At 31.0% G+C, this 144,179-nt stretch overlaps 1 protein-coding gene across 1 annotated transcript; it reads right to left on the reverse strand.

The window, feature by feature from the left end:
- Positions 1-3,628: 3,628 nt before the first annotated feature.
- LOC129920035 (protein cortex) lies at positions 3,629-119,692 on the reverse strand. The gene is made up of 7 exons (XM_056001189.1): positions 119,496-119,692; positions 5,342-5,479; positions 4,907-5,174; positions 4,666-4,848; positions 4,228-4,608; positions 4,028-4,177; positions 3,629-3,974 (listed from the first exon to the last, which is right to left on the reverse strand). Exons 1-7 carry the CDS (start codon positions 119,610-119,612, stop codon positions 3,664-3,666), a joined length of 1,548 nt encoding a protein of 515 aa, XP_055857164.1. The 5' UTR covers positions 119,613-119,692; the 3' UTR covers positions 3,629-3,663.
- Positions 119,693-144,179: the final 24,487 nt, after the last annotated feature.

Consider the following 144,179-nt stretch of genomic DNA (forward strand, 5'->3'; position numbering starts at 1 on the left):
TTGCGAAGCACATGTGAACATCGCTTACTGATGGCTGCTGGTTTATAAAGGTTCGTTCGGATAAATGCATTTTTATGCACGCTCTGATTTCATGCGCGCCCCCATTTTTTGCATTGGCGGATCCCTCCCCAGAGAGACCCATTTGGCCACCGTTTATCGACGATATCTTAATTTTTATTATATTCAAATTAGTTTCACTGCATGCAGATAAATTCGCCCGTATATGACTTTTTTTTTTATATATATATTCCGCTTGCTAAAGAAGATTTTTATAGGATCATTGTTGTTGTTGTATATCTTTTTTTATATCTAGATATTCCAAGCTTATGGACAACTCGCTTAGTTAATAACACTGGGATGTCTGCAAGACCTACTCTGTGGAGAGGGAGAAAAGTTCGAATGAGGTCGTGTTGGCATTTTCAATCAGTTAAGAGCCCAGGAATATTTTTCCGGAATCAAAGTTGAATATAGCAGCCTTAGCCAGCAAAAGATCGCCATCGCCGCTGCATGTGGTGATAGATCAACCACTGGACAATATTTTCAACGGAATTCGTCATCTTTCGGATAGCTCTTTGGATCTTGGAAATATAATAGACAAATCACTTTATTACCATCTGTGTGCTACGGCGAGAGAGAATAACACTCCTTCTGGCTGAGATAGAAGAAAGGAGTGGCTTGGGTCTATAATGTCTAATGTCGTTGTGCCTTGTATAAGATAGCTTTGGCAGCTTTATATTCGTTCAAATTGTATAATAGGACTGCTTGCAACTGTGAATGGAATGCAATTCGCCGCGTCAAACACTTAACACCCTACAACACCCTGATGCATGGGTGTTGTTTTGTTGTGCGAGGCTTCTATATAAAAAAAAAAAAAATACAACACTAGACTCTGACGGACCGAGGACTTATCGCTCTAGCAGCTACATCGAAAGCTGTTTGTTAAACAATATCGCGTCCCTCGCGTGAAACTTTACAATCACAGAAGTATCAACGGCGGCGTGTTAGCATGGTGCGAATGCAGCAGTGTGTCATTTGGAAAACGCAGCACGCCACACAAAAGACACACACCATTCGCGTCACTGTCACCTAAGCTGTTGGAGATTGTGTCGAATGTCATTTTGACATCGATATTCAAATTGCACAAGATAGCTATCATTTGTCCAGTCCGCCATCGGTATCGACTTCGAATTTAGATTCAGCTTCAGCTTCACTACCGCACACTGGAGAGCTTGAGTTGAAGCTGAGGTATTATGTTAGTCTCTATAAAGGCTATGTTTGTTGTTGTTGTTTTTTTTTTGTTTTTATATAAGTTGATCGAATAGAATTGATATTCAAATAGATAACTAAGCGATATGAAGAGGAAATATTTGTAGCAGCAGAGCAGATTCGTTTGAAAAGTGGAACGCACAATGTATGCTTTGCCATAGAGGTATAAAGTGACTTATTGCGGTGTGCTGCTGCTGCACACAATTTTTTTGAGAGACAAAGTTATAGTAATTTGGAGCGATATTGTATCTTAGTTATATTGAAACGAAACTGACATAGTAGGTGGTTAAATTGATATACCTGTTGTAAGATTTGATATGTTGCACCTGATGACATAGTAAAATAAGGCTTGTGACTGGCAGCCAAACCAGATGTTGTTTTAAAAAAATTGATCTGTAGATAGAGATATTCACTTTTGGGTTTGATAAGTTTTGTCAGATAGGTATGGGAGGTATAAAAGAGTGAAAAAAATAAATAAAGTATTTCAAGGTATCCGGTTGCAGAAAATACCTCCTATAGCTAACTAGCGAGAGAGGTGAAAACTATTTCAATGCTAATTTTAACCTCACTTATTATGGGCAATCGTTTGGTTAGGCTTGTTTGCTGTCGATATGGAATGAATAATATTTTTGATCCTACCTTTAATCAAATCTTCGGTTAATGGTTCCAAGCTTATTTCTATTTAATTCGATTTTGACAACTTTTCAGTTTGGCACCTTAAAACAGATTTTTAAGTTTCAAAACCCACCCCACTGAGGAAAACCGGATAATTAAAAAAAATGGTTTTCTGTAAAATTGGTTTACGAACGATAGTTTTACGTGATAACGTGATAATTCATAATTTTTGAAGCTAAATATTATGTATTTATAAAAAAAGCGAATAAAATTAATTAAAATAAATTAAATCAAAAACTAGCATTTCTCATTATTTAAAATTTTTTATATGCTATAGCACACAAAAAATTATATTTTCTATAACCCTTACATAGATATCTTCTAAAGAATTAAACACTTACTTAAGTCTATATATTTTGCAAAAAGTATAAAAATGGTTACTTGAAACGAACATAATTAACTTTTTTTTCTGTACATATCATATTGTCAGTACCTTTCTTTACATGATAACCTATAATATATTTTATATCATCTGAAAGCTTACTATTTTAGCTTTCAATATTCAACTCAATCATATTTGTACAACATTTGGAAAAAAAGCTGGCATTTTTTGAATGCAAACAATTTAAAAAAAAAACTTTTTTTATTTCCACCTCGATTTGGTCAATTTTTTATTATTGAAAATTTCAACTTTAAAAATATGCAAACTTATCAAAAACCGCCATAAAGCAATTTATAAGAAGTATAACTAAAAATTCTTGAATCAAGTTATCAATTGGATTTCCTTCAAAAACCAAATTTCGTTTGAGTTGTATAATTCACAGCCACTTATTGCCAAAAGCAGTACCTACATATGCTCGAAAATATTTATGAAAAATTATATTGTCATTTTGAATATTTATCTGAAATTGAAAAAAAAAATTATCAAAAAGAAAAACGATGAAACTTGCTGAAAAATGGATAGTTTAATGTAAAGAGGATTTTTTTAAATGTACATAAGTTTGTATAAATTTTATTGCTAAACCATTTTGTTTATACATACGTTGTGTTGAAAATGCATTCAATTCACTTTTTTTCAAAAGTTTTGAAAACAGTTGAAGGATAACTAATAAAAAAAATTAACAAAAGTTTGTTTTCAAATAGTTTGGACCTTTAAACCAAATAATTTTTTTTCTTGAAAAAGGATTTTGATAAAAAAAAATAAGTAGATATCATTAGAGCCGCTAAAAAAAAAAAAAAACAAAACTTTTTTTCTATTTTTCAAAAGAAATTGTATACAATTCCTGATCAGAAAATAACAATGGACACATTAAAACAAATTTTCAAAAATTCATTAATCCGTTTTTAAAGAAATGCATTTTTCAAAATTTTAATTTGTTTTTAAAATGATTTTTTTGATTTTTTTTTTTGTAATTCGTAGTCAACCCGTGACCACAACAAGTGCAACACTGTTGAAACTTCGGGAAAATATTTTTATCAATTCATTTTGTTAAAAGAAAAAAAAAAAAAAAACAAATTAAATCTTGGTAAGTCCGAAAAATCAAAACTTAAAAATCTGTAATAACTGAGAAGAAAAAAGGCTAAAATCTAAAATTTGATTTCTGTTGCAGTATCGTTTTTGTTTTTAATTAACCCTAGAAATAAGAGTCCTTTTAAAGTATTTTTTTTATTTAACACAAAATATACATAGGTACAACAATTAACAATATCAAAATACTAAAAACAATTACAAACAAATACCATTTCTTACAAAATTTTCAACTCAAGACAACTTCACAATCTCTATTTAATATGTGCCCATTTTTTAAATTCACTTCCATAACTCAAGTCAAAAGCGCACTTAGATTTCCTTACATCCGGACAAAGTGTCCTAACTTTTTCAACAACTCCTGTCCTTCCAATACGATTTTTATAACGATTTGGTAGATAATTCCATATTGTCAATGTTTCATCATTTCCAGCTGTTGCCAATTGCATTCCTGTCGGACTCCACATCATAAAACGAACTGAACTATCTGGTACACGTAAAACATCAACAACATGATCTAAAGATGACATCACAACTATCTCAGAATTAACACAACCATCTTCATCTAAAAATTTTGATAAAAATAAATAAAAGTATAAAAAAAGTTAATTTACCAACCTTTGTTTGAATAACTAACAAGAAGTTCAGCTGTAAGCTTATTAAAAGTTATAAAATCAATTTCAACTCTTCGATCTTTGCGTTGGTAATAGGCCACTATTTCCCTTGATGGAACATGTAGAATCACAATTGATGCAGGTGAATCTTCAGCTAAAAGTTGATAAAATTTATTATTGTCAATATTTTTCTGAATCTCTTACAAATTGCCAAATCTGTTCCATTCCATGGATGCCAGTCAATTACAACTCTCAGCTTCCTCTTTGATCTACAAACCACGTGTACTTCATAACTTGGCCAATTATAAACATAAATATTCCCTTCGATATCTGAAGTGGCCAAAAATCGCATATTTGGAGAAATCTTTATCATAAAAACTGGTTGATGATGGTTTTTCAGAACTTTGATGACATTCAAAGCTGGCACACAAAAGACCCAAACCGAACCAAAACTTGTGCCACATGCAATAATTTTGCCATTTTGAGCCCATTCGATGCAGAGAACGATGCAATTTTTATGCCGAAAATTATATCGTTCGAATAAATAAAGTTCTTTTGCTGAATTTGTATCCCAAAGTTCAAGAACTGAAAATATAATAAATTGGTCAAAAGGACTTTTTTCTAACCTTTTTTCTCTCTTACCAGGATAATCATATTTCTCAGTACCAATAGCTAAAAATCTTCCTTTCGGACAATAAGATATTGATCTTGAATTTGAAATTTTATATACCAAAGTCAGATCTAAAGATGGAGTCCAGAGAACCAGCTCTTGACCAAATGAAGCTGCAATTTGACCATCCACAGACCAGTCAATAAGATTTAATTCTGTCAAAAGAAGTTTTTCCGATGAATACCATTTTAAAGCTTTACAAATGAAACTTACCAGTAACCATATCGAAATGTGGTAAATCATGAGTGGTTTCAGCACAAGCTAAAAATTTTGAACGAGGTCTACATGGCCAATCATAGCCATTCAAATTGCCATAAATAAATTCATAAGTTTCAACTGATGGAAGGACATTGGAGTGCAAAAGAAATGAACTCTTTTCTGCTAAATCAGCAAATTCAAGCATTTTTCGATGTTTTACACCAAAGGTATTGTTGATAGCTATTTTTAGTCCTTTGTAACGCAAATAAGCTGAAGAAAATTTCTAGAAAGAAAGGAAATAATTGAACAGATTGGGGGCGAAAATTGATATAAAAGTTATCATAAATTGGAGGAGAAACTATAGAAGGCCAAAAGATTTGGTGTAGCCTTTGGGGCCTTAAAATTTTGACTAAACCAAAAATCTTGTTTTTTTGGCGTATTTCAACTTACCGTTCTTAGAAAATCTTCCCTTTCTCCCATGAAGAGAAATGTTTCATTTGTTTCATTTTCTTTGAGGGCATATCGTCTTGGTATAAATCGATCTCCATAAAAAAGTGGAATAAATCTTTCCGGACTTGTTGTGATTGTCTGAAATGAAAAATCGTGGACACGTTAATTCATTGTGAACATTTTGGCGAATTTTGCATTCTGAACTATTAAGTTTAAAAAAAAAGCAAGATGATTTGTAAGGAACGTTACCGTAGCTGAAACTCCAAAAAGCTCCGGCTTGTATAAAGTCTTTACTTAATAATGACATATTTTGATTATTTTAATTAAACATCTGAAATTAATTCGTAATGTTCATTCGATTGCAATAAAAAAAATTAGTTTATGACTTTTTCCTCTAAAGCGCACCATATGCAATTTAATCTGATTGCTTTCACTTTTTAAATTAGGATAAGTACACGGAGAAAAATGAATCTAGTATTTTATACTCCATATGACTAGTAAGGAAATTAAAGTAAAAAGCCCTAGATTTTAAGTAAAATTTACCTTACGTATTGAACATTTCTTGGCTCCGTAAAGTAATTTTTACAAGACAATTATGGTGAACAAAATAAAGTAGTATGTACCTTACGAGTAGCAATATTTTCTTTACGTAGAGTAAAATAAACCTTCATCCAAAAAAGTGTATGACTCTTTTCACTTTAAGATTCTAGTAAAACATATTTTACAAATTTAACTATTCTATGAATAAGTTTTACCTTACACTAAGGTCATAATATTACCTAATTCTAGGAATTTTTCCCATATCTTAATTGATGTCATTGAAAAGTCTGCCATTTTTTTTTCCATTTGTTTTGGATATTTTTTTTTGGTCAAAGCTTTTAGGTGTCCGGGTGCGGAATAATTAATAAAAATAAAATAAATAATAAAAATTTCTCTTCAGATTTGTGTTTTTCTTTTGGAAGTGAAATGTTTTCATTACTTTTTGTGTTCTTTTATGCGTTATTTATATTTTATTATTATATTTTTCTTGTGTTAGAATAATATAGGAGTATCCATATGCATTAAAATCATTCAATCTAATTAATTCATGAAGAATTAGAAAAAAATTGAATCAAATAAAGTCAATTAAATTTTTATTGATGATATTTTCCTAAATAAAATTGTTTGTTTGCACCCTACACAAATTATAATAAACTAGGTAATTTATGTAATTATTGAAAAACATAACAGGGTCATACGTTACTTAGTTCTAAATAGCTTTGAGGATTAAGTACGTGTTACCTAGTAATGCTTTTCAATAATTACAAAAATTACCTTTTTTATTTTAATTTTTGTAAGATGAATGCATACAATTTTATTTAGAAAAGTGTCATCAATAAAAATGAAAATGACTTTATTTGATCCAATCTGTAACTAAATTATATACCTTCCACAGAGAAGTTCAATTTACTTTAAGAATCAGTATTTTCAGCCTTATAGTAAGGTTAAATATGTACCTAACTTTCTAGTAATTTCTATTAGAAATTCATACAAAAAAAGGCTTTACTGTAAAGTTAATCATAAGCTATAAATTTACTAGAAAAGTAAGGTAAATTACATTTTATTGGGGAGTCATCCCTATTTAAACTCTACATTAAAGTTAAATTTACCAGAAATAAGGTGGTTCATACCTTATTTTTTCTCCGTGTACTTTAGAAGATACGATGGAACAGAGGAACATACATACCAGATAAAAACTTATAACAAAAAATTGGGAGCATTCATAATGGCAATGGGAGAATTGAAACCAAGAGACGAAATAACAACGAAGGGCTCACGGCAGTTACGGGTCAAAATAATATTTGATTGCTTAAAAATTTGTCACTTTGCTTAAATTTCACTTTTCATGAGGAAAAGGGATATAGGGGAAGTGGGGTCAAGACCGTCTAAAAAACCAATAAAAAACATATTTTAATTAAAAAAAAGTGTTTATTCATTAACTTTAATGTTTTTTGTATAGGAAATCTCATTATTAAAAAAAAAAAAAAAATTTTAAATACTGAACAAAAGATAATACGTTTTGAAAAAACATCTTACAAAAAACCGTCTTGCCCCCACATGGGGACAAGGCCGCCCTATCAACTTCTGTTGATAATAAAACCGTTTATATCTTAAAATTTTGAATCTTTTTGCAATAATCACAAACGTATGCTATTTTTACTTGCGATATAGGTACTATAGGGCAAGTTTAGGATTCGTAAAAAAAATCGAACTCGAGATAACAATTTTACGTGACATTACGATGATGGAGAATGCCAAAAAAGTGGGTCCGGCAATTCTGTCTGTCTGTCTGTCTGTCTGTCTGTCTGTCTGTCTGTCTGTCTGTCTGTCTGTCTGTCTGTCTGTCTGTAAGAACCTCGAGCTACAGCCTAAACTACTGAAGCGATTTTCTTCAAACTTGGTAGTTAACAGTTTTGGGTGATTCCCTAGAGGAGAAATTGAAGTTTTTTTTTTAGGACCAAAACTAACGGTACCTGTCATATAACGGAAAGAAAAAAGTTGATTTATTTCAAAAACGGCTGTAACGATTTTGATTAAAAATTTTCTGCTTACTGTTTCAGATAAGAGCCTCCTTTTATAATAAAAAAAATATTTTTTGTACCGTTATTAACGGTACCTGCCATAGAACGGTTTTTTGGATTTATGAATTTCTCATAAACGACAAAACAGATTTCGACCAAATTTTTAACACAAAAACGTTTAAACAATCATTATTTAAAAAAATTTTAAATTTTTCAAAAAACACATTTTTGGATTTTTAAAAAAATATTTCAAAATTTTTTTTTGAAAAATCAATTTTTTGGAAACGGGTTGGTGAAAAATTTTGAAATTTCGTTTTTATGTGTATATTAATTATTTATTCAAAATTGCATATCAACTTTTTTTTTTGAAAAATGTTAGAAAATTTTTATATATAAAAAATTATTTTTTGAAAAAACCGCTCTAACGATTTTCGAAAATTTTTTTCTAAAAATTCCTTTTTCTACTAGAAATAAAATGGCATACTTAGTTTTTTGTAAAAGATCATTTAAAACGTTATTTAATTATTTATAAAAACAGATTTTATTTTTTTTGCACCACTAACGAAATTCCGTGAATATATCAAATTTTAAATTTTCCCTTATTATAATCTTTGAACAACAACAACATCTTGAAGGTGCTACCACCAAGTGTTTTTATGGCTAGAGTTACAGTACTGTTTCACGGATGCCAATCCGATCATCAGACTCCTTTAATTCCATTTTGTGTGTGGTGCTTGGTCTAGTAATTTTTTCATTTGATTTGAAAAACTTCTTCCGTCACACTTGAGTATTGAACCTAGACCAAGCGAGTTCAGAAGCCAGTACACTACGCACTGCGCTACCTCGCCCACGTGGTTAGCTTCACCCAATTGCAGGTTTTCTTAGTTTATCAACATGCAAATGAATAGACTTAGCATTTTTACTAGCTCCTTCAAGTATGATTATTGTTTGTTTCCCTTATTTTGTTTAATGACAAACTTTAACATTAGAGTAACTTTAACCATAAGAGCAAGTACGTGCGACCCCAGTCGTGCAATTTATTTCATCTGTTCCCAACTTTTATTACAAAAAAAGAAAAAGTTAAGACTTTTAAATATTTCATTTAAAGTAGTACAAATTTCTTTTCACCCAAAACATGACAATTTGATGAAAAATCACAAAATTTACTATAACTTTTCGGGATTTCAACCAAACTTGATCATACATACAGAACCCATTTATTTTATATTAAATGTCCTGCCAATTTAATATTTTTTCATACAAGATAGTACAAAAACCGTCTTGCCCCCATGTGCTCTTGCCCCCACTTCCCCTATTTGTGGAAAACCTATATAAAGTTATAAATAAAAAACAATTTACCTATAGTAACGAAATAGAATTTAAAACAAATTTAGATTGAATTGTTCGTAAATCACGAGAAAATTGTAGTCTATTTTGGTAACGCAGTTGTTTTTTCATACAAAATATGGCTGTAACAGAGAATCAGCCTCATGATGTAAGGAGGAATTTCTCATATGTCGTAGTTCAATCCCCAGTAAATATATATTTCACATACTATTTAAATAAAAATATTTCACATTGTGTCCCACAGCAAGGAATAAAACCATGGCTACCCTGCGTTACCATATGAAAAAAAAAAAAATAATAAACTTCAAAGTCACTGTTAATTAATTTGATGTTTCTCATATAGCTTGACTTGTTGAAATTAGCAGCTTCAAAGTCACTAAAAGAGTTGTGAGAGTTTATTTTTTTAACCATGTGAGATAAGTACCTATAGATGTATTTTTTTATAATTTTGATTTATAAGGAGTTTTTAGGTGACAGACTTTTTCAATTAAGGTCGTATTTTTTATTTAATTAGAGATATTTTCAGTTGCCTTACTGCTCCACTGTGTTACTAGGAGGAATAAATTGGTAAAAGAGTTGTTTTAGATCTGTTTTCATATACTAGGATTGATGAGGTAACGCACAACTTCCAAATCCTTAAAAATAAAATAAATACATAAATCGACTACCACTTACTGGCTGGTTCGCATTAGTGATTCCTTTAACATCAAATTACAACCAAATCAAGCCTTCAAAAGAAACTATCGAAAATGGCATTCTTTTTGAAAACTTCAAACGAGTCAATTGCCCATATAGGAAAACGGTACTATTGCAAGTCTGAATAATCTTAACGAGAGGCTTGAACAATAAAGTGGTATTGTTTTTTATAAACTTTCAATAGCAGACCTTTCATCCTGACCACAACTATAGACAGAGAGTCTAAAAAAGGCAACAAGGGATTCAATATAGACAGCTTAACACCAGCAATAAACTTCAATAACGCCAGCAATAAACTTCAATAACACTTGAATAACTATATTGCTTCTATAAAGTCTTATCTATAAAGTCTTATAGCAGCAACACTGTTAGATGGCTGTTTATAAACCAGGAAAAGCTTGTAACCACGAACAGAAAAAATTCAAATACCCACCGAGCAGTGATGTTTAATCTAGCGAGAACAAAGCCGAAGTATTTGCGAAGTAGCTACTTGATAACCATTTTCAAACAAAACACCAGTGGACCCAAGATTCTAAGCGGAAATACAGTTATCAAAATTCCGGGAAAAGGACTCCACACTTCTTCCACTTTCATTAAAAGAACGACAAAACTCGAAAAAGTTAAAAAGCTAAAAATTAACGATTTTGACTATCAATATACCTAAGGGAAGTGCATTGCTTGTTACGTGATCCTTAGAAGCCATCATCCCAATTTTGGCATTTACGTAATCTGAATTCCCTCAGTGAATCACTATAAATTGGAGTCAAAGTCTTCATTGTATGAGCCTCTTTTAAATCAACACGACCGACATGACAATGTTTTCAAAATAAGGAAGACATACTACAAGCCTCCAAAAGCTACTATTTCTTAATGCCAAATCGACAATGCAGATGCATAAAAAAGACCTTCAAACTAAAAGACACGATGCGACAGTAGTAACGAAAAAACAAAAAACAAAACCTAACCTCAATTGCCTTGACCAAAAGGCATATAACACACATCAGCGCGCACCTCATTCACATCCCGATCCCTCATTCTCATTCACAACACAAGACAAAACAAAATCATATAAATTAAATCACACATAGAGCACACAAAAATACAATTCCCTGTCCGATGATAGATTACTTCAACTGCAACACAAAATGTTGCATTACTCCTGCATACTGCTGCTGTTGTTGCTGCTGCATGGGCAGTGGCAGTATAACAGCAGCACAATATATTTTGTTTTTTTTTCTCCTAACTCCTCCGTTACCATCAGTTGCACATTTTTGTTGTATGTCGTTTTGGTGCTTTAGCTTGTGCAACCGCGCCTGCAATGTTTTTCCTGAATAAATCTGATGTTACCAAATGTTGAAAGACGTTGAGATGCTAAGATGGCCTAAATAAAGAATCCAACTGGCACGGCGGTGGTGGTGAATATAGAGTCCGTGTCTGGCTTAAAGGCTTGAATCTGAGAGCCTGGCGATGTTGATGATGATGATGCAGACCTCTGGACCGCCATACAAATTACATCAAATAGGTACATAGAACATTGAAACATTACAGCGAAATGTTTGTTAAATGCAACCGGAGGATCGTGTCTTCGATGACGCGAAGACCGACGACCATACAACGTTCCGTTTTCGTTTCGGGAGGCTTTGAGTTTTATAAAAAAAAATATATGCATGTTTATAGTAGCTCTACCACCGACAGCAAACAGAGCAGAGTTTGAATTGCGTGCAACCGTAATATATCCAGATTAGTGAGAGCGGACGGACTCCCATATATTAATTAATCGCTTTTCAACAGATCGCAGGAATTCCTCAAACAGGTGTTTGGTGGTTTTGACAGAATAGAATTTTCTGATATTCTGAACTAATTCCGTGTACAAGTTTTGTATGATTTTTTAACAGGTACAAGTTACATACATATTTTGCCTATCAGGCAGTTTTAATTTATTATTAACCTACTCTATGTCAGGGTTTGAATAATTCTTGTCAGTTCAGTTAACTGATCTTGTATTCAGTTGGGAGAGGGTTTGAACGCAGAAGATTTACAAGAGTTGAGATATCAGATGATAGATATTTGTATACATTTTAAATTCATGTTGAGATTGTGGAAGAAATATTTTAAACAGCTGCTAAATGGATATGGCAGCCGAATTCTAGAAGCTAACATGCTAATTATTGAGAACAAAAAAAAAATCTTTTACTCAAACAGAAAGAACGAAATCTTGGCAAAAGTTTGCTTGAAATTTGGTACTGGTTTTTAACTTTTTTACACAAGAGCAAAATAGTTGAATGACAGGGCACATAGGACCACGTCACCTACTTTAAGGATGTTAGGCAACGATCGAAGTATATTCACTAATCGCCGATAAAAAATTTTTAATGTTTTTATTTCCGTATCACAAGTTTACGTTTTCATGTCTCCTGTTATTATAATTTTTCTAGCGTTTGGTTTTTTTATTTAATCATTTCAAAAGTTCATCATAAGTTGAAGTGAAATATATTGGATCATAAGTGGTGGTTTGATTTTTGCCTTGCTTTTTTAAACAAAAGAGCTGAGCTGCGAACTTTAATTTTTTTAATATTTTATTCTAAATTCTTGTATAAGTATTTGTGTTATAAAAAAGTTTGAAAAAGTGTCTGGTACACTTCATGTTATAAAAAATTATTCTAACATCACTACATTGTACTTACGGGCGGTCAGGTGCAATTTTCTTCAAAAAAGGAAATCAAAATTAAAGGAGCCGACAAATGTTTATTGGTAATCCAGTTATCCACTTATTCTATTGATTTAATGAACTGGCCGACATGTTTCCTTGAAGTAAACCCTGTTCAAAATATGTGGAGTGCCATAGTCAGAAAGACTTTTACAAAGAAGAATTTTTGAAAAACTTAATTACGTGATATTATATCGTCACGGGTGTAAAATTAATTTATTATTTTCCTTTCAATTTTTTTACATAATTCTACAAAATATACATAGACTTCCTTAAAACCAACAAAAATTTTTTTTTTGTTTAATTTAACTGGAAAAAGTTATGTTAATTTAATTGTTTTTTAAAATAGACGGAATATTTTCGGCTGTAATAGGTGGGAAAAAAAGCTACATTGAAATGGGTATATTTTCTTACAGAACATCAGTGAATCTATTTTAAATTTGGGTTGGGTTCAAAATTCTGCTTTACAAAATTCTGCTTTCAAAATTCTGCTTTTCAAAATTCTGTTTTTCAAAATTCTGTTTTTCAAAATTCTGCTTTTCATAATTCTGTTTTTCAAAATTCTCCAAAAAAAAAAAAAAAGGGTTTTTAAAATATTAAAAAGCGCGCGCTTTTTAACATTTTCCAAACCGTTCTTTAATTTTTTGCAGACTTCTGTAAAATCATCTTCTTGAAAAATTATCTGCTTATGTGATTACTTACCTACATAATTTGTTATTCTTTGAATGTATATTAATTTTCGTTTTATAAATAAATAAAATTTGAAAAAATTAAGAACAGGTTTTTAATACTAAACATTTCCGAAAATAATTCAAAATTTTTTAAAAGGAATATTTTGTATCAAACAACCGATGGGTTCCAATAAGTTATAGATTTTATTTGAAAAATATTTGCGACACTCAAATAAAATAAAAAGAGTGTGTGTACACATGTACACTCGACTGAAGTTATACTTCTCATTCAGTATACATATATAAATGAATTTCATTTGATATTTTTAATTTCTATTATTAAATTAATTAATCCACACTTCGTTTTTTACATTTTTATCAAGTGAACAATAAATTAATTCTTTCATCCTCCTTGTAGTTTTCAATTTAATCTGTGAACTTTACTCATGTTGTGCGGTTCAGAACGTACTATATATGGTTAACGAAAGTAAATGATTGCGCATAAAATGTGCGATATGGTAATTTTATGAGAATTGTGTGTGCTTCAGCACTAGTAGTAGCAATATGCAACTTGCAGGGTTGCTACAAAGCTCAAAAGTGAGCTCAGCTCGCAGCTCAGCTCAAATTTTGAGCTAGCTCACTTTTGAGATATGTACCATAGCTCAGCTCATTTGAGCTGAGCTGAAAGTGAGCTGAGCTGATGGTTGAGCTGAGCTGTTGGGTGATCTAAGGTAAAGTGAGCTGAGCTGAGCTGTGATGGGTGAGAGGATACATTGATTTTTATTTGGAAAGTATAATGAAATATGAAGATATTTTAAACTTTTATAAAACACCATAGCTTAAGATGTTTGTTTCTAGTTATTAATGGAATTATTTTAACACATAGATATTTTTATAAATAAGACAGATAATTTTTCGTGATCTTTTCTCTTGGTATTTTTGATAATAAATATATTTCTATTTTTTTTTAGTAAAATATTTCTTTTTTTATCATAAAAAAAAAATTCCGGTACAATCCGGTTTTTCGACTTTTTTCAAAATTCCGAGAAAATCGGTTTTGAAAGTTGGGGTAAATTTTTTTTTTCGAAAAATCCCCGAAACTTTAAACGCTCCTGGAAGCTAAACCGCTTTAGAGCAATTTTTGGGAGTGATGCCAAATGATAGCTTGTGTCATGGGCCTACGCTTTGCACATTATCAGATTTTTAAAAAATCGCCTTCCATGTTAAACCACCACATCATGCCTTTTTTTCAGAATCGCGCCTATTTTTGTTTACTTTTAAGTTCTCCCGGTTTGAGAACGCGTGGACCTACAGGAATGGGAGTTGTACCCAAATGTAGGTTAGAGTCCCCGCTATCTTTTGGCATCAAAAATTTTATTTTCATTTTCTTCAAAATTCCGCGATATAGGCGTTGGAACGCTTTGATCTAGAGACAGGGGAGTGGTGCCATATGAAAGCTTATATTCCAGCTAGCCGATAGTGGTATAATCCGGTTTTTCGATTTTTTTCAAAATTCCGAGAAAATCGCGTTTGAAAGTTGGGGTAAAATTTTTTTTCGAAAAATCCCCGAATCTTTGAACGCTCCTGGAAGCTAAACCGCTTGAGAGCAATTTTTGGGAGTGATGCCAAATGATAGCTTGTGTCATGGGCCTACGCTTTGCACATTGTCAGATTTTTAAAAAATCGCCTTCCATGTTAAACCGCCACATCATGCCTATTTTTTCAGAATCGTGCCTATTTTTTTTTTACTTTTAAGTTCTCCCGGTTTGAGAGCGCGTGGACCTACAGGGATGGGAATTGTACCCAAATGTAGGTTAAAGTCCCCGCTACCTTTTGGCATCAAAAAATTTTATTTTCATTTTCTTCAAAATTCCGCGATATAGGCGTTGGAACGCTTTGATCTAGAGACAGGGGAGTGGTGCCATATGAAAGCTTATATTCCAGCTAGCCGATAGTGGTATAATCCGGTTTTTCGATTTTTTTCAAAATTCCGAGAAAATCGCGTTTGAAAGTTGGGGTAAAATTTTTTTTCGAAAAATCCCCGAATCTTTGAAGGCTCCTGGAAGCTAAACCGCTTGAGAGCAATTTTTGGGAGTGATGCCCAATGATAGCTTGTGTCATGGGCCTACGCTTTGCACATTCTCAGATTTTTAAAAAATCATCTTCCATGTTAAACCGCCACATCATACCTATTTTTTCAGAATCGGGCTTAACTTTTTTTTTACCTTTAAGTTCACCCGGTTTGAGAACGCGTGCACCTACAGGGATGGGAGTTGTACCCAAATGTAGGTTAGAGTCCTCGCTACCTTTTGGCATCAAAAAATTTTTTTTCATTTTTTTTCAAAATTCCGAGATATAGGCGTTGGAAGTTGGGGCGCTCACTTTCAGCTCAGCTCAAATGAGCTAAGCTATGATACCTAGCTCAAATTTGAGCTGAGCTGTGAGCTGAGCTGAAATGTGAGCTTTTTGCAACCCTGGCAACTTGCCACATGGAAATTACCACATGCAACTTGCCACACGCAACTTGCCACATGCAACTTGCCACACGCAACTTGCCACATACAACTTGCCACATGCAACTTGCCACATACGACTTGCCACATGCAACTTGCCACATGAAACATGTAACTTGCAACGTGTTGTGTGTTTTATGTTTGCCGTACTGCGGCGTACTGCATTTTTAAATACTAAAGTACTGCCTACTCTAAAGGTGAAACGACAGCCCTGCTACCCAGGGTGATCGCGTCATAATCCCTTTGACATTCTTGTCAAAAAGTAAATTTTCATACCCACCCTCCCATAAGAAGTATAACTTCAAAAATTTGGGAAAGTACCAATGTTGAATTACATTAATGAGGTGTATTTTTCTTTAGTCAGCGCATATGCTATAAAAAAAAAAAACAGAATTTTCAGAATTTTTTTGTTCAAGAATAATGCTGGCAGAATTTTGAAAAGCAGAACAAAAAAAAGCAGAATTTTCAAAAACAGAATTTTCGTTAAAAAAGCAGAATTTTGAAAAGCAGAATTTTGAAGCCAGAATTTTGACCCGATCCCTTTAAATTTGTATCATATGATTCTGGTGACATCTTGTAGATCTTCAAGAAAGGAATATAATAATTAATGGGCATATACCATTGGAGCAGCTGATGCGGTGTTAGAGATATTATGTAGTGCAAAAAACTGTTTATATAAATAAAATATACCTAACTCAGTAACCAATTCCTTGGCTTCGTTAAGGAATAAATTTTATAGAGATCATTCTTTTGATGACTCACTCGATGAGTTTGGAGGAAATTTTTCAAGAAACAATTTTTACGGCTTTTTTAAAAAATCTGAAAAAATAAACTCATATCTTTAAACAAAAACTCGTTCCTCGTATCTATCTCCAAAACTATACATACATAAAGTTTAAGACAAAAAAAAAAAAACAAATAATTGGATGCAAGAAACTCAGCAAGCAGAGTTCCAAAAAACTTTTGGTTTTCACTTATGAATAGAGCTTAAAGTTACCTTTCTTTTGATGTCTCACTCGATGGGTTTGGAGGAAATTTTTAAAAATATATTTTTTTAGAGACAAGGGGTACCCCTTGGATTTTTTTCGAGAATCTGAAAAAAATGTATTTGTAATTTTTTTTAATTAAACCCATTGGCCTGTTCACTGTGGACTCATATTTGTAAACCAAAACTTATTCCGAGACTTTGGTTTTCAGAATTAAAAAGAAACAAAAAAAAAAATTGACAGCATTGTATATAGCTTAGACAACAGATCTTCAAAAAACTTTTGGGTTACACTTATTTATGAAAGACTTTTCTTTTCATATCTTAATTGATTTGGAGAAAAATAATTGTCTTGCCTCGGAGCTCCGGCAGTCCAACGTACGTCTCTGTGAATATGAATAGTTTTCGAAGAACATCGGGAGAGAGATTAAAATAAAGATGTCCCAAAACAAGGCTCAACCGAAGACAAAGAAAAAAACAAATGAAACTGAAACTTATAACAAACCGTGTAAAAATTTGTGAGTAAATCGGTCTTAAGCGGGGACATTAACTCTGGAAAAAAAAAGATCACTGTCAAAGCTTTTTAATTTTTTTCTTGATTAAATTGTTTTAAATTTTATTTTTTTTTAATTTATCACTATTTATTGTTTTATCTTTTTGGCTGCATTCTTCAGAATTCAAAATAAGTCAGCTTTTGTTTGTCTTTAATTATAATTTACCATAAGACCTGTTTTCAAATTTTTTAAAATTCGTTATTTTGAAAAAAAATATAAGCCGCTGAGTTCAACAATAATAAAATTTACTTTTTCTTTGAAACCCAATTTAATTAAGTTATCAAAAAAGATAATATCTACGTATACCCAAAAATATTCTGTAAAAATTTAAAAGTAATTGGATGGATACTTTAGGAGATCTCGATTTTACCAGGTCAAAAAAATGTAGTTTCGAGAAAATCGCATAAGAAAGAAACTCGATCAATTTAAAGAAGAAGTTAGAAATCAAACCCTCAAAATCAAAGTGACAGTGACAGAATGCATGAAGCCACAAAGTTTCAAACTTTCTTACTCTTTCCATCGTTCTTAAAAAAGTGACCGTAAATCTATTGCTGGTTTGTATTTACCTATCTTAACAAAGAAAAAAAGTTAATTCAAAATTAAAATTTTTTTTTTACTAGCTTAATTTTATAAAAACATGTTAAATTGTTTAAAACATGTTTTATAATATAACATGACTGTTTAACTATTAACATTGTATTCAACAGCAACAAAAAAAGTATACACCACAATTATGTCAAATAAATTTAAGTCTGACAACTGAACTTGTCACTGTTATACCCTTACACCTAGCCAAAAACATGAACGTTACCACTCTAATTGCAGCAAATTACAAAATTAAAAACACGAAATCGAAATGCTTTTGCTTTGAAACAAACTCAATAAAAAAAAGAGCAAAAAAAAAACAATCACCAACCAAAACGATCGAATCGATTGCAATGTCTAAATTGCACCAGCACCCAAAACCCCAAAACCCAACCTATTGACTGCATCCCACAATAAATTCAAATTCAAATTCACCCATCGCATTGCGCAGCAGCAACAGTAACAGCAGCCAGCGCCTCTCCCGCGATTGACAATGCGAGGAGTTGTTGTAGCCACATGCCGATACTTACAATTTACAAATTCTATTCCTTTTCTTCTTCCAATTTAATCTTCGACACAAATTCCTTGTTTAAACTTTTTTTCTGTTTTTTTTTTTTTTTTGTTGAATTTTTGAATGGACAAGATGCAGAGTGGTTTTTGTTGCATGCAGCCTTTTCTCTTACATTTTAGCTCAGTTTAGCTCAAATCTCTTAACTTTTTTTCTATGATTCTGTTTTTTCTAGGAGAAAACTTTAAGAGAGCATTCTTAAGAGATAAAGAAATGCTGCTACTATGTGGTGGAGTTTGAGAGCTTGCTGCACGCCGGCCGCCACCACGATAAGATCCCAGAGCGCAGCCGTGCGAACTTCAATTGCCCAGTTAAAGCCACAAGCGAGCAATCATTCGTGCGCAATGGACCATTACTCTTCTTCGTTTGGTCCAGAGTGAGCCAAAGTAACTATATACGCCCGAAGCAGAGTTAGAGCCAAAGTTAAAGCCACACAACACAATTTTACAAGCAAAGAAAAGGCCACAATCAAGACCAACCCAGGTGACCATTGAGCCATTCATCCCTGTTTTGTGTGGTTATAGAGTTTCCGTTCGTCCGTTCTTACGTGTGTCGCCCTCTGTCGTCTCTCTAAGATAGGTAGGTGCTTACAGCGTGAGCACATGCAAGTCGCTCGCTCGCTCGTCTTGTGGATACTTTACTCTAGATTATAAGATAGTTTTTTTTTTTTTTTTTTTTTTTTCTAGCCTAGACTACTTTTTGATACACATGCACACTATTTGGGCGATTCTTGTTGTTTGCTGCTGTTGCAGCGGCTGCTGCCGTCTCCATCGGAAAATAGTCGTTGTCGGGTGCCACCACTATTATTGGTGGTGCTGGTGGAAGTCAGGCCTCAGTGTACTCCTAGGCTCTAGCGAGTCATTGCAATAAGCCGATCCGATCGAGTTTAATGATACATAGCACGATGCTGTCTTTAGTGGGCCTCTAACGTTTGATGGGTAAAGATCGGGAATTATTTAACTCGCAATATTATTTGTAATGATTTTAAGCTCTAAATTAATTTTATTATTGTTGTTCCTTTTCTGATGTTTTTAAACTGGATCACTTTAGGGAATTATTAAGGATATAAATAAATTTTTTTTATAAATTGTTTCGGAAGATGTGTGATTTTTTTTTTTAATTTGTGATGTGCAACAAAAACGAAAATCTGTGAAGATATTAAGTGTTTGAAGGATGCAAGATGGGCAGCAATAAGAGTGTGCTTTAATTAGCAAATTTTTGTGTTGTCAAAATTGTTTTGCATTAAAATTTATATTTATAGAATTGAGTGTATTTTTTTCTTCAGTTTTAAGAAATTAATATAATTTTTAAATACTGGAATTATGAAAGGAATTTTTAAATGGAAAGATGGTAAGTTGTAAATATTTACCTTTTTTACAATTCTTGAAATATATTCATTTTATTATTCATTATTATTATTCTTTGTAGTCTAAAAACGCTATTTTTTTTTGCATTAGGAAATGTAGATAGGAAAAAAATAACCTAAAATACAAATTCTTGAGTTATGACAATATATTAACATTTTTCAAAATTCCATACATTTTTATACAAAATTTTCTTTGAAATCTATTTGAGGATTAAGGAATTACAAAGAAGCAGTTCGGGAATCCTTTTTCTCTTTTGTTTAACAATTTTATTTCAATTGTGTTTCTAATATTCAGGAAGTTGTTGGCATTAAAAAAACATCATTACCTATAGTAATAAGAATACCAAATTTTTGAACTTAATGATTTTAGGAAGGCATAAAAGCTTAATTTGTATATGGAACTTCAAACTTCTTTAAAACAATAAGAATTTTGTTGGTAATAAGTAAATTTAAAAGTCCTTCATATTTCTAAACAATGACAACTTATCAAGAGGTACAATGAGTTGGCATGAAATTTTACAAGGAGTGTAGAAAAAATTGTCATACCATTCAAATTATTTATTTTAAAAACATCATGATTTTTGTTGAGTGCACAAATTTATAAAAAATATAGGTATTCTGTAGTACTTTTTAATAGATAAAAAAAAGGTTTGGTATGTACTTTTACTTTGAAAATAAACGAATGTGAAATTAGTTTTGAAATGTACTATTTACAATATTTTTTTCAAGTCTAGTCTATCAAACATTTATTATATTTTTGAAATAAAATATCATGTTCAGAGAACTTATTTAACTTGAAGGACGCTTTAAGCTAAAGATGTTCAGCCAGTAGTCAGCTTTTTTATATGTGTAGTAAAACTCTACTGCTGTTTTCAAAAGTCCGGGACTTTATTCATGTTTTGAAAATAAAAAAAAAAAATATTTCGCATAGCAGTAAAATATAATATAGAATAGTAGGTAGAAATACTTCATGTGCCTTTCCTCTTTAGAAGAAAAATCAAAAATAATTAAAATTAACTAATCTTTGTGTTGTTAGAAAAACAATTTAAAAAAGTTTGAATTTGGTGATTTCCTATTACCTATTCTTACTACCCGTATATTCTTAAAACAAAAAAATATTCTTCCCGCTGTTTCATGATTGATATAATTTTTATTTTTTTCGGATGTATCGTGCTATCGGTATTTTTTTTTTGCATAAAATTTTTTTTGGCCAAAATTTAAAGAAAAATTGAAGTTTTACACTTTGACCAGATGGCCCTTGATATCTTGGCTATTAAAATAATTTTTCAAAGAGATAGAGATAGGCTAGTTCCTTAACAGCAACAACAAGAACAAATACAAAAAGATTGAGAATCAGAAGGAGAACCAAAACAAAAGAGTTGAGCTGCAAGAACAGCTTCAAAATTTACTAGAATTATTTTGTGATAATCCACGATTAAATTCCTCGTTCTCAGTTTTGAGGACAAAACTTTTACTACACTTCCAAAATAAAAATTTGGGAATTTTCTCCAAGTAGTGCCCATTTAAAGTTTTTCTTATTCAAACACTTTATTTTTCCTAAACCGCTATTCAAATCTAAGAGGAAGAATTTGAACCAAGTGGTAAGAATATTGGCTTCAATAAATTGTTATTTGAAGGCCACCAAACAAAGAATGAATGAAAGAATATGGATTCAAATGTATTCGGGTAATGGACATCGATTCCATTATGGCTCCAGCACGTTTAACAATTATTCAAAGTTTGTCCTTAGTAATGTTAACAACTATTCCCGCCATAATTGCAAATCAGACGTTTGAACATTTAAAGCTTATGAATGACTCCCAAAATCCATCTTGGAGAGTTATGAGGAGAAACGTATCCAATAAATTCTCTTATATGTGACTTTACATATTCCTGTTGCATGCTCCTATTAAGCACCCGAAAAAAAGTTTGAAACTCCAAGAAAATATGCAGTGTTATCTGAATAACCGTTATTTGAGCTAACTTGAAATAAATATTTCTTGAGGTGATTATTGAGTCGTTATTATTTAAAAGTGGTAGGTATAATTCCATGTAGAAAAAAAACAAAACAATAAGTTAACTTTTAAACTGACAGAACTTTAACGGAATCTCTTTTCCAAATAAAAAATTGCAGTCAGTAAATGGGTTAGTTACTCCATTTATATATTTAGACATTAAAATCCGTAAAATTGTTGTTTTTGATTATTGAATAAATTGATATTTTTTGAAAAGAATGCAAAATGTGACTTATACTACTTTCAAATATAAAGTGTCAATTGACTATTTCACAACTATTAACAATGAACCGGTTGTATTTTATGACTTGTCTTATGTTATCACATTCCAACAGACTTTTGTAGCGCTCAAGTTAGCATTCATACGAAGAAATAATTGTGGCGATAGCCACTACATTTACTTTTTATTACTTGTTACTACTTTGTTTACGTTTTACTTTAAATTAATATTTCGATCGTTTCATCAAATTATTAGTTTTCAATTTTCATATTTTTCAATAATCAATTCTTGTTTATAATCAAATCAATAAAGACGTATTGAATAATTTCATAAGAAATAAAATATCTTTTATTTCCAAATTGGTGACCCCGACTTAGAATAAGTACCTACCAATCTTTAACAAGAATTCAAATATAAAATGAATGCAGAACAGGAAGCTGATCTTGCTGCTCTCCGAGAAGAAAATTCTCGACTTCTGCAGAATCAACAACAAAACGCAAGACCTCCAACACAACCAACAATCAACCGTGTGGCAGTGAAACTTCCACCGTTTTGGGCCGAACGGCCCAGCTTATGGTTTTCTCAAGCTGAGTCCCAATTTATTATCTCGGACATAACAAATGAAACCACTAAATTTCATTATGTTGTTTCACAGCTGGATACTCGTGTGGCTTCCGAAGTAGAAGATATCATAACCTCGATCCCAGAACAAAACCCCTTCACTGTTCTAAAAAAGAAGCTCATTGAACGCTTATCAGCATCAGAAGAGCAACGTGTCCGACAACTCATCAGTGATGAAGAACTTGGTGATCGAAAGCCTTCACAATTTCTTCGTCACCTTCGTTCTCTTGCTGGTCCATCAGTTCTGCAAGACAATTTGTTGCGACAACTTTGGTTGCGACGTTTACCATCGAACGTTCGAGCAATCCTTACATCGAGATCAGATCTTTCTCCTGATCAGCTTTCTGAGCTTGCTGATAAAATCGTTGAAGTTTCTCCACCACCAGTTCCTTTTGCCGTTCATGCAACATCAAATAATGAACCGAACCAAAATTCACAAGCCCTTTTCGAAGCCATTGACACTCTCACAAGACAAGTTGCAGAGCTATCTTCGAATAGAACTTTTCGAAATCGCTCTAAGGGTCGAGGAAGACAAAATTCAAGAAGCAGTTCTAAGTCTGCGAAGAGAGAAGGATGGTGTTGGTATCACTCCAGATACCAGCACAATGCACGTAAGTGTAATAAACCTTGTAGTTTTCAGGGAAACTAAAACAGCAGTCTATAATGACGGCGAATGACTGCAATGTTCCTGGAAGCCGTCTCTTTGTAACCGACCAAAATTCAAAACATCAATTCCTCATCGATACCGGATCTGACCTATCTTGCTTTCCAACCCGGCTTTTACCAAAACGACGTCCTTCCACTGATTACGATTTAAGCGCTGCAAATGATACCGTAATAAAAACATATGGATTTCTGCACCTCGATCTGAATTTGGGATTACGACGAAGTTTCATTTGGAGATTCGTTGTAGCTGACGTAAGCATTCCTATAATAGGGTCAGACTTCCTTGCCCACTATCATTTGCTACCTGACTGTCAATCGAAACGCCTAATCGACACATACACTGGACTTCAATCAACTGGAAAAACCACTTCAATTCAGCACAACAGTGTGAAAACAATTCAAATTTCATCGCCATGCACTGCTTTATTGACTGAATTTCAAGAAATTACTCGTCCTGCTGGTTTGCCTAGAGTTATTAAGCACAAAACTGTCCATCATATCCGCACAACACCAGGCCCTCCAATACAGTGTCGCCCTCGTCGATTGGCTCCAGAAAAACTAAAGATTGCCAAGAAGGAATTTGCTGACATGTTACTTGCTGGAACTATCCGACCTTCAGATAGCCCATGGTGTTCACCACTTCATCTAGCACCTAAAGGCGATAATGGTTGGCGTCCCTGTGGAGATTATCGTGCATTGAATGCCCGAACGATTCCAGATAAGTACTCTTCTCGTCATATCCATGATTTCACTTACAACATCAATGGAAGCAATGTGTTTTCAACTATTGATTTGTTGAAGGCATATCAACAAATTCCCATTAACCCTGATGACGTATGCAAAACAGCCATTACAACTCCATTTGGTTCCTACGAGTTTATGTTTATGACTTTTGGACTGAGGAATGCTGCAAACACCTTCCAACGTTTGATGGATGAAATTCTATTTGGACTGGACTTTTGCTTCACATATGTAGACGATATTCTGGTTTATTCCAAGACCACAGAAGAACATATGAACCACTTGCGCCTAATTTTTGAACGACTTTCAAATTATGGTATGGTCATAAATCCATCAAAGTGCGTTTTTGTTGCTTCAGAAGTAAAGTTCCTTGGATACACGGTAAATTCTGAGGGAATCAAACCTCCCAAAGAACGTGTTAAGACTATTGAAGACTACCCGCTCCCGAAAACAGCAAAAGGCCTTCGTCGTTTTCTTGGAATGCTAGATTTCTACCGAAGATTCATCCCAAAAGCATCTGAGATTCAAGCTCCACTTCACAATGCCATCAGCAATCCTCAACTCAAAGGATCTCAACCAGTTCCATGGACACCAGAGTTAGAAGAAGTCTTCAAGAGTTGTAAAGCCGCTTTATCTTCCGCAACTCTTCTTGTCCATCCAAGCTACGCAGCAGAACTTGGTCTTTTTACTAATGCATCAAACCACTCAATTGGAGCCTGTATAATGCAGAAGATAAAAGGCAGTTGGCAACCCTTGTCATTCTTTTCAAAGAAATTATCTGAGAGAGAGAACGCTTGGCCAACTTACCATCGAGAACTTCTAGCAATATATGAAGCAGTCCAACATTTTCGTCATATGTTGGAAGGTCAAGTATTTACAATTTATACTGACCACAAACCTTTGGTTCACGCTTTTAAACAAAAACGAGAAAAACTTTCACCTGTTCAACAAAATCATCTTACATTTATTGCTCAGTACTCTACCGACATTCAACATATTGGAGGAGAAGATAATATTGTTGCCGATGCTCTCTCCCGCATTGAAGCCATATCTTCCGTTGTCGATTATCAAGCCCTCGCAGTTTCACAAGAAGAAGATGAAGAACTTCAAAATCTTCTCGCGAACAACACCACATCCCTCATTTTAAAGAAAGTTTTGATGCCTAGAACATCGATGCATCTTTATTGTGACACATCGACAGGTAAGCCACGACCATATTTAACTAAGTCTTATCGTCGTCAGGTTTTTGAAACTCTGCACAACATGAGCCACCCAGGAGCCAAAACTTCAACAAAATTAATTGGTGACCGCTTTGTTTGGCCTTCAATGCGCAAAGATTGCCGTGTTTGGGCCCGATGTTGTATCTCTTGCCAACGCTCCAAAGTATCTCGACATGTTAAATCATCTTTAGGAAATTTCGCAACACCATCTACTCGATTTTCACATGTGCATGCCGACATAATTGGACCGTTACCACCAGTTAACTCCTACCGATATTGCCTAACAATCACCGATCGATTCACTCGGTGGTCAGAGGTATGTCCATTGCAAACTATTACAGCCGAGTCTGTCACTATGGGACTATTATCGTGTTGGATATCTCGTTTTGGATGCCCCGAAAAACTAACTGTAGATAGAGGATCTCAGTTTACCTCACATACCTTTAAAGATGTCGCAAAACAGTTTGGTATCGATCTCCGCCATACCATGGCTTGGCATCCTCAAGCGAACGGTATGATTGAACGCTTTCACCGGCAGTTAAAAGCTGCAATCATGGCTCATTCTAATGAAAATTGGATTGAAGCACTTCCACTTGTTTTGCTTGGAATAAGGTCTGCTTTCAAAGAAGATATTAAGGCAACGTCAGCAGAATTGGTTTATGGTGAACCACTGCGACTGCCAGGAGAATTTCTTGCAAAACCGACACAAAATGAAGTTATTGATCCTTCACATTTTCTTGATCGTCTTCGAAAATGCATTTCACGCCTACGACCTATACCAGCCTCAAGACATTCTCAACATGGGTCATTTGTGTTTAAAGAACTGTTGAACAACTGTAGTTATGTTTTTCTAAGGATTGGCCCCATTCGAAGATCCCTTCAACAACCATACAAAGGGCCATATGAAGTTACATCAAGAGATGAAAAGAATGTTTCTTTAAAAATCAATAATCAAATTATAAAAGTTTCAATCGATAGAGTAAAACCAGCCTTCGTCTTACAAGAAGATTTTACTAAAACATCAACATCAACATCTTTACCTCACTCGAAATTCAAAACAACTCGATCCGGAAGGCATGTACGACCACCGAACCGCTATAGATAAAACATTTTTTTTTTTTTTTCATTCCGTAGGGGAATAGTGTGGCGATAGCCACTACATTTACTTTTTATTACTTGTTACTACTTTGTTTACGTTTTACTTTAAATTAATATTTCGATCGTTTCATCAAATTATTAGTTTTCAATTTTCATATTTTTCAATAATCAATTCTTGTTTATAATCAAATCAATAAAGACGTATTGAATAATTTCATAAGAAATAAAATATCTTTTATTTCCAAATAATTATACGTATAAAACATAAACAACAAAATTATTAAAGCTAGGAGATAATTGGTTAAGTTAATTTTTTTCTTGATTTCATACATTATCTTAAACAAAATAGCAAATTTCATAGAAAATTTTAATGCAAAAACTTTATTTTAATATTTAGAACTAAATTAAAAAAAAAAATTATTTTTAGATAAAAAACAATCTCAAATGACTTTTTATAAGCTTATCTTTACATAAATAAAAAAAAAATATTTATTTCTGTCAAGACCAAACGTGAAACTTACAATCTACTTCACCTGACTGCAAAATTAGATGGACGCATTCGTTATTGCATTTAACTTTTTTTTAAATATCACATATTTATCCTCTTCTGTTATAATCTGTGGGGCACAAATTAATTGGTCTCGGGCGTTCGTTATTTTTGAATCAAGTTCCTAAGAAGAAAAACTGTTTCTAAATAATAAAAAAAAATCCTCAAATTTTTTCAGATTTTTATTTTGACACTAGATGGAGCCCCAAGAGGGTTAAAGTTTTGTATCATTTGAAATAGGTATGTGTTGACTTATGAGGCCATTTTTTTAGATATAGATTTCAATCAAAATTTTTTGATGAGGTTCTTGTCTACATTAAACAACGTTTTCAAAAAGGTATAAACCATTTTTCTAGTACCAGTGGTTTAGTCAGGGCATGCATGGTTTTTTAGGTTTATTAAAGCAAAATCATATGAAATAGCATGAAAAATAAAATACAACAAAAAAAAAAGCATGCATGTCCTGACCAAACCCCTGCTGGTCCTAGAATAATGGTTTATATCTTTTTGAAAACGTTGTTAAATGTACCTAGATAAGAACCTCATCAAAAAAATTTGATTGAAGTCTATATCTTAAAAAAATGGCCTCATAAGTCAACACATACCTATTTCAAATGATGAAAAAACTTTAACCCTCTTGGGGCGCCATCTAGTGTCAAAATAAAAATCTGAAAAAATTAGAGGATTTTTTTTTTATTATTTAGAAACAGTTTTTCAACTAAACAACGAACGCCCTAATATACGTATTTTTAAGGGAGTATCATCAAGAGTTGATATATATTATGTATTTACCTTCAAATTGCTACCATCAACAGCAGCAATTCTTATGCGATACGACTGCAAATTAATTATGCTTTTTTTTATAAATTTGACATTTTTCCAAACACAAAGAACACCAATTAACTTCGTGCAAAAGCGTTAAACTTTTTAAACACTGCATTAAATGTAACAATTTTTATAGCCTGAAACTGAAGGCTTTATAAATGGAGTTATTAGATCAACTTGTATATCAACTTATCTAACAACCACACATAATAATTTTAGTAAAGCCTATAAAATTTAACTAAGATAATTGATTTCATTCAAGTCAAAATTAATTAAAAATAACTTGTTGTTGTTGTTTGTATATGTATGTGAGGCAAATGCCCCAATCGATCATACTTATAAAAAAAGGTGTCTAAAACTTTTTATATGAGAGTATACCAAAGTCAGAATGTATTTGTATGCATTTTCGATTAACCTGTCAGCTAAATATGACAACTATTTTGATTGAACATGATTTTTTTATTTAGGTTAACTTCTCGCTATTAGCTCAAAATATTCAAAATTAAATGAACACAACAAAAAAAAGTAGTTAGTTCAGACAACTTCTTAGGAAAGTAAGTTAATTCTAATAATTATAGTTTGCAATTTTAGCAAGTAAGTCCTTCTCAAAGCTTAACAAAATTTAAAAAAAAACTGTCAACGTCATTAAACAGATTAAATTTTCAGCTTTTGTCTGTTACTTTCTAACAACTTCAAGCTTTTTCAAAATTCTTCAACACCCTTTTTGTACAAATTACGAATCAGGTTAATCAAATAAACAAAAAAAAACAAGTATTTTTCTTGATTCATCATAAAAAAGGATACAAAATGTTCATCAATTAATTAATTCAAGTGCAAAAAGGAACGCTTCAAGAGTCTTCAAGATCCGCAGCAAAGCCATCAACCTATCAATGGTATTCTAGATTGCTCCTATTTTTTATTCAAACCTCGTAGAGCCTTCCTTCGTTCGTAAACCGTAAATGCTAAATTGTTGTACACCTTGCAAAAATTACTCTCAACTGCACCAAGCGATGCTCAAAAAGGATTAATATGTAAATAATAATATCACACACCACCTCTCCGAGTCTCTATGAAGAAGCCTTTATATAGGCTTGGAGACTATGCATCTGTTTCGATTTTTTTTCAAGTTTCAAGTACCAAAGTTACTCAACCTCCAACCGGTACGATTTCCTCCGTCAATAACCTCTGTTATGAAAAAAAAAACCTGTTGATGTGCAGAGCAACCAACTTTCAAGCCCTTGCATCTTAATCAATATTTTTTCCTTTTCATGGGCAATTTTTTGTTTTGTATTTTTTGTTTGAATACAAAAAATCCTACTTCACGATGGATAAATTAGAGCAGAAGGTGCTTACGGCTACACACGCTTTAATGGCGCTATAGTTGGCATTTAAATGGCAAAGTGGCACACAGAAAAAAAAAAACAACAACAACAACAAAATAAGGAATATAATTTGCTGAGATTTGAAGATATCATTAAGTAATTATCATCTTATTATGTAAATTGTACCTGCTTCTGCTCTCTGTGATGGCAATGTTGTTGTTGTTGACGACGACGATACTAAGAAGATGTCTAGGACATTGTACGTCAGAGATATAAAGTTGGAGAGGTTTGTTATTCAAGCTTCAAGATCTACAAATTGAGTTTTTGCATTCATTGAAGATAAGATATCGTTTCGATTGGAGGATTTTGAAGGCATTAAGTTGAATATACCAGAAACCGTTATATTGAATCAGGGTTCGATGAATATTATAGAAGCAGTAGACAAAATTGATGTTGACATAATTATGGTCATTGAGATACAAATAATAAAATTATTTTTTATATTTCTGAGGAAAAGAAGTAAAATGTTTTGTTTACCTTCTAAGTAGGTACATTCAACTTGAGTTCATAAAATTTATTCTCGGATCTGAGTTCAATGGATTTGGATGCTTATTTTTAATTTAAAAAAAAGAAAAACTATTTTGCTATTCTTTTTTGCTGCAATTTAAAGAGGACAAATAACACTGTGCTACAAAATAAGAAAAAAAAATAAACCCGAGAAATAACATAGTTTAGGCTGTTCGTATGGTCGAATAATGCATACAAATATTTTTGTTATATTTTTGGAACCCTCCATTTTTTTTTATTTACAAAAAACCATTTTTACAGACCTTACGATGCAATCTATCAATATTTCAGTCATTTTTCTAACAACTCTCAATATGTTATATGTTTTTGGAAAGAGGATTTCCAGACCTTTTGAATGATGTATATAAGTCTATTGTTTAAACAAATTAAGTGTAGGTTTTTATCCCACAAATCTTGAAAAAGTGATTTTTTTCCCAATTTTTTCAACTTTACCCATTTTTTATAATGAGTTGAAGGAAATTGGGAAACCCCTAAGTACCTGTAGGCAATTAAATCTGGGACAACATCAATAAAATTTATTGTAAATTCTCCTCAGGAATTCTGAAGAGTCGAAAAATTTACATAAAATCGTCAACAGAATACATTCAGAAAAAAGGACAAAAAATTCAAGACAAAATGGATAAAAAAGGAAAGGAATATTACAAAATTGTTTTTCAAAACGTTTGAGAATAAAATTTTTTGAAAGGGTGAAAAAATACGAAATAAAAGGAGACTTGGCAGTTTTTTAAATAGCATCACATATAGGTGTGAAATATATTGTGACCTATTATATCAATCGAAATGTGTTGATTAGTGTAATATTTTTTGTGTATGATGGGTATAAGATTACTATCTTGTGTAGAGAAAGAACTACAGTTGTCTCTTTTTCAAAGGAATATTTCTCTAAAATGGTGATTGAGTTTCGTTTTGTACTTGCTTATTGCGTTAGTAAAGGTTTCGTGTCAAAAACATTTTTTTTCTTTTTTGAAGTGAAAACTTCTTTAGTATCGTAGTGATTTGAAACGAAAACGCGACACGAACATTCAACTTGTTATAACTTTTTTGTTTTAATAGATAGATAAATGAAATTTGTACCTACTGTAGATAGGTAATTAAATAGATTATAAATGTACAAAATTTCAATTAATTTTATATTCAAAATTTTGAGATAACGGTAAAAAGATGTTCTTTTTCTACGTTATATCTTTTGATCTAGTGCACATACAAATTTGATTTAACTTTAATACGCATGCTGATAACATAACCTATTATTTGATATATCACACATAACGGTATGTGCTCTACAAGTTACACAATCAGCTACCTTTGTAGGAAGTACCGTAATCTCAGTCTGAAAATTCGACATGGTTGACTCTAAAAAATTCTAACTTCTCTTGTAGACATCTTTGAAATAAGATTTATACATCATTATACAAAATAAAACAATAAGCTTTCACATGGTATAAAATTTTTTATAGGTTGTCAAACAAAAAATTGATTTAATAGCATGAGAACATAAAAATAAATGTTTTTTTTTGCTTTTTGGATGAAATTTCATCGAGTTTAAGAAATTCTAGCTCTTTTTGTTGATGTCTCATAGACTTGATCGATATATATATTTTGAGCTAAGACAATAAGCTTTCAGATGGTGTAAAAAATTGTACAGGTTGTTAGGTAAAAAATGCATTTAATTGCGTGAGAAGATAAAAATACGTGTTTTTTCGCTTTTTTTATGGAAATTGATCGAGTTCAAAAAATTCTAGCTCTTTTTGTAGATGTCTCATAGACCTGATCGATATATATGTATATTTAGAACTTTAGAGCTAAGACAACAAACTTTCAGATGATATAAAATTTATATAGGTTGTCATATAAAAAACATGGATTTGATGGTGATAGAATAAAAATAGGTAGATTTTTTCTATTTTATTTTTTTTTTTTTGCAAGAAAAATGATTTTTTAAGGTTTCACTTCTACAACGTGTTAATTGCACACATGATTTTTTTTTTGAATATTCAATTAAAATTGATGATAAAGAAAAAATGTGTTTTTTGTCATACCGTTTGAACTTAATTCAGAGTAAATAATTTTTATGTAATTGTCTTAATTGGCAACAACCAAAATAACGCTTTCAATGTACCTATTGCAATTTTTTCTATAAACAAATTAAAAATGCGACTAAATTTCAACTAGGTGTCCTCTTCCCTACAATGATGGATGATTTAAAGGCTTATAATTTCAGCGTTTGTTTATTTCTTTAATAAAATGTCAACAAAAAGTAAATTCAATGCACATTAAGCTATTGGTCTGTTAAATATTTTTTTAAATTCCTTTTTTTTTTAAAGAACTTCTCAAAGTCGTCTATGGTATAATTACGGTGACCATCCGTCCCGGTTTACTCGGGACTGTCCCGTATTTCTATAGCTTGTCCCAGGTTTTTATTTAGGAAACCCGGGACGTATAAGTGTCCGGTATTTTGTAATTTGTTCCGTGATTGTCATGTATTTCCACATTCCCTGATTTTTGTGTTCAACATTTTAATTACTTTGTGCGAAAAACAAGAAAACAGTGGCTGGAAAATAAAAAGTTTTTTTAATTTTTCGAATAAAAGCATTAGTTTTTAAAAATTCTTCGTCAATTATAATTTAATTCCAGCAGATTTTTGTCAGGTTGGAAAGCTACACCAGAATAATGAAGAACATATATGAAAGAGAAAGAACCCAGCTACATTTCAAAACTTTTAATTACAGTTGAATTTAATATTACAAAATTTCAAAATTATTTAAAATAAAATTAAAATGTTAAAAAACAGCTCTTACAATTTTGATCAAACAAATTTTTTCATAAGTTATTAACAGTTCCGATAAAACCATTTTCTTGATTTTTGTCTTCCTCGTAAACGAATGAAATGATTTCAACGAAAATGTTCGTTTGAGAAATCTCATTTTAATTTATTTATTTAATTTTTTTTTTTGAAAAACCAATTTTTTCAAAACGATCCAACACATTTTTTACTGGTCCCGGGTTTCACTTTTAGAAATATGGTCACCGTGGGTATAATGCACAAATTTTAAATGTGTTAAAAACCAATATATTCGACATTATAAACCTTGAACAACTTTTTTATTCGAAAATATGGTAAAAATACATTTTTAATGATTATAATCAAAGATATTGATAAATATTAGTATTTTCCTTAGACCCGCGAATTGTACCGTAAGACTGAGCAATTGAAATAAAATCCGCAAAAATTAGAGAAATTTTTTTTCACAAAGTATTTAAAACACCGTGGAATTTCGAAAAAAAAAAACAATTTAAGAAATAATTTTGAAATAAATCTTGTAGCGAAATTTCAAATATCAGTGTTATCCTTTGGTAGTTAACAGTTTTAGATATGTCTCTAGAGGGAAAATTGATTTTTTAACACTAAAACTAACAATACATGTCATATCAAAACAAGAAATAAATTTGAATTGAAATTGAATACCTAGCAATAAACAATATAAAACTTAAAAAAACGAAAAAAAAACAATTTTCTGGATTTTAAAAATAGTTTCATTTTTTTTAAATCAATTTTTGAAAACGACTTGATGATTTTTTTAACGGCTCCAACGATTTACAAATTGATTGATTTTTTCTTTGAATTTTGTTTTGTCAAAATGAGTTCACAGCTCACGTTTTCAAAGTCAGAGCCCCTCATAATTTCAAAACTACTCCGCCGATCTTTTTGAAATTTTGAACACCATTTAATTAGCGCGTCAACACTAGAGAGTTTTTTTTTTAATTTCTTACTTATTTTTATTTTACAATAACAAATAAGATATATTCTTTCACCACCGAATAATAGTTGCTTTTGTCGTATTTTTTTAAGTGTTTTTTTACATTTTTACATTAGTTTTCTATACATTTTTTCATAAAAAAAATTAATAGCTATTAGAGCTATACTTTACTTTCTCTTCTACTCAGGGTCGGACTGGCCATATAACCGACTTGGCGATTGCCACCCAGGCCCTAAGATATCCCAAAGTTACAAAATAAAAATATATGAAGAACAAGTGAAAATAAAAATTTCAAAGCATTAAACAATGCCCGTTCAACAAGTACAGGCTCTAAATCAGACTATTTGACTATATTATATTTATAATTGTATAAGAATTGTAAAGTTTTCGGGCCCCAGGAGTGCACGAGTATGTACCCTGTGGGCAGTTGGGGCAGTGCCTCGGGGCCCCCACGTATACCCGGGCCCAACGTTAGGTTGTATGTGTAGGGAAGAAACAGGATGTGCACTCCGTTTCGTAATTTTCGTCTAAGATATCCATCTTAAGGACTTCAATCAACAGAAACAGAGTAGATACAAATTATGGGGTTTTTTGCGTACCGCTTGGTTGGCTAGCCGTACTAGTCCTCTGGTCCTGCCTGTCCCTCTGTAAAAATTTAATGGGTTTTGTTAATTCCAAATACAAATAACAATTATTTCAGTCTATCTTTTGAGAGCTTTTCCACACAGGGGCACCCAAAATAAATATCCTGTTGAATATCGTCAACATTTTTTTCTCACCAAATATATTTAGAAAGAAAATGAGAGTGAATGTTTCCAGCTTCAGAAAAGTCTGAATTTTACTCTGAATGAATGCAAACAATCAGAACTGAAATTCAGAACTTTTCGAAATTCAAAAAAAAGTTTTAAAAATAAATAAAGAAAAAATCTTATAAGCTCAATACAGTTTTGTCGAAAATCCTTATAGAAAATTAATACAGGATTATTTTAATTATTTTTTTTTTTTTTTTTGTTTGTTTATAAGTCATTCCCTGTTTGCAGCTACATGTTCAAAAATTTCAAAATCATTATACAAATTGTTAGGAATCCCGCTTTTTAATAAATTTTTGCAACTTACTTTGTGATGAACTTTCAATTTTTTTTTAATTTAAAATTTTTCGACTGTCTGTTTTTTTTCCAACAGAAATTTTGAATAATACTTATCAAAAATAAAAAAAAAAATTAACTTCATACATTTTCTATAAAGGAAAAATAAAGACAACAAAGGCCCCAAACTAAAGTCTTGCCCCGAGGCCCAAGGAGCTCTCAAGCATGCCTCTTGGGGCTCTGCTCTCATACTTGATTTTTTTTATTTTTAAGATGTTGGAAAAATTTGTGCAAAAATTCGGTTAAGAAGCACCAAAAATCTCAATAAAAGTATGCATTCCTTTTCTAAGTAGACCCTGCTTCTACTCATAAGAAACAAGTTAGTTCGATTTTATTTTATTTTCAGGATACCCGGATGCCAACAAATTTTTGCCTTTAAATGGCTATTATTTTATTAAATTAAAGACAATTTTTTAAATGTATTAATAAATTTAAAATTTAAATAAATTCTCCATCATTTAGCACTTCGATCATTGGTTGAGTTGTTCGCAGACATCTCACGCTTTCCCATGAGTTTGTGATTTTTTAAATTGAATTTATAAAATATTAAATAAAAGGAGAATAAATTAAATAATAATGAGTCACACCCGTAACGATGAGAACACGCTTTAGTGATTAGTTAATTATTTTTTTACAATTCTCATACTTTGACTTTTCAAATAAGATTTCAGCTATTATAAACCCTTACTGAAGCTACTATAACTAATTACTTACTTTTCTTTAAGATCTTTAACCAGAAAATTTAAGTTTAAAACTGCGTTAATTTATAAAAAAAAAAAAAATGTGAAATATTTTCAGTTTTCCTATCCTTTAATTAGATAAATCTTATTTTTGTTCCTTTGGGTAGGTATGCAAGTTCAGTTAGAGGACGACCCTGGCTAGCTATCTGTAATAAGGCTCTATAGAAGCTAAATCACTCTTTTGGAAATTTGTTTTTGGAAAACTGAACTCCACTGAAGCAGAATTTGTGAACAATTCTTTAACTTTCACTCACTTTTATTTGGTTTCATTTTCATCATCCGCATAACCTTTAGAAAGTTATTTGTAAATCCGAAACTTCCGCCCGCTATAAAATGTTCAAATAACGTCTAACAAATTCAAGAAATCTACTGTCCGTCGTCGTCTTCGTCATCGATATGAAAAAAATTCCAACATTTATTTATTTAACTCGAAAATAAGTATAAAAATGCAATATTGATAGACATGCACGGCACATTTATATCTGCAAATCGTAAATCAATTGAGTATCTTATCCACCCACGATCTGACAACAAGAAAAGTATATACATACCTTACCTAAGCCAACACGCGCCAAACTAAAGAATATACCTCCTCCTAACTCACGATATACGATAGGAGTAAGTATGCAAAAAGGTACTAGTAAGTGATGGCTAGGCTTATAGGACATCACTAGTATCTCGCTATTTGCATGCCTCATGCTTTATGAGATGTTTTGGAAAAATTGAAAAAAAAAACCTTAGAGGCGATGCGCGCACTCGAAAAGCTTAATCAGATCAACATAAATAAATTGTTATATCAAGATGCATGAATTTTTTTTTTTGAGAAAAGACCTGATTACAATCAGAGCAAATAGGTCTCAATCGATTTGAAGACGAAAAATGCAAAAAAAAAATGGTTACGAGCTATAGCCTTTGGTGAGATAATTTTGTTAAATCACATTCATAAGCTTGAAGACCATATGGTGAACAAACAAGCTCTCCCTCGCTTATTTACTCATTATTTAAACCTCTCTTTGCCCTGCCTTTAGCGATTCGTTAGATTATAAGTGGGCAATAAAAATACCATCGAAGAGTATATTCATATTGTTAAACACTCTGAGGCATTCATTTGGGCCTTTATTAGATTTAAATCAAAACATTGGGATTCCGCAAAGGCCGGTCTTCAGTGGGGACAGAGCGGCACACTCAACTTGATCAGCAGGTCCGTGTGGTTCAGGGAAAATTCAAGCCATGCGGTTTGCAGTAAAAAAAAAAAAAAAAAAACTGAAATACTTTTACAAATAAATCTTCTTAGGCGGCACAAAAGCCACACAGCCTTGTGCCTGATTTTCTCGCTCACAACTTGCAACTAGGATACCGCGATATTGATACTGACCGCTGCGGTGCGGCAAGGAAACCGCACCGAAGACAAGAATTCTCGAACGAGAATATACGAACTCGAACGGGCGTTCCGGTCCCCATCGCATCATTATCATCATCATCGTCATCATTCCATAGGGGAATCAGCATAATCCATGCAGATGTTTTATTAATGTCAAGCTTCATTAATAAAACATACACCAGAAAATAGAGTCAACTGTGTTGTTGTTGTTGTTGTTGTTGGCTATCGGTTTAGTTGCGTTTGCTTTTGCGTTGTGTTGAAAGATTTTGTTGCAAAAATATTATAGATATCGGAAGGATTGTGCTTATTTTCACGATCAAGTTCCAGTTTCAGTTCCAGCTGTCATCATCATTGGCAGTCGTGGTCGTCGTTTGTTGCGCCCCGGTGGGAATTCAGGTGTCTGCGGCTGTTAAGTCCTTTTAAAATCGCACATCAATCGTCTTCGTCCGTCGTCCGTCGACCATTCGTTATATTCAATCGAAATGTATGAAAGAAAAATAATAATCATTGAGATTGCGATTGCGCGTATAGCGTCAATAGACTTTATATACGCTGCGTTGCAAACATGCAACCGCACAAAACATCATTCTTTACATTAATAAACTGGATACGCACTTTTGGTTTAGCTGCTATACCTACAACAGTCTCCTCTCGCAGTCATTGCTGATTAAAGATAGATTTTTTTTTATGAATCACTCTTAGATTTCGCATCTGGTATGCTCAAAGCATTGCAATGTTGAAAACGCATTCAACGCATTCCTCCGGCAGTCTCACACGATTAAAAATGTTTCATTAAGAGAAATGTTTTGTGTCATAATTTTTAAATTTCTCGGATTAGCCGCGTTTTTTAAACAAAGAAAGTACTTTTGTACTCACCCCGAACGTTTCGCATCAAATTTCATTGAGCGTGGTCACCGGGAAACTGCCATAAAATGTTAAAGTTGGTTAGATCGGCTCCGCAAGTTGTATTTGTGTGAAGGCCGTTCTAACTCTGGTTGTTGTTGTTGTTGGTGGGGTTCTTCTTCAAACTCAAGAAGAACCCCACCAACAACAACAACAACCAGAGTTAGAACGGCCTTCACACAAATACAACTTGCGGAGCCGATCTAACCAACTTTAACATTTTATGGCAGTTTCCCGGTGACCACGCTCAATGAAATTTGATGCGAAACGTTCGGGGTGAGTACAAAAGTACTTTCTTTGTTTAAAAAACGCGGCTAATCCGAGAAATTTAAAAATTATGTCTGTAAGAAACCGTGAAAGCCTTAAAAGTTATAATGTTTTGTGTGTTCAAAATAGCGATGGGAAATAAAATACAAAGGATATTGGCGATAGTTTGGAAGATAGCGTTGTGTATTTTTAAAAGATACGAATTTAATAAGAGTTGTCTAGCAGTTATAGATTTGTATTTATTAAAAAATCTACTTAGTTCAAATTAATATAAAATCAAACTTGTTTATTTATTTGATTTTCTTGAAGAAATTGCGCAGAAGTTGCTTTCACTGTTAAAACTTTTATGTAAATATTCTTATTTTGAGAAATAAAAAAAGTGTGCAAAAACAGCTTTTAACAAAGTTTGTATAACGAAGAATTTTTGGAATTTTGAAAATTTTTGTAAATATTTTTTTTACATGCGATGTTAAGCTTTAAAAACAAATTCAAGATAACAATCAGAAATAACATTACTATCACAGAGAATACCAAAAAAAATATTAGTCTCGTTATTCGGTCATTATTTTGTATAAGTATCTCGAGCTATAGCCTTAGTTAGTAGAGTGCAAAATTTGAAAGTTAACCTTATACATTTTGGACAGTCTTTCAGAGGCGAAGTTGAAATTTCATTTTTAACTAACGGTACCTGCCACCTCCATATTACTCAAACGTGAAAGAGTCATTCCATATGAAATCAACAAATTGGAGCCAAAATGTGTGCGGCATGATTTTTAATTTTAATAAAAAAAATTGAGGACAATCTTTGAGGTACAAGAAACAATAAACCACCACTATTTATTTTTTTGACTGTTTAGTTTCTGACCAATACCCATCCGAAGTCGAAAATTCGATCAATTTCACACTGGTGCATAACGGTTGTAGCTTTTTACTTATAATAGGCATTGAAATGGTTGATACTTTTTTTGATAGGGTAGTGTATGTGTATTTCATGTAAAAATATAAAACTAATCCAGAGCAATTTGAAACAAAATGGTTGCCATCTGAAATATTCAAAATTTGTCTTCAATTTTACGATTTTCACCTGCGCCCTGCGTTAATACGGTTACAAATTCAGGATTAATTTTTTTTTTGAATTTAAGTATGAACCCTTGCAATACCACGAAATAATTATCAATGCCCTAGAATAATGTCTTCTAAGAAAAAACAAAATTTGAAAATGCATGTTTTTGAAAAATGCTCAACTTTGGATTAAAAAAAAACCGATGTGGTTCCAAAAATTAAAATTTGATATTTTCAGTAAATATAGTATAAATCTTTGTGAATCGTGGTGACTAAGTGTCATTTTGTTATTTTCAGTTTTTTAGGTAATATGATTTTTTTAAAGTAGTACTTTACAAAATAAAATAAAATAGTTAATAGTCCAGTCAAAAAAGGGTTTAACCTTGAAATGAAATTTTGTTTACTCAATATCTTCGTTTTGCCATTCTATAACTTACCTCAAAAGTCTAGAAAAAACTCATGTCCCAAGCAGCGATTTTCAAGGGCAAATCGTGAAATGGAGATTTTCAAAACTAGCGATAATAGACAATGGTTTTATATACACATATGATACATGACTCCGAGGTATTTTTAATGGTGATTCCAAAAAATCTAAAATCAAAGCAATCTGACGTCTTTCAAAAAAGTTATACCTCTTTTTCATCTGTCAACACATATTATTATAACAGGTGCAAACTTACTACCTAAAAACCTTTAAAAGCTATGGCAGGGTAACCAAATTTTGAATGAAGGTTTACATATCCATTATCATTAAGAATCAAAACAATACAATGAAAAAACATATACATCTATGAAAAAATTCTATTTTTTTAGAAAGTCGAACATTTTAGGACATGCACTAAAAAACATCCTGTACTATCTTTGAAAAAGTGCTAATAGGGTATTTTTTTGGTTTCTATCTTTGTTTGGATATTCTATAACTTATGTCAAAAATCTCATGTCCGCAAGTCCTACTTTTCCAGATTAAACTAAAATAGGTACAGATTAAAAAAAATAATATGGGTTGACTGATGAAAAAGAAGTATAACTTTTTTGAAAGACGCCAGATTGCTTTGATTTTAGATTTTTTGGAATCACCATTAAAAAATACCTCGGAGTCATGTATCATATGTGTATATAAAACCATTGTCTATTATCGCTAGTTTTGAAAATCTCCATTTCACGATTTGCCCTTGAAAATCGCTGCTTGGGACATGAGTTTTTTCTAGACTTTTGAGGTAAGTTATAGAATGGCAAAACGAAGATATTGAGTAAACAAAATTTCATTTCAAGGTTAAACCCTTTTTTGACTGGACTATTAACTATTTTATTTTATTTTGTAAAGTACTACTTTAAAAAAATCATATTACCTAAAAAACTGAAAATAACAAAATGACACTTAGTCACCACGATTCACAAAGATTTATACTATATTTACTGAAAATATCAAATTTTAATTTTTGGAACCACATCGGTTTTTTTTTAATCCAAAGTTGAGCATTTTTCAAAAACATGCATTTTCAAATTTTGTTTTTTCTTAGAAGACATTATTCTAGGGCATTGATAATTATTTCGTGGTATTGCAAGGGTTCATACTTAAATTCAAAAAAAAAATTAATCCTGAATTTGTAACCGTATTAACGCAGGGCGCAGGTGAAAATCGTAAAATTGAAGACAAATTTTGAATATTTCAGATGGCAACCATTTTGTTTCAAATTGCTCTGGATTAGTTTTATATTTTTACATGAAATACACATACACTACCCTATCAAAAAAAGTATCAACCATTTCAATGCCTATTATAAGTAAAAAGCTACAACCGTTATGCACCAGTGTGAAATTGATCGAATTTTCGACTTCGGATGGGTATTGGTCAGAAACTAAACAGTCAAAAAAATAAATAGTGGTGGTTTATTGTTTCTAGTACCTCAAAGATTGTCCTCAATTTTTTTTATTAAAATTAAAAATCATGCCGCACACCATATTTGTTGATTTCATATGGAATGACTCGAAAAGCTTATTTTTTCAAAATCGGCTCTAATGATTTTGATTAAATTTGTGACTGTAATTTTTCAAATAACATAGTCTTTTTTTGTTTAAAAAGAAATATATTTTTTGAACCTTTATTAATGGTATCAGCAATAAAAGCGTTTTTTTTTTTTTTAAATTTCTCAATAAGTCGATTGCAACGAAAATTTTTATACAGAAGTGTTGAAGTAAACGTTTCCAAATTTTTCAAAAAATGTAAAAAAATAAATGAAAAATTTCAAATTTTTTTCTTGAAAAATCATTTTTCTTATGAATGTTTTTGAAATTTTGTTAAAACTGTATATACATATGTACCAACTATTACTTTGAAAATTTGTGTGCAGAAAAATTGTTTCTTTCTTTTTTTTTCTAAAAACTGCTTTTTTATACAAGAAATCAAATAGTATACTTCGTTTTAAGTTCAAAATAATTTAAAATAGTGTTTAAAAATTATGTATAAAAACAACTTTTATTTATTTTAAAATTTCTTAAAAAATCAAAATATAATCATGCCTTAAATTTTTTTCTTTTACCAACTGAGCAAATATATTTTATTTATTCAGCTATACAAAAATTTAAAGGTTCTTAAAAAATTCAAAAAAAAAAGTTTTTTTTTTGCAATTTTGCCAAATTTTATATAACAGCTCCTACAAAAAAAAATCAAAAAAATTGTTCTAAGTATTTCTGACACCGTTAGTTAAGGTTCTTTATCTTTTTATTTATTGTTAGATTTTATTTTAATTTTTTGACAAATCTTTATCATTTTTGTTATTTCACAGATAGTTACCGTAATTTTTTTGGTCCATAGATAAATTTCAATTTCCCCTCTTAATCCTAGAGATAAACACTGAAAGAATTACGGGACCTACTTTTTTTAAGTAAAAATAAAGGAAACAAATGTCGCAATGTTTGGAAATTTACATTTGAGTAGGCAGGCTATTTGGGTTCATGACGATTTTTAAGTTCAAATAATAAAACCCTCTGAGAGTGGAGAAACTAAAGCAAATTATAAGGGGAACCCGGCCATACAGTTCCGATTTTAATGATCTTTATTTGCAAACCTATTAAACCTCTTTGGTTGAATATTGCCACTGTTGCCGTATTGTTTTTTTTTTTTAAATAGAGATTTTTGAGAAAAATAAATATTTTTTTCAATTTCTTTTTTTTTATTACTTCATTAAATAAATAAATTTAAAAGATTTTCTTAGTTATTTAAGCAAAAACTAGGGGACTATTTTCTATCTTTTTTTTTTTTAAATGGACTTCAAACAATAAAAAGAAAATTAGACAAAACGGTAATAGCTTCAATGTTAAGATACATATGCATTTTTAATACGCCAGAATTGTATGCCCTTTTTGTCAAATCAAAACTAATTAAATTGAATGAATTGGTTTGAAACAAAATCATACTTAAACTTAAAATACTACTTCTGAAATACGCTTAGTAATACAGTAAAATAAGGAGAAAAAAGGGGTAAATCTCGGAATGAATGTTAGTAGAAATTTTTTTTGCTCAATATCTTCCTTTTGCCATTCTATAACATATCTCAAAAGTCTAGAAAAATCTCATGTCCGCTTGTCGCGTTTTCAAGGTCAAATCGCGAAATGGAGATTTTCAAAATTAGCAAAAATAGGCTATGGTATAATATACACATATGATACATGATTTCAAGGTATTTTTTAATGCTGATTTCAAAAAATCTAAAATTAAGACAATCTGACGTCTCTGGAAAAAGTTATACCTGTTTTTCATCTGTCAACTCATATTATTATAACAGTTGCAAACTTACTGCCGAAAAACCCTTAAAAATTATGGTAGATGAACCAAATTTTGCATGAAGATTTTAGAATACATCATTATTAAAAATCAAAACAATCCCTTACAAAAAATATATATACCTATGAAATAATGGTATTTTTTGAAGGAAGAGCAAATTTTAGGATATGCACTAAAGAAGATTCTTGTTCATCTTAGGAATAAGTGCAAATAGGCTATATTTTTCATTTTAATCTTTGTTTGGATATTCTTTAACTACCCTCAAAAATCTAAAAAAAAATCTCATGTCCGCAAGTCCTAATTTTCTTGGTTTGAAGATAAGGTGCAGATTTTAAAAAATTGAAAAACTACACTTCAGATATTTGTGTCAGATCAACATGAATAAGGTACATTACTTTTCAGGGATGGTCAGGTTGACTTGTTTGTGAGTTTTGTTGGAATTAGTGTTAAAAAAATACCTTTAAATCATGTCGCTTATGTTGGTATACATATAAAAATTTAAACTTTTCTTATTAATTTTTTAAAATCTGCACCTTATTTTCAAACCAAGAAAATTAGGACTTGCGGACATGAGATTTTTTTTGATTTTTGAGGGTAGTTAAAGAATATCCAAACAAAGATTAAAATGAAAAAATTAGCCTATTTGCACTTATTCCTAAGATGAACAAGAATCTTCTTTAGTGCATATCCTAAAATTTGCTCTTCCTTCAAAAAATACCATTATTTCATAGGTATATATATTTTTTGTAAGGGATTGTTTTGATTTTTAATAATGATGGATTCTAAAATCTTCATGCAAAATTTGGTTCATCTACCATAATTTTTAAGGGTTCTTCGGCAGTAAGTTTGCAACTGTTATAATAATATGAGTTGACAGATGAAAAACAGGTATAACTTTTTCCAGAGACGTCAGATTGTCTTAATTTTAGATTTTTTGGAATCAGCATTAAAAAATACCTTGAAATCATGTATCATATGTGTATATTATACCATAGCCTATTTTTGCTAATTTTGAAAATCTCCATTTCGCGATATGACCTGGAAATCGCGACAAGCGGACATGAGATTTTTCTAGACTTTTGAGATATGTTATAGAATGGCAAAAGGAAGATATTGAGCAAAAAAAATTTCTACTAACATTCATTCCGAGGTTAAACCCTTATTTAACTGGATTATAGGACAAATTTAATTTTTATTAAATTAAGCTAATTTCTGCATATTTTTTGCAAAAAAAAATCTAGTCTTTTAGTATTGGGACAAATTTTCTTAATTTATTGCACCTTTACAAAGCATTTTCGGTGCAAAATTTATGTTCGAAAAAAAAGTATGGGTCAAATAGCATAGAAATGATGTTTAAAAGTCCTTTTCTTAAGTAATACGACCAAAAATTCTTAATATTTATTCTACCTTACAACGACACCAAATCTAACAATGAGACCAAGGAGGAAAAGGAGCATATCTACCTCATTGTTTTATCCCCATGTTGCCACGAAATTTGATCCAGATTTCTATTTTGCATTTCCTTCAGAAATAATATTTTTGACCTTCTTTACACGATAGTTGATCTTATGGTAAATACATATTTTTGCGAAACCCATATTTTCTAAAAATATACACCTACATACTGAGTTATTATTCACCTCTGCCTTTTTACTAATTAACATTTTTGTTAATCAACATTTTTGTGAATCGAACGTCATTAAAAAGTCAGTGGTACAAATATACGCAAATAGAAACAATAAAATTATTCACGGAAGCTGTTTGAAAATTTGGTAATTATAAAGTTCATTAAATAAAAATAGATAATTTATGGAAATTTGCGGAAAAAGTATGTAGTAAATAATGAACCATAATAAACATACCTTTGAAAAAATTGTCTAAAACAGTAAAAATACAAATTCATTCTTGTAATTTGTTATTTGGTGCATTAAACTCCAGTGGATTACTGCACCAACTAGCAATTATGATATAATAAACAATTATTAAAAACTAATTCAAACATTTCAAATTGTTCAAAAAGTAAAACTACAAATTAGTGATTGGAAATTGTATTTGGTTAAAAAAGGATAGGTTCTGAATATCCAAAATTATGATAAGTCAATACAAATTTAAAAATTTTCAAGAACAGAACTTGATATCAATTGTTTTTTTTTTTTTTTTATATTTGCACTTTGCTTTCCCAGGCTATAACTATACTGTAAAAGTTTTTCACTTTGAATAACTTTCATACTTGCCATTGTTTTAATCTTTACTTGTATTAAGAATCTCCCTGAAATTCATTGAAATCAAGATAAAATTGTTTAGAAAAATTAATAAGATATTTTTTAAATGAAATTTCTACATCACTATCTCAAAATCGTTTAAATAGGTATATACTGGAAAAGTGCAAATGTTAAATACTTGATAGTTATACTTACTTTAAAACACGCTTACATAACTAGTTTTTTAGTGTGTGATTGCAATCTACTCTTGATGATAAAAGAAAACATAGGGAGTTTTATTTTTTAATTAAGATTCATTTTGTTTCTTTGTTTGTAACAAAGATGAATACATTGCAAATAATAATATCCGCCCAATATTAACCTACTTTAACTTCAATCACTTTTCGAACCAACTAGAGAGATACTTCTTTATGTCAATGTCTATACAATTGACAGCCATATCAGAATATTGCTATTCCCTAGAGCCTAAAGGCAATATTGTGTGGCAGCACAAAGAAAACTCTCAACTCTATATAACATCATTTTGATTCAAACTGATTCCTTTTAACCATAGCGCCAGTGTATCCAGATTTTCTCAATTTAGTTGCACCTCAGGCAATAGTGTATAGGTTGTTACAAAGATATTGTGAATTATTCTTCCTTTTGAATGCGCCTATGGATATTATGGATAGTAGTTTTGCACGCACTCTAAGACTTGGTTTAAGTTGCCTATAGGAACGGTGTGCTGCTGTATTGAACGCTCCATATTATGTTTTCAATTCGTTAGATCATATCATGGCAAGTCGTCATCGCCATCATGACGATCGAAGAGATGCAATGCAATGCAGATATAAAAATATCTTTTCCATATAGCTTTAAGCAATGGGCTGGATCAACTCTGCGATCTCGAGTCAAACTTGTTGTGTCTAAAATTGCTTGAGGTGCTACCTTATTTGAGTATGATTGTAAATTGAAAATTTTGTCACTGGATCTTATTAAAAAAAACTCAATTTGTAATATGTATTAAATTGATTGACAAAGCAAGTTGTTGTGAATATAAGTCAATTAAGGTAAAACTTTAGGATCCATTTAAAGACACGTATTTGCATATAGGTACTTTGTGCCTTTTTCGTGACATTTCGTGCGAAAATTAAGCCAATTTTTTTCATATTTATGTGGTACTAAATCATCTTTTTAAGAATATGTATGTATGTAGTTATAACAGTGAAAATATCTTTTAAAAAGAAATAAAATAAAAATTAAATGAAATGCATGACTAAGTCACACGTATTTTTTGCATTCTCCAACATCGTAATATCTATAATATTTTTTTTTTAAATGACAATTTTTACACTGAAAATAAAAACAAAAATTTAGATTTTTAAGATTTTTGTCATAATTTTTGAACTAAAAGTGGGCTAACTAAAAAAAAGTGATGTAATTTATTTGAATTACCATGGTTAAATGAGAAATGTCTAAAAAGTAGGTAGCTACTATCTTGTACTGAAAAAGAAATCACCTCACACACCATTTTATATTTGTTGTTACTTTTGAAAAATGTTTGGATAGATTGCACTAAGCATGTAACTTTTCTAGGTACTCATATGGCAAACAAAAAAAAATCAATGATTTTTACGCTTGAAAAAATATTTGTATTTTGTGGTTTTTAAGGTGAAATGAAACAAATCAACTAAAGCTTTATAACAGGAATTTTACATGAACTACATTCAATCAAGTACCTAAGAATTCTAAGTCAAATAAATAACATTTGAAAGGCATTGCGCACACCATTTTATTTACTTTTTCTAAATTATAAAATAAAAAGGTCACGTTGGTGTATACGTACTATTTTATTTTTTTTTTTTGATTTAAATAAAAAATTATGCTTTTATAATTTTTAAACTAAGCGTAGGATAGCAAAAAAAATTTTTTTTTCGGTTTCTGATATGAAAAAAGTTTTTTTTTTTAAACTGGGCTAACGTTCGGCAAACGAGCCATAGGGCAAAATCAACAATTTTTACACTGAATAAAAAAAAATATTTTTTGTGATTTGTGAGATGAAAAAAATAATTCAATTATAATATTTAACTAAAGGTGGGCTAGCGAAAAAAAATTGGGCTATCCTGTGCTAACCTAGGGCAATCGAACCAGGAAAATTTGAAAAAAAAAAAAATAGAACTCCAACTTATAACGATTTTTGAAAAAAAAAAAAAACTATTTTTATAAAAAGATAGACCTTGTCTAAAAACTTATACATACTTTGATTTTTTTTTTAAATCAAAATCGTAGCGGCCGTTTTGGAAAAAATTAAACTTTTCCAGAATGGGTATATGACAAAAAAAGTTAATTCCAAAAACCCCTCTGTACAGTATCCAAAAAACTGCTTCATATACCAAATTTGAAGTAGATCGGTCCATCCGTTTACGCTGTAGCTTCTTATACAGACAGACTGACAGACAAACGGACTTTCGACATCCACTTTTTTTCGCATATTCATGTTTGATTGTTATCTGAACTTTTTTTACCGAATGCATAACTTTATATTTTATGTAACTTAAAATAATTAAGATAAATTTACTTTTGACATCGAATAACTTCTAACTGAGTTGATTTAATGAAAAATCACCGAATACCTTTCTTCTACAGCGTTCAATTCTCTACAAAAATCTTTAACCCGCATGGCAGTGGAGTTTATCCTTCATTAGTTATAAGAATCAGAAGTAAAACAAATTCCTGTTATTCTTATTTGAAATAGAAAAGTTCGATGCGGAAGTACTTAACATTAACATTAAGGACTCAATTTTTTCAGGAACCTATATTTAAACGAAGCTTTTCAGCCTAGTGTCGAGAAAATGAAACAAGTAAAAAATATTACTCATACACCGTAGTGAATTATATTATTATTATTTTAAGTAGATGGGACTAAACAGAGCTTCATCGTTATTGTTAGTGTCTTATTTTTCGGGTTGGGGTCGAAATTCTGTATGTTGCAAAATTCTGTATTCAAAATACTGTATGCCAAAATACTGTATGTCAAAATTCTGTATGTTCAAAATGCTGTACGAACAAAATTCTGAAAGTCAAAATTCTGTATAGCCAAATTCTGGTTGGTCAAAACACTGTATTTCAAAATTCTGTACATCCAAATTCTGTATATCAAAATTATAATTATTAACTATATAAAGAGGCAAGCTTCTAATGCTGATTAATCTAGGTACTTTATTAGGAGCTACGGAAAAAAGAGAGAGAGAAAACAAAACTACACTTATTTAAAAAAAAAAAAAAACAATCTAAATTCAACCACGTTGCATACCTAAAACGGATTGAAAAAAAAATTAAATTTATACTGATTTTGACATTTTTTTTGTAAAATGTATTTTGTATGTTTAAGAAAAGTTTGATTTGTGTTCCTAGAATTGATTTACTTTTTTACTTTAATAATTATGTTTGTATAAAATTACAACTTTACTGTCAATAATTATTTAGTGGTTTTTTTTATCAAAGGAAATTTCTTGAAAAATACTGTACCTATTGAAAATACAGTATTTTGACGTACAGAATTTTACAAAACAGAATTTTGCAAGTCAGTATTTCGTTCATACAGTATTTTGACGTACAGAATTTTGTATTTACAGTATAATGACGTACAGAATTATGGTCTTACAGTATTTTGACCCCACAGAATTTTATCGTACAGAATTTTGACAAGCAGAATTATGACCCGCTCCCAAAAAAAGCAAGTAAACAAAAATTACTCATACACCATAGTGAACGAAATATACATATTCTAAACTAAGCAATTATTCAAAAGCTTTTATAAAAAAATAACAAAATCAACTAATCTCTTGAGTTTGTACCAGTCGATACTCCCCTTCCTCCTCCACTAATATGCATTTATGATTTAAACTATAGGGATTTTCATTACACTGTTCCAATTTCATATTAAACAAATTCGTGATTTACAAAAATAAAGAATACAAATAATGACATTCCACCGACTTGTTTGTCTTCAATTTTCCAATGTTTAGCAATATCATAAATAATTTATTGCTTTCCCTCATAAAATACACACAAATGCTTCTTTTTTACTAAGTGCCTTGTAAAATATATACTCTTCTTCCGGTTGAATCATGAATCCGTATCAATATCAATTCATACGTGCTCACCGGCATAAAGAAAGGTATAAGGCTAAAAAAAACTATAAGGTAAGGTTACAACAAATATGTATATAATCTATATAATACCTTATCCAATAGTAAATTTCTAATTCAGAATTCCCACTGTTAACCATGACCATAAATTACACTAGAAATGCTCTCAATTGGCGCATGCAATTGGTGCATTGATTTCGTTTTAGACATTGCACAGAGCAGAGCCGTTCACAGTTCGTGTTCAGCTGTTTTCTGTGTTTGCGCTGTTTGGTGGGTCTTGTTCTCGTGCCACAACAGCCACACAAGAAGATTGTCAACCCAACATCGCTCGGTTGAATGTTTTATAAAACAAAACCAAATACAGGATAAAAAAAAAATAAACTTTATATAAAATAAAAAAAAAAAAACAAATCAGCACAGTACTGGATATAGGTAGAAAGAAATGCAATTTTCAAATTGACTGCTTAGCATGGAAACAAGCTCAGCACTCAAACAGTAACAGAAGAGTGTTCTTTTCTGTTCTATGCCGTCGTTGATGTCGTTGTCGTTGTCGTCGTCGTTTGTCGACGTGGTGCGTGGTCAATTGCCGTCTATCGTCTGTCTGTTTCTTTAAACGTGTAGGCAATAAATTTTGTTGACTAATATGGTAAGGCATTAGACATGCCAAATGCCTAACGAGACAATTTGATCCAATTGCCAAAGCGAAGCCTCCTGGATTCCCTGCTGTGACTGTAAAATAAGCCACATAAGTGTTTATATAGGGTATCATATACTTTACTTTTTTAGTTCTACCTTGCTAAGAACTTGTATTACTTAGGGATTGAAGAAAGAAGAACGAAAATGAAACTTTTATCAGCAAATTTAAAATTTTGAGCATTTTTTAAAATAAGAATAAGGAATAAAAATAATTATTGAGGCGCTTTTGGAAACTCGTGTTTTAATAACCAAAGTTATATCTTTTGCCACTAACTGCGTATTTAACACCCCTAAAAGAGCCAATAAAAAAAAAACAAATGTTTATTTTTTTGACGTGATAACATCTTATGAATCGATGAACCATGGCAGCCACCATAAAAAAGTGACGCCATTTTCTAACGTTACACTCTCGCATTTTCGCAGTGCGGCAAAAAATGTCAATTCAAAATTAAAAGTAAACTATTAGAGATACAAGAATCTTCTATAGCTTATTTGAAAGATAATAACCTAAAGCTTAATCCAAATGAAGGATTTTTAAAAATTCCGTCTTTTAATAGGGTAAAAATGGGTAAAACGGAAAGATGAAATTTGAGCTAAAATCTTAACGCGAAGATGTAGAAAATTGATTGTTTTTGTTATAGATAGATGAGACTAATTTCAGAATTACTGTATTTAAGAAAAAATTCTAAGAAATTTTGAAACTAAGCTATAACGTTTTGTTTGAACGTTGTACACGTGTTGGGGCTATGACAAAATGATGATTTTGGGTAAAGGAAATTTTTTTGACAATTCTAAAGATGCCAGGTGAAAGATGATGGAAAAAAAAATTAGACGTCTAATACGGATTTTTTTCCAACACTCTGCGTTTTGAAATATGAATTTTTGAAAAACACCTTGTTTTTTAGGAGTATTTTTGGATAATTTTTAATTTTAAGCTGTTTTTTAGCGTTCAAAAAATCTCAAACTTATAAAACATGTAGGCTTTGGCCTTATGCATACATGTGCAAGAACTTGGAATCGTTTAATGACTTTTGACTGAATAACGGAAGAAACAAATTTTAAAAAAACACGTTTTTTTTTACCGTTTTTAACCGATTTTCATCGTTTTTTATTTTTATCTTTTTTTTCTTTAATAGATACAGGAATAAAGTATATAGAGTAATGAAAGACCATGACCACGAATAAATGTGTGCGAAGTTTCAATCATTTTCGTAAACACAATTTTGAGATAACGGTAAAATAAAATTTTAGAATTCAATAGGTTATAACTTTTGACAAAGAGCGAATAGAAATTTTATTAAACTTTTATGAGCATTTATTCTTAAGAGGTTTTATTCTTAAGAAGAAATACTTGGCTTTTAAATTGCATAATATTTTTTGTAAGCTTTTAACATAAAAAAAAATAATATAATGAGAAAATAAAAAAGGTATATTTTTTAGCTTTTTCTTGTAAATTATGATTGTTTGAAATAAGTAAACGTAAATAAGTAAACTCATTTTAAACAATAGCACACAACTTGTTTTCTGACGACGTTATCACGTAAAATCATCGTAGGTAAACCGGCTTTACAGACAACCTCTTTTTTTTGTAGACTTTCTTTCGTAAAAAAATATTTATTGAAATTTTGATGAGAGATTTTTGTTTACAAGGAGTTTTATTTAAAAAAAATGAGGTATTTACACTATTACTTTCTTATGATTATTACATGAGCATTTTTGTCAAAAAATTCTTAAGACAGATGACACATAATTCCATGCCGAACTGTACCACCTAGGTGGAACATAAATCTATTGTGCACTTATTTTCTGTGGAGCTATATCCATGTGTTTTATAAACAATGGTAAAGTGAAATTATTTTTCACAAATGCTTATATTTATTATCAAAATGCAACGGTTTTTTTTTAGAGAGTGGTTTTAATTTAGAGCAAAACCAGCCACGAAATTTGAATATTTGTAGGTAAAAGTTTCAAAAACAAAATGTCTGGATTTTTAGAAAATATCTGATAATTTCTTTTAAGAAATCATTTTTATCATCGATTATTATATTTTTAAATAAAACGGTTTTAAAAACTAAGCAAAATATGTCAATAAATCTGGGTATGCATTTTATTTTATTTTTTGGAGACCTACAAAATCTCTTCCCTATTTAAGTTCATACAAAATAGATTATATTAACGTTGAAATTGTTGTTGAAAATAAATAGGGAAGAAGTAGAAATGTGCTTAGGTACTTAAATAAAAATCCAAGAAAGAAAAAGCCTATTTTTGGTCATTGTTTTTTTCATTTTTATAATTTTTTTTATTAAATAGCGCTTATTCTGCCCGCCATTTTGAAAAAATAAAAGTTACAAGATTTTTCGTATTTCTAATATGCTTCATGGTCTTTCGTCAAGAAATGGCAGTGCAAATGATTTTTGAAGCCATAAAGCACTAAATGCACCACTGTGTGGCGATAGGACAATGATAAATAGTCAAAGCCAGCTTGACAGATTTTTAAATCGTCAGCGAGTTCATGGCTATCACTAATTGTGAACTTCATTTTTAATTCTTATTTGGCAAAAATAATAATTTACCAAACGGTTCATAAAATGAAAAAATAGGTATTTTTTTGCATTATTTCGACAAATTTCAATTTTAACAATTTTTTTTTTCTGCTTTAAGTGTTTATCTCATACAAGAGTTGTCTAAAGCTATTTTATTAAAAAAAAATAATTTGTTAAGATCGTCAAATTTTTTTTCTAAAAAAAAATTTTTTTTTTTTAATTTTCAAGGCCAAGCTGGAGGCAGAATATACTATCTGATTTTGATTTTTTCTCAACTTTTCTCCGCTATTAGGATTCGAAATTCGAAAAAATCCTATTAAATATCAACTTGGTCGTACGTACTTGCTTTAATGGTAGGAGTAGCATTTGCTAAGAATTTAAAGACTTCCGTTGTGAGCGTTTAAGAAAACAATAATTTTAATTTAATCTCTAAAACACAATTAATCAGCAAAAAAAAAAACACAACGTTTTTAAGGGTTTTTCATTTCTTATTTATAAGGAAAAATTTTTTAGAACAAAAAAATTGGCCTGTCATTCAAAAGAAATAATTTCATAGTTTCAAAAAAAAATATGTTCAAATTCCAAAAATGTGCCTTTTTACTTGCGGCAAGTTTAGGATTCGTAAAAAAAATCGAACTCGAGATAACAATTTTACATGACATTACGATGATGGAGAATGCCAAAAAAGTGGGTCCGGCAATTCTGTCTGTCTGTCTGTCTGTCTGTCTGTCTGTCTGTCTGTCTGTCTGTCTGTCTGTCTGTCTGTCTGTCTGTCTGTCTGTCTGTCTGTCTGTCTGTCTGTCTGTCTGTCTGTCTGTCTGTCTGTCTGTCTGTCTGTCTGTCTGTCTGTCTGTCTGTCTGTCTGTCTGTCTGTCTGTCTGTCTGTCTGTCTGTCTGTCTGTCTGTCTGTCTGTCTGTCTGTCTGTCTGTCTGTCTGTCTGTCTGTCTGTCTGTCTGTCTGTCTGTCTGTCTGTCTGTCTGTCTGTCTGTCTGTCTGTCTGTCTGTCTGTCTGTCTGTCTGTCTGTCTGTCTGTCTGTCTGTCTGTCTGTCTGTCTGTCTGTCTGTCTGTCTGTCTGTCTGTCTGTCTGTCTGTCTGTCTGTCTGTCTGTCTGTCTGTCTGTCTGTCTGTCTGTCTGTCTGTCTGTCTGTCTGTCTGTCTGTCTGTCTGTCTGTCTGTCTGTCTGTCTGTCTGTCTGTCTGTCTGTCTGTCTGTCTGTCTGTCTGTCTGTCTGTCTGTCTGTCTGTCTGTCTGTCTGTCTGTCTGTCTGTCTGTCTGTCTGTCTGTCTGTCTGTCTGTCTGTCTGTCTGTCTGTCTGTCTGTCTGTCTGTCTGTCTGTCTGTCTGTCTGTCTGTCTGTCTGTCTGTCTGTCTGTCTGTCTGTCTGTCTGTCTGTCTGTCTGTCTGTCTGTCTGTCTGTCTGTCTGTCTGTCTGTCTGTCTGTCTGTCTGTCTGTCTGTCTGTCTGTCTGTCTGTCTGTCTGTCGGTCTGTCTGTCTGTCTGTCTGTCTGTCTGTCTGTCTGTCTGTCTGTCTGTCTGTCTGTCTGTCTGTCTGTCTGTCTGTCTGTCTGTCTGTCTGTCTGTCTGTCTGTCTGTCTGTCTGTCTGTCTGTCTGTCTGTCTGTCTGTCTGTCTGTCTGTCTGTCTGTCTGTCTGTCTGTCTGTCTGTCTGTCTGTCTGTCTGTCTGTCTGTCTGTCTGTCTGTCTGTCTGTCTGTCTGTCTGTCTGTCTGTCTGTCTGTCTGTCTGTCTGTCTGTCTGTCTGTCTGTCTGTCTGTCTGTCTGTCTGTCTGTCTGTCTGTCTGTCTGTCTGTCTGTCTGTCTGTCTGTCTGTCTGTCTGTCTGTCTGTCTGTCTGTCTGTCTGTCTGTCTGTCTGTCTGTCTGTCTGTCTGTCTGTCTGTCTGTCTGTCTGTCTGTCTGTCTGTCTGTCTGTCTGTCTGTCTGTCTGTCTGTCTGTCTGTCTGTCTGTCTGTCTGTCTGTCTGTCTGTCTGTCTGTCTGTCTGTCTGTCTGTCTGTCTGTCTGTCTGTCTGTCTGTCTGTCTGTCTGTCTGTCTGTCTGTCTGTCTGTCTGTCTGTCTGTCTGTCTGTCTGTCTGTCTGTCTGTCTGTCTGTCTGTCTGTCTGTCTGTCTGTCTGTCTGTCTGTCTGTCTGTCTGTCTGTCTGTCTGTCTGTCTGTCTGTCTGTCTGTCTGTCTGTCTGTCTGTCTGTCTGTCTGTCTGTCTGTCTGTCTGTCTGTCTGTCTGTCTGTCTGTCTGTCTGTCTGTCTGTCTGTCTGTCTGTCTGTCTGTCTGTCTGTCTGTCTGTCTGTCTGTCTGTCTGTCTGTCTGTCTGTCTGTCTGTCTGTCTGTCTGTCTGTCTGTCTGTCTGTCTGTCTGTCTGTCTGTCTGTCTGTCTGTCTGTCTGTCTGTCTGTCTGTCTGTCTGTCTGTCTGTCTGTCTGTCTGTCTGTCTGTCTGTCTGTCTGTCTGTCTGTCTGTCTGTCTGTCTGTCTGTCTGTCTGTCTGTCTGTCTGTCTGTCTGTCTGTCTGTCTGTCTGTCTGTCTGTCTGTCTGTCTGTCTGTCTGTCTGTCTGTCTGTCTGTCTGTCTGTCTGTCTGTCTGTCTGTCTGTTAGGCTACAGCCTAAACTATTCGAGTGATTTTGTTCAAACTTGGTAGTTAAGAGTTTTGGGTGATTCCCTAGAGGACAAATTCAAATTTTTTTTTTAGGACCAAAACTAACGGTACCTGTCATATAACGGAAATAGAAAAGTTAATTTTTTTCAAAAACGGCTCTAACGATTTTCATTAAAATTTTTGAGTGTAGTAGTTCACATAAGAGCCAACTTTTTTAGGACCAAAACTAACGGTACCTGTCATATAACGGAAATAGAAAAGTTAATTTTTTTCAAAAACGGCTCTAACGATTTTCATTAAAATTTTTGAGTGTAGTAGTTCACATAAGAGCCAACTTTCTAAATAAAAAAAATATTTTTTTTACCGTTATTAACGGAACCTGTCATATAACGGTTTTTTTAATTTATTAATATCTCGTTCAAGAATACCCCGATTTCAACAAAATTGTTTAGATAAAGGTAATGTTAAAAATTTAGAAAATTTTCAAAAAACTCATTTTTGGATTTTTAAAAAATATTTCAAATTTTTTTTTTGAAAAATCAATTTTTTGAAAACGTGTTTATGAAAAATTTTGAAATTTCGTTTTTATGTGTAAATAAATTATTACTTCAAAATGGCATACCAACTTTTTTTTTGAAAAATGTTAGAAAATTTTTATATATAAAAAATTATTTTTTAAAAAAACGGCTCTAACGATTTTCGAAAATTTTTTTTTAAAAATTCCCTTTTATACAAGAAGTAAACTGGCTTACTTGGTTTTTTTTTGTGAAAGATAATTTAAAAATATATTTAATTAATTATAAAAAAACAGATTTTATTTTTTTAATTTCTTGAAAATATCAAATTTTAAATTTTCTTAATGATCTTGAATAAAAAGCTTTAACATTAGAGTAACTTAAAGCATTGGAGCAAGTACGTGCGACCCCAGTCGTGCATTTTATTTAATTGCTAGCTATAAAATAAACAAACACAATAAAAATATGCACCAAATTTTAGAGTAATTTAAAAAACAGGATGCAGGGGTCTTACTACATAAGTTACCTAAGAGGTGCGATAATTTTGCGCTTTGCTTTTGTAGTTAAAAGTATCTATATATCTTAAATAACTTTCGGAATTTAAAGATTTGGTTAAGTTTTCAGAAGAAAAATATAATAAAAATATAAAAAATATATAAAAAAAATAATTTCAAAAACTACATATTTATTTTGAAATTTTACACTTAAAAATAATAAAAATATCTATAACATTGAATGTTTTTTTTTTTTATTATGGAAAAACGTTTTCCAATTACCTACCTTAAAATGTCATTAAAATGACTTTAAATGATATAAAATTGTCACACTTGATTTCCCTCAAAATCAATATGGTGCTCAACTCCACTTATAAAATTTTTTTTATCACAATTAGTTTTGACAAATGGCCTATCCCAGATGGCTGCTGTGGCATCCCGCATGTTTATCACGCACTTTTATAATCACTTTATAACAAAATATCTGCAATGTAACAACTGGCTTATAAGAAACAAAAAAAAATCTAAAAAATACCAATCAAAAGAAAAATAATAATAATTTCTTCCCGCCAAGATTGCGGAATATTTTATTCCTAAAAGGCGTGGCATTTGAAAAGAAAAATCCAAGCAAATTACCTACAACTCAATTCTTTTATCGTAATATTGCCAAGATCTTATTCCAAATCTGCGTTGTCTAAGGATGGTATACGTATCTTTATCGGCAGTAAAAATACTTGAATTACCAAGCAAAACCAACGAGACCAATTATTATAGAGCAATAATAGCCAAAGATATAAAATAAAATACAAACTCATCTTTTGCTTACCACAACCAACCAGCCAGTTACAGCCACCGCGCACTAAAAGAATCATCATGTCAGATAACTATGATTCCATTGACCAATTAAACTAGCCTTGCCCATAAGGCAATATAATGGAATATGCTGCCGCGCTGCGTTGCAATGCATTGGTAAGGTAACGCGTTACGTGGTAACGCCAACAATTCGATGCGAATTGAATCGAAGAAACCTTGCCGAGGTGCTGCTTCAGTCGCTCAGCCATTATAACAATATTATTGTGTGAGAGAAAATCGCGCGGCTCGATTTAGTCACCAAAGAAAGAAGCCGTCGATTTGATTTATGATTGACAATTAACAACCAAAGTGATCAAATATTGACATCAGACCGCGAAGTGGTTGGAATGGCGTTTGGCGGGCCAGTGTTTGGATGAATGGCATCCAGGAGCGGTGGGATGCGGTAACGCATCCGCCACCACATTGCGTTCGCGTTGAGTGTCACCGATGAACATTGTAAGGCAGTTATAAGCCACCACACCGCAGAGCGTCCACCGATTGATATCTTAGGAAACATAGATTTTCTCGCACGATCTGAAGTTCCACAGATCTTCGTCGTGGCTTCGCATTGAGTCGAGTCAAAGTCGCGTCGATGCAATAAAAAGAAGAATAATGTTTATATGGGATGCAGTGCGACAGTTAAGTGAAACGGTGCGACCGTGCGAGAAGATTTTAAAAGAAAAACGCCGCCGCACTGCCTCACATATCTACAACTGCTGACAACGACGACGAAGACAGTGTTGCACTAGTCCACAGTCAGTCTCATCTGCTCGTTCTATTCTGTTCCGCGCTGGAGATGAGATAGTCTTGTACACTCTTTTGCCACAAATTCACATCTCACACTGACCAATTCGACACAAGAATCTTTTGGAATGCTGGGATTTGGTCTTGCGGTAAGATGTCAGGTGGAACTGGTGTGACGACCACGATCAAGCGTTCAACACAAAATCCCAGCATAAATGAATTTAAATTCTGATATTAAGGTGTCGCCATGAAGCATGACTACAATAATTCTAGCATTTTGCATTCAAGTTGTACAAAAAAAAAATAAATAAGAGGTTTTGCTTTGGTTTGCATGAAAAGTTTTTATATAGCGTCTATCCATCAAATGGTTTTCCTGAAATGGGAAAATTATACTTGATAGTGGTTCATGGTATGATCATATTGAATCACCGAAACGTCAAAAAACTACAAAGTGTCCATGGCCTTTGTTTACATAATGCTTTAGTGACAATGTATAGGAAAAAAAGTTAAAAAGATAAGGATTTCACGCGAATCATGAAACTGAAGATTTAAAAAAAAAATGTTATTAAGTGAAAAGTAAAATAAATAAGTCCTTTGGGTAGGTATACTGTTTTGTTTTAGAACTTAAGTTCTGGTGATGACCGTTTTACGCTCTAAATGTTTATATGATCGATGATATCGATTCTTAAATTAGTTGTCAACGGAACATCACGTTAAAAAAAAAAATTAGTTGATGTATTGGTCACTGAGGCGTATACGTACTATTTAATTTTAAATTATTTCTTTGCTAACGTGCATAAAAAAATAAATTTATATTAATGATATACCTATGTTTTTAAGTAACTAATTTTAAAACGTGACTTGATAAACAATGTTTGTAACGAGTTACGACTTACGAGTTAGTACCAAGGTGTTGTGGTTTTTTTTTTAAATCATACATATTAATATAAAAAGTGTAATGATAAATTCTTTAAACAAGGACAATGGGTATTTTGGACGCCTATGAACAAGAACAACAAAATAAATAGTTTTCGTAATAAATGCATGATGCCAATTTATTTATACATTTTTGTAATAAGAAATTATATTAATTTTGTGAAAGCTTATTTTAAACACCAAAAATATAAAACGTCTAAAAGTTCCAGTACATTTTAGAAGCAATTTTCTGCAAGCAATCGTCAAGCTTTCTGAGAATTTATTCAACGTCAATCACCTCTCAGCAGCTTTAATGACAATTTTTATGTCGCAATATTTTTCCTCTCACAAAAACTCAGGATAAAAGAAAAAACCCTGCTAAACATTCTTGTATTTTTGCTCAATCTTTTAATTTTAATAAAATAAGAAAAAACTAAAATTAAGAAGAAAACTCTTATTAAGACTAGGTAAGTGAAGTTTATTTTTATTTTAACAAAGTTTAAACGAAGTCCAATTATTTTTATTAAAAATCTTATCTTAAGAAGACGGGATTTAACAAAAATAATGCCTTATTTTTCTCAAAGTAGGATCAAAATCTGAGATAACACCAAAATAACTGACTCGAGATTTGTTTGAGCAAATTATTTCAATCTTTAATAAAAACACCCGTCAAAAAGCAATACAGTTGAATCAATGATTTTTGAAATAGTGCTTGCTATGAAGACTTTTATAGTATTAATTTGTCTCATCTTTTATTAAAAAAAAACCCATTGTAAGTATATACTATCATTTAATTTTTTTAACGTACACTTTAATTTTTTTCCCATTCAACTTGAGGGAAAGTTTTGTAGTGTGTTATTATTTTTACTTGCTCTATAGCAGGGCAAGTATGTATTGGTTTCGTGTAAAAAAAAAAAATTGAGGTTTGAATCAAAACCAACATTACGATGATGGAGAAGATCAAAAAAGTGGTTTTCGTCATGCCGTCCGTCGTCAGTCTGTGCGTCTGTGCGTCCATCTGTACATCGAGCTAGGGCCTGAACGGATGGATGGATTTGCTTGAAACTTGGTACAGATGCTATTCCGTTTATTTTTATTTTTTTAATATCGACTTTTTAACGCATATCTCCCATATAACGTTTTCGAGGTATTGCAACTTTACGATTTTGATCAAATTTGGTATACGTAATAGACTTATTGATTCTAACAAAACTGAGTTTTTAGTTTTTCTCAAAAAATGCGGAAATATGGCGTTGCCGTTTTTCAAAAATTGACATATTTTTTTAAGTTCATATATTTCATCAAAGCATAAGTCAATTTTATTAAAAATTTACAGACATCATTTTTAAGTATAAAATGTAAAAAAAAAATATTTTTAAAAACATTTTTGAAAAAAAAAATTTTTAATTTAATTTTTAAACTTTCGATTTTTTTTCTCAACACTAAATAAAATCTTAAATTTCCAATAGACATTTAAGAAAAAGATTCTGTGAACTACAAGAGCAAGTACGTGCGACCCAGTCGTGCATTTTATTTAATTTCAGGTGAGATAGTGAAAATTTCACTTTGACAATTAAAATATCAATGTTGACTAGATTTTACGTGTTAGTTTATTATAATAAAACCTATTTCTTTTCTTTTTTTTTTTATTATTTATACATTACTGAAAGGGAATATTTTTAATAGTGGTGGTAATAGTGGTGATATTATTTTTTCTATTATAGGTGATACCTATAATTGTTTAGTTATTTTCTCCCAAACTATGTGAAGTAAAATCTAAGTGCCGATCAAATTTTCTCAGTAAATCATACATTTTACTCCAAAAAAACACAAAGCGCCTTTTAATTAGTACACATTAAGAGTTTTTTATTTAGGTAGTATTTTTCAATAATTTGGAATGAGAAATTTAGGTATATGAAAAAATGATAATAAAATATCAAAAAAATTTTAAAAATGTGACATTTAAATATCATCTTGATAATAAAACATTTAAAATATCATAAAACACATTCTATATAGCATTTTTGGCTGATATTTAAAAAATGTTAACTTGGTATTGGTTTCTTTTTTTCGGTGACGTTCTTGTAATAAGAAATTGGAAATATAACTTTGTGAATGTTTATTTTAAACACTCATTCTTAGCCGATACACTTAATTTTTTTAAGAAACAAAGTGGAGTTCGCTTTAATGTTAAAAGAGTTTAAAACGGTTTCCGTTTATTTTAATAAGAAAAAATATTTTCTTAGAAGAAAAGATTTAAAAAGAGTAATTTCTTATTTTCTGAGTTAAAATTTCTTTGCACGTACACAGGCATTACCGTTGAATCTAGGGGTTTTAAAATAATACTTTCGATGAGGAATTTTATAGCATTAATTTGTCGCATCTTTTATTAAAAAAACTTCTCAAATAAAGTTGATTTGTTTTCCAAAATCTTTGAAAAAAAAATTATTTTGGAAAAGAAACAAATTTTTTTAGAGGATAAAATATGAAAATTTTAGGGTGCATAAGCAGTTTTACAACAACAAAAATTAACGGTGGTGTAATTCGACGTTGAAATCACGAAAACCATGTGTTTTTGACCAATAAGTACTCAAGAATTTCATAAACGTCCCGTGCCAGTGCCAGTGCAATTTTGAATTCGAAAATTATGAAAAACCCTTTATATTAAAGTATGATTTGTGTCAAAACAAATTTAACATTTACAATGATGACTCTTATTAAAATTTACTATGTAAGTGAATTTTACAAAAACAAAATTTTTGAATTTTTAAAAACGTATTTATTTTTTTTAATACAAAAAAACAATATTTTTTTCTTAAACATAGTACAGTCAAATAACGTTTTGACATTTTATTTTTCCTTAATATCTAAGGTTAACATCTAATTGACAACTTATCTGTTGAAGGTTCGGCTTTCTGAAGTAATTGCTTTAGAAAATTCTGTTTTTTTAGTTTTAACATAAATTATATACCTAATCAAAGTTCAAAATATTGATTTATTATTGTTTTAAAAATAAAAATAGTTAATAATTTGCAAATCAGTGCATACAACCCATTTATCCTTTTTAAAATAATTTCAATTTCTGTTGGTCAGAGAGTGAAGGCAAGAGTTAAAGAATAAACATAAACTGTTCAAAGTGTTAAGGTGAAAATTTTTTACTTTTACCTTATATCAACTACTTATGGGAAATTTAATGAAATCAATCATCTTAAAAAAATGATGGGGAAAAGTCTAAGAGATGCTCGGAAAAGATAAATACACTATGTTGTTTGTGTTCACCTGCAGCATGGATCCTTCGAAGAATAATCCCCTCCTCCTCTTACGCCCGATACCATCAACCAAAAACAACTTCCAACTTGGACTAATATTTTTAAACTTCAATTAATTTAATAAACATTGAATATATTTTTTAAACCAAGCATACATCAGGCTTAAAACAAATTTAATCAAAAATGAGATCCCTTAAATAATATAATTTTAAGACTGCCATATCGTCGGTGAAACCAGAAAAGTGTGTAACTCCATTTTAACAAATTTTATAGGAGAGCAAAAAAACAAAATCGTTTTGAAGGCATTTGTATGAGTTTTCATTTTCTAATTTGCTAATAAAATAAAAACTATGAACTTTAAGGGGATTCTGATATTAAGGAACGGTAGATATTAGGTTTGTCTAACAGATGGCATTCAAATCTAATTTTCAGAAAATTTGGAGTTAAACACTTTTCTGGTTTCACCGACGATATGTTCTTGTTTTGGAGTATACCAAATAAACAAACAACAACTGTCAATTAATTCTGACAATTCCCATAAAACAATTGTAACTAATACATTCAATATTCAATATAGACTCAAAGTTTGCAACGTTGTTACCCTAAATGTAGGTTTTTACGTTATTAAGAAGCATTATTTCAATGTAAATTGAAAATCAAAGCTTGTCTGCTTTTCTCTTCAAAAATCTCTCAAACTTCAACAACCAGCATTGTAAGTTTGTAATTTCATTGACATGTTGCCACAACAATGTTGCACGCCCACAAAAGTATTAGTATCATTATTTTAAATCACATTCAGCTCCATATTGGTGCTTCATAGTTTTGTCTAAACAGGGCAGGGTTAATAATGGTATAATGAAACAGTGGTATTTAAGAGCTACTCCATTGAACGATAAAACTGCTAAAGGCAATCATTAGTTATATTCATTTCATCAATGACATTAAACATCCAGCGTGCGTTACTGCCGTGAAAGATAAAAGCCTTAAGACTTCTCTTCTAGAGCTGTAGCAAATCGTATGTATTCGTTACTAAAATGCGGGTATTTGCTTCAGTAACGAGTAACGAAACGTTACTTTCTAAACAGTATCGTTACTCGCATGTTTCGTTACTGGGTACTGAAGTAACAAAACATACGAGATACGAAACATACGAGTAACGACCCCATTCCAATTTCAATACTAAATCATCCGATATATGAGATACGAAACGAAGTGATACGCTCAATTTGTCGCATTTAGCATCTCGTACCGATATCGTTACCGTAGTCGGAATGCTAACTCCAGATAATTAGCTGGAGTTTACTTTTGTCTCGATAAAAACCATAGTGCCAAGGTATAGTTGAGTTATCGATAATAACAGAAATATCAAAAGAGACGTTTTAGTATTTTCTCTATGTGGCCGAAATATACCAATGCCGCAACCAATGTGTTTATGACCTTTTTGTTAATGGTCTTGAATTACAGCTTAAGAATGTACAGAAGTGTTTTGAAAAAATTTGTTTATTTTCAGTGCAAAATTTTGAACAAAAAAAAGGCCGAGAAAACGAGGTTTGAAAATCACTGTCAATAGAAAAAAAAAATGAAAAATTGTCCGACATGGTTGCATTGAAGTGTTAATATTCCGAGATCTGCGCGATGTACTTTTGAAATAAAGGTCTCTAAAGAATTGTGATAAGATAACTGAACGGATATAAACAAAAAATTACCAAAGTTTTGTCGAAAAAATAGAAAAAAATAAATAAAAGTTTCCATGTTTAATAAAAAAAAAAATCGAAAAAAAATCAGTATAGCTACCTTCAAACTCTTATAACATGAGAACGAAGCAACTTAAAGTAATGTTTATGGCCTTAAAATGTAGCTTAGATTATACAAATTGTTTTTGGTTTTTTTTTCAAAAAAAAATTTTTTCACCCATACCAACGTACGAAACATACTTAAAATACCAAACACACGAAACGTATCAAATACATGAAATATACGAAAAGTACGAAGCATGCGAAAGTAACGAAACATACGAAGCATGCGAAACATACGAAACACACGAAACATACGAAAAATACGAAGCAAACGAAAGTAACGAGTAACGATATTATTGATGCGGGTACTAGTATCAAAAGTAACGTATACATGCGGGTACTCATTTTGTCGTTACTTTTACAGCCCTATTCTCTTCACAAAGTTTAATTTAATTGCAGTATGACGCATAAAGTATAAGTTTAAAAAAAAGTTTGTCAGTATGCCAACACTGATTCCCATCATTAAAGATACAGTCCGCTGTTGTCTACTTGAAGATCAGCTTTTTATTGACAAAAAAAAACTATTAATAGAATTTATGTTTCTCATTTTCAAAGCGCATCGAGTAGTTCATAATTTTAATTTCAACTGACACTTTACAGTGCAAAAACAACACACAAAAAAGACTAACCATAACCAATTCGATGTCATGTCGTATAGTCGTCGTCGCATAATTCTCCTGCGATATGTCCGAAGCAAAAATCACGCATCTAAAACTGCCATCAAATAACATGGAATACATTTGTTAGTTGGTCTTGTAGCAACATGGCATTTCAATCATAAATAATACTTTGCTACCCTTTATATGGTCATGTAAGGCATTTAGGTTTTATGAGTGAATTACTCATTGATATTGATTTTTAGGCCGAGTACACACTGCGCTGCGCTGCTATTGTGATGGCTTTTTGCTTTTGTGTCCCCCTTTGCCTGGATTCGTGCAATTCATTACGCGCCAATTGTCCATTAATCAAATTACCACAACTGCTTACCCTGGGCATCTTGTTTATATGTATTGCATCAAATTGACATCAACTCAAAGTGAAACACAGGCGCAATCGATCGTTCAATGGATCGATGGGTTTTGCTTCCAATCAGTGTCCATGCAATGATGACGACGACAAACGCGCATAGCCTGCAAGAGCTCAGACCTCGCAGCAGACTTGAAACGCAGACGCTTGATGTTTGTTGCCTTATAGCTTGTTCGATTCGGCATTTAGTGATTGAGCGACACTGTCATTGCGTAGACGGCAAGCAATTAACCATGGGCCATGTTCGATTTTATGACAACGACACACAAGAGGCGCTCAAAAGCAACTGTAACGAAGACCATTTATGGGCAATATAGGGTCCTTAAATAATTTTGATGTCTATAAACTTAAATTAAAAAATATTATTTGAAGCAAAATATGGGACAAAGTTGAGGTATGATTACTGGCTTAAGAGAGATGCAGAATTCTAGAAAATTTTTGGCTTGTTCTGGGAAATAACTGTTTATGGTTGTGTTAGCAAGAAATAATTCTAAATTAGTTAATATTTCAAGGTCAATTTAAAGATTCAATTAGTAAAGGCTTACTAGAGGGCGGATGCTTACTTTGAGTCAAAATGATTCATTAAGAACTTTAACGTTGTATTATAATAAAATGAATCTTTCATTGACAGGGTGTTTTTTTGGGCGAAGGAAACAAAAATACCTCCGAATAAATTAAAATTTCCTTTCAAAATCTTTACTTTTCTCTTGTCAAAAAAAACACACTTTTATGCAAAAGAATTGTAGGTACATCCTCCGTAAATGCTTAACTTATATCCTTATGTACCATTACTACTGGGTTTCAATCGGGTACTATTTTTAATTTATGATAAAAAATCCTGGTGTTCCCTTCAACCAAAATATCACCCTTTCACTCAAAAATTCAATGGTTCCGATGAAAAATTGATGTTTTATACCTATGTACTTGTGTTCTTAGACGATATGATATTAGAATAATTGTCTTTTTAGAATTTACTACAGAATTTACTCGCTCCTGGAAAAAAAAAAAATCTTTCGCCAAAAATTATTTCTTGAAGCATAGTTTTAATCAAAAATTCCATTATGAAAGCCCATCAATTTTTTTCAATAAAAAAACACCCTCTAATCCATGATTATCTTACATTCGTACACTTTAGATTCTTGCTTTCAATCTCAAAAGTAACATAATTGCTAACTTTAATTATACCATAGTTACGGTGACCATATTTCTTGATGCCAAACCCGGGACAGATTCAAAATTCATTGGATCGTTTTGAAAATACTGATTTTTCAAAAACTTAAATGAGTTTTCATAATTTTTACTTATTTTGATATCAAGAACGATTTTTTTGGGATCGTTTTTGTTGAAATCATTTAAGTCATTTACGAAATCAGAAATCAAGAAAATGGTTTTATAACCCTCTGTAGGCACACCTCTTTTTTGCGAATTTGATTTATACTTTTTCATTGTGACCACTTTTTATTTTTGTTATGCCAAATTCGCACCCTTGTGCCGACAGAGGGATAATAATGTCTGTTAATAACTTCTAAAAAAATATTTTTTTTAATCAAAGTACGGGAGAGCTGCTTTTTAACATTTTAATTTTATTTTAAATGATTTTGAAATTGTATGATCTTTAACACAACTTTAAGCATATCCTTAAAAGTCTTGAAACTTTGGGTTATTTGGGTTAAATAATTGACGAACATTTAAAAAAACTATAGCCTAGTCTAGAGGCTAAACGAAAATTTTAATACAAAACCAGCACGACGAAATCATAAAAAAAAAATTTGCTGTTCGTTGCACAATACCCAGCTTAGGCAACGAAATTCTTATCTGTGCTAGAATATATGTAGAGTTTTCAATCGTTTGTCACCTCCATTTATTTGTGCAGGCAATTTTTCTTGCATCAGTTTTTTTACTTTGGAGACCCCAGCGTAGGCTTAGTGCTTTATCCGAAAAATTAGAATAATTTTAATTTCAAACCACTGTTTTCCGTACAAAGTATTTAAAATATTGAATACAAAAATCAGAGAATGTGCAAATACGGGACAATCCCGGGACAAATTACAAAATACGGGACACTTATACGTCCCGGGTTTCTTAAATAAAAACCCGGGACAAGCTGTAGAAATACGGGACAGTCCCGGGTAAACCGGGACGGATGGTCACCGTAACCATAGTGTTTTGTACACATTTTTTCTTCATCTAAAAAAACACCCTTTGACATGAAAAAAAAAATGTATAGATCGTAATAACCATATGGCAAGGAAAAATTTTTAATACAATTTGGTAAGGGTATCTCATATACTTAACATTGATTTCATCGGACTTATCGCGATTTTTTCTCATTTCCCAAAAAAAACCAACCCTTTCAACTTAAAAAAAAATAATAGACTCCTTAAATTCTTGGTTCCTGTGGCAAATGAAATACTTTAACCAATTTTCACTGGGGTATCATTTTTGTCATAGATTTTTTTTACTAATACTTTTTAAATAATTTTAGCTTAAAAAAAAATCTCAAGATAATTTGGCAGACTGTTTAAATTCTTAATTCTTATTACAAACGAAAGATTTTCAGCAAATTTAAAAAAAAGAATAAAATTTATGTCAACTGTTATGGAACTTTTCTCATAACTTAACCATACAAAAATAAAATGCACGACTGGGTCGCACGAACTTGCTCTTAGAGTTAAAGTTGCTTAAATTTTTAAGACTTTTATATAGAAATTTGTAAAAAAAATAAAATTCGTTTTTTAAAAAAATAAAATAAAATCTGAAATTAAATTGCCCTCCAAAACAAGTATGCAGTTTTGATTGATATATTAAGGTGCATTTTTAGAAAAAAAATTTTCAAAATCGTTAGAGCCGTTTTTTAAAAAACAAATTTTTTATAAATAATTTTTTGGAAAAAAAGTTTAAAAATAAAATTGGTATGCCATTTTGTATAAATCACTAATCAACATCTAAAAACAAAATTTCAAAAAAATTCAATGTCCCATTTTCGAAAATTTGATTTTTCAAAAAGAAATTTTCAAAATTTGGTTTATATTCAAATTACATAAATGCTTCTTCACAAAAAGTTTCGTTGACATCGAATAAGCAGTTTCGGAGATAATCGGATTTGAAAAAAACGGTTCTATGGCAGGTACCGTTAATAATGATTTTCAAAAAAAAAATTTTTCATTAGAAAATAGACCTTAGCTTAAAACTATTACTTGAATTTTTTAAACAAAATCGTTGGAGCCGTTTTCAAGATATTTCAATTTTACTAAAATCCGTATATGACAAGTACCGTTATTTTTGGTCCAAAAAAATTAATTCCAAAAACCCCTCTGGAGAGTCGCCAAATAACGCTACATACCAAGTTTGACATTAATCGGTCCATCCGTTTAGGCTGTAGCTCCTTATACAGACAGACAGACTGACAGACAGACGGACAGACGGACTTCCGGGACCCACTTTTTTGGCATTGTCTACCATCGTAATGTCATGGAAAAATGTTATCTCAACTTTTTTTTTTTTGTACGAATGCATAACTTGATATATAGTACCTATATCGCAAGTAAAAAACACCTTTTGACCAAAAATATTATTGAAGACTACGGGTTCTTTGTTTATGCTTCTTCTTAAACTCTCATTCCGAATAACATAAGTGTAACATGGGTTCCGGCTTTACACCCAATTTTTTTTTAAAGGCTCTTGTGATCCTTCACACTTGGAGACTTTCCAAAGGGGTTTTCAGAATTAATTTTTTTGGACCCAAAATAACTGTATACCTATCATATTTAAAAATTTCGAAAAAGTTTCATTGGGTTGGGGTCAAAATTCTGCCAGTGTCAAAATTTTTTTGTCAAAATTCTGCTTTCAAAATTCTGCTTTTCAAAATTCTGCTTTAAAAATTCTGATTTTTAAAATTCCGTTTTTCAAAATTCTGCTTTTCATAATTCTGTTTTACAAAATTGTAACAAAAATTAAAAAAAAAATTTGGAAAATGTAAAAAGCGTGCACTTTTTAACATTTACCAAACCCTTTTTTATTTTTTTTTTTCAGAATTTTGTACAATCATCGTCTCGAAAAATTTGCTCCTTATTTGAGATTCCTTACTTTCGAGTAGGTACTAGATATGTCACATTTTGTAATATTTATTCTTTGATAAATCAATAATTTTGAAAATATTGAGAAAAACTTTAATGATAAATATTTTCGAAAAATGATAATTGAAAACTTTTTAATTAATGAAATAAAAATTAATATTCAAAAACTTGAATAAAAAAGGAATATTCTTCATCGTTTCTAATTAGTTTTCATAAATGAGGTGTATTTTTGTTAAGTAAACGCATATGCTATGAAAAAAAAAAAAAACAGAATTAGCAGAATTATTTTCTTAAAAAAAAGGCTGGCAGAATTTTGAAAAGCAGAATTTTAAAAAGCAGAATTTTGAAAGACAGAATATAAAAAAAGCAGAATTTTTAAAAAAAGTAGAATTTTGAAAACCAGAATTTTGAAGCCAGAATTTTGACCCGCTCCCAGTTTCATTTTCTTGAAAACGGTTCCAACGATTTTGTTAAAAAAAAATTCAAATGTTAGTTTTAAGGTACGGTCTAATTTTGTTGATTTTTTTTTTTTTTAGAAAATCATTATTATTTAACGGTACCTACCTACTTGCCATAGAACCGTTTTTTTTTTTTCAAATCTGCTTTTCTGTTAACCTACTACATAATTCAATTTCAACGAAATTTTGTATATAAAAGCACTTAGGTATATAAATTTAATATAAGCCAAAAAATAAAATTTTGAAAAAAATAATTTTTTGATTTAACCTAAAAATAATATTAATATTTGTTTTTGAATTAAAATTTTCGAATTGCATTTTTTTGAAATTTTGGTTTACCTAATTAGTATCTACGAGTAATTTCTTCAAAATGGCAACAAAATTTCATTTTAATTTTTTTTTTATGATTTAAGTATACAAAATTTATTTTTTTTTTATAAACGACTCCAATGATTTTAAATTTTTTTTCTAAAAATACTTTTTTAAAAGAAACAAAATCGCATACCTACTTATTTTGGACCTCAGATTTTTTTTACTTAAAAAAAGGATTTTAAGTTTTTTTGCATACAAACATTTTAGCAAAATCCCAAGAGCAAGTTCGTGCGAACCAGTTTTCAAAGTGTTTTTTAATATTTTTTTAAAATTAAACAAAAAATTATTACAAGTTAAAAATCTTTATATCAGTAATAAATATTTTTTTTAAATTCTGTAGATTCTTCAATAAAATTTATCATTTAAAATCTCGGCCCACAAAAAATAGTTGCGACTACATTTGAACAGCCACTTACTTTTTACATAGGTATCTATCTGTATTTATCTAAACGCATTGAATCTAAAGTCAGTTTTGCTTTTTAAAATTATTGATTCAGGAATTTATTTGAAATTTCCGGGAAAAGGAAAACTGACTTGAGATTCTGATTCAATGCGTCAAAAAACCATGAAGATAGGTAGCTGGTCAAAAGTACTGGTCACTTTTTTTTGTAGACCTATGAAATTATTATAAACAAAATTTTTATCAAATCTACTTTGTATTCAAATTGTCCTTTAAAATAATTGATTTCTCAATAATTGTGACACGACACGTTTTCTATGAATACTAAAAACTATTTCACAAGTTATAAATATCGAAGTCGTGGTCGTGTACGCACTCCGCCCATTAAACGTGCCGGCATATAAAAACTAAATAAAATACAATAATTTTCTTACACATGTAGTAGGTAGGCATGGCACTTACAATATTCGGCTTGCCTTTTTAGGTAAATACCAGTTTTTTTTAGTATATTTTTTGTCTTCAAATTATTTCAAACTCAAAATGTTCAATAGTTAATTTTTGAGTAATAGATCAGCAATATATAGAAATCGCCTTTATACCAACTACTGCGACAGGGTAACAGCGCCAAAGTGATATTTTACTTACGGTTTTGACAATTTAAGTAATTTATTGCCAAGTATCAAATGCACCTTGCGGGAAAACTATGTAGCAAGCCAAAGAGCAAAGAAATGAATGAACAACCGCGGCAAAGCAACGGAACGGACCCAACATATTATATCCACGACCACGACAGACAACTTGCCTCCGCCGCACATATAAACAAAGATTTATGCGAATGGGAACTCTTTGGCATCACCTGTAATTTATTGGTACGTTATTTCACGCATCAGCAGCAGCAACAGCAGCAGAAAAACGCCAGGGTAGGACAGAGTATATCCATGGCACTCCATCCTAATCTGGACTTGGAGGAGTTGAGCTTAAGTTGGTTTTTCCTTGAAGTCTTACAAGACATTTATAAGCCTTCAATTATGGGGGCACCAACTCCTACAATCTTTAAAGGGTACCCGATTGCGGATGCGAATTATTGTTGGTTATAAAAACCCTCGAGACAATCTTATTGTAAAGTTCTCTCTATCTATCTCTTTTTGTTCAATTAAAGTGTAACAGAAAAAAAAAAGAATAAACCGAAAAAAGGTGTGCACACTTTTCTATTTATCAGATTGTTGTTCGATAAGGATCGGGGGCAAATACACCGCAGTTGATTAATATGGTTTCGGGCAACAAGATTGCTAATGAAATTGAAATGCCATGAAAATGGAATTGAATTGCATCGATTCAGGACTAAAACTAAACTACTTGTAATTAATTTAAAGTTAGAGGCTAGGCTGTGTATGTGGAACTTGGATATAATAACATTTACCACATGGCTTTGAGGTTACTATCTTTTTGGTTTACTTGGGATCTGTGAATTATTTACAAAAAATTGAAATAGTATTACACTTGTTTTGATTAAAAAATCTTTATCTTTTAGATCACAATTCAAGATTTACAACTTAGATAAAATATCATTAACTAATATTTGTGATTGTATGTTTGCAAGCATAAATAATAATAACAAAAAATAAAGTGGAATTTGTTTTAAATTTATTTTCGCTGCCATGTGAATAAGAGCTAATATTTTTTCAAGAAATATGTAGATACCGATTTATAAACACTGAATTAGAAACTAATTTAAAAGGATATTTTTTAATAAGTTTTGTCTAAAAAGAGAGACTTATAGACCAGTGCCAATCTGGTTTTCAGAAGGCAAAAATTGAACAAATTATTAGCAGCATAAGATTGGTGGGAAAATTTAGGATAAATGGTATATGAAAGGGGAAAAATAAACTGCCCACAAAAAAATTGGGGGAAAGGGGGTGGGTGGGCGAAAAAGTGGGGTCTGTGTCAAAAATCATGATTTTTTACGATTCCTGTCAAAATTAGACTTCCTATCGAAAAAAATGAAATGCAAAAGTTGTAGGTAGCATAAATGTCTACAACATTTACTCAAACAATTTTTTTCTATAACCTCAAAAACATTGAAAAAAATGCAAAAATACGATTTTTTGATTTTTATCTTTTACAAAAATAGTTGGATTTTAACAAAAATTGGTTAAAAATTACTTTGTTATGTTTTCTATCTATAAAAAATTTTTTTTGAGCAAAAAGTTAATTTTTGGATTGTTGACGAATTTAATTTGAAAAAATAGCCTATTTTTCAATCAAAAAAGTTACCGAAAAAATTTTTGATTTTTGAAAAGTTTGGAATGCAATTATTTAGCTAAAAACCGTTTTTTTAAGATTGTGTGGAAAAACTATACTTTTTCAGAAATCAAAGTATATTTTTCTAATGGTTTTTTGTGCGCTGAGCTCGAATCCGAAGTCAGAAAAATTCTATCACATCACTTTTTTGAGATATTACCATGCCAAAACATCACAAAAATAGTGTTTTGGACGTTCAAAATTCAATATCTCAAAAACTTTGCACGTTAAAGCTATTCTAGTGCTTGATTCAAACTTGATTCAAATTAAGAAGGTCAAAGGCCATTAGAAAAGTATAATTTAGTTTCTATGGAAAATTATATTTCCCCAATATTACTGTCATTTACGGAAAAATCAATCTTAAAAATCGTTTTTTGTTTTTTTCAATTTTTCTCAATATTTTCTGAAACAAAAGTATAGTTTTTCCACACAATCTTAAAAATAAAATTTTTATAGATAGATAACATAACAAAGTAATTTTTAACCAATTTTTGTTAAAATCCAACTATTTTTGTAAAAGATAAAAATAAAAAAATCAAAAAATCGTATTTTTGCATTTTTTTCAATGTTTTTGAGGTTATAGAAAAAAATTGTTTGAGTAAATGTTGTACACATTTATACTACCTACAACTTTTGCATTTGATTTTTTTCGATAGGACGTCTAATTTTAACATTAATCGTAAAAAACCATGATTTTTGACACCCACCCCACTTTTTCGCCCACCCACCCCCTTTCCCCCAATTTTTTTGTGGGCAATTTATTTTTCCCCTTTCATATACCATTTATCTTTAATTTTCCCACCACCCATATGCTTCTAATAATTTTTTTTATTTTCAAAAATTATTGGCACTGGTCTAAAATGCGTTTGCATGAAAAAAAAATTGTTAAAATTGAACGGTTCCCAAAAAATAAATTTTACTTTTCGGTGGGCTACCAGGTATTTTCTTATTTTTAAATACTTCAATTAGTCGACGCGACGTTTCGGGTATTACTACATACTTTGTTGGGAATATTTTTTTTGTTAAATATATTAACCAAGAAAAATAAAAAAAAAAATTAAAGAAAGATCTTGTTTAAAAAATAACTCTTATTTTTAAATTCCGCCATTTCTGGTCCAAGAAAATTAAAAAGCCTTCTGAAGACTCTTTATTGAACCCATTCGATTAGTCTGACAGACTGACCTATCTTTTTTCGCATTTTTTATCATCATCCATCATGTTTGATTGGTATTTCAAGCTCGAATTTTTTTACAAATGCATAGATTAATATGAGACCTTCATAACCATAGTGATCTATTTTTTTTTCCCAGATTTTTGAAAAAGAAGAAAACTAATGTTAACTTTGAAAATATAGCATTTTCTCTAAAAGATTTTATTTATGTATGTGGGAGAGGGAAGAAATTAAAACGTTTCTAGTCTTTTATTTTGTAAAGTTTATAATTAAATTTTATTGAAATTAAATTTAATATAAACTCCTGCTCAAAATTAACGCACACATTTTTCGTCTGAAGTTATACCCCTGCATCTTATTTTAAAAGGCTTTAAAATTCTTTGGTGCATTTTTTTGTGTTTTCTTATTGTTTAGCAAGTCGAAAAAATGCTAAACTGCAACAGTATTATCAACCAAAAAAAAGATAAACCAAATTTAACAATTCAAGGTCTGAAAACTGATTATAAAATAATTTTTATTTTTAAGAAGAAAAATTTTAAAAAAATGGAAGCGGGTGACGGTTCTTTCCCATAATTGTATGCAATACTTGGTATAGTCTCCTCTAGCGCATATGACAACCTGGAGTCGTTTGTCCATTCCACTAATTAACTTTTGAAGGTTTTGTTTTAACACTTCTTTCACTGAAGTTTTCAGTTGATCAAGACAGCTTGGAGGTGGATTTCGGTCGCGAATGCATCTTTTCAATATTTCCTATACATGTTCTATTAAATTCAAATCCAGATTTCTGTGTGGTTAATCCGAAGCTGGAATATTAAAATCTTGAAGATATTCTCAAACTACTCTAGCATGCATTATCGTGCATCAGACTAAAATGTGGACCAAATCTAGGGGTGATTGGAACCGGATGCTGTTCGAGGGCATCAGTCAATTATTTTTGGGTACTTAACTTAGGTCTAGAAAGGCTCGCTAACTCCGTAGGTGTTGTAAAGCAGATTTAACTCCATGAAATTTTATGACTCTTCTTTAAAAGGTTCGCGGGTTAACAGACAGACTTCAGCAAATCTCTCGCCAAATCTTCCCGACAAACATTTTATTCCATACCTTTAATTTAAGATCACTATTGTCTCATTTAAGAAAATAACCATGATACTGTGGCATAAAGTAATAGCAGGACTTTACTTTAAAATAAATAGGATGTGCGTTAAATTTGAGCAGGAGTGTAGTTCAAAATAGTAGTTCAAATAATATTTAATTTAATAATAGGGTATTTCATAAAAATAACATAAAGGTTAATACAAAAAAAAATTAACTTGGCGGGAAATTTAAACTTTTCTCTTTAACTTTTCTTAGTTTAACTGATAAACTTTACTCCACTCGTGCTTAACAACGAATGCCATAAATCAATATCATTAATCTTAAAAGAAATTATACCTATAAACCAAAAATGGGAATAGAACATTCTTAGGGCAAATTAGTTATGTTTGGTATTTTATAATATTGTTTAAAAATGATATAGTTTTATAAAAGTAGTAATGATAGTGAATGATGTAATTCTACATGTATGTGTCATTCATGTAACTCTGCCCAAAAAAATATAAAAAAAAATTAAAACACATTTTTGCTGCTATAAATACCAGCCTTACCCTTTTAAATAAAATTTAAAAAAATGAATTAGGCCACTGAGGCAATCAAGGCCTCATATAGATATATGTAGTTCCTATATTACAGTGAGCTGAAATTGAAAAAAAAAACCAACACCTTGTGTACACGTATATAAGATCAGAAGTTGATTATTCAATTCTGTTACTAACATAAAATAAAAAAAAAAAAAAAATGTTAACAAATTAATGGGAATAACAATACAATACCAAGGGATAACTATTTTAGGGAAGCCCTAAAATTATTTTATTGTTTATTTTCAAATTAAGTTCTTTTAATGAGGAAGTTTACTTTAAAATATTTAAAAATCGCAACTATGCCTGAATACTGGCCGGCAAATCCATCATATTTTTACTTTATCTTAAATGTAAGTATGTATGCATGTATTTGTTAAATATTAAAAAAAAAAGAGTGTGTGTACACATGTACACGCGACTGAAGTTATACTTCTCATTCGGTATATGTAAATGAATTTCATTTGATATTTTTAACTTCTATTATTAAATTAATTAATCCACAATTCGTTTTTTTACATTTTTATCAAGTGAACAATAAATTAATTCTTTCATCCTCCTTGCGTCCATGTAGTTTTCAATTTATTCTGTGAAATTTACTCATGTTGTGCGGTTCAGAACGTACGGTATATGGTTAACGAAAGTAAATGAATTGCTCATAAAATGTGCGATATGGTAATTTTATGAGAATTGTGTGTGCTTCAGCACTAGTAGTAGCAATATGGAACTTGCAGGGTTGCCACAAAGCTCAAAAGTTAGCTGAGCTCAGCTCACAGCTCAGCTCAAATTTTGAGCTAGCTCACTTTTGAGCTTTGTACCATAGCTCAGCTCATTTGAGCTGAGCTGATGGTTGAGCTGAGCCGTTGGGTGAGCTGAGCTGTCGGTGAGCTGAGCTGAGCTGTTGGGTGAGCTAAGGTAAAGTGAGCTGAGCTGAGCTGTGATGGGTGAGAGGATACATTGATTTTTATTTGGAAAGTACAATGAAATATGAAGATATTTTAAACTTTTATAAAACACCATAGCTTAAGATGTTTGGTTCTAGTTATTAATGGAATTATTTTAACACATGGATATTTTTATAAATAAGACAGATAATTTTTCCTGATCTTTTCTCTTGGTTTTTTTAATGGTAAATATATTTCTATTTTTTTAGTAAAATATTTCTTTTTTTATCATAAAAAAAATTCCGGTACAATCCGGTTTTTCGATTTTTTTCAAAATTCCGAGAAAATCGCGTTTGAAAGTTGGGGTAAAATTTTTTTTTCGAAAAATCCCCGTATCTTTGAACGCTCCTGGAAGCTAAACCGCTTCAGAGCAATTTTTAGGAGTGATGCTAAATGATAGCTTGTGTCATGAGCCTACGCTTTGCACATTGTCAGATTTTCAAAAATCGCCTTCCATGTTAAACCGCCACATCATGCCTATTTTTTCAGAATCGTGCCTATTTTTTTTTTTTACTTTTAAGTTCTCCCGGTTTGAGAACGCGTGGACCTACAGGGATGGGAGTTGTACCCAAATGTAGGTTTGAGTCCCCGCTACCTTTTGGCATCAAAAATTTTATTTTCATTTTCTTCATTATTTTCATTTTCTTCAAAATTCCGCGATATAGACGTGGAACGCTTTGATCTAGAGACATTGGAGTGGTGCCATATGAAAGGCTATATTCTCAGCTACCCGATAGTGGTAAAATCCGGTTTTTCGATTTTTTTTCAAAATTCCGAGAAAATCGCGTTTGAAAGTTGGGGTAATTTTTTTTTTCGAAAAATCCCCGAATCTTTGAACGCTCCTGGAAGCTAAACCGCTTGAGAGCAATTTTTGGGAGTGATGCTTAATGATAGCTTGTGTCATGGGCCTACGCTTTGCACATTGTCAGATTTTTAAAAAATCGCCTTCCATGTTAAACCGCCACATCATGCCTATTTTTTCAGAATCGTGCCTATTTTTTTTTTACTTTTAAGTTCTCCCGGTTTGAGAACGCGTGGACCTACAGGGATGAGAGTTGTACCCAAATGTAGGTAAGAGTCCCCGCTAGTTTTTGGCATCAAAAAATTTTTTTTTTCATTTTCTTCAAAATTCCGAGATATAGGCGTTGGAAGTTGGGGCACTCACTTTCAGCTCAGCTCAAATGAGCTAAGCTATGGTACTTAGCTCAAATTTGAGCTGAGCTGTGAGCTGAGCTGAAATGTGAGCTTTTTGCAACCCTGGCAACTTGCCACATGTAAATTACCACATGCAACTTGCCACATGCAACTTGCCACATGCAACTTGCCACAGGCAACTTGCCACAGGCAACTTGCCACAGGCAACTTGCCACAGGCAACTTTCCACATACAACTTGCCACACGCAACTTGCCACATGCAACTTGCCACATACAACTTGCCACATGCAACTTGCCACATGAAACATGTTACTTGCAACGCGTTGTGTGTTTTATGTTTGCCGTACTGCGGCGTACTGTATTTTTAAATACTAAAGTACTGCCTACTCCAAAGGTAAAACGACAGCCCTGCTACCCAGGGTGATCGCGTCATTATCCCTTTGACATTCTTGTCAAAAAGTAAATTTTCATACCCACCCTCCCATAAGAAGTATAACTTCAAAAATATGAATGTAATGTTGTTTTTGATAGGCTCTCCAGAAGCGTCCGGAATCATTCAGTGTTTTATTCCAACGAACATGACAGAAAGAACGCTTCTCAGAATACAAATTCTCTTCTTGATTTTAATACAAATACAAATTCTCTTCTTGATTTTAACAGAGAATTCACTCAAAATCACGTCAAACCAAATTTCTTAACAGAAAACCAAAACAAATTTTATTTGATTATTCACCAATACAGATATGGGTAATATAATTAAGTGGAAGCGATTCATTCAGAATGGATTTTAGAATGAGTGAATCCTTGAGTGAAGGCAATCAAAAACGTATATATGTATGTATGTATTTGTTTTTTACATATCGATCATTATTTTATAGAATAAAATAAATATAATAGGTATAATAAAAAATAAAAAAAATCAAGTTCGTTATTCAGCTCTTTTGTTTGATGGAAGGTTATTATTATTAGTATAAAACATAACTTATATTTTAATTGTTAAAAGTATCATCACTGAGCTTGGAAGATTTTTGAGTATGAAGTCGGTTATTCTATTAATTAAAAAAAAAACGCAAAAAGTTAAGAAGCCAAAAATAGTTCATTGATATTCGGGTTTTAACATTTAACACTCACATCAGTGAAAACTTTTGATGAAATAGAAATTTCCCAATTTTTTTTTTTTTTCTTGTGATATACCTGCTCCTTAATTACTTTTTATGAAGAAATTTGAAGCAATGATTTATAATATACTCTAGAGTCTAGAAGAAAAAAATTACGAGATTTAAAAAGCTGCAAAAAAAAATCAAGAGGACTGTGTTTGACTTTTTAAAGCCTTACATCAAATTTTTATTTAATTTGCAACATTTCAAAAATAATACATATGATTTAAATGAATTTCTTTTCATTACTTCAATGTACATACATGTAAATGACAATTTACGTTCCACAAGCTGCAATCGAGTACAAATCATTCACCTTGTGTGTGTGTTATTGCCTTTTCCTTTCGAATAGTAAATCATACAGAGCTTATATAACTAATCGTTTTAAATCCTCAAGAATAATAACGCTCAGATGGTGCGGCGTTGTCAACATCAATTTATATTTTTCTTTTGTTAATTGACAAACAGCACCTATAACAGCAGGCATATTCAAATTGTCGTCGTACAACCTCACAAGTCATCGTCTTTGCTAAACGTCAACAACACCCGCACAGACTTTAAGCCTCCAATCTTAAAAAAAAAAAAAACACACTCACACATACAAATAAAATCTAAAGCTTCTATACCATCTGGAATTGTACAGCCTTAAAGTGCCATTTTACCAGAAGGAAAAACAACACACATTCCTTCCGTGACGAAATAATATGAAAATACCTATACTCCAATATACTCGCAATGCAACAACGATGACTTACACTTAATTAATGGACAAAATCCTTTAATAGTATCACAGTATCATGTCTTCATAATCACATCCAACAAATCACAAGCAAATGACACGAAACCGACTCGCAAGTCGCAAAATAACTCCTGTGAGCTCATTAGGGTTAGGCAAAAAGCCGTCAACACGATTCAATTCCAATTTCGAGCAAAAAAAAGGCAAATCTGCATAAACTCCCATCACAGCCATCACTTTATGTAGCTTTAGTTCCAGCAGCAACAGCAGCCTCCGTCGACGAGCGAGCGTCATTGACACCCTCTCAGTCTAAGAGCCTGCAGGAAAAGGAGTCTACTTATGGATGTACTACTCGTTTAAATGAGAAAAAAAAAGATAGGTAGACCTAGGAACAGGAGCAGCAGAAGCCAATGCAGAAGGCAGAAGCGGACCGCGTACACGACGTTCGTCATCTATATTTCTCTGTTTCGGTTGCATACCATATCGGCAGCAGCATGGTCTCTTTGGTCGCATGGCATCAGGCAAAATGGCATGTCTATGACTCCTGCGCACCACATCGCTCCGTTTCGTTGTCGTCGTCTTCGTTTTCGTCGTCATCGTTGCAATTCTTCGTCGTCGTCGTTGTCGGTTGTCGGTTGTCGGTCGTTCCCGTCCCGAAGCCGGATCTTCTGCGCGGCTAATTTCAGCGACTGACAAAAACTAATTTTGTTTCTTTTGACGGTGAAGTTCGCTGCTGTTGCTTCTGGATCGATCATTAGTCAGCAGCTGAATGCGGTCATCGATTATGTTAGTCTCTGACATGGGTAGATTTAGTCTTTTGACCGAGCGAGCTAGTAAGCCGGAGTCTCCACTCTCAACTCAACTCAACTCAACGATCCTTGTTCGTTCTGCCTGCTGCTGCCTTTTCTTACCGGATCACCGCCAGAAGATCCATGAGTGTGGTGTTGAAGAGTAATGATTATCTGTGTTGTGTGGAGCGACTATTGCAATTACTCCATATTAAAGATTTTGTTCGTTTTTTGTTTATTTTTTTTTTTGCCAGCGTTACATCAAGGTGTATTAAGTTTCAGTTGAGGACACGCCATCAATTTATCAAGAGGTGAATGGATAGAAATAGAGAGAGAGAGAGAGAGAGAGAGAGGAACAATTTCAAAGCACGTTAACCGATTAAAATAATTCGACTTCCTGATTAATTGAAATCATAGGGTAACTTTAATCTTTTGCCTCTCGAAGAAAAAAAAAAAACACAATGAAGGTTTTCACCATGAAACAATTTGTATTGGCTGATTAGTTTTATGTTCACTGTTTTTTTTTTTTTTTTTTTTTTTGTAATTTATAAATGGCCAGAAGTTGTAAAAATAATTAAGTAATTTATCAAAAAAAAGTTTCATAAAATTACTTTATACAAAAATAGACTAGTTTATTAATTGGGAATTTTTATTCAAAAAAGGTCAAGGAATAACTTTAATTAATCGGTTTTAAGAAATCTATTACAAGTTTGCTTGAAACCGTGCACAATTTAGTTCATTTGTATTTAGTTAGTTTTGAATTCAGTTGTTAAATGAATATGATTAATTAAGACAATTATCTGTTCACTTTGGCACTGTCTCCTAAAAATATTATTTCGTTTTAAGCAAAATAATAATTTATAGCTTTTCGGTTTGGTTCTTCAGCAGTTAATACCCTTTTTTGGGCAAAATGTAGAAATTATGTTTATTGGATTGATTGAGACTTAAATAATGATGCAGAAGATGTAACTTAAAAATATTTAGGTTTTTTTCTTCAAGACCTACTTTGCATGTAGGTTAGGGTGGACCAAAAAAATTATTTTTCATTATTTTGATTTGCTCTACCGATAACTTGTTTTCTCGACACAAAATAATGCTACCCTAATTTTTTCAGAATTTTTCGATGATGTTTAGGGGTTGCGCGCACCCCTTTTATAAAAAAAATAAGCTCTTTTAGTTTTTATTTTTTTTTATAGCTTAAATAATTTTTTAATCGAAAAGCTGTTTGAGTAAAAAGTATTGAGTTTCAAAAGATCTACTTACATCAATTTTTCTTTTTTCAAAAAAAAAATATTTTTGACTAATTACCAGGCGTTAGAAGTCGAAATTACTGATAAATGCTGTAAAAAAAGTATTAAAACTATGTTTTACTGTTTTTTATAACGGTTAAAATTATTTTTATCGTATTCCTCATCAAATTTACTATAAAAACAGTGCTTTTATATTGTTCAATTCTTCTAAAATTGATAAAAGAAAAATAATTTTTAAAACAGATCGTACCAAAACAAGTGAAGGAAAAATGGGGGAGGGTACTATATCTTGGGCGCCGAGATTTGATAACGGTATTTTGTAGAGGAGTTGAATACGATCATTTTTTACTATGGGAGGGGTGGTCTATCTGGCTCCGTTTAGGCGGGAATGGCAATTTTCTAAAAAATGAATTTAAATAATAAAAAAAATATTAAAAAACAATGGCAACACTTACAGTTATGAATGATACTTTTTTCAAAAGCTAGAACTTTATTCTAATTTTAAAGTGTAGTTATTTCAATCAATTGTTTTTGAAATAATCGATTTAAAAGTAAAAAATTGGGAAAAAAGTTTAAAAAAACACATTAAATACTATTTTTGTCAAGATTGTGGGTTACAATACAAAAAATGGCTGATAAAATAAAGTGTCACAATTGATTCCTTATCAAATACTGAAGTCCACATGTTTGAACGCTTCCTAGTTTTTGAGAAAATTGAAAAATAAAAAAAATTCTTTTTTCTCAGATTATAGTTTTTATGGCTGTTTTCGATATTTTTTCCACCATCAAAAAACATATTAGATATTTAATATTATAAGACGCTGCATCAACAACAACATCATTAAAAAATATGGATAGTTTTCAAATTAAAATTTCGTGGAACCAGAAGTACGATCTCGAGTTAGTCTGAGAAAAAAGAATTTTTTTTATTTTTCAATTTTCTCAAAAACTAGGAAGCGTTCAAACATGTGGACTTCAGTATTTGATAAGGAATCAATTGTGACACTTTATTTTATCAGCCATTTTTTGTATTGTAACCCACAATCTTGACAAAAATAGTATTTAATGTGTTTTTTTAAACTTTTTTCCCAATTTTTTACTTTTAAATCGATTATTTCAAAAACAATTGATTGAAATAACTACACTTTAAAATTAGAATAAAGTTCTAGCTTTTGAAAAAAGTATCATTCATAACTGTAAGTGTTGCCATTGTTTTTTAATATTTTTTTTATTATTTAAATTCATTTTTTAGAAAATTGCCATTCCCGCCTAAACGGAGCCAGATAGACCACCCCTCCCATAGTAAAAAATGATCGTATTCAACTCCTCTACAAAATACCGTTATCAAATCTCGGCGCCCAAGATATAGTACCCTCCCCCATTTTTCCTTCACTTGTTTTGGTACGATCTTTTTTAAAAATTATTTTTCTTTTATCAATTTTAGAAGAATTGAACAATATAAAAGCACTGTTTTTATAGTAAATTTGATGAGGAATACGATAAAAATAATTTTAACCGTTATAAAAAACAGTAAAACATAGTTTTAATACTTTTTTCCCAGCATTTATCAGTAATTTCGACTTCTAACGCCTGGTAATTAGTCAAAAATATTTTTTTTTGAAAAAAGAAAAATTGATGTAAGTAGATCTATTGAAACTCAATACTTTTTACTCAAACAGCTTTTCGATTAAAAAATTATTTAAGCTATAAAAAAAATAAAAACTAAAAGAGCTTATTTTTTTTATAAAAGGGGTGCGCGCAACCCTTAAACATCATCGAAAAATTCTGAAAAAATTAGGGTAGCATTATTTTGTGTCGATAAAACAAGTTATCGGTAGAGCAAATTAAAATAATGAAAAAATGATTTTTTTTGGTCCACCCTAATGTAGGTGGTATAAAAATAATATTAGTAATACGTAATTTTACGAATGAATTAGAAGGCATCGTGTTGCTTTTTCAGACTGGCCAGTAATTTAAGATAATATTGTGATTTAGCGAATTCCGACATATTCTATTCCAATTCATTAAAACGTCTAAATGGTTTGACGTGTTGGCACCCCCAAATGCTAATTTTTTTTTTTAAACCTACCTGGTTCGATTGCCCAAGGTTAGCCCAGGATATCCCAAGATTTTTTTTTGCTAGCCCGCCATTAGTTCTAAAATTAGAACGGATTTTTTTTTTTTCGCCTCAAAAATCACAAAAAATAATTTTTTTATTCAGTATAAAAATTGTTATTTCTTTCTTTATTCCACTATTTTTTCAAGAGAAACAACAAAAAACTTTTTTTTGCATATCAGAAACCGAAAAAATTGTGATTTTTTTTTACTGTGAAAAAAATCGTTAGTTTAAAACCGTGGTTTATTTGCCCAAGGTTAGCCCAATAAATCCCAACTTTATTTTCGCTATCCTACGCTTAGTTTAAAAATTATAGAAGCATTAGTTTTTATTCACCTCACAAAAAAAAAATAGTACACATACACCATAGTGACCTTTTTAATTTAGAAAAAAGGTAATCCACTAGTTTGGACATTGTGCCTCAAATATTCTATATTTTACTAAGAGATTTAACTTGTATTCTAAATGTAGTCCATATAACAATCTTGTTAGGAAGCTGAAGTTGATTTTTTTCATTTCACCTTGAAAACCTTAAAATGCAAATATTTTTTTCAAATGAAAAAATCATTGTTTTTTTTACATTGTTTACCTACATTTTTCAAAAGTAACAAATAATATAAAATGTGGTGTGAGGTGATTTCTTTTTCAGTAAACGAATAGAACTCTTAACACCTTTCTCAACTAGCTTGGTAATACTAACAAATTACATCACTTTTTCTCGTTAGCCCACCCTTAGTTCAAAAATTATGACAAAAAAACTTTTTTGTCAAATTACCAAATCAAAATTTGGTTTTTTTTTTTCAGTGTAAAAATTGTCTTTTTTACATTGTGCATACTTAACAGCATTTTTGGTTTTCTCAAAAAATCCAAATAACAAATGATAGGTTTTTTATTTGTCCTCTATGTCGTCTCTTTCCATGTGTCAACTTTTCTGGAATCAATCGATTTTTGTGAAGTCAAGATTTCAAAATGTTAAATATCTGGGAATGGTACACGTCTAATTCAAAAGATTTTCAATAGGTACCTGAGGAGATGGACGCGTTTTATTTTAGAAAATTTACTCGTTTCAAAAGAAAGTCCTGCCTGATCTGCTGATCCCATTTTACATGGCTTACAGCTTGTTGAAACTCCGAGAATAAAACAGTTTGGCGACCAAGTACTAAGGTCAAAAATGTTTCTAACTTTTCTTCATTCAATCATTCGTGCCATTAACTATTGCTAAATTACTCCTCCGAATCTTATCGGCCAGATTTATATGGCAAGCCGCTATTTAACCCAAAAATTTTGCATTCAACATTGACTAGTGTCTAGATAAACTATTATGGTATCAAGGGTTTTTATGATCGGCATTTTTTATACATAGGTACGTCATACAATCAAATAATTTCGCATTAAAGAAACTTTTTTTAAGCGATTTCGCGAATTAATGTCTTTCAATTGTTAAAGTTGCGACTCTTGAATGTTCACATTCAAATTTTTGTAATAGAAATATTTCACTTTTTCATATTTTGAATTATGACATATCAACTAAAATAATACCTGCCCTAGTTTTAAGATCCTTATACGTAATTTAGCGCATTTGTTAACACAGCACAACCCTAAAGCACGAATATTAGGAACACCAGTGCAATAGTCAGCTGGCCAAAGGCAAAAATCTCATTCCACTGCACCTTTGTGAATTATGTAAATTTTGTGGTGCGTAGAGTGGCCTTCATCATGTTCTTGTTGTATAGTATGTCGGCATCAGTCGTATATGAATATAACATAGGTACACACGCAGAGAGTACAATTTTGACAACAAGGAAACATCCCTGCGGACATTTTTGACCGAATAGAGCAAACCTAATATAAATGGCCTCGAAACAATTTTGTTTAGTTTCGAAAATGTCAAAGTGTCCAAACTGCACCTACACACACACACACCATCCGCCCGCCGCGCCATCAAACACCGACAGCAATTAAGGAGTGCATTGCGAACACACAAATTCCGTCGTATAGATATAGCCTCTTTTCATTGTTCCTGGTTTTATTGTCTAAGTTCCATATAATACTGCGAAATCATATAGACATAGGCAAGTCTATTCTTCTGATATAGCAAAAGCGAGCTTGGCGAGAGAGCTTCCAGCTTGGGCCAAGCCAATTTGAATCGTGCTGTGGAATATTGGCGGGTTTTGTATGTGCATAGCGCACTCTGCATTTTCTATACACAATTGCAATAAACAGCCGGAGGACAACTCCATACATACAACCAGCAAGCTCTGATGGAATGGGAGAGAGAGGTGCGCTAAGGAGGTGCCCATAGTTACACCCAATAACTTCTGCACTTGGGCCTTTGGTCCATTAAACATGAAAAAGAACACGAAGACCCTTGCTTTGACATTATTTGTGGTCCGTGTCCTCCGTCCTCGGTCGTTGGTTGCATAGAGAAATTCATTCATTTTCGTTTTCTGAAGCTGGAGGCTCACTTTTTGACTTTTGTTGTTTTCCGTGCAAAAGTATTTCACCGACGACGCGCACACAATTCGCAAGTCGCAACTCGCTTTCGTATGCGAAAGAAAACTGCACTTAATTCATCTTCCTCCACAATTTACAGTCGCCAGTTGCAGCCGAAGGAGATGCCAAGTGTATGCCGGCTGATAGCCGCACAATTCTCTCCGGCCGCCGCCGTTTATAGCGAATATATTATAATCGGCCATAAGAAGCTGTTCCGACTCTGACACACGGGCGTAGCGGTAGCATAGTGGCAATGGTATAGTAGCGGTGGCGGCGGCATCCGCGTTGTCGTTCCCGACGACAGACGACCGAAGACTCTAACAGCTACTGGTATTGCCGCCGCAACAAAAAAAAAAGTGTACCGTAAGCGCCTCGGAATGGCGAATGGGCACTTTGGAAATTTCTCAACAGGGAGTTGGTGGAGTATATAGAGAGACTTTTAACATGGTCACCCGAGAGGAATTCGCTTTGGCTTTTGATGGGTTTCTGTTTCTTCCTCGCTTGTCCACATTTCTGGGCGCACTCTGGGAGAATATAGGTAGGTATCTCTCTGGATATCTATAAACATTTATTTATAACTTGGACTGAGCTGTCCGCCAGCGGCGGTGGTGGCGGCGTTGGCGTCGGTGGTGGCGGCACAGATATCTGATGTAGGCGGGTGTCGTCTTTGGTTTTGCCATTTGGAAACCGGTGTGGCAATATAGTGGATTTGGATGGTTGACAACTTATGGTGGTCCCCCAAACATTATACATTTGAATTTTCAATTGCAAGAAACATTCCAGGTGTTTGCAAGTGTTATGCTCATGTTTAATGTCCATATGGTGGCAGCAGGACAGGCTACATAAAGAAAAAAGGACACGACAATTGAAGCGAAAAATTTGAGAGCGACATTTTACTTTTTTATTATATTCAACTTAGTTTTAGTTTGAGAAGAGGAAGAAGTTGCACTGGTTTTTGAAATCAGAGATTATAAAAAAATGGCAGCCTGAATATCGAGGGGCACATGACAGAGTGAAGATACAAAAAACCAAGCGCATTATAATGTATTCAGTTTCTACTCTCAAACTAAAGAATTTATTTTGATATGCAGTGAAGTTAGAGACCACCATGAAGCTATTACCTAAAATGATATGCATCAAATATTGAAGAGCTTGTCAAAATTGGAATTTCAATTTAAATGAAGAAAGTATAACATGAAATGGACGGACATCAACAAATTTTAATCAGACTTCAAATTCTGGTTTGAGTTAAGTGAAGTAAGTCAATCTTTTGATGATTGACAGGAGGAGATAATAAACCTAAAAAGCTGTCAGAATAGCCAAATAGTGGAATGCACTACGCACCTGCAGAAAAAAACCCAGACTTATTTCATATAGCACTTTTGAATTAGATATATGTAAAACTTTTCACAGCTGGAATTTTTGCATTTGTTGTAACCAGTGGTTCCGGATTTCAACGTTTTTAAGATTTTTTCAACTAGTACAAATAAGAACTAGTCAAGATATGGTAGAAAGCAGGGATTTATATAACATTGGGGCAGACGAGGTAGTGCTCCGGGGCCAGCACATACATATGCCTGGGCCCCATGTGAAATTATGTAGTTTATAAACATATAAATATAATTAAAACATAAATCAGCAACCAGATCTCAAAGAAACTCTTAAAGTTTTAAGAGACCGTTGTTTTATATATGTCCCGATGAATTTGAAAGATTTTTTTTAAATGCATTTTTTTCAAGAGTTCTCCTTGATTTTTTTTTTCTGAAATCTTAAAAATATAAATAAAAAACAGGTATTTATCTACACAGGCATAGGCCTTTTAGTAGTGAACAGGCTTAAGAATTTTATTTTAAAAAAATTGCAAATTTAAATTTTTCAGATTTTGGAAAAAACTTCGATTTTTTTTTTGTTCGAAAATCTGAAAAGATATAAATTTGTGATTTTTTTTTACCAAAATGCATAGGCTTATTCAGTGTGGACTCATATCCAGACTTTAGACCGCAAATATCTGCCCCGAATGAGAGAAAAAAGTGTTTGGAGCAAAAAACTCAAAACCCAGACCTCCAAGAAACTTTTAGTTTTCAGTTATGAGTAGAACAGAAAGACACCTATCTTTTGTTGTCTCACTCGATGAATTTGGGAGGAAATTTATATAAATGTATTTTTTCGGCAAAGGGTTTAACCTTGATTTTTTCTCAAAAATCAAAAAAAAAAAAATTATCATTTTGCATAGGCTTGTTCACTGTAAACTCATATTTGTATACCAAAACTTGTTTTGAGGCTTTGGTCCGCAGATATCTGCCCATGCTTCAAGTAATTAAGAGTGGGTGTCCCCGAATGACGAACTCAGACTTCATGTAAATGAGTTTGTGTGTATTAGTGACCTTTCTTCGCCATACATCTCTCACGTTCAACGTCATCTCAACTCAGTTCTCTCTCGGTATCTTTATTTGCATTCTCTTTCCCTTTCTAGAGAACCAAAGTCATAAAATTAAAGTCTATTTAGGTAGAAAAAACAAATCAGCATCAAGGAAATAGCAAAAAAAAGGGTTGCAAGCCTTGCAAGTGTATATTGCGGTTTTGCTTTGCGCAACCGAATTCACTTGTGTTTTCGTTTTCCGTTGGTTCTACTCTATGTGCAAGAGTCATGGTAGGTATATTTATGAAGAAAAAAATTGTATGATATTCAGTGTTGAATTTTTCTATCTTTCTGCGCATCTATGTACATTCCAATACATACGCATTCCATGAATTTCTGACTAAAAAAATGGAAAGTAGACTCTTTTTCAAAAATTAATTGTAAGAAAACTATTATAGCAATTCTTATTTTCTAACTTGATATTGATAGAAAAAATAATGAAAAAAAATAAAAAAAATATAACAAAAAATCTAAAAATTCTGGTTTCATAGTACAGTTTATTGTTTTTGGGACTACTTAAAAAGCGATTGGAGGGTTACAAAAAAATATTTTCCAACAAAATATAGTTTTACTCCATAGTCCATAAACTAAGCTTTTAAATAAAATAAAAATCAAAATCATACTTTGAAAAACAAAGAAATTAAACCACTTTTTTTTAAAAAAGTTAAGAAAAAATGACTTTTTAGTATTTTTTTGTTGTTTAAGACCTTAAAACTTAATATAAATTTCTTAAACTAATCAATGTGTTAGTATTTGAGTTGAGGTACTTATTTCTTTTTATTTCGATGAATTTTATCAATAATTACAGAAGTTATACATGTTCAAACATTGTAACATAAGGAAAAATAGTTTCAGTTTCGATTAATTTTTTTCTATGAAAAATACATTTTTAGTTTTTCAAAATAGTTTTACTCCGTAGTTTGATTCAACCTCAATCCAAAATAGAAATAAAAAAAATAAAAATTTTAGTCTAACTAAGAAACAAACCAATGTCTTTCAGGTCGTTCTAAAAGAACGAAAATTTTATCATGTTTTGTTCTCTCTTAATTACAAGTGCACAAATTTGGAAATTGTGGGGATGAAGATATTAAGCCTTGTTTATTATCTAAATAATAAAATTTATTTCATTCAATTATCTTTAAAAATGTAAAAGTTATTCACCGATTTGTAAACGATAACCCGATTTTTACGTGGTCCACTCAGCCTTAAGTAATAAAATATATTTTATTTCTACCTACTGGTCAAACATTATATCTTGCCAAACGACCAAGCAGATCTGGCCTAGGCTAGATCCAAAACGTTCAAAAAATTTGTTGTCTCTAAGCAGATTGCATATCAGCTCTGTAATAGGTGTCTTAACAGGACACTGTCTCATAGGTAGACACGCCATAAGACTTGGCGTAATCTCTAACGACTTCTGTAGAAGTTGCCTTGATGAGGAAGAAGAAGAAACAATCCAACATCTTCTCTTTTCATGTCCTGCCCTTTCCAGTAGACGTAAAAAATACCTGGAAAAATATTTCTTAGAAGATACCAGTGAGCTAATCAATACTGACATCTTCAACCTTCACCGCTTTATTAAAAGCTCCAACTGGTTTAATTAGTGAGGAATTTCCTCACAAAATCATGGTATCACAACGGACCAATAAATGGTCTAAGTGTGTTAGTTGTTTTCCTGACAGCCATTTCTACCTAACCTAACCTAACCTTCTACCTACTTGGCATTTAAAAAAAGTTAAATTATTTTTTTTTAGCACCACTAGCAACAATTTTAACCTTTTTTAATGGTAATGTACATATTAGAAAAATTGTTGTAAAATACGACTTAAGAAAAAAAAACCCATGCAATTCATACATTTGTAACAGTAATTTGGAAAAATTTTAATTCATTAAATTAATACACCGTTTTTAACTTTTGGTACCAATAACTTCCTAAATAAAGAACCCTTTAGCAAGTAAGCCAGTTAGCTCTACCAGATTTATTCATGGAGAAAATAAGGGCACCTTAAAATAAAATGATGCCTACCTTAAAACAATACGACGTTTGCTTAAAATAAGTTGAATCCGCTTAAATTCATTAATTTTAGTGTGAATTTTCAATTTTAGAAATCGACAAAAAATAAAAACTTGAAATTTACTGTCAGAATTCTGCTTTAAGTGCAGTTTATCATATAGATAGTCTGATGGTAGAACATTTGCCATTTAAATTTAGAATTCAAGAAATTAAGATGATTTGTAAGCTCGGAATTTTTAGCCTTTATTACGCAGGTCGACAAAAATAAAAATATTTTTTGTGCCTAAGATTTGCTTTTGTAGTGTTGGGAGCAAAAATACAATTTTCATACCCTGTGAGCCTAACTCGAGTCTTAAAAGCTATAGTGCCAAAACCGTGCCTTGTACAAAAAAAACTGTAAAATGTAGATAATTTAAATTTCTACATTTTTGCCAAAGCACTTTTTCGACTTAAATTATAACAAAAAAAATATGATGAATACAAGGGTTTTTTGCTGTGAAGAACCCTGTTTTGTTGAGTTCAAACTGTAATATTTTTTTATCTAACTTCAACACTTTGGAAACTTTTATATTTTTTTGAAAACTGCAATACCGGGACAAGTTTTAAAAATAATAAACCAGTGTCACACAAGACCAATTTTTTTGGTCTTGTTGCTCTGAAATAAAAGTAAGAAATTAATTTGCAAAAAAATGGTTAATAGTTAATTGTTTCTTATTGTTAGGCAATGTTTTAGTGAAAGAATTGTAAAAAACAAAAATCAATTATGGGCAGAGGAAGCAAAATACTGTTGCAAAGTAGGGATTTTTCGAAATTTCACAAGAACTGTAGGTATTTGGGATGAACAAGTTACCAAATTCTGAGAGATCTTAAGTTAGCCTATCAGCCCATTTCGTTTAATCCATTACTTTTTGGACACCCTGTATATGCAACAAAATAATAAATAAAAAAAATATGCAAACTTTTCAATAAATAAAGAATTTCAATATGAACTAGTTTGGCTACAGTTTGGATACAGTTATTTGTGTAAGCAGTTATTTTTGTATAATAAAAATACTATATCAGAGTAAATTACTTTTACCATAAATATTAAAAATAGAAGGTATCAAATAATGCCTCAAGCTCCCATTTGACAAAAATTCGAAAAAAAACGAAAATTTCGATTTAATTTTTCTTTTTTCTTCTTAAATTTCCTTTTTTTTTATTTTTCTGAATATGAATATGAAAACAGCATTAAAATGAAGAAAACAAAACAAAAATCAGCCAAAACGGGCAAGACGAGTTTTTGCCAAAATTACGCACGACAATTTTTGTAAATGACAGATTTACTTGAAAACTGGAAATTGCTCTGCCGACTTCAAAAGCAAATTAAAAAAAAAAAAAATATTTTCCAGATGAGTATCAATATATCTATCATAATTTCATAGTCACAACCCAAGCAAAAATTTCGTGTTGACCTGTGTTATCAACGTTAAATGGAGCAACTAGACTTAGGGTGGGCTCTTGAAATAATATTAATGTACCTAATGTTCCTTCATTGTTGACGACCACATTCCATTCCCAGTATTTATTTTTTCAAATATTTCAATATTCTTTTTTGTAAATAAATGTCTTCTTTGAATAATATATCACTATCAGTGTTTTTCAGCTTGAATTTGAGACCTTCGTGTCATAATTTATCAAAAGCTTGCGACTTATCCGAGAAGACCACTGCAAAAATTTTCTTTTTTTTTCAGATTTTAAGCTGAGCTTAATTTTTTATGTACTAGGGTTTTGAAATCATTACAGTTCCCTGTTACAAAATATACCAGTGATTGTTTATAATAACACATTTTTTCCCTTAACGTCAAAAAATTCAATGTTGTAAGATTTTCTATCATCAATTTTTCAATTAAATTTATAAACACCCTATATAAATTGTAAATATAGCCAATTTCATCTTTGATACATGAACTCCTTGCGCGTTTTTATCAAAAAAAAATAAAATATAGCGTGTCTCAAGTTTCCATTACTCCGCATTACCACAGCATTCTTTGCGCAAATCAGATTGACATGACGGTGATCTTACAAATTTTCAGTCGCTCACTGTATTTCCATCCCACTTCCATTTTATTATACGAATTCCAACCATTGATTCAACAACCATTCATAAGATAAGCGGTTTGCAACTGACGGCGCGCAACTGATATTCCACCGCGCGCAATACAGACATGTTTCTATAGTCTATAATAGTGGAAAAGACTGACGACGAAGCCAATAGAGGTAGGTCTCTCCTGGTTTGGGGGCATCACTGGCATCAGACTGCATCAGCTGCAGCAGCAAACTAGCAAAAGCAGCAGCAACTTTTGAAGGTATAGTTTTCAATTCATGCAGGATCAGATTGCTCGCAAATGACCACCAACTACCGCACAATACAGAACTCGAATCTAGATTACACGATCCGAGAGAGCGTTTCCATGTGGCATTATTCGATGATTTATACTCATGCTACTATTAAATAATAATAATATCTCCGATGCACGGAATTCGAAGATTCCTTCTCCATACCGACCGACCGCATTGCACCGGGCTGCGATATGATTATGTTTTTTTGTTGCAACAAATATCTAGTACCTACTTTCCTCGTATAACTTGCCTCATCTCAGTTTTCAAGTTGTTGCAACTATCGGAGATGTATACGGTGCACCTTTTTTCATATATAGAATTCCAATATAATATTGCCTACCGATTAAGTGGTTTAAGATCTGTTGATGGGCCCTCTTGAAATACCCTGCTCTATCCCGATTGCAATCCCTGCGATTCGATCCAAAACGAAAAATACCTTCCTCTACCATCAGCCAGTTGCGCAACCGCGCAGCCGGTCTTAGCAAATGTATGTAGGTGTTGCAAAGACTGAAGTTTACGTCTGCGATTGCAATAAATTTAAGTACAACGAACACGGGAGTGCAACACAACATGCCTAGAACTGTAATTAACCTTTGCGACCAATGGATGTTATTTCTTCTTTTGGTTGTAAGGTACTTTATTCAATTCCTGTTGTGTTCTGTTGGAGCGACTTGTGCATATAACATCTACTAATTCTTCAGAGCCCCGCCAGCACACATCAGAATGCGCTGACCATGGCGACAAAAAAGTCACCACACAACACAACTTTCTCTATGGTGTCCTTTTTGGACGTCACCATTAGCGTCACCGTCGACGTCGACCCAAGATCAAACCGACTACAACCGACGTAGTTATTTGCTGTTAACTGCTCTTTCTGTTCCTTACGGACATTTTCAATTAGAGTGCCTGACCGAAATAGGAAGTTCCCAACTTCCCACAACAGATCGCTCAACTCCACCAACAACTTTAAGCAAAACTGAACACTAAACACTTACGAAAAGACTCAGAACAACTGCGGAATGTGGAACACTTGTAAGCATTAATCATCGATGCAAAAAACCCTACAATTTACTTTTGCAGGATAGTTGGAGTGCGGTTAGAGTATAATATATCCTCTCCTGCAGAGAGCCTAAAGGTACTTAAAAGAAATCTTCAAAGGCTAAGAGGTGGCTTGCGAAAAATAGTTTAACACCATTAACATGGATTACAAAAGAAGCCATAATAAAAGTGTTTTTTTATCAGGAAACGGATCGGTGTTAGCGAGAATGTTTCATTATTATGCTGTGCGGAATACATCAAGACTTACTGCTTTATAGTTTGGTAAATTATATCTATCTCTGTTTTTTGCAATTGGGAGAGGATATCCTGAACCAGGGGTGTCGAATTAAGTACTAAAGGGAGTTAATGCAAGTAAAAATTTAATCCGCAGAGATAATTTGAATAAATAGTTTAAGCCCTGATTTTTCAATCGTCAGTTAGACTATCAGAGGAATAAATGTCAATATAAAAAACATTTAATTCCTAGAAATAAGCTCTACCTGAGGTTTATCTGACTTTTGAAAAATTGGCCCTAAGTCAACTAGGAAGACCTGCCACTTTAGAAGAAGAAGTTAACCAAGACATTTTTTGAAGAACGAAAAGCTGCCGCTATAATATTTATAATATATTTATAAAACCTCAATTCGCTGATAAGGGCACAAGAAAATACTTTAAAGAAAAAAATAAATCGAGATTATCCCTTCTTACCTCTAAATAGGCTAAATGACAAGACTGACAAGCTTTGACCAAAAACCCTATGAATTTCAAAAGTTGACAACATTAATTAATTTTCAAGCAACAAATAAAAATCCATGAGATGTTAAAACCTTTAACGGAAGGAATCAAGCTGATGATAAGGTTTGTAGTATTCGTAACTATAAACAGTAAAATAATAATATACCACAAAAGCAATATTTTCTGTACCTGCGGAATTTTGTCTTAATTTTTTCAGTAAAGCGCATGCTTTCTTTTTACTTGCGATATAGGTACTATAGGTATAACAAGTTATGCATTCGTACAAAAAAAAAAGTTGAGATAACATTTTTCCATGACATTACGATGGTAGATAATGCCAAAAAAGTATGTCCCGGAAACTTTGAGAAAAGTTTAATTTCACGAAAACGGCTCCAACGATTTTCTTCAAAAAATTTAAATGTTAGTTTTTAAACGAGGCCTATCTTTTGAAGAAAAAAATTTTTTTGAAAATCATTATTAACGGTACCTGCCATAGGACCTTTTTTTTTAAATCTGATTTTCTGCAAAACCGCTTATTGTATTTCAACGAAATTTTTTATACAAAAATATTTATATACTTTAAATATAAGCCAAAAATAAAATTTTGAAAAAAATAATTTTTGGATTTTTAAAAAAATTTTGAAAATTTTTTTTTGAAAAATCAAATTTTCGAAAACGGGACATTGAATTTTTTTGAAATTTTGTTTTTAGATGTTGATTAGTGATTTCTACAAAATGGCATACCAATTTTATTTTTAAACTTTTTTCCAAAAAATTATTTATAAAAAATTAGTTTTTTAAAAAACGGCTCTAACGATTTTGAAAATTTTTTTTATAAAAATGCACCTTAATATATCAAATAAAACTGGATACTTGTTTTGTGGGGCGATTTGATTTCAGATATTTTTTTATTTTTTTGAAAAATGAATTTTATTTTATTTTTATTTGTTTTTTGTTTTTATATACCTACATTTCCCAAAAGTCTTAAAAACTTAAGCAACTTGAACTCTAAGAGTAAGTTCGTGCGATCCAGTCGTGCATTTTATTTTTTGAAAGAAAGGAATACAAATATATAAAATTTTTTGTTAATGATGAAGGTAGTGGGTAGTCCAATTTGTAACTAATGCATTTGATCTGATATTGATATTCCTTAATTGCACACTTGGAATAATAATGTGACAAAGGTGGACATAATTTGAAGAAACTCTACCGCTATGATCGTATAACGTATAAGTAAGAGTCGAAAATCATAATGTAGCTCGTTGTTTATTGGACAGTGATTGCTTGGGCTGCTCTCCTGTGTTACAATGATCTGCACTACGGCCTATTGTCTAATCACCTTAGCTATATTTTTGACTTGCGGCTTTTTCGATATTCTTTGTTTTTGCACTCATGCTCCTTTTTTTTAGAAAGAAAGATCAGCCCTTAAAATTAGCAAATCTTGTCACTATTGTTACCAAATAAATAAAATGTAAAAAAAAATAAAAAAAGATTCATTTTAATTTTAACTGTTAAAAAATTAAAATCGAAAAAAGTATTTAGGCCTCGAAACGAGGTATGACGTTTAATTTCCTATTTAACAATGATTTTTTTAGAAAAAAAAAACTCAGAATCGTTAAAGCCCTTTAAAAAAAATTGTTTATAAACATTTTCTAAAAATAAAAAAAATGCCATACTATTCAAAAGAAACAATTAATTAACATAAAAAGAAAGTTTCAAAAAATTTCATGAACCCGTTTTCAAAAAACGGATTAAAAAAAAATTGGATTTTTTTTTATCCTAAATGTGTTTTTCAAAAATTAAATAAAATAAATTTTCTTTGAAATTGGTTGATCGTTTACAAGTAGGTAAGTCCGAAATGAAGGACGACGTTATTTGCACACAAAAATTTCAATCAGCCGTTTTTTGACAAATATAAGTTTTTCGTTTTGGTTATAAAAATGACAATTTGATCGCTAAGAATAGAAGTCATTTCTACCAAGCTTTAGTAAAATTGCTTCAGTAGTTATATTTTTGTAGATCAGATTGATACAGACAATTGATAGATAGACAAACATTCAAAATTCAAAATGTTTTCATGGAAAGTTACAAGTATGTTAATGAAAAACACAAGTTAACGACAAAAAAAAACACCGCTCTAAAAATATGTTTTTTTTTTCAAAGGTGAAATGCATTTCAAAGCTTATTTTTCTATGGTTAAATTCTTAAAGGCTTCCTCTATTTGTCCTAAAATCAAGAAACAATTTTATATTAAATCCAAATTACTTATTCCATAAGATTTTAAAATTATTTTCCATGTTAAGTAATGTAATTTTTTTGTGCAAATATGATAAAAGAAGAATGTGAAGAAAATTCCAAAACACTAGTTATCTTGTTTTTTGAACATCCAAAACGACATCCCTGCTAAATCCCTACTCCAATCCAAGTGGAGTATAAGAATAAATGTTCAGTGAAAATCTGATTACTATCTTAAGGAAACAATGTTTGAAACTTTTTTTTGTTGTTGTTGATGCAAAGGTATAATATACCTTGAAGCTGAGCCGACAGTTGAACAACGGACTTGAAAGGCCGACATGACACCCCCAATAGAAGAAACTTCTTCACCTCATCAGTTGGTTGGGTCCACGCGACCAGCCGCAGGAGTAGGTATAGACCTTGTGTATGTGCGCAAACTCACCATCTGCTGGGTTGTCCTCCTTCGTCGTCGTCGGCCGTCTTCATCTTCGTCAGCTGTGGCGGTGGCGGGCGGTGGCGTTCGTTGTATATAGGTATCCTCTCCGATAACGTGTTTGGTTTTGAAAAACGCTTACGGTCCGAACGTGTTTCCTGTCACTTTGCGATCTAAGTTCATAAATCAAAGCGGCACGGTGTCATGTCGTTTAATTTGCCGCCACAATTGAATTTATTTTGATGTTTATTTTTTTTTTTCTGTTCGTTTGTTTAGCTTGACGAATATAATGGCCAATACGATGTGGAGGTTGCCAACATAGATATACCACCTTTATTCTCTCAGCTCTGCTCTGACTGTATGATCTGTGGCCAAGAGTATCGGTATCGCGGCGGCGAGCAATGGAAGAAAAGATTTCAGCTTGCAAAACCAATTCAACTGCAGTGCGACTGCGGCGCGACCTACTGACAAGTTAAAACAACACGACAATAACCTCTCAGAGCCTATGGTTTGAGAGTCCTCGTTGTTGTTGTTGTCTTCGTCGTCGTCGTTCAGACGAAGCTTGAAGCCGAAACTAGGCGAATGTATCTGTTCTCGGATTAATTACGATTATGTAGAAGCACAATAATTATTGTTGATATGAGTCGGCAGCAGCAGCGACGGCAGCGGCAGCGGCGTGAGTTACAAACTTAAAGTTTGCGTGACAAATTGATATGACATGAGGTTGGCAAATTGTGCATGGTAAGCGTCGTCGGGGTATTTTGTTAGAAGAGTGTTTGGCACGTTTAGACGTTTTTTTGGTCTTTTTACACACAAGCTGTGCTGCAATCTGTCTTGGAATGTTGTATAAATACACACTCGACGTTCCATGAAGAACTTTGGAATTTGTTGATACAACATATTCGATGTTAACATGAGTTTTCTGTAATGTCGGCGGCGTTGTTGCAACCGGGACACCGCCGCGCAACGCGCCGTTGAAACATCAGAGCGCAAAAAGCAACCGTTGCTTGTTATAATTATTATGTTTAACTCTAATCTCAATAAGATAGTCACTGTGATATTTTTACATACTTGTATAAATATAGATATCGAGGCAGGAAGACTTCGATCAAACGGATCCAAAAACAGCTGCTAGCAAGGATTTGCATAAAACATCGTTTACATGATGAGGATGCCGTTTGAAATTTATTAAATCACAAGTTAGGAGAGCATCATGAGATGGCTCTGACGACAGAAAATATATATATATATGAAGAAGTTAGGCGATGTGGTGTGGTTGGAAATTCAAAGATCAAGTCTGTATACAAGCTCAAGCAGGAAGTCGCATGTGCAGATGGTCGGGTTGGCCCCACGATCATTGGTGATGAGTGAGAGCCATTAAAAATCGCGTGACAAAACCTTCGAGAGGAGTTTTTCATGTAGCTTTTGCACAAATTAGATATTTTTCAGAAGGCCGTTTGAAATAATTATGTTAAACGGTAAAAAAGAAAAAAAAATGTTACATTAGATGGGAACTAATTAAAATCGAGACTAAAATGTGGCTTAGAAATAATAATAATTAGAAAATAAGTCAATAATCTGAAGAAAATAAGGTTAATAAGTTTTGATAAATGTTTGTTCTTCTTTCTCAATGGGGTACATTTTAATCTCAGAAAGCAAGGAAGCATTAAAGCTGTTGGGTAGCATCAATACAGAAGTGAACTTTTCAAATCCGGTGCCTGATGGAGACTTGTTTTATTTTATTTATAGGTATTAAACAAAAGAGCTGATATGCAAACTTGAAAAAAAAATATACCTGCAAAATGAATTGATCTATGAATCAAATTTGATGCAGAAAAACTATTCGTTCTATAAGACGATAATGAGAAATTCTAAAAGTGTGAATAGTGAGAACTCATGCAAAAGGTAGGATTTAAGCAATGGAACCGATCAATTTTGTACAACAGTGGTGCAAAGAATATATTTACATTAAGATTTTATTGTAAACTGTTATTTAAACAATGATTTTTACTTCTGTTTGTTTTTATATTAAAAAAAAAAAGTATGTAAGGTTTTGATTATTAGAAAGTCTTCTCAGTATGAAATCATATAATTAATTCGAAACTTGTTTTGAGACTTCGAAAACATTTGTTTCCAAAATTCAAACGAAAAAAATGAAACCAAATAACTCAGCAACTAGAACTTAAAGGAACTTTTGAGTTTCACTTTTACCGACTTCCAAAATGGAGGATAGGTATTCAATTCGACTGTATTTTTTTTTTTTTTTCTGTTTGTTACCTCATAACTTTGGACTGAGTGGTCCCATTTCAATTTCGTTCAGTTCTGGCCATAGGAACTATTATAATAACCATAAAACCCAGTTTTAGCCATGGAAGTCGGTTTTGTTTTTTGATAGAGATGATTACACGGTGTAACACTCAAAATATACGCGGGCGGAGACCTATCTGGTTTTGTAGAGCTAGTCGCACTGATTACGAAACGGTATTTGAAAATCCCCTAACACCCCCAAAATCTGGAGTTACGGGCAAAAAACGGTTTTTTGGACCTTCACCCATTGAAAAAATTCTAGCTTCGTTAATTTTTTACCCATTTTCGATTTTTTTACTGATAGAAGATAAATATACCTTTTCAACAATGTATAAAACATGTAACTCGGTTAAACCACTTAGAATTTATAAGCTGTCAAAGTTCAAAAATTACATTTTTTTTGTCATTTTCCCAACTTCGGCATCAATTTTAAGTATATGTTTTCAAAACAACATGCTATTTAAAAAATGTATTCTAAAACTATATCTATTTTCAATACAAACATTTTTTTCTTTGGGAGGGGGTCTATCTCTCCCCGTTTAGGTGGGAGGGGCATTTTTCTAAAAAAAAATTATCAAAAAAAAAAAAAATTATTAGAAAACAACGGCAACACTTACAGTAATAAATTATACCATTTCCGAAAGGCAAAATTGTACATTTGATTCTAATTTTTAAATCAATATATTATAACCAATAATTTTTGAAATAATCGATTTCAAAGTTAAAATAGGCAAAAAACTCATTTAAAACTCATTTTATACTATTTTTGTCCAGACTGTGAATTTTAGTAAAAAAAATTACTCAAAACAGAAAACTGCCTCATTGATTGCTCATCGAACAGTGAAAACTATATGTTTCTATGTCTTCTAGTTTTTGAGAAAATTGAAAAATAAAAACAAATAAAAACAAAAAATATTTTGAAAAAAGAAAAATCTGATAAGATAATTTTTCAATTTTCTCAAAAACTAGAAGACATAGCAACATATAGTTGTACAATTTTGCCTTTCGGAAATGGTATAATTTATTACTGGCAGTGTTGCCGTTGTTTTTCAATAATTTTTTTTATTTTGATAATTTTTTTTTGAAAAATGCCCCTCCCACCTAAACGGAGAGAGATAGACCCATTCCCAAAGAAAAAAATGTTTGTATTGAGCTCCTCTACAAAAACCCGTTATCAAATCCTGGCGCCCAAGTTATCCTACTACGTGCCGAAACAACATTTTTGTTCTATACCTAAAAGTTCGAATTTCTGTATCTGGGTTGAAATCGAAAAATTTTTTTTTCTAAGCCAATTTTGAAGTGATTTTCATAAAAAATACCTCGATAGATTGGGAAATAGATATAGTTTTAGAAAATATTTTTTAAATAACATGTTGTTTTGAAAACATATATGTACTTAAAATTGATGCCGAAGTTGGGCAAATGACAAAAAAAAATGTAATTTTTGAACTTTGACAGCTTATAAAGTGGTTTAACCGAGTTACATGTTTTATACATTGTTAAAAAGGTATATTTATCTTCTATTAGAAACTGTAAAAAAATCGAAAATGGGTAAAAAAATAACGAAGCTAGAATTTTTTCAATGGGCGAAGGTCCAAAAAACCGTTTTTTGCCCGTAACTCCAGATTTTGGGGGTGTTAGGGGATTTTTAAATACCGTTTCGTAGTCAGTGCGACTAGCTCTACAAAACCCGATAGGTCTCCGCCCGCGTATATTTTGAAACCTCATTTTTATAACACCGTGTTATTTATATAGAGCTTAAAGAGATCTTTATTTTGATGTCTCAGTTGAAGAATGTCGATGAATTTTATTTTAAATGTATTTTTCTTTTTTGTAAAGGTTACCCCATCCAATTTTTCCTAAAATCTTTAAAAAAAAAATTAGATTTATAAGTTTTTACCTAAATACCAAGAAAAAAATTTAATTTCAAACAACTCAGCAGTCAGACCTTAAAAAAGCTTTTGGGTTTCTATCGGTTTCTTAAAAAGCCCTTTCTTTTGATATGTGACTTGATGAATCTGGAGCAAATTAAAAAAAATGTTTTTTTTTTGCAAGGGGTTAACCTTGGATTTTTGTCGAAATTCTAAAAATAGTAAATTTTTATTTTTTGAAGCTAAATGCGTGGGGCAGCTCCCAACGAGCTCATAACGTTAATTCAAAATTTGTTTCGAGACTTTTATCAAAAGATATCTGCTTCCAAATTTGCAAATTTAAGAAAAAATAAAAGAATTTTGCTTGCAAATTACTCAGCATTCAAACCTCAAAAACACTTTATATAGCTTAAAGAGCCCTTTATTTTGATATCTCACTCGATAAGTTTGAAGGCATTTTTTTAAAATGCATGGATTTTTTTCTTATTCTAAGGGTCAAAGACTTCCATAAGCGGATGGTGCCCATAAAAAACTGTTGCTCGGAAGATAAAGAGTTGAATGTGGTCTGTATAAGAGCCAATGAACGTGAAGAAATAGAAAAACTAATTTTTTCATAAAGGTACATCGGTTCTTTGGTAACCATAATCATATATAAAAATTTCAAGCTACAAAATTTAATAAATGTTTCCAAATTACAACTAAGAATATTTTGCATCCTTAAAACATTTTAAAGGACTTTCGGGTAACGGATATATAAAACAAATAGACCGTGAGGGAGAGAGGATAATGATATTGCAATTATGTTTCGAAATTTCACTTCATTTTAATTTTTCAATTATGTATTAAATCCTTAATAAAATTAACTTATACAAATAATAAATACCCTAATTTCAGCGACTGACAAAAATCAAGAGCCCACAAAATTATTTTGCAATGCATCAGTTGAATTAGCATTTTTGAGCATAAAATCCATTAAGAAAAATAATTAAATAAACCAATTTATTAAATCACATAGAAGATGATTAACTTTTTTTTCACGTGGGTCACTTCAGAAGCTTTTTAAAAATAATAACGAAGAAAAAATAATAAAAATTATTTTAATTTTAAGTATATTCATGCTGTGAGTTTTATATAGTGTCGGTAAAATCGACCAAAATTAAGCGTCTTAGAAAGGGTACGACAGATCTAACTGATGAGCCCACTGTCGTACCTGGGCGAAACCCTTTACAGTTGAGGCCACTTGAATTTTAAAATTGAACTTTTTAAAGATGTTTGAGCTGAACCGTCAGCAAGCATAATAGGCCTCATTTAAAAACAAAAGAGCTGATCAGCGAACTTTATTTTTGTTTCTATTTTTCAACTTCTTTTTATTCGTCACTCAAATTTAACAGTTTAAGATGCCGCATGCCATACTCATGCTGGTCCATTGATTTTCAATTCAAATTTCTAAATCCGATAAATCGTTTCAAAAATTTTATTAATTTGACAAAAAAAAAAAAAAGAACAAAAAACAATCAATAAATTTATTATTTGAAATCACACCATGAAACCGGAAGCAACTAAATTTATTTGCCTAGGATGCCCCAATTGACTACACATAGTTTGCTCACATATAGCTGTCAAATTGTCATTCCAATTCACCTTTGATACTCTTGCGACAGTAGTTTGCACACAAACCCAAAGCAAGTATAATATTTATAGCCTAGCTCCCAAGAGTGACAGGATAAATAACTAAAGTAATATAATGCCTTAACATACATACAGCGATCATATGCGATGTGACCTTAGAGCATGTGTGGGCAACAAAACACCGGTAGAGCGAAATTTATTGAATCCTACATGAATTCTGACTTTATTTCTCTCTGTGTGAAGACCTGAAAACTGAAAATTGTATAAAATGTTGTATTGTGTGTGAGTGTGTTGGTCAAAAAATTATTGAATTTGTTGAACATTAATTTCGGCGTCGTTACCCAGCCCCAAGGCGTATCTCGTACAATATACAAGTTTAGCGATGTCCAAAATGAAAACATGGTTTTCTCTGATAGCTTATAGGTTTGTATGTACTATAGCTCTTTTGCAATTTGAGTGCGCGCAGAGTGCGCGCAAAAACTCAGGAAACTAACTTGAATTTTTTTCTTGTTTTATTTGTTTTATTGTCTTGTAAGAATTCAGTTTCATTTTGTGACTGGGCTAACTTACCGTTTAGCATGAAGGCGCAAAGATAGAAGTTTCTATGAAAGAAAGCAATCTTGTGCTTAGCATAGGAGACAGTGCTATGTTTGGAATTTGAGACAAGACAAATAATAGCTATTCATATAAAATGCTGACTACATTGTAAGAAACAAAAAAAAAAAACGTCATAAGTCGTTTTCAAAGTCCTTTTGAACCTAAAATTTGTAGTTAATACATAATGTACTAGTTCAATGAGTAAATTTTGACTATCTTGCTTTCAATATTTTTCTTTTATAAGATTGTTTCTCGCTAAGTTCATATGAAGTCAGCGAAACGCCACTAAAATGGACTTCAGAATATATAATGTGAGGTTTAAAGTGTGTCTCTTTCTAATTCTAAAGTTTTTATTTACTCACGAGTTCTTCTTTGGTGTGCTTAATAAAATTTCGCTCAGCGAAAACACAGCCTAAAATTAGAATTAGAATTAAGATTTATTTGGTATACTTTTTATTTCTGTTTTTTTTTTTTTGTTGTTCTTCGCTAATTTCATATAAAGTCCGCGAAGTTCGTTGCTTTGTAAAGATTTGATTTTATTGCTCTTCGCTAAGTTAAGTTAAGTTAGCGAAAAACATTTCTTTGCCAAAATTGTCAAATAAATTGAAACTTATCTTATTTAAACAAGGTTAAAATTTATCTTGATAGATGGTTGAGCCATTTTAAAATTTGTTGATTTTCGCTAAAATTAGCGAATTTCATTGTCTTACTAAAATCATGTCCCAGAAACATAAAGAAATTGGCTTGAATTTTACTGAATCGAGGTTTATATCTGTCTTGCTGATGAGTTCCGACCATTTCAACTTCACTACTTTATTGAGTTCATAAGAAGTCAGCGAGTACCCCAAACAAACTGTCTCACATTTTACTAAAAAACGGTTCTATTATTTTTCATGATTATTAGTTATATTTGCGTCTTAGTTCCTCATCGCAAAATTCATATGAAATGAGCTGTAGAAATAAGCGAATTTGACAGTTTCGCTAAGTTCACATAGAATTAGAAAATAACCTCATTTAAATGGGTTAAATATTGTGTATGTATATTTTTTTAGCGAATCAATAGCCCTAGTCTTGATTTTGGTATTGCTAACTGTTTCTATTGGATTTCGCTGAGTTTCTACGAATTTCGCGAATTGTATATCTGAAGCTGGTTTGCAGAATGATTTACAATTTCATGCTAACTAGTAAGAAAATTAATTTTTGCACATTTTAATTTTTTAGAGTTTTCGCTAAGTTTGTAAAAATTGAGCGAATCTTTTTTTTTATAACTATCTTCAAGCCAATCGAAGTTAAGGTTAACATTTTATTGCTAATTAGTTATAGGATTTTGTAAATTTTTAATCGCTGTTTAAGTTTTTGTTGAGCTTTTTTTTCGCTAAGTTTACATGAAGTAAGCCAAATTTACATCAGCTTTAATAGAATAAAATCGACACATATTAGTTTCACTGCTAAATTTAGTTTTTTTTTTTATTCTTCTCTATTCTGTAAATTAAAAAGTTTCGCTGAGTTTATTTTTTCACTCAGCTCATAATGATGTTTGGGCTTTTAACACAATTTAATGAATTTTCTTTAAACTAAATTAAATCCAAATAAAAAAATCTTCTTTGGTGTGCTTAGTAAAATTTCGCTCAGCGAAAACACAGCCTAAAATTAAATTAAATTAAAATTTATTTGGGATACTTTTTATTTCTGTTTTAGCAATTAGAATTTAGCAAATTGTATCTCTGAAGCTTTGCAGAATGATTTACAATTTCATGCTAACTAGTAAGAAAATTAATTTTTGCACATTTTAATTTTTTAGAGTTTTCGCTAAGTTTGTAAAAATTGAGCGAATCTTTTTTTTTATAACTATCTTCAAGCCAATCGAAGTTAAGTTTAACATTTTATTGCTAATTAGCTATAGGATTTTGTAAATTTTTAATCCCAGTTTAAGTTTTTGTTGAGCTTTTTTTCGCTAAGTTTACATGAAGTAAGCCAAATTTACATCATCTTTAATAGAATAAAATCGACACATGTTAGTTTCACTGCTAAATTTAGTTTTTTCTTTATTCTTCTCTATTCTGTAAATTAAAAAGTTTCGCTGAGTTTATTTTTTCGCTCAGCCCATAATGATGTTTGGGCTTTTAACACAATTTAAAGAATTTTCTTTAAACTAAATTAAATCCACATAAACCTGTAGCGATACCGGAATGCGTTCCTGCAAGCCCTGTCATTCAAACTCTTCTTCGAAAAAAAAATCCTAAACTTGATTTTGAAAACTCCTCAATCAAAAGCTGAGTAACACAAATCCTATACAGCTACTGAAGTTGGGGCCACACGCAAGCCATCTCCCGCCAGTCATGATGTACGACTTATATACCTGACACATGATGTCTAGAAAACAAAACATCCTCAACAACAACAACAACAACAAAAATAAAATAACCGATGCATAATTGAAACGAATGCAGTTGAATTTTGAATAGTTTTGCGCACATTTTGCACTGCCTCGTGCAACTTCACTTTGTTGCATATAGGCCTCCGACGACGTCGACGATGACGACAAGGCACGCGATTAAAATTATAATAAACTCTTGTTTTCACTTGTTTCATTGCTGTGTACGGCCAACCGACCGACAACACGATGATGCTGCTGCTGCAGCAGTCCAGGGAGTCATAGAGTCAGAGATCTCACCACCACTATACTCTGCCACCAACCAGCAAAGGCTTGAAAGATTGAAGCTTGAAGCCACCGAATGCAGAGCATCATCTGATGGAACATAATTACAATGCTACTCCTCCATTACACTTTTGCAAGTGCAGAACGTTTTGTGATTGGACCCGAAGCGAATCACGACGACGCGACGGTAATATGCCTGCCGGGCCGCATGTAAGTGGGAGGCGGTTCCCAAGTAGTGGGTTTCCATATAATATGATTTATGTTAATTACTAGCCAGTTGAGTTACCGTGATAGACGGTCATGACAGCAGCCAGTAGCTAAAGAGATCACGATGGATTACACTGATAGCATAAACACTTTTCCAAGGCACTTGATGATGATGATATGCCCTCTTTTTCGTGGTCTCTCTTTGAGGTTTTTTGTTTTTAGCGGAAATTGGAGCTTAAACGATGTGACGCGACGACGAGGCAATGGTATAGTAACGCTGCTTGATGCGTTACATAAAAGTTTAAGTGGTAATTTAACTCTTGAGATTCTTTCATCCAAAAAAAAATTGACGTTTAACAATAAAATCTACTTTGCCAACAACTACTAACTTGCAACTTGAAGCTGGAGCAATTAATTCAGGGTTTGTCTTGTTTTATTGGAATTAGATTTTTTTTAATTCAATGATGGTGATGGCGGGTTATAGTGTATTCCGCCCGACATACTTAAAGTGCTAATGCATTTGATATTGGGGTGTACTTTGGGTGTGTGATGCTGATGCTGTTGCACAAGCACTAATTGCTATTGGTGAATTTATAGCTACAATCACTTTGGTGAAGGAATTACAACTATTGCTGGAATTATACAGGATATAAATTTCGGCCGCAAGGCTTTGTAACATGTCACTACTGGTGTTTTGTGTCAATGTTTTTTGTTAAAGAAAAAAAAAAGTTTAGTAGGTAGCAGTTGAAAGCAATTAAATCGTTGAATTCTTTAAAATTAATGGTATTTAAGTTTTTGGTTCAGTTTGAGACTTTCTAATCCCAGCTAATTGACGATGTATTTTCTAGAGTTATATAGGTACCTATAGGCTATCAAATCATTGACATTTAAATAACTGAAATTCAGAAATTGAAGATTTTAGCTTGAAATTCATTTAAAGTCATCTGTGGTTCTTCTATTCTATCAGAATTCTATAAATAGTCGTTTCAATGGCTTACTAGCACAAATAAAATTTACCCGATTATCGGGGCTTTGATTTAATACTACGTTTCCACGGAAACCACTTGAATTTTAATATATACCCGACAAACAATTTTGGTTCTATAAAGCTTTACAGATGCAATTGTTGCTTCTGCAAAGCATTATAGAAGCAAAATTGTTAGTAGGGTAATACTGATATACTGAAAAGTACCAACCCATAGACCGTTTATACACATGAAACCATATTTTTGAACGATTTAGGCTAGACGCACACATGCGATTTTAGTCGCGCGATTATTCAGTCGCAAAAATGGATCACAAGGATTTCAATGCCCGTGCACACACATGCTTCCCGCTATTAAAAATTTGAAAATTGTGTCTACAGTCATTGAAATTGTTGTCATCTAATTTGCGACTGAATAATCGCGCGATCAAAATCGCATGTGTGCGCCTAGCCTTAGAAAAAGCTGTAGTGTCTAACGCACCTTCTTCTTCTTCTCCATTTTTGACGACAATCATGATCTAGAATGGAATCACATCTGTTAAAAAGATTAGTAGTACATAAATGGTATACGAATCATTTACATTAGCAGCGTATTCCGATAAATTATTACCAGAATTGACCTATGAGCATAAATGCTTTCAACGTAAGATTTGCCAAAGTGTAGCGCAGTAGCGCACAAATAAAAATGTAAGCCATCAAAAGCTAAATTAAAAAAAAAAAGAGTTATTCATTGGACCGCTTTAAGAAACTGATCAATCACGCTTGAAAATTTAATTTTCAAGGATATGCATTAGAAAGAAGAAAACACTTATACCAAATATAGAATTTTGACGTAGTTAGAGCTATTTCAAAAGGGTTTTTTAAGGGTAAAAAATGAATTACTTTTATTAAGAAAAAAAAGACAAATTGTATATTTTTTTAGAACCAAAACTAACGACACATATCATATAAAAAAACTGTTATTTTTTTCACAATTTTTGAGTGTAAACAACTTCACTGTCCCCATACAAACTCATGAAAGAATGTCACTACGTTCATTATTTTATATTAGAAGAAAAGATACTATTATCATGTCCCATGAATAACATTTGATACATAGGACTTTTCTTGTACCTTATTTTCAGCGTCCATGAATCTTATTTCAATCAAATTTAAAAAAAATGTTCCACGTTCCTACACAAATTGATTCAGAATCTTCTCCACGTTCAATGGTTTTTCAACCTTTTAAGGTAAAAAGAATTCCAAATAAGAAGATACATTTTTATTTAAAATAAAATGCACGACTGGGTCGCACGTACTTGCTCTTGTAGTTCACAGTATCTTTATCTTAAATATCTATTGGAAATTTAAGATTTTGTAGAAAAAAAATCAAAAAAAAAAATCAAAAGTTTAAAAATTAAATTAAAAATTTTTTTTTTCAAAAATGTTTTTTAAAAATATTTTTTTTTTAACATTTTATACTTAATGATCTCTGTAAATTTTAAATAAAATAACTAATGCTTTGATGAAATATATGAACTTAAAAAATATGTCAATTTTTGAAAAACGCCAACGCCATATTTCCGTTCTCCGCCTTTTTTGAGAAAAACTAGAAACGCAGTTTTGTTAGAATCAATAAGAGTATTCCGCACACCAAATTTGATCGAAATCGTTAGAGCCGTTTTAGAGAAATTTGCAATACCTCGAAAACGTTATATGGGAGGTATGCGTTAAAATGGAGATATTAAAAAAATAAAAAAAACGAGTCTAGGGAATTCCGTAAAAATCATCTGTACCAAGTTTCAAGCAAATCCATCCATTAATTTAGGCCCTAGCTTGATGTACAGATGGACGCACAGACGCACACACACACAGACCGACGGACGGCATGACGAAAACCACTTTTTTGATCTTCTCCATCATCGTAATGTTGGTTTTGATTAAAACCTCGATTTTTTTTTCTACACGAAACCAATACTTGCCCTATAGAGCAAGTAAAAATTTTTTTCAACTATTATTAACGGTACCTGGCATAGAATCGGAATTTCTGAATTTTAACTCTAATATTACAACTTTAAAAAAATTTTTGAAAACATATTTTAAATTTTTTTAAAATTTCAAATAGTGGATTGATCAATTCAATTCAATTCAATTTAGTTTATTGAACTTGTTATTTACAATTTACTTATAATTAACTTATTTCTAAGATACATTGATTTATACAAAATTTTGTTGTCACAGAGGGGACCTAACCTTATACAATGACTAAGTTATAAAATATAAATAAATATTATACATTTATAAACTTAATTTAAAAAGTCTGCTGACTAGGTTGTCTTCGGGGTGTTCAGACACGGATGTCCAGTTGTGGGGTTAGTGTGGATTGATATTTTTCTTAAAAATGACGTAACTACTAATTTTTTTTTTTTTGAAAAATGTAATAAAACTTATGTTTGTGTCTATATAAAAAAAAGTTTAAAAAATTAAAAACAGCTCTAGTGATTTTTAAAATTAAAAATTTAAAAAAATCCAAAAATGTGTCATTTGAAAATTTTAATACATATTTCTTTATTTTAATATTGGTTAAACGCTTTTGTCTAAAATGTTTGTTATTAACCGTTCAAAAACCCAAAAGTACGACGAATTAGTCAATTCAAATTGAATTCAAAATATCAGTGCCGTGTTTTTTTTTTTTTAATAATTTTTTTATAGTTCTATTGACTATAATGGATTTCAACAATTTTTTCCTGTTCATCTAACGGGTTTTCAGGAATATTTAAACAAAGAAGAATTTTTTAAGTGTTTTTGTTTTTATTCACAAAAACGGGTCATTGAGTCAAGCAATTCTCTCTTCTGATTTATTAAGATTAATTTTTTTTTCTTAAAATTGTTTAACTTAAAAAAATATAATACATTTTTTTAACAAAACAACAAATTAGGTAATTTCGCCTGTGGTGATGACTAGGGGGAAACCTGTGCATTATTTATTTCGTCATAGGCATACATTCCATTGGGGCATAAGGGGCAGCGCCCCCAATTACATTTTAAAGAAAATTGTCTAAGTAATCATTTTTATCAAACAAAAAACAAAACTGACTTCTATGGATCGAAACTTGGATTTATAGTTATCTCATGAATTTTATAATCAGAACTGGCCATGAAATGGGACCAGCTTCCAAGTACAAAAAGAATTATCAAAATTTAATCACCCTGTCCAAAGTTATTAGTTAACAAACATAAAAAAAATACAGACGACTTCTTTTTGGTAGCTGGTTAATAAAATAGTTATATTTCAGAAAACCAGATCTCAAAAAAATCTTGGGTTTCTTTTATGAATAAAGCTTAAAAAGGCCTTATTTTTTATAGCTCGATCAATACATTTGGAGAAAATTTTATTTCTTTATTTCTTTTTTGGGCAAAAGGTTAACCTTGTATTTTTGTCGAAAATCTAGTAAAAAATAGATTTGTTCACCTAAATGGATAGTTGAAAATACACAATCTGTTTTGGCACTTTGGTCCATAGATTGACTGCAAATAACGCAGTAGCCAGATTTCCAAACAACTTTTGGGTTTCTATTGCTAACAGAACTCAGATAGCATTTCCTTTAGATATCTCTTTCGATGAATTTGGAGGAAATTTTTTAAAATGCATTTTTTTCAGCAAGGGCTTAACCTTGGATTTTTTTCGAAAATCGAAAAAAAAAGTTGTAACGCATATTTTATTCTAACATTTACATTCGAATGCATTTCTTTACCTCAGCACTTAATATATTCAATACAATTCAACTTATCAAAAGCAAATAAAAAATTCTTCTTTAGAAGTTAATCGCAGTGATGCAAAACGATCCATTACATATTTTGATATTGCGTACAATTTTATAAGCTTACATGTAAACCATATACGACTCGCTCGAAACGATCAGTCTATGTCTTTATAATGTCGAAACATTTCGCTTTGCAACTTTGTATAAATCTTAAAATGCGTTTCCATATTAAATTAAATGATACTTCGTTGTCAATACAATTTGAATATAATGCTGATAATTTTAGCGATAAATAATCATTAAGCTTATTATAACTGTTTATTTATATACGCACAACCCACTACTACTTTGGTTGCAAACGGAATGCACTTACATATTTCTCAATATTTTATCGCATTCATACCTCGTATGTTTTACTTTTTTATATACAATTTCCATAGAAAATTCATTAGATACCTCTCGAGGGAAGTGCGTCTTGGACCATGGTCGTGTCTCTTAAATAAAACTGGTTCAATTTTAAAATATCATAACTTATGCTTATCTTCGACCAAAAAAAATGTTAAAACAAGTTTTATTCGATAAATTAAATTTATTTATCTTTTTAAATGAATTTTGTGCGGAAAATCAAAAAATTAAACTTAAAAGTTATAACAATGTCAAATAAATTACAAACTCATTTCTCTAATACAATTCATTTTGTCGGGCAGGCAGATATTTTCCCATAATTAATTTACAAAAATTCACATAACTTCTCACAAACGCATTGCGTTGCCGTGTTCTCTCTCTTAACTTGCATTGCATCTTGTTTGCCATCGATGAGATTTTAACATATTTAAGCACATAACTCATCAAATTAATTAACTACCATCATAATACCTGTTTCTTTCTTTTTACAGATTGCTGGTTAAATAATTATGTGTGCAGAGTTGCAGCCGGCCGGCCAGTTTGCATTAGAAAAGTGGTTGGATGGACTTAACGCTTCCCCATCGCGCATCGCTCCAATCATTCGCATGGACTTGACAATTTCATTTGGATTAAATTGTCGTCGTCGCGTCGTTGCAATTTGTTCGCCTAGCAGTTTATTTTAGCAATTATTTTGCGAGTCAACTGCGTGCTGTCAGGTAAGAAAAGCGAAGGAGCAGAGAAGAAGAACTGCCATTGGAATAACGAGGTGAGAAGAAGCAATTAAAATAGAAAAACGCCACACTGATCTAATGCTGACTGTATCTATCTATAATCTCGCACGGTTATTAAAAGTCAGGATGAAAAAACATCAGTAATAAAAATTTGATTATCATTTTTATTGGCTAAACGATTTGAATAAAGTGTACAAATGGGTTGCATGCACTTGCTTAAAATATGTGATATTTTTTTTATAATGGATTTTGCAGAAAATTCGGAGGTATGATATTTAAAAATAAATTTCAAATAAATTATGGATTTATATATGATATTGTTGAAATATTGCGAAGGAATAAAATTAAATCAATGAGAATTTATTCTTTTATGAGTATATTTTGCAATTTGCAAACTGGGAATAATTGTGAAGAAAAAGTATTTTAAAAAAATCTATTTTCCCTACAAACAGTCTTTAAGATATTGATTAATATCATAAGTCTACTTTTATCTAAAAAAAACAGTTCGTTTGATATGATTTAACTTGTAAACGATTTTTCTAACATCAATAAAACAATAAAGAAATTTTCAAATTTATTAGAAATTTCAAAATTATTAGAACAATCGGGTTTTCCTTATTGTTTTAAGGGTAGTTCATAATGAACTACCCCACATAAAAACATAACCTCGAAAACAGCCAAAATGACGTTTTGTTGGCATTTTCTAACGGTAATACTATTCATTATGAATAAATTTTTAAGGGTACCGAAAAAAACTGGTTTTATTCTTCCAAAAAATGTTTAAATCTTTCCGATATCTCTTTTACTTGCCGAGATATTTAAAATTTAAGTAGCGGTCTTTGACTCAGAAATAGCAGTGGCCAACCAAATTAAATTTTTTTTGCCAAAAGAACCAAAATATATTTTACTTGCGATATAGGTACTAGGTATATATCAAGTTATGCATTCGTACAAAAAAAAAAGTTGAGATAGCATTTTTCCATGACATTACAATGGTAGAGAATGGCAAAAAAGTGGGTCCCGGAAGTCCGTCTGTCTGTCGTCTGTCTGTCTACAGCCTAATAGGATGGACTGTCAAACTTGGTATCATTATTTGGCGACTTTCCAGAGGGGTTTTTGGAATTAATTTTTTTGGAGCGGAAATAACGGTACTTGTCTTATACCGATTTTAGTAAAATTGAAATTGCTCAAAAACGGCTCCAACGATTTTGTTTAAAAAATTCAAATACAGGGTGTCTTAAAAAAAATGGATCAAACGAAATATGCTGATTGGGGAACTGAAGGGCTCTCAGAGTCTGGTAACTTGTTCATCCCAAATCCTTACGGTTTTCGAGTTGCCAAGTAGGGATATTTCGAAATTTCGCAAGAATTGCATTAAATCGAAAACCGTAAGGATTTGGGATGAACAAGTTACCAAATTCTGAGAGCCTATCAGTTCCCCAATCAGCATATTTCGTTTGATCCATTACTTTTGGGACACCCTGTATAAGTTTAAAGACAAGGTCTAACTTCTAATAAAATTTTTTTTTTTGAAAATCAATTTTTTTAAATCCGATTATCTCCGAAATTTCAATATAAGCCCAAAATAAATTTGGATTTTTAAAAATCAATGGTTTTCTGTTGAAATACCTACTTCTTATTTTTTTTTTTGAAAAGTCAAGTTTTCGAAAACGGGACATTGATTTTTCTGAAATTTTGTGTTTAGATGTTGACTAGTGATTTCTACAAAATGGCATACCAATTTTATTTTAAAACTTTTTTTCTAAAAAATTATTTAGGTATAAAAAAATTGTTTTTTAAAAACGGCTCTAACGACTTTGAAAATTTTTTCTAAAAATGCATCGTAATATATCATATATATTTTATTTCAGATTTTATTTTATTTAAAAAAAAAAAAACCAATTTAATTTTTTTTTATTTTTTTTTTTTACCTATATAGTAGGTACCTCCCTACATTTTCCAAATTTCTATATAAAAAGTCTTACAAATTTAAGCAACTTTAACTCTAAGAGCAAGTTCGTGCGACCCAGTCGTGCATTTTATTTTTAAAGGTTTTTGGGTTGTTGAACTCGAATCCGCAATCAGAAAAAATCTATTAGCCTATGTTCTTGAAATATTACCGTTATAAAATGCCAAAAAAAAAGGTTTTTTTTATACCAGTTATATTTCAAGAACGTAGGCTAATAGAATTTTAATGATAACGGATTCGAGTTCAACAAACCAAAAACCTTTAGAAAAGTATATTTTGGTTCTTGTGGTAAAAATTCTGTGACCAGTGACTCAAACTTTAGATTAAATTTAGTTTCTCTTTGGCTAATTAACTGAAACTTAAGATATCTCGAGCAATAAAAGAGATATCGGGAAATTTTAAACAGTTTTTCAAAGAAGAATATTTGTTCTTATAATCACCGTTACAAATTTGTTTATAAAGACTTACCTCACATTATAACAGAACCTCGAAAACTGCCAAAATGCAGTTTTTTAGCATTTTATAACGCTAATATTTCAAAAACGGAGGCCAATCAAATTTTTCTGACTTCATATTCGAGTCTAGCACATCAAAAACCTATAAAAAAGTATATTTTGTTTGTTGTGGCAAAAAAAAGTTCAATTTTGTTGACCAGTGTAATTAAAACAAAAAAATTAAAAAATTGTTGGAGCCGTTTCTTTAAAAAAGAAAACTTTTATTTAAGCATTTTTCGAAAAAAAAATGCCATTCAAATTTTTATTTTTTTTAAATAATCCATTTTTCTAAAGTCTTATTTTTTTTTAATTTTAAAGCTTTTCTTACTGCATAAATATCAATAAAAAAAAAGCGCCTATAGAGAATTTTCTATATCCAACAAATCTTTATTACGACTTTTTTTATTATCAATTCTGTACTACCACTTTTTATGACAACTTTTAAATTTTTTAAAATAACTCCCTCCATCGGTCACTGTGGCGTATGTGGAACATTTTTCTTAAAATAACCAAAATGGTAAAATTTTTTTTGTTGGGCACATTTTCTGACCTTTGCATTAACTCTTTTGATATAATATAAAATAAGGAGCAGATATAAAAGTGGAGCAGATATAAAAATTTAGAAATAATAGTGAAAACACAATTTTGAAAACCTTGAGACCAATTTTCTTACGAATGTGTTACTTTGATTTAAAACGATTTAACTCATCTTTACAGGAATCTCAACTATTCCTAAGACAATATTCCTTTATGGTAGGTGGAAGACAGTTTTATGTATATGTTTGTTAAAAAAAAAGAAAATGCTTCTTTTTCGTCTGCAATTAAATCAGCAAATGTGTTCTGAGTTACCATTCCATTCTATACGAAAGGAATTTGCACCAAATCACTCCCATTCCAAAAATTCCAATTGCAAACTAAACATTACGCCTCAAGTGCTACATAGGCTATAAATGCAATTAAAAGTCTCTAGAACTTTACCCAAATGGGATACCGGCAATAACTTGGGGGCTGATGCTTCGTTATTTACGTGTATTTGCTTGTATGTGCTGCGAAATAAGGTAAAAGTCAGAGATAAACGGCGGTAATTAAATCGAATAAGGACTTTCAAGAATATCACCACGCTGCTGTTAATGCAGGTCATTTAAACCAAAATGGATTAATGACATATAGCCGCAGTGCCTGCTGCTGGCCTGGACCATATCACGACGCACTCTATACCACCACCACCATCAACCTACAACCAAAGCACAACGTTTAAATTCATAGCTCATGTTTACATAAATTCTCGTTGAATACAGTGCATCCTTTGAAAAGGAAAACATTAAGCGCCACAGTGGAGTTGGTAGACACAGTAGCGGGAGCTCCACTGTTTCACAATTAGCTCCAAATCGTGAACTGGCTGTGTGATCACCAGATGCATATTTTTTTGTTGGCAATACACTTTAAATGCAGACAAAAAAATTGTGGTACACCTGGGTGCTAATGAGACTTAACTTATGAGCATAATTATTTGAATTGAATTTTAATTTAAAGAAGAACACAAAGATTCACAAGTTTTTCTTGTATGAACTGAATGAAAGCTATTATTTTAAAAAGACTACGCCGTTTTAAATTAAGTTTCTTTTGTACATAAATTGTTGTAATTTTATTTCTGGCCTATTTGACTCTTCGAACCAAAAATATTATCACATTAATTTAACTATTTATTCAAACTTGTTTGCTTAAGTGAAATAGTTAGCCAGTGAAGTGTTAAGTGAAGTAGTTAAATCTAATTGGAAAAATATCAAACTTGCAAACATTATCATAGTTTTGGTATTTTATGTTAAATTTAACATTTATTCGGTTTGATTTAAACATTTTTAACATATTCTTTGTATAAGTAAGAATTTATAGGCTAGTTATGGATCTGTAAAAAAAATTTAGAAGATAATTAAAATCTGTTGTCGTTATGGTTGGGATTTTTTGGACCAGCAGTTCGAGAATCAAATAATATACATTTCGATATATTTTATATCTACTGGCCTACTAAGTCCCAACATAACGGCTGCATAAACAACTTTAAAATAAATTTGTGAAAAGAAAAAAATATATAAATATTAAAACTTGAAATCATCGTTTGCGCTGACTTGGGATTTCCCTGTGGCAATTGCGTATTAAATTAAACTCGTAATGCCCTTGGAAATTCCAAAAAATGGCACAACCCTAAACTTTCATGTTTTATGTTGAGCAACTTACAGAAAAAAATAATATTTTTAATTTTTTAAACATTTTAATGCATAGGTATTATCATCCATATACCTATTACATTGTAAAAAAAATTAAAAGAAAATCATTACGTCTGGTCTAATGAAAATTTCTCGAAAAAAAACTTGTCAAATTCTAGAAATATTTTTATCATCTAACAGTAAACAGTACAAGAAAAAGCTACAAATATAGTAAAGCCTTTCGTATAAATCAATCAAGGGTCATTCTAGGAACTACATTTTTAAGATAAGGAACGACTTTTAAAATTAAAGTTTTAATCAAAGAATAAAACTTCAAATGCAAATTTGTAAATATCAAAATATTAAGACAATAACTTTTACCCTTTTTGAAGTGATTTGAATTTCTTTTGAAAAAGAATATTTTCAGCCTTAAATTTCAAACGTTTCCAACTTATCATGTATTAAAAAAAATTGTATTGCAAATGAAAAATATTTGCATTAAAAAAAATGTTATTTGTTATTGCTACTGAAAAATATTTGCATAGAAAATACATTTTTTTATTGCAAAAGAAATTTCCATACAAAATTTGTGCATAAAATATTCTATATTTTTTTTTTAATATTTCTTACAATTTTGGGTTTTGAGCAAAAATTTCAACTATATAGGTAAAATATTTAATGCACACATATTGCATTTAATTTTTTTTTTTTAATGCAGAACATTTTTTATTTCCAATTCAATTTTTTTGTAGAAAATATTTTTAGTTGCAGTAATTTTTTTTTTTTTTTAATGCAAATATTTTTCAGTTGCATTATTAAATTATTTTTCATGCAATTTTATTTCATTTGCAATAAATATTTTATTGCAATTAAAATTAGCAATTTTTTTTTAATTGATATATGTATTTACAACCCTAGTGAAGAATACCTAAACAAATAAAATCCTTGAAAAAAAAAATATTTTATTTGTCATTTTTCAGTTTTTTTTTTACTACAGATATAATTTTTACTTTTTAGGGCAATTTTTCGATAGTCAGATAAACCTCAGTTAGAGCTTATTATTAGGATAGTCTTATAGAAACAAGGTGACAATTTTATTGGGGTCTTATGAGCCCAAAAACTTGTACATTAAACTTTGTGATTTTTTGTTTTTATTTTTATGGAGAAACTTTTGAGTCCCTAAATAAATACAAGACTCAGGATTGTCTTCCACAATTAGGAGTACCTACCCGGTAAAACACTCTATTTTTCATGAACCTTGAACACACGTAACACATGTTGGAATTTATGGAGATTTCATACAACTCTTCTCCTATGATATGATTCAGCCGGGTCCGAATTTGTCTAAAATTAAACTTTAACCTTACACGCAAAAATTCGGTGTTTTCTTAAATCTTTGTTGCCCGGAGCAATTTTTTTTTCATACGTTTTCACAACAAAATTAAAAAAAAACGATGGTACAAGTTTTACTATTGCTTCAATGTACGCCAGAAGAAAAAGTAACTATTATTGCATAGTAATGACATTATACGTATTGGTAAACATTTGAGATGGTATTCCAAAAATAAAAATGCAATTTTTTGTACAAAAGGCTTATCAAATAAAAATAAGATAAAAAAGCAGTCTGTTTAGAAAAACAAAATAGCTAATTCTAAAATAATTTAAGCAAGGAAAAGCAAATCTTCTCGCAGAAAACATGTTTTGATACTCTACAAATCTACACAAAGATTACAATCATTTTCTTGCAGTAAAATTATATACATAGCTCAAGGATACTTGATAAATTTAAAATATCGTCTATTATAAAGGAATTTATAACTAAATAATTAATTTTTAAACAGTTTAAATTTTATTCTGAGTCGATAAATTTTTCGAGGAATAGCTGTTATTCTAATTTAAGCGGTTTGGTATAACGACTACCTAAGTTTATACGATTTTTTTGAAGCTGAATTCTTAAAAAGAAGAAAAACTGCTCTCTTTCAAAGAAGAAAACAATAACTAAGTAAGACAATCCGGTTTAATTAGTGAAAAATTATCTCGCTATATTTTGTGACATAACAAAGAGAGTATCCTGGTCATTTTCTGAAGATTTTTTTGCTTTTATACTATCAAAAGATGTATCAAAATTTAGATATTGACTAGAATATGTTGATGCTGCACTTACCTATTTTTATTTTGTCCCAGTTTTTGTGGTACTTCTACTAGTTCTGAATTTCATCATTTCTTTAAAAAAAATCTTCAAACACTCAAGATTATTTTGTTGACTATTTAGATTCTTAGTTCTTTAACAAACGAAACTTTTTCACCAAGTTTAAAAAACTAACAAAATGTATGTCAGCTGTTATGATACCTTTCTCACACATAACTCAACTCCTCGAAAAAACACCCTTTCACATAAAATGTTTTAAAGAACTTATTGATCGGAAATAAAAATATAGATAAGCTGAAAAATCCTGTTTACCTACCAACATCAAAATAAAAATATTTTGGACATTCCACCAAAATAAAACTAAAACATTTGTCACTCTGATACAAAAAAAAATAAATATTCAATTTTTGTATATGTTTTGAAAATGATTATATAATTTCTATATCTATGAAGCCAATTTTATGCACTTCTTGTTATACAATTTTTCTTGAAATTTTTAAAATTTGGATCATATACATTGAAAATACATAATTAGAATAATCTTCTATTGTAAAAAAAAATAATCATGCTTCAATTTTCTATGACTTACCTTTCTAACTTCATGTGACCATTGATTAACACGTTTTTTCAAGAGGGGCTGTGCTTTATGTTTGTCATTATTAGTCATTTTAGCGAACTCAGTTGCATCACAATCCCTCATCACCATAAATTTATATTAAAACATTCGCGTTAAATTATTTAAAAAAAAATTAAAATAAACATTAAGTAAAAAAATATGTTAACACAATCTTCACTTTAATTTAAACTATTTTTATGAAGAGATCAACTATCTGTCAAAATTACACATGATCGCACAAAAAAAAAATAATTTAAGAAAAACAAGAGCCAAAGGGTGACTCAAAATGTTTTACATTAAAATTTTTTTTTTATCCTGCGATAGGTACAGTGGGGTCAATTATTATTTTTAATAACCAAACCAAATATTTATAAAATATTTATAAAACCCCAAAAGGCTAAGTTTTAAATTTACACAAAACTTTGTAAGGAGGTTTGCTATAAAATACATAGTTAACTTTCGTAAAACAAAACTCACAAAAATTAATAAAATTGTGATCGACGCCTTGTCTGATTTTTAAAATTATTTTAAAGAAAAAACTTAAAACCTTTCTAAAAGCAAAAACGTGTTTTGGAACACCCTGTATGATCCCAAAAAAAAAACAAAAAAAAATTAAATTCCTAAACTCCTCTGATTCATGTTAAGTTAGCCGCTAATGGATTGACATTTTAACGGTTTCACACACAAGAAAACATTTGACGACACGATGTGACGCATGCCAATGGCAACGGAGAGAGACAGACTCCATCAGATAGGATCATAGTCAGTCTTCTTGTGCATGCGGAAGAATCTGTAGCTGTACGCTACCAACCAACAACCAAATGAATGTGTACCAATTTTGTTAATTTGTATTTATGTGTTGCATTGATTGCAATTTAAATTTTAAATATAGACCCTTGGCAAGTTGCTTGTACAAGTTTACTTGCAGCAGCCGCCGCATAATACTCGTATATTGGCGCACTGTTGTTAAATTCGTAATTGCTTGAACGTGCCCCAATCTGCGATAATTGTTAATTAACCTGCTGCTGCGCTATGGAGCTTATGTTTATCGCCACAATGTTACCTTTACATGAGGATTAGCATAGTTTTTTTTTGTCGTAGTTTTTTGTTGTTGTTTTTTTTTTTTTTGAATACCCACTTGTGCCACAAAATATACGATATACAAAGTATTGACAGAATGGCGTGCCAGCGTGAGACAACATATTGAATGCTTGGAGCTCCCCTGTGTTGTTAGCGAACCAATTATGTTTGTTGATATAAAAAAAAAAAAATGCGAAACTTTATAATATACGCGTGCCAAGAGAGGTTGGACGGTATTTCCTGAATTAAGAAAATTTTAAATAACAGGATTCTTTGCAAACGATGAACTTTCTTGTAAAGATAAGAAAAACATGCACAATTCAAAGAGATGTTCCGCTTTTGCTGGATATATTATATAGGTTAACATTATTCTTGATAAAGGTTTTTGCTAATACAAATTAAAAAAACACAGGCATGGATAAATTATACAAAAATGTGCTCCATGGTCCACAAGAAAAAACCGTCTATACAATGTTTCAAGTAAATCCGTCTACCCGTTTACGTAGAAGCTTTATGTACAAATGTACAAAAAACACTTTCGTAATATTGATTAAAACCATAAAAAAAAATTGTTGACACGAATCAAATACTTGAGCTAAAGAGTAAAAATGTTTAATTTTTGTAGTTCCAAAGTTCCACAACGTGAAACGAGCAAAAAAAAACTTATAAAAGCTAAAATCATTTTTGTAAATTATTTAGTTTAGTATCAATATTAACTTGCAATTCATCAAAATAATTTTTATAGTGTCTTCACCTGATAACAAAGCACGAAACTACACTGAGGGAAAAAATAAATTGAAGTTGAAACGTCTTTGTTTTATGTGACTTTAGGATACGATACCATCCAAAATTAACCTTTTTTCCACATTGATTTTAAAAATTCATTCCGAATAATAGTTAAATCAATGTGGTTTTCATTGATTTTACGTGGTGGCTTTTCCCTCAGTGTAGTCATTCAACCTATTTGAAAGACCATGTATAGATTGGGATATATTGAGTGTCTCTCGGAAATTTTTAGGTAAGAGAATTGAGGAGCAATTATATACACCTCAATCTAAACAAAGTCCATTGAATATAAACGTCAAATCGTTTGAATTTGATTGTAAATATCACATATCACAATAATACATGCTTATCATTTTTAACGCAAAATCGTTATCAAAAGTTTATATAAATTAATGTTCCTTGATTTTAAGTTGTTTCTTCACTTAATGTAAATCGAACTTGATTTAGTATGGATTTGTTCTAAATATTTAATATTCATCAAAAGAACTGCATTCAGGCGGAGGATACAAATATTGAACAAAATTAATTGACGGTTTAACCAAAAATTACGTACTTGACTAAGTCGCACATATTTGTTGAAGTTGCAAAAATGCAAATACCAAAGCTTTTAAAATAAAATGCACGAACTTTCTCTTAGAGTTAAAGTTGCTTAAATTTTTAAGACTTTTTGTATAGAAATTTGAAAAATACAATTTTTTAAAAAAATAAAATAAAATCTTAAATCAAATTGCCCTCCAAAACAAGTATGCAGTTTTGATTGATATGTTATGGTGCATTTTTAGAAAAAAAATTTTCAAAATCGTTAGAGCCGTTTTTTAAAAAACTAATTTTTTATAAATAATTTTTTGGAAATAATGTTTTTAAATAAAATTGGTATGCCATTTTGTAGAAATCACTAATCAACATCTAAAAACAAAATTTTCGAAAATTTGATTTTTCAAAAAAAAAAAAAAAATTTTTTAAATCCAAAAATAATTTTTTTGGAAATTTTATTTTTGGTTTATATTAAAATTAAATAACCGTTTTTTTTTTTCAAATCCGATTACCTCCGAAACTGCTTATTCGATTTCAACGAAACTTTTTGTGAAGAAGCATTTATATAATTTTAATATAAACCAAGAATTAAATTTTCAAAAAAATAATTTTTGGATTTTTAAAAAAATTTTAAAATTTTGTTTTTAGATGCTGATGAGTGATTTCTACAAAATGGCATACCAATTTTATTTTCAAACTTTTTTTCCAAAAATTTAGTTTTTTAAAAAACGGCTCTAACGATTTTGAAATTTTTTTTCTAAAAATGCATCTTAATATATCAATCAAAACTGCATACTTGTTTTGGAGGACAATTTGATTTCAGATTTTATTTTATTTTTTTAAAAAACGAATTTTATTTTTCTTAAAAATTTAAGCAACTTTAACTCTAAGAGCAAGTTCGTGCGACCCAGTCGTGCATTTTATTTCTTACGTACTTTGACCTCAGGGACTCGGAAATCACTTTAAAAAAAATTACGATGGATACGTTTTCAAGATATGATTTTTCAAATTTTTTTGTTGTTTTTTTCCAGCCTACTTAGTATTCGGGCTATATCTTGAGTGATAAACAACTAATCTGAAAAGAAAATCCGGCTGCTGAAAGCTGAGTTAACAAGCAACAAACACTAGAACAACAACAACAACAACTAGAAGGCGTTTTTAAAGAAAATTTCTGCAAAAAAAAAACTATATTACTGAAAGAAAAAATCAAAATCTTTCGAATCCTCATAGTTGTAAATTTTTTGTGTATAGTACTCTTTTTTAAAAAGTTAAAAAGATAATTTTCTTCAAAATCTATATATAATTTATTAAGATATGACCATTTTTGTAACGATCAGTGTTTTCGACTTTTTCTGTTGCTTTTTGAGTTTTTGCCTATAACTTCAAAAGCAAGCCGAATTTGAAAATTTTTATTAAGTAATTTTTTATAGATAATTAAATTTCCTATCGTTGTGTATCCTTAAAAAAAAAATTAAAATTGAAAAATTTCAAAATCTACTGTTTTTGGCCTTTTTGAACCATTTTTGAAAAAAGTGTTTTTTTCTGTTAAAAGTTATCTACATACCTTTCTATTAATTTTTTATTTACAGATACAAAACTTGCCCTAAAAAACCATATTTCAACCGCCAATGTAAAATAACTTCATATTGCGGTTATTAACACTATCTATGAAAATAAAACCGATCCGATATTGTTGTTTTCAAAACTTACATAATCGCCATGAATACATAATATAGGTAATGAATATTTACACTTGCATTCGTTTCCTCAAAGTATACACCTGATGGGTAAGAAAAATGATGCTCGGTTCGGTTAAGCTTGTCAACCTATTAACGCGATACCCTCCGTGAACGTGAATACCAAACAACTAGATCAATTTACCTTTTTTTGTGTATGCATGATTCAACGCATTATATATTTTATTTCACATTTACTTGTGTCTCATGTTATTAAAAATAATGTGAACATGATTCGTTGTTTGTGATAATGTCTAAAAGAACACCAACTACAGCGCAGCGTAGGTATAATGGAGGAACACACTGGGGTAATAAAGATAGAGTTGGAAAATATTTAAAATTTAACTTATTTTTTCTTATATTTAAATAAAAAAAAAAAAAAATTAAAAAAACTAATAAATAAAAGAAAAGAAAAGAAAAAAAAGAAAAGAAAAGAAAACAAAGAAAAAAGAAAAGAAAAGAAAAGAAAAGAAAAGAAAAGAAAAGAAAAGAAAAGAAAAGAAAAGAAAAGAAAAGAAAAGAAAAGAAAAGAAAAGAAAAGAAAAGAAAAGAAAAGAAAAGAAAAGAAAAGAAAAGAAAAGAAAAGAAAAGAAAAGAAAAGAAAAATAAATTAAAAAATTTGTTTTAATAAAATAAAAAAAAAAAAAGAAAAGGATAGAAAAAAGAAAAGAAAAGAAAAGAAAAGAAAAGAAAAGAAAAGAAAAGAAAAGAAAAGAAAAGAAAAGAAAAGAAAAGAAAAGAAAAGAAAAGAAAAGAAAAGAAAAGAAAAGAAAAGAAAAGAAAAGAAAAGAAAAGAAAAGAAAAGAAAAGAAAAGAAAAGAAAAGAAAAGAAAAGAAAAGAAAAGAAGGAAAATAGTAGTAAAATAGTAGTAAAATTGATAAAAGTAAATTTCACTTTCATAGAGTTCGTTTTTTTTTTCTTCTACGCTTGGCGATTAAAAGCCCTACTGTATCTAGGCCTAGACTACTGCATACTTTTTTTTCCTATTTTTTTTTTTTTTTTGTTTTTTGTTTTTTTTTTTTTCTTTTTTATTTTCTGAAACAAATGTTTGGTTACACTTATTACAACCATCGATTGGAATCGAAATCGAATAATTTATAAATTAAACCGCGCGTGCAGTTCCTGTAAGCACCTACCTGTTGCAAAGGTGCACATTTTATTAATATTAATAATAATTTTATCATAACAAATGTTACAACTTGCTAATGATAATAAACGATTGAAACAGTTCGGAGCTGTCTCATTAATTTGAGTGAAATCAAATAAATCATACATTTTTAGAAGCACGAACGCAGATGGACGCGATGCGATACGATATGATGCTGGAGAAGGAGATGAACTCAATGAAAATTCCTCCAAGATGTGAAAGAGCATACAAACATAGTTGATGATCATGGACTTAACTGGTATACTGAACTGGACATGGAACCTATACCATCGTCTCGGACTTTTTCATCATCATTCAGGAAAAAAGGAGAGCAGAGGGAATTTTTTTTGTTTTATTTATTTACTTTTTATTATCAATAACTTGTGTGCTCTTATACAGGTCCCTATTGCAATATGTATGTATGTAGCCAGATAGAGAGGACAGTGCAGGTTAAAGAGACAATCTTGAATGTTAGATCTGGAATGATCGGTCTGGCCGGTTGTCACAAAATATTTTTATACATAAATCTTTAAGAACTTGGTATTAAGGTCTTGTCCGGGCGGCACTGTAATATTTCAGACAGGCCATAACTAAAGATCCAATTAAAAATGGTTGAATCGTGAGCGGTTCCTGATGCAGTGATGGTGGTGGCGGCGGCAGTTCATGCGGCCGGCCGGTTAAATATATATTGGTCAAGTGAATAAAATAGTTTTGAAGGTTGGGTGGCACAAGTGCAGCTATCTTTATAATGTTCATTGAAATGTTCAAAGAGGACAGATATATTATTATTATGCTTAGACACCGATTTATTGGTTTAAGTGCCACTTTGAATTAAGGAAATGAATTATTTCAGGTTTTTTTTTGGTATTAAAACGCTTTATTTTTTATGGAGGAAGTGGAAGGAGTTTAAAATTTAGGTCTTAACTATAATAAAATTATTCATCATAATGGTGTTGAGTGGGATTAGATTCAAAGAGTCCTGTGAATGGGTCTTAAGGGAAATAATAGAGGTCAGAATCAGTGTTTTTAATCAAAAAGTTTTTATTTTGCGGATTTCGTTGAAATTTTTCATTGATTTTATCATTCAAAAAAGACTTTTTAAGGGAATATATATATAGTTGTAATTTTGATAAAAATCAAATAATTTTTTGCATATTTGGAATGTACATACGTAGGGGAGAGGGGGACCAAATGTAACACTTTTTTCTAAAACCGATGGTTCATTTGAAAATGGGTCAACCAGACCTTTTTTAAATTAAAGACCCATGTTTTAGCTGCATGATCCATCAAAAAATTCAGCAAAACATAACGGTAATGTTAAAAAATAAAGCTTCCAAAAAAAAAAATCGTGTTGTTTCAACTTACCCCACATACGGGGCAAAGTGTAACACATACCGGGGTAGGTTGTACCAAGAACTAAAAATAAGAGAAAAATACCTTTATTTGTTTATATTTATTTAGTTTTAATTAATAGCAATAAAAACAAACCTCAGTCATGAAATTTTGGTCCAAATTTGAAAAAAAAAGTGAGCATTTCCAGAGAAAATGTGACAGTAGTCTTAAATTAAAATTAATTGAATTCATAAATTGTTTTACAAGCTTTATGAAATTCAAGTGGTGGTTCAAAAAGTGTTTCCAATTTCAAAATCAATACAAATTCAATTACAAGTATTCATATCCAGGGTTGTTAATTATATTAGGTAAACAATTTTTCAGTAGGTAAGACAAAATTGGGGTGCGTCCCAAAAATCGTTACGTTGAACGTTAAACTAAATCTTTTTTCTCTGAAAGAAAATTTTGAACTCTGGTACTTATTCAAAAAATTATTTTACATAAGTTTTACATAGTTGATAACAAACAGCCTTTGTTGTAATGCAAAATAAATAATTAAAAAAAAAAACGAAAAATCACAATTATTTTGTAAAAATTAAAAATAAAGTCGAATGAATACAAATTAAAATTTAATTTTCATCTGAGTCACAGTTTATGCAAACATAAATACTTAAGTGAACAGAACTATAGGTAGGTTTTTACATGTTACAACTTGCCCCGGAAAAATGTTACAACTAGCCCCAGCATGAAATTTTACAAACAAAATCAATTTAAAAAAAAAGCGAAACTGATATGGACATAACATATACACACAATTTGAGCAAAAACACAATTGCATATAACAAAAAAACATTTAGCACTCTATCTTTTTCGCGTTAAAAGGTAGACCAAAAATAAAATTTAAAAAAAAAGTTAAAAACATGCTTTTTTTTGGGCACCACTAGTATAACTTCTCACCCTGTCGTCTAATCTTCAACTGAAGAAAATACGCCGGTAGATATGGAAAAATTGAGCATTTTTCTCATTTACGCGTTTCTTAATATTGAAAGGAACATCGCTTTTTTTAGCTGTTAATTCTTACCCCTGTTACTTTTAGCCCCACTCTCCCCTACATACATATATACTATACAGGGTGTCCCAAAAGTTAACGTCGAAACGAAAACGGTAGATAGGGTAGGTGGTGACAGTTATCAGAAAAATAATAAAAAAAATCGCAGCCATATATTTTGTGAGTTATGGGCATTTGAAAAAAGTCGAAAAAATGTTCACCCTGTGACGGTTTTTCATGTGCCGTGACTACAAATCTTAATTTTTCTCATTTTTTTCCTTTTGTTACAGAACCTTGAATAACCCTGCTACCAAATGCATTCAAAAATTTTAACCCAGCTGCATCAGTTTTAAAGCAAATATTACTTTTTTGTCTAACTAGTAGTGTAAAAAAATGCACTACGATGTTTCGGAAAGTTACTTTTAAAGTTGGTGTGTTCAATTCTCTTTTCAAAATGGTATAACATTGTTGAGAATATTCCATAAATAACCGAGATAAAATTTATTTTCTTAAGAAATCCGACTTTTTTATTAGGTAATTTTTCAATATTATTTAAGTTTTTGTATTCTGAAAGGTTCTGAAAGGGTACAAAATTTAAATAATATTTAAAAATTACTTAATAAAAAAGTTGGATTTCTTAAGAAAATAAATTTTATTTCTTTGGGAAACCGCCCCATTTTGTCAAAAATCAAAATTTTGACTATTCCTTCTTATATTATACCTGCATTTGTCTATCCTGGAAATGAATCTTTTGGCTTTTTTTTTTTTAATTTTATGTGATTTGGATCAGAGATATCTTGCTCACCGGTAGACAACTTTTTTTGGAGGTCGTTTAGGAAATCAACTACAAAAATAACGGAACCCAATATTTTTTTTAAATACACAGCGAATTCTTTTAATAGATTAAATTTGCCATATGTACATGTATTCTTTATGTTTATATAATTAAATGCCTCTTCACAAAAGATCCACAAAAAAGAACGTTTTTTCGAACTTACAACTAGATATAATCCCTTAAACAATCTATTTCACTCTGTGGTTTTTTCACCTTTTCTTCTATGTTTGGTTTCAAGTTCTATTTGGTAACCTTAGTTCTTTGCACAAGAAAACAGTTTTAAGGATTTAAAAAGATTGCAATCTAAATCAATTGAAACGGAATGAATTTGTTTGTGATGTAATTTTTTTTTTCTTTTTTTAAATCGCTTTTTTATTAGATTTGTATCAACATCTCTAAAAATCAAGTTTTTTTTTTATTATTACCTGCAATAAATCAACTTTAACTATCTGTTTGAAGTTTAAACATTAGTTTATAGCCTCAAGTCAATAAACTTTTATTCTACTAAATTTCTTTATTAGAAGGATTTTGTATGTTAATCGAAAACGTTTAGACGCGTTTCCTATTTTAAGTGTCTTGTTTGTGTATAAGTAAAGCTTCTCGTATTTAATCTAACACGAGTTAAGGCTATTCAGTAATTGCAATAATCGTGTTAGAGTGAAAACTACCTTCGCATTCACATCAGCAAAATTACGGGAAACACTAAATACTGAGTAATAATCTCTAAACTCAATAAAGTGATTATTATTTATTAGAGGCCAAGTCCCAAGTGGCTCTATGTAGATGGAAAGTAGTTAAAATTGCATACACAAAAGGATGTGTGTTATAGTAAATATGTACCATTAAAGAGTGTTGTGGATGGTTTATGGGGTCATTAAAGTTTAAGCTTTACATTGAAGTTAATTATAGGTTTTGAATTACATACATTTTACACTCCTCATTGGAATTAACTTAAAATAGAATAGTTCATTCATTCATTTTATCGAATTATTATGACAAAACTTAAACAAAAGACAATTTTTAAGAGTATTTTCCAACTAATTGTTATTATGTTATTATTATTTGATCAAGGGGCACGGTAGTGCCCAGCCAAGTTCTCTAGCAACTTTGGCACTACACCCTTATTTACAGGAAACAACTCAGGCCATTTTCGACCCCCCTCTAACTTCCACACCAAAGATGCTAGAAATTTCAAACTCACTACATTTGTTGAACTCGTAAAAACCAAACTCCTCACAAAATTTCAGCCTCCTACGATGAGTAGTTTCTGAGATATAGGGCTTCAAAAATCGCAAAAACCGTAACTGACTCACTGACTCACTGACAGATCACCAAAATTATGGAGAACTTCCCGATATCGTAGAAATTTGAAATTTTACACGGTGATAGGACTTGTGGTGTATACAAAGGAAAAAATCGAAAATATGAGATTTTCAATTCAGGGGGCGTGGCATCCGCCCATTTCCGCTGAATTTTCATCATATATTATAGAGCACTTCTGATTATCGTAGAATCTTGAAATTTGGTAGAATAGTAGAGCTGGTAGTTAATACAAAGGAAAAAATTTAAAACTTGAGAATTTCAGCCAGGGGGCGTGGCAACCGCCCATTTCCGCTGAATTTTCATAAATTATTATAGAGCACTTCTGATTGTCGTAGAATCTTGAAATTTGGTAGAATGGTAGAGCTGGTAGTTTATACAAAGGAAAAAATTTTAAATTTGAGAATTTCAGCCAGGGGGCGTGGCAACCGGCATTCCCGCTGAATTTTCATCAAATATTATAGAGCACTTCTGATTGTCGTAGAATCTTGAAATTTGGTAGAATGGTGGAGCTGGTAGTTTACACAAAGGAAAAAATTTAAAGTTTGAGAATTTCAGGCAGGGGGCGTGGCAACCACCCATTTTCACTGAATTTTCATCAAATATAGAGATTTTATATTCTACAGCCATACCTTGCAAAAAGTAGTGAAATCACAACAAAAACATTACTGTTAAAAAAAGAGCCAAGTTCTCCTATGTTGAAATTATGCTGGCACAAAAAATAAATCTAATTTGTTTTTGTAAAATCAATTTTTTTTTTAAACAGATCATTAAATTGAAACTTTGTTTTTCTGTGTCGGTTAATAATTGAGTTTTACTGACATTCAATTTTGTTTTTATTTTTATAATTTTTGTATGCTTTTAAAGGTACAAAATTTTAACTATTGCCAAAAAAATCTAAAAATTTTTTGTTATACAAGAAATTTTAAAGCATACTTCGTTTGAAGGCCAAAACCACTTAAGAAGATGTTTTTTTTTTTTGTCTAATAGCAATTTTTTTTTTGAAATATTTTTCTAAGCATTTTTAAAAAATCAATTGCAATTGATTTACCTTTGGCGTTCAATTGAATTTTTTTTTTAAATTCCCTCTAAATGTTATCGAATATGTATTAAAGAAAAACCTGTTTACTCTTGTGAAAACCTCCAGAAATTGAAGGTGATCTGATTGATTATATTTTTTTTCAAGAATTATTGAATCTGTTTTCTGTTGGTTAAAAACAATTTTTTTCAATGTTGATGGAATAATTAATGGAAATCTCAATTCGGTTGGTGTTTCAGTTCCCAGATTATTTTTATAGAAACACAGCAATAATTAATCAATATACGAACAAATTTTGCCTCTTCAAACACTTTTTTATCAGATATTTGTTTCATCTTTACTTGAATTCTCTGAAGGTCTAAATAACCTACACTGAGGGAAAAATCACCATAAAACAACGTGAAATCAATGAAAACCACATTGATTTAACTATTTTGCGTTGAAGATGAACATTTTAAAATCAATGTTGAAAGAAGGTTAATTTTTGATGGTTTCGTATATCTTAAAATCACATAAATCAAAGTAGGTAGTTCATCTTTGAAACAACGACGAAGTTTCAACTTCAATTTATTGTAGATTTGGTTAAAAACTACGTATTTCTCGTTGCTAAAATCAACGTAGTTGCCTCTGTTAAATTAAATTGTTTAAAATTATCCTATTAGAAAGTTATTTTAACTGTTAATTTTACACGAGTTTAACGTTGTTTATGTGTCCTAAAACATAAAGGCTCGGTAATATCGTTGTTTATTTTCCAGTCCAGATTTGCGTAACATTGCCATTGATAAGTTCGTCCACTCCTTTGGAAGCTATTTTTGTTAAAAAGAAGAAAAAACGTAAACAAGAATTTGTTTGTGTTTTGTGGACTTTATATAAAATGGAATTTATTTTTGTTAAAAGTAATTTTGCATTTATGTAGGTATGTAATCGAGTTGTCAGCAAATACCTTCATCTTCGTTCCTGAGATATACCTGTTGAATTTAGATCCTTTTTTTTTCTCCTGTTCCTGTAAGCCTAGGTATACATAAAATAATCTAATTTGTACCACTTGTTGTAATGTAAAAATTAATGTAAACCTCGAGTCTCCCCACTCTTTGTAAAAATTTAAAAGATCAAAGGATCTTTTCATTGCAAATTTTAATTCTTTAAAAATTTTATTAATCCTTCAAGGCATTTTCAGCGTTTAATTGCCTTGTCATATTTTTCCTTTTTTTGTATGTTTAAATCAAACTCAAATCAGATTATTGTTAATTTGTCCTCAAAATCTCCTTAACACCAATCAATATGTATATGGTAACTTGTTGAACCAGTATCCCATCAGTATAAATGCCATGGGTGCGACAACAATCTATATGTATGAATTTTTCTTTTTTATTCCATTTTGATTGCCCAATGGTATCCTAAAACTTACAATAAATTCAATTTTGATTTATTGAGAATGCAATTGGAATAAAAAGTTGTTCATATTTCCTAGCTGCCAGCCAACAACAGGCTTTTATCTCTTATAAAATTGCAACTTGGTGAAATAAAATAAATTCGCTTTAAAATTTACGAGAATAAAAAAAAAAAAACAACTAAATCAGCTTGAGGCTTTAAATGTACCCGAGTACCTAATGGCGGTAATTACAATTTTCATTTGTTTCATTTTAAAGCTATCTAACTTGAGCTCCTATACCCACCCGAATCCACCAACCGACAAGTTGAAAAAAAAATCCAAGAAGTTGATCCGGTATGTGTGAGTTGATTTATGCAGTTTCTTCTTTTTTTTCTCTCACTCTGACTCTCCACAGCCATAAACGACTCCTGATAATAATCAAAAAGTTGAAAGAACTGCACCCAGCGCAATCAAAATTTTCAAAATCTCAAGCCACCACCACACAGTTTTTTGTTGTTGGCTTTATATGTTTTAACGACGATAGCAAAGAGCTAACCAAAAAATTATTAGAAACTCGTTGCTGCTAATATTAATTCTAAGGATTGCATAAATTCCCAAGTGACAAGTGGAAACTAAAGTGCAGACATTTGGAGATAATTTTGTATTTTTTAACCGAACAAACGTGGGAAAAAATTATTAGTTAGTATAAGTATTTGCGCTAGAAGCTTTATCTACATCTGTCAGGGGCTGGACACACTGGACAGATATGGCTTAGGGGCTTAAATTTTAGCAAGTGAATTAGAGCCACACAAAACAATTTTTTTCTATTTTTTTTTTCTTTCAAATTTTATTGCGTTTTAATGATTTGTCATATGAAATGAATGATTGCAATTAAAATTAGCTCAACGATTATGTACATAAGTTGATATATTTTATCAGATTTGTATAAATTGAATATAGTAGAGTAGATTTTTTTTCTTAATATATTTTTTTAGCAACAAAGTTTACCAATTTTCAGATTAAGATCGAAAGGCAAGTCAACTACAGGTACAACTGTCAGGCTGTAAAATCTGTAGTGTCGGAAAATCGCTCAAGGCTTGGTTTATTATATTTGAAGCCTTGTTATAAGTAAGTGTGTGTTATTAATAAAAATAAAAAAAATGTGTAAGGAGCTTTTCTTATGACAGTTAAATTTAAATGGCAATTGCAACAAAAAGAATAACATTTTTCAGAAATGTAACGATTTATATATTGCAATGTCGCACTCAAACAAAAACTAGATTTGACAGAGACTTATAATGGTCTTGTATCAAGGCGTTCATATTCACATTCAGTGAACAAACACAGAGTTATCGAAAATTTAGCTCTTTTTCCTGAGTTCTTTGGCAACAACTTCATCATTGCAAATCAATTTTTTTTAATAGAAATATGTTTATTTTTAGCCTTACCAAAAATAAATTGACATGTCACCGATTTTCTAACCTAGCTAATTAAATGTACAAATATACTAACAAAATTCATTCCTTAAACTTTAAGGACAAGTTCTTCAGTGCAGATTTAATTCACTGGGAAAACTGTGGACTAGTCAACTCTTCGAAAGAAATCATTCCAGAGTTGGACCAGAGGAAGTTTTTCAGAGTAGGATATAGTATTCTTTTAGTTGTCAAAAATCTAAGTTGTTAAAAATCTAAATTTTTGTAGATCGACCTCATTAAATACCCTGAAAACTGGTTGAACTCGTCTTTAAAAAAAAATACGACCCTTTATTGATATCAGCTTTTCCTCTTAAACTCTTGGTGGTGACTATAAAAATCATGTTTGAAGGTTTAACTCGGTATCAATACGAGGACAACCTGGCACTGAAAAAGATAAGATGATGAGCAATCTGTTGACAAAATTTTGAAACCAGATAAGCCGTTCTCAAGATATAACTATGCGGTCAATTTCGCAAAACCATATTCCCAAGGTATAATCAAGTTTAAAATTTCATAAACATAATTTTTGAGTTTTGTCTTATACTTTTGAAAAAAAGACAAGTATTTTATAAATCGTTAAACTGACTCGACCGATGTCATTGTTTTTTGAGTTATTAATGCCAGTATACTGCGAACAATACATTTTTAATTTTTGTAAACTCAGTATAAATTTTGATTTTATAAAAAAAGTCTGGAAAATTGACAAAATTGGAAATTGAAAACAGCTTTTTTTTTACTTGCGATAACTTTTTGAGGCTCCTCAAATATGCTCTTAAGCCACACGCATTTTGTATAGAAATAAGTATTATACGATTTCAGAGTAGGTATCTCCGAATTCAGAGCGAAAAAGTTGAAAAAATTATTAGCGGCATAAGGGTGGTGGTAAAATTTAGGATAAATAATCATTTTTATCAAAAAACAAAACCGACATCCATAGCTTTTTTCATAGTTTCTATAGCCATAGCTGGACGAAATTGAAATGGGACCACACCACACCAGCTTTCCAATACCAAAAGAATTATCAAAATTAGTTCACTTAGTCCAAAGTTATGACGTAACAAATCCAAAAAAAAAATGCAAACCTCCTCCTTTTTTTAAGTTGTTTAAAATAATAAATGAAAGGGTAAAAATAAATTGCTCACAAACAAATGGAAAGAAAGAGGGTGGGTGGACAAAAAAGTGGGGTGGGTGTCAAAAATCGTGTTTTTTTTTTTGGAATTCTGTCAAAAGTAGACCTCACCTTTCGTATAAAGTTACCTAACATACAAAAGTTGTAGGAGTGAAAACAACTACAACTTTTACTCAAATAAATATATTAATTTACATATTTATCCTCAAAAGCGGTGAGAAAAATGAAAAACTACGACTCTTTTCTGTTATTCAAAAATATTTGGATTTTAACCAAACTTGGTTAAAACTTCATTTTTATCTAATTTTAACTTTTTTTTTGCAAAATATCTGACTTTTTTATTATTTTTGGCGAATTTAATTTGAAAAAAATAGCCTATTTTTTCAGTCAAAAAAGTTATTGAAAATTTTATTGATTTTTGGAACGTTTGTTATTAATACTTTTTATTTAATAGGCTATTGATCATTAGACCAGTGCCAATCTGGTTTTCAGAGGGCAAAAGTTGAACAAATTATTAGCAGCATAAGGGTGGTGGGAAAATTTAGGATAAATGGTATATGAAAGGGAAAAATAAATTGCCCACAAAAAAATTGGGGGAAAGGGGGTGGGTGGGCGAAAAAGTGGGGTTAGTGTCAAAAATCATGGTTTTTTACGATTTCTGTCAAAGCTAGACGTCCTATCGAAAAAAGTCAAATGCAAAAGTTGTAGGTAGTATAAATGTCTACAACTTTTACTCAAACAATTTTTTTCTATAACCTCAAAAATATTGGAAAAAATGCAAAAATACGATTTTTTGATTTTTTATTTTTATCTTTTACAAAAATGGTTGGATTTTAACAAAACTTGGTTAAAAACTACTTTGTTATGTTTTCTATCTACTAAAAATGTTTTTTGAGGAAAAAGTGAATTTTTGGATTTTTGACGAATTTAATTTGAAAAAATAGCCTATTTTTCAATCAAAAAAGTTACCGAAAAAATTTTTGATTTTTGAAATGTTTGAAATGAAATTATTTAGATTAAAACCTATAATTTAAGATTGTGTGGAAAAACTATACTTTTGTTTTAGAAAACTATACTTTTGTTTGAGAAAATTTAAAAAAAACAAAAAAAAAAACGATTTTCAAGATCGATTTTTCCGTAAATGACAGTAATATTGGCGAGATATAATTTTCCATAGAAACTAAATTATACTTTTCTAATGGCCTTTGATCTTCTTAATTTGAATCTAGCATTACAATAGCTCTAACGTGAAAAATTTTTGAGACATTGAATTTTGAACGTCCAAAACACTATTTTTGTGATGTTTTGCATGGTAATATCTCAAAAACGTGATGTGATAGAATTTTTCTGACTTCGGATTCGAGCTCAGCGCACAAAAAACCATTAGAAAAATATACTTTGACTTCTATAAAAAAACTTTTTGACTAGTGAATTCGAACAAGGCATTCGATTTTTTCTTCCCTGTTCGAATTCACTAGTCAAAAAGGTTTTTTTTATAGAAGTCAAAGTATATTTTTCTAATGGTTTTTTGTGCGCTGAGCTCGAATCCGTGCTTTTTAAACATTTTTTTTTACAAGTTTTGACTTTGAAATCGGGTATTTCAAAAAAAATTGATTAAAATAACTTCATTTTAAAATTAATATTAAGTTTATAATTCTAGCTTTTGAAAAAAAGTATCAATCAAAACTGTAAGTGTTGCCGTTGTTTTTTAATAATTTTTTTTTTGTTTTAAGTATTTTTTTTAGAAAATTGCCCCTCCCTCCAAAACGGGGGGACATTGACCCTCTCTCCCATAGTAAACAATGATTGTATTTAACCCCTCTACAAAATCTCATTATCAGTTCTTGGTGCTTAAGTAATCGTACTTTCCACTCAAATGTTTCTGTTTTACTGAGTAAAACTAAAAATGCGAAAAAAAAGATAGATTAAAATGGCCATACTTCGGTCAATTTTCAATGAAAAAATTTAGTGAGTGCAGCATTTTGAAGGAAATTTAATCTTCTTTTTTTCTTTAGAGCAATGTTTATGTCTATCTCAACCCAAAAAAAATGTACAACTAAAAAAGCAAAAAAACTCAAAAAATCGATTTTTTTGATATTTTTTTTATGATTGTTTCGACTATTTTGGGATGGACATTTTTTTCAATTTTTAAAAAACATTATTCCAATTGGAAATTTAATTCTTTACAAAAAGTTGAATACACAATATATCAAAATTTTGCTTGGTTTACGAGGTATATTGAAAAAAACAAAAAGGGGGCTTTTGCACCCCTATCTTCAGTTTCCATTCTCTCATTTAATAGCACTCAAAACCCGTGAACGTCTTAGTTCCTTATTACCCTGTTTTTTTTCGACATAATCAATAGCCTATAAGACTATGTAGAAATTGTAGTTTTTTATTTCAAAAAAACTTTATGAAAAATTGAAAAAAAAAACAAAAAATTTTTTAGATGGATTGCCATAGAAACAAAATTATACTTTTTTAAATGAAATTCGGCCTTCTGAATCAGAACCGCTCTAACGTGCAAAGTTTTTTTGAGAAATCGGCATGGTGTGGTAAAATCCTTAAACCAGCATCTTTTTTCCATATTCTTCCTAAGACAAAATAAAACCAAAAGAACCTTCATAAAAGTAATAATCTTCTATTAACAACATAATAATATCTAAAATGATCAAATGCATATTTCCAAAAAAAATATGATCTTATACAGAAGAATATCCGGTATTCCTTAAGAGTAGTATGCTCTAGTGATGGGAAATAAGAATAAAAACTATCAAACTATCGATAGTTGCAAAATATTCATTCATTCGATAGTTTTAAATCATTTATTCATTCATTCATTTAATTACTATTTTCATTCGAATAGTTTTTTCATTCGATAGTTTAATTACTATTTTCATTTGAATAGTTTTTTCATTCGAATAGTTTTTTGTACCTATACGATAGTTTTGTCATTAAAATAGTTTTTTTTATTGATAGTATTTTCTTTTGAAAATTATTCTTATTCGATAGTTTTTTCATTCGAATGAATAAATGAATGAATGAATGAACTATTCGATAGTTCAAATCATTTAGTTACTAACTATCGATAGTTCAAATCATTCGATAGTTCCCATCACTAGTATTCTCCCTTCGAATAATTTTGCTTATGTAAATTTTTAAAGGTGCTTCTATAGCTTCTGTAAAGGTTTTTTAGAAGAAAAATTGTTTGGACTTTTGCAACAAATTCGAAAAACTTATCCTTTTTATTGTATTCATGAAGTAGAATTGCTGTCAAATTTGGTCAATTGAAAATTCCGTAAATCCCCGATGGATATACATATAATAAGGTCAGAAACATTTTTCGTCACTTTAACTAATCTTGGGTAAGAAGTAAGGTTTATTTTAACTTTATTTAAAATCATGCAAGTTTATGCCTTATTTGCAAACAAAAATCAATCCAATTCCAAAACAACCAAAAACAGTCTTTAAAAATAAAGTTTAAAATACAAAATTGTTCTGCGTAATAAATTATGTTGTAAAACATACAGATTGTATTGGATCGATACGATAACCGTTATAATATAAGACACATTTATATCAAACCAACACCATCACCATAATAATTAACGCATTAATCATCATCAACACAAAGTTAATGATTATTTTGCCGAGGAATGGTTAGAATGCAATTAAACGCACCCTAACATTCCATGTTAGTGTTCAAAGTGAAATACCCATTATGCCAAAGAAACCGTCAGATGAATGCAGTCCTGCCTCAATAAATCTATTTATGGTAGTAATTAGCGATTTAAAGTCGCTTTGATTTCAAGTGGTTAATTAATGCCCCCAGTATCTATCTATACCTACTCTCTACTACCATCATCAACATCTCTAGCTATCTAGATGGCGATATGGCTATGCGATTGCGATGCGATATATGGATTCCGGTAAGTAGGTATAGGCCAGTCATTATGTCGGAAAAAACGGTTTAGAAATGCAAAATGACCGAGAAAGCTAAATTTTGGATATGTTGTAGAGGATGCTTAAAAAAGCTTAACTTGAAGTTTTCGACCAAGATTTCCTATGAGCTTTTTCCGCCATTTTGAAAAAAAGGATAAAATTGGTTTTTTGACAATAACTAGACTATCTGACGAGATGCGAAAATTTTACAAGGAGCTTTTTTGTAGCTTTTAACGAGTTCTACAATTCATGCATACACATTTTTTGTGTATCATGAACCGTTTTCGAGATATCGATTAAAAAAGTCAAAAATTTAGGACATGCAATTTGTTTTTTGACATAATCTATTTTTGGGTGATGAATATCGAAAAAATTATTAACATAAAAATTGTAGCCCACATTCAGACCTACTATGTCGTATTTTTATATTTTTTTTTGGACAAAAATTACGACTTCCAGCCGGCCGCAAAGTCGTTTAGTCCGCTCCCACCGCCAAGCAAGCCGCCCGTTCGGTTGTAAAAAAAACAATCATTCATGTTTTTTTTAATGTTTATATCATTATATCAGTAACACATACATACAAATGTATTTATTTATTTAATAAATAATGAGAAGAAGATGGTAATGGTTTTTTTGTTACCCCAATTTTATTAACCCAAATTTTGTAAATACAGTATACCGGCTTTTTGTGCATTTTGTAATTTGCTTCAATCTCAATATTATTTAGTTCATCAAAATTGCAATTAGATCAGTGCCAATAATTTTTGAAAATAAAAAAATTATTAGCAGCATATGGGTGGTTGGAAAATTTAGGATAAATGGTATATGAAAGCGGAAAAATAAATTGCCCACAAACTAATTGGTGGAAAAGGGTGGGTGGGCGAAAAAGTGTTGGTGTCGAAAATCTTGGTTTTTTACGATTTCTGTCAAAAGTAGACCTCCTATCAACAAAAGTTAAATGCAAACGTTGTGGGTAATAAAAGTGTCATAACTTTTACTAAAACCATTTTATTTATATAATCTCAAAAATATTGAAAAAATGCAAAAAATACGATTTTTTTATTTTTTATTTTTATCTTTTACCAAAATGGTTTGATTTTAACAAATCTTGGTTAAAAATTACTTTGTTATGTTTTCTATGTATTTTAAATGTTTTTTAAGCAAAAAGTTAATTTTTTGATCTTTGACGAATTTAATTTGATAAAATAGCCTATTTGTCAATCCAAAAAGTTTTTGATTTTTGAAAAGCTTGGAATGTAGTTACTTATATTAAAACCTTTTATTTAAGATTGTATGGAAAAACTATACTTTTGATTTAGAAAATATTGAGAAAAATTGAAAAAAAAAAAAAAAAACGAGTTTTAAGATCGATTTTTCCGTAAATGACATAATATTGGCGAGAAATAATTTTCCATAGAAACCAAATTATACATTTCTAATGGCCTTTGACCTTCTTAAATTCAATCTAGCATTAGAATAGCTCTAACGTGCAAAGTTGTTGAGATATTGAATTTTGAACGTTCAAAACACTATTTTTGTGATGTATACTTTGATTTCTATAAAAAAAAACTTTTTGGCTAGTGAAATCGAACAAGGCATTCACCCGCCCCCTTTCCACCAATTAGTTTGTGGGCAATTTATTTTTCCGCTTTTAAATACCATTTATCCTAAATGCTGCTAATAATTTTTTTATTTTCAAAAATTATTGGCACTGATCTAATTGCAATTTTGATGAACTAAATAATATTGAGATTGAAGCAAATTACAAAATGCACAAAAAGCCGGTATACTGTATTTACAAAATTTGGGTTAATAAAATTGGGGTAACAAAAAAACCATTACCATCTTCTTCTCATTATTTATTAAATAAATAAATACATTTGTATGTATGTGTTACTGATATAATGATATAAACATTAAAAAAAACATGAATGATTGTTTTTTTTACAACCGAACGGGCGCACATAGGGGTATTTAGTCAATTTAGGCGGACAAAACACGAAATTTTAAACTGATCCAAACGTACAAAATCAACATCCTACTAAAAGTAGATAACTTGCTTAGCGTTTTCTTATAGTTTAAAAATTGATTATTGATTCAGGTGACTAACAGCAGCGGTCTAAAGTTCAAAGTTTTCAGCCCAAAGATAAAATTAATTTTTTTTGTAATTTAGCGACTGTGCTTAAGTAAGTACTTTTTTTTGAAGTGGATTTAGAAAGAAGTTTTTATGGAATATTGATAAGGAGATACGAAACTGTCTACTAGATGTTGTATCTAAATGTTGTATTACTTAATAAATAAAAAAGTGATATGCTGAATCTTAATATAAATTAATCGTAAAAAAAGTAAATTTCTGTGTTGGTAAGGAGATAAGTTATACAATTTCACATTATTGTGTGATAAAATTTAATGTTTTCTAAAGGTTAAACTCTTATCTAATTGAATCTTGAAAAAATAAGTGCAACTCAGTGCAACTAAGTGCAACTTCGACCCATTTGCCCTTCTTAAAGGTTTTAGGTTTTGAAAAATGGTTACCTTGCATTCAGCATCCATATTTTAAGTTTTTTTAAAGATTCAACTTCTTGAATTACAGAACCTGAATCCTTATGATTTTTTCCTAAATTTTAAGACCTTTATCTTGGCGATACCATTAATAGAACTGCATTTATAAGCGTTTTAACAAACCATAGGGATCCATTCTTGACACTTTTTTGTTTGATCAAAAAGTGGTTTAGGAAGAAAAATGTTTTCATCGAAATCAACACTTAAAACACTTTATTCCAGTACTCAATACAAGCTTTTACCTTGTTGATGAAGATAAACCGGAAAAATAATTTTGTCCGCGTAAAATTGGTGAATACCCCTATGTGGGGCGGCTTGCTTGGCGGTGGGAGCGGACTAAACGACTTTGCGGCCGGCTGGAAGTCGTAATTTTTGTCCAAAAAAAAATATAAAAATACGACATAGTAGGTCTGAATGTGGGCTACAATTTTTATGTTAATAATTTTTTCGATATTCATCACCCAAAAATAGATTATGTCAAAAAACAAATTGCATGTCCTAAATTTTTGACTTTTTTAATCGATATCTCGAAAACGGTTCATGATACACAAAAAATGTGTATGCATGAATTGTAGAACTCGTTAAAAGCTACAAAAAAGCTCCTTGTAAAATTTTCGCATCTCGTCAGATAGTCTAGTTATTGTCAAAAAACCAATTTTATCCTTTTTTTCAAAATGGCGGAAAAAGCTCATAGGAAATCTTGGTCGAAAACTTCAAGTTAAGCTTTTTTAAGCATCCTCTACAACATATCCAAAATTTAGCTTTCTCGGTCATTTTGCATTTCCAAATGTATATAATGACTGGCCTAGTATTAATTGGGCCAATGATAAACCGTGTTTGAATCAGATGTAGCAGCTATTGTTGCCACCAAAAAAGGCAGATAAACGTGACAATTGGTCTGGCAAGTCAAACGGTTGATGATGTTGGCGCGGTGTTGTGGTGTTGTTCTGCACTTTATTTGGCGATTAGTGGTGAAAAGGGTAACAGAGACCATCATCATCCTGAATGAAATCGACTATAGACCACTCGCTGTGTCAGGTTTTGTATGGTTTTTTGTTTGTAAATGACTTGCACCATTAAAATTCTAAGACGGTTTTAACAATAAGTCGGATTTAGAGCTGTTTTTAAGGTCGAATAAGGCGAACATTGGGCGTATGTTTTTAGCTTGCTATTTAGTCGTTGTGTGTTTTAATTGACAACATTTTTATTTCAATTGCAATGCTTTGTTAAATGACTTGCTTTGGTCCCTCTGGTCATGGTGAAAATGGCTGTCGTGTTTAATAGCAATGTTATGGACATGGTTTTTGTTCACAATTTGAGTTGTTTGGTTGACAAACAAAAAATAAAAGGAGAAAAGATATTTGCACGAAGATTAGCACGTCAATTGAAGTTAAATTTTTAATTGTTTTTTTTTTTTGTGAGTCTTTTTTTTTTTTGGTGCAATTAAAACAGAGAGACTGGTTTTGTGATTGTTCATTTGCTATTGTGACTTTGTTCAGGAAAACATTTATTTTTTTTTTTTGTGAGGTTACATTTGTTTGGTAGGTTGGGGTACATGTTAACAACTCAAATAAGTACTTGTCTTTGTAGTTGATTTTTTGTCTCTAACCAAGCCCACCTGGCCGATTCACGTTTCATTTTTGGAAGTCTAGTTTTTTTGTAACGAGTATGACCGATGAATGGAAGTTTGACAGAGTGTTCCTTATTTGCAAGAAATGAGGCATTTTGAAGAAAGTGAATCAAGGAAATATGTGCCCATGATTATGAAAGTGGACTAAGTCACTTTTTGCATTGTTTGAAGAAAAACTTACATAATAATTTTCTTATAACGATTTAATTATATTTCTTTTATGAACTCACTAGAGGAGCAATAAAGAAGTTTATTTAATGCAATTTCGCTTTCAAATAAGCTTTACCCCTTAAATAATAATTATTTTTAGGCTAGATTTGATGCCATTTTTAGGAGTGACTTAGTCCACTTTCATAATTAAGGGCACATATATATATTTATATAAAAGTTTCAGACCAATTTGTTTTAGTCAATAAAGGGTTGTGGAGCCAGTATTTGACCAAATAAATTTTTTTTTTACGATTAACTGCACTTTAAAACTCAAGCAAATTCGATTGAAAAAGCCAATAATTTTTAAACAATGATAAGGCCATTTAAATTACTTAGTCAAAAAGACCGATTTTTAACTTAGTAAATAACTAAAATGGCTTAAGAATGAATTTTTAACATGTGTGTAACCCTAACGGAGAAAAAGACATGCTAAAAAAAATGTAATCTTTATTAAATTAAGATGATTTCAACATGGATTCTTGCTAAGAAGACTTATGGAGACTTTGAGGGGACAAATCTTCTTAAATTTTTGAATGTTTTAATTCAAAAGAATCAATTTAAATTAATAAGGAAATCCTTTTATTTTTATGTGAACAGATTTTAATTTTGAAAAAAAAAATTGAAAAAATGGCGGCCACTGAGGAACGATCCTACAACACTTAAATCACTAGGCGTGTCACAGTGGGAAAAAAGTGGAAAAAACTCATTCGTGTGAAAGCTGGATTTTTGTATATGTTGGAAGTTTTGCTTACAGTAATTATGTTGTAGAATCAGGATGTGAAAGCATTTCTTTCAAAAAAATTTTCTAGATTTAGAAATTTGTATTCAAAGTTGAAAAATTATGAAAACTGATGTAAATACGAGTATTTTTCAAATGGTATAAAATCAGTTAAATTTTGACTTTTCAAACATTTTTTTTTTGTAAATATATTAAAAATAAACAATTTAACAATAACAGTTACAAGTTTAGCGGAAAAAAAAGTTTTTCGATTTTTTATTTTAAGAATACTTATAATTTTCCGGAATTTTGAGTTCAAAAATTGTTTTAACTACTTCCTCTGTTTGCCTCTGTGGGCGGACTCATATCATATGATAGTGTTGAGTCTCAGCAACATTTGGCACCAAAAATCTCATCCTAGTTCGTCCTAATAAACTTTTTAGAGCAATTTGAAGCTAAGCAAATGTGAAAAACGTATTTTCTAAAAAAGCAGATTATAATAAAAAATGGAAAGATTTTTTTAAAAATCATATGTTTTAATATGTATTTTGATCCGATGAATTCAAATCTGACGTTAATTTGAAAATACCTACATATTAAAAAAAAAAAATCGAAAAATACATACAAAATGGACAGTTTTCAACGTTTTGTGCAATTTATTCAAAATTTTATGGGGTTTACTAATATTAGATTCACAGCCGTTTCCTGAATCGAAACTTAAATATTTATGTTCTAAATAAATTCTTATGTGGTAGAGAGGA

This window comes from Episyrphus balteatus, chromosome 4 (assembly GCF_945859705.1).
Source record: "Episyrphus balteatus chromosome 4, idEpiBalt1.1, whole genome shotgun sequence".
Taxonomy (NCBI): domain Eukaryota; kingdom Metazoa; phylum Arthropoda; class Insecta; order Diptera; family Syrphidae; genus Episyrphus; species Episyrphus balteatus.

Excerpts from the sequence above, each read along its gene's own strand:
- LOC129920035 (XM_056001189.1), bottom strand. The coding sequence starts at position 119,612 with ATGGTGATGAGGGATTGTGATGCAACTGAGTTCGCTAAAATGACTAAT. Across the intron at positions 5,175-5,341 it reads GGGAAGATTTTCTAAGAACG|AAATTTTCTTCAGCTTATTT; the intron begins GTAAGTTGAAAT and ends CTTTCTTTCTAG. Across the intron at positions 3,975-4,027 it reads TGTTAGTTATTCAAACAAAG|ATGAAGATGGTTGTGTTAAT; the intron begins GTTGGTAAATTA and ends CAAAATTTTTAG.